General features: G+C 45.3%; 1 long non-coding RNA gene and 1 other non-coding gene across 2 annotated transcripts; both read left to right on the top strand.

The window, feature by feature from the left end:
- The first annotated feature begins 8,558 nt into the window (after window positions 1–8,558).
- LOC132344370 (uncharacterized) lies at window positions 8,559–61,962 on the top strand. Its single transcript, XR_009493652.1, has 3 exons — window positions 8,559–8,640; window positions 10,301–10,393; window positions 61,450–61,962. It is a non-coding gene; the product is annotated as an uncharacterized lncRNA (long non-coding RNA).
- TRNAC-GCA (transfer RNA cysteine (anticodon GCA)) lies at window positions 49,857–49,928 on the top strand. The gene has a single exon. It is a non-coding gene; the product is annotated as a tRNA-Cys (tRNA).
- Window positions 61,963–125,748: the final 63,786 nt, after the last annotated feature.

The raw sequence follows: 125,748 nt of genomic DNA, 5'->3' as shown, positions 1-125,748 counted from the left end.
GTGACCCCTGGGAGCTCTTGGGCCTCATGAATGTAGCTTTAACTGATTTCCCAGGCCAGTGAGCGTGTGCATACCAGCGATTTGCAGAATCAATGAAAAATAACGAGTTAAGGCAACCAAGCGGAGTGGAAAGCGTCCTACAGAGCACCCGCCTTTTCCTGCCTCCCACTTGCATTTTTAACAAACAGAATTCAGGGGTGGATAAAGTCCAGGACACCCAGTTATTTTTGCATTTTGGACGCACAGCGAATGATGTTTTAATATTACGTCTATCCCAAAGAGGGCTTCCCTGGTGCTCAGATGGTAGAGAACCCACCTGTAATGCAGGAGACCTGGGTTGGATCCCTGGGTTGGGAAGATCCCAGGGCCTGGCAATCCACTCCAGTACTCCTGCCTGGAAAATCGCAGCCGAAAACTCACTCTTTATCTGCATTCTGCCTCTCACTTATCACACCTTTTAGACCTACAGGCCCCAAAGTGGTAGCCGCTGGGCACAAGTGACTAGCAAGCTACTCAACTGTGGCTCATCTCAGTGGTTACGTGAGTTTGACTTCTAAGGCTTCATATGAAGAACCCCAGGTTTCTGACTTGAACGTGAAGGGAAAAAAAAAAAGTTTCCCATTAATAACTTTGTGCTGTGCTGTGCTTAGTGGCTCAGTCGTGTCTCTTTTCAACTCCATGGAATGTAGCCTGCCAGGCTCCTCCATCCATGGGATTCTCCAGGCAAGAATACCGGAATGGTTTGCCATTTCCTTCTCCAGGGAATCTCCCCGACCCAGGGATTGAACCCAGGTCTCCCACATTGCAGGCAGATTCTTTACCATCTGAGCCACCAAAGTAACTTTAGTATTAGGTCATATGTTGAAATCATACTATTTCGTCATCTACTGAGCTAAAATGAATTGTTAGAATTGTTTCTTTTTAATTTTTAATAGGGCTACTAAATCATTTAGAATTACATATGTGGTTTGCGTTATATTTGTTAGATCACAAGGCTTTAAAGCAGGGATGGGCAGACATTTTTCTGTTAAGGGCTAGAGAGTGACTCTTGTGGGCTCATGATGGACAGGATCTCTGCTGAAAATTCTCAGCTTGGCCCTTGTAGCCTCTGAGAATAATATAATACAAATGGGTGTAGCCGAGTGCCAATAAAACTTTATTTGTAACAATAGGCAGGGCTACTTTGGCCCAAGGGTGTGGTCTGCTGACTTCTGCTTGAGACACCTAGGGGTTTTATTTGTATTTTTAGGTGGAATGTCTCCATGACTCTTCCCTGGAGAAGGAAATGGCAACCCACTCCAGTATTCTTGCCTGGAGCATCCCGTGGACAGAGGAGCCTGGCGGGCTGTGGTTCATGGGGGTCATGAAGAATCGGACACGACTGAGCAACCAAACCACCATCTCCATGACTCAGTCCTATGACTTGGACAGAGGGAGAAAATATTTGTAAGTGGACAATTTACCTTTCCCAAAGGTGGTTGGAGTACTAAATATGAAATGGCTGACAGTTTATTGATTTTTTTTTTTTAAGTGAAGGAGAGGATAAACCACTTTATGGTTTATGGTGATATGGTGACTCTTGTGGCAGGGGGCGGGGTTGGGGGAGGTCTTGTGTCAATTCCTCCTGGATTCCCCCCCAGGGAAGTTCAGGTGGCCTGTCCTTTATTCTGCAGAGGCAACGAGGGCTTGTTGTTGCTGTTGCTGTCTACTCACAAGTTGCGTCCAACTCTCCGAGAACCCATGGACTGTATAGTCCGCCAGGCTCCTCCGTCCATGGGACTCTCCAGGCAAGAATTCTGCAGTGCGTTGTCATTCCCTTCTCCAGGGGATCTTCCCCACCCAGGGATCGAACCTGGGTCTCCTGCATTGGCAGGCAGATTCTTTACGAGCTGAGCCACCACGGAAGTCCCAAGGAGGACCTGGGATAAGAATTTTGTCCCAGATGCCGCAAGAGCGTCAGGGCATACGCTTTACCCACAGTCCACGTGAGACACTGCAAATCTATCTGACAGATGGTAAAGGCACGAAACACCAGAAATGGGGGCCGTCATGCTGATAAAACCAAAGGAATTTTTTTTTTTTTACAAAGAGCTGCACAAGTAGTAAATCCCATTTTCTCACCCAAATAAAATGTTTTATCTAGTGAGAGCCTGGCATGAGGTAACTTTCTAAGAACTGACTTCCACATGATTGGGAAATACCCTGAAATGTACAAGCTTTCGGGATCACATAAAAAAAAAAAAAAAAAAAAACACCACTGACAGGCGCAGATATACTATGGGGAGGTGAAGCGGGGTGAGAGCGGTCCGTTGCGATTGGTCCATAAACGAGGTTCTTTGCATATTTCTTTTACTGCCAAGGTGGAGGGGTGGGCGGTGCTGTGGAGGGGTGGGCGGTGCTTAGAAGTAGCTCTGGAATTAAATATTCATCCGCGAAAGGGTAAGCCCAAGACATTTATAAATCAGTTTGATTTATCACCTGTGTCATGCTCTCCTTTTCAGCGCTGAGGGAACCTGGAATTAATTTCTGTTCCTTTTGGTTTTGTAGTATGTGAATGGGGCCAAGGTGTCAGTTCTTAACTTGAATTTCCATTTCCATGGTTATCTTCTCATTGGGCACTGCCGGGGAAATGTGATTTCGCTGCAATGGCAACGCTGGCTTAAGTAGCCCGGGGGTCGGGGCGGGGGTGGGGGGACTGCTGTGGGACTAAGTTAGGGGTGGCGATGGGCTGCACTTCTCAGCTTGTAAGAGTTGACAGCCTTGGGGGAATCCCAGCGTAGGGCTTGCACACGAGTGTCTATTTAGGGGCAGCTCTTGGTTATTTATGTACAGTTGGGAAGGTCCCCTGGAGGAGGAAATGGCAACCCACTCCAGTATTTTTGCCTAGAGAATCCCATGGACAGAGGAGCCTGGCGGGCTACCTACCGTCCGTGGCGTCGCAGAAAGTCGAACACGACCGAGCGACTAATACTTGGTTTTCATCACTTTGTCGAAAATCTCCTTGTTCTCCTGGAAGAGGGAAGTAAGTAAAATTCAGTGGATGCTACTGTGTCTTGGGAACTTAATTTAGGACGTTTACATATTTTATTTCACTATTGAAATTACACGCTGACTAGTAATAAAGTGCAAAATCTACAGGCACATAAAGCGCAAAATACTTGGCAATATAAATGAATATAACTTTAAAAATATTCCATTTTACTCTCTCACTGACCCATGTATCATTGAAACTGCTTTCTGGACTTCCCCCGTGGCCCAGAAGTTAGGATTCCACCTGCCAAGGCAGGGGACATAAGTTTTGATCCCTGGTGCCTGACGATCCCACATGCCTCAGAGCAACTAAGCCTGCGAGCCACGACTCCTGAAACCCATGAGCTCTAGAGCCCGTGTGTTGCAGCTACCAAGCCTGAAAGCCTAGAGCCCAGGCTCTGAAACAAGTGAAGCCTCCCCAGTGAGAAGCCCTTGTGTTGCAACAAAGAGCACAGCCAAAAAGAAACAAGCAAAATTAAAAAAAAAAAAACAAAACCCTGCTTTCCAAGTAATATAGATTGAGGCACAAATCATCCATCTGATGATTTCCAAATGATCCATCTAGTAAGTTCTAAAGTCTTCCTGGATAGCTCGGTTGGTAAAGAATCCACCTGCAATGCAGGAGACCCTGGTTTGATTCCTGGGTCGGGAAGATCCCCTTGGAGAAGGGATAGGCTACCCACTCCAGTATTCTTGGGCTTCTAAGTTCTGAATCATCGGTTGCCTTTTAGAAATTGTCGATGGGATCTTTTTTTGAGACAGCTGCTACTAACAAAACAATGCCAGGATTTGATAGATGGAATTGTGGTAAGCTACCCCAGAAATGCGTGTGTGCTGAGTCACTTCAGTTGTGTCTGACTGTTTGCAACCCAAAGGACCATAGCCCACCAGGCTCCTTTGTCCATGGGTCTCTCCAGGCAAGAATACTAGAGTGGGTTGCCGTTTCCTTCTCCAGGGGAATCTTCTTGACTCAGGCCTCGAACCCAAGTCTCCTGCTACTCCTGCATTGGCAGGCAGGTTCTTCAGTGGCTCAGTTGGTAAAGAATCTGCCTGCCAATGCGAGAGACCCGGGACCAACCCCTGACTGAGCAACTCAGCGCACACAGCTCTAGTATTCTTGCCGGAGAGCCCCATGGACAGAGGAGTCTGGCAGGCTACAGTCCGTGGGGTCCCAAAGACTCAGACAGGACTGAGACTAACACTTTCTTTACTGCTGAGCCCCCTGGGAAGTCCCCCTGCAGGAACACTACATACTGAATGCAGGTATTTGGAGGTGGGGGCCTTTGACTGCTAATTACACCCTGAGGGTGGAGCCCTCATCAATGGGATTAGTGCCCCTGTAAGAGAGACTGTGCAGGGAAACCCATTCCAGTATTCCTGCCTGGAGAAACCCACGGAGAGAGGAGCCTGGTGGGCTACGGTCCATAGGTTTGCAAAGAGTCAGACAGGACTGAAGCAAGTTAGCAAGAGAGACCCTACAGAGATCCCTCTCCTCTCTTGTCAACGTGAGAGCACAGGGAGATGCTGCCTTCTATGAATCAGGGAAAAGGCCCTCACCAGACAGCAAATCTGGAGGCACCTTGATCTTGGATGTCTCAGCCTCCAGAACACTGAGAAATACTTGTCTGTTGCTTACAAGCTGCCCCGTGTATGGTACTTTGCTAGAGGAGCCCAGAGGGACTTAGCCCGAGGGGACTTCCCCTTAAGGGACCCTAATGGGTTCCAGGGACACCGTGTGTGTTTCAGCTGCCCTGGCTGTGTTGCCTGCACGTCAATACCAGGGGGCTCACCTGGACAGGTTGCATCAGCCTTGCCCACATGCCACCACCGAGGCAGCCTGTCCCCAGACCTGCCCCTTGCCCCTCCAATGCAGGGAGTCTCCATGGCAGTGGGAGGCCACCAAACCTGCTAGGCCACTGACCCCTCTGTCCACTCAGTAGCTGCCAGGGGCTTCCGGCATCAGCACAGAATGTACTTCTGGAGCCTTTAAAAAGTCTGAGATCCACTTAAGAATCCTGCCCTGCATTTGGCTACAACTTCACTCAGTTCAGTTCACTCAGTCGTGTCCGACTCTTTGCGACCCCATGGACTGCAGCACGCCAGGCCTCCCTGTCCATCACCAACTCTTGGAGTCTACCTAAACCCATGTGCATTGAGTCGGTGATGCCATTCAACCCTCTCATCCTCTGTCGCCCCCTTCTCCCACCTTCAAGCTTTCCCAGCATCAGGGTCTTTTCTAATGAGTCAGTTCTTTGCATCAGGTGGACAAAGGATTGGAGTTTCAGTTTCAGCACCAGTCCTTCCGATGAATATTCAGGACTGATCTCCTTTAGGATGGACTGGTTGGATCTCTTTGCAGCCCAGGGACTCTCAAGAGTTTTCTCCAACACCACAGTTCCAAAGCACTGTTACAAAACATGACTTTGTAATCTCTTTTAATCTAGAACAGTCTGTCTGCCTTTGGTTTGACGTTGTTGAAGACTGCTGGCTTGTAGTTTACTGTAAGTGTCCCAGGGTCTGTGTCTGTTTGCTCATTTCTGCGTGCTCCACGCTGGCTGGACATTTTTTGGCAAGAATGCTGCAGAGGTGTTACTGTGTCCCTTTCACAGTTATAACAGGAGGATCCGATGCTCAAGATGACCTTGCATTGCTCTGGCTGACCTAGCTTAGTTGGTTAGGGCTATGCCCACTCAATACCCTTGACAAGTGGGCACTTCCTTTCCTGTGTAAGTGATGAGTTAATGGAGGGCATATGGGCCAGCTTTGGAGAGTCTGAATATTTGGTCACACCTACCCCCTAACTACTCCTGTTGGAAGTACTGCCTTGATGGTGACAGAATGGTGAATTACCTTTTTAATCTTCTCTTTTCTAAATTATTTTTTCATTCGCCCCTACCAGTTTTATTAAGATATGAGTGACACATTAACATTGTGTGTGAAGTCTTCTACAAATTCTGAGCTGAAAGTCTTCTAAGAGCTTGACTTCTGTACCCCAACTTTTGAGCATCATTACAGACTCATGGGTTTTTTTGTAATTGTTGTTGTTATTATTTTTTTCCGTTGTATGTATTATAATCAACTAGCATTATTGTTATTATTTTTTGCCTACCTTGAGGCTGGCAGGATCTTAGTTCCCTGACAAGGAATTGAACCCCCAGCCCTGAGCACTGAAAGTGTGGACTCCTAACCACTGGACTGCCAGGGGCTTTTTATTATTTTTCGGATGCTCAAACTGTCCCCGAATTGGCCAGTGGGAGTCCTCTTGGTGTGCGTGGGTGTGCATGTGCTAAGTCACTTCAGTGGTATCTGACTCTTTGTGACCCGATGGACTGTATAGCCCACCAGGCTCCTCTGTCCATGGGATTCTCCAGGGAAGAATACTGGAGTGGGTTGCTGGGTGCTCCTCCAGGAAATCTTTCCCAAACAAGGGATCAAACCCACGTCTCCTGGGTCTATTGCATTGTAGGTGGATTCTTCACTAAAAAGCCACCAGGGAAGGCCCCTTTTGGCACCCATCACTATTAAAAGGCAGATTTCCGCCCGCCCCAAAACCTGCTGCACGTGACGTGCTTGAAAGAACTACAATACAGACGTGAGGTTTTTGATATTACTCTGCTTTGCCTCATCTCATGCTTCAGCCAGAATACACAGCATTTAACTTGTTGAAGATGAATATCTTGGGGAATAATGGCACTGCATGGCATTACTGTGATGCAATTATACAAATATTACTCCAAAGCTCACCTGACCACAGAGAAATTCTGGGTTAATAAAACATTGTGGTTTACCTATTTAAGTCAAGGCTCAAGTTTGCTGAACATTTTATGACAGCAGAAATTCACTGAAAGTGAAGTGAAAGTCACTCATTCATGTCCAACTCTTTGCAACTCCGAGGACTATACAGTCCATGGAATTCTCCAGGCCAGAATACTGGTGTGGGTAGCCTTTCCCTTCTCCAGGGGAATCTTCCCAACCCCAGGGATCGAACCCAGTTCTCCCGCATTGCGGGTGGATTCTTTACCAGCTGAGCCACCAGGGAAGCCCAAGAATACTTGAGTGGGTAGCCTATCCCTTCTCCAGTGGATCTTCCCAACCCAGGGATCGAACCAGGGTCTCCTGGATTGCAGGCAGTTTCTGTAACAGCTGAGCCCCCAGGGAAGCTCAGAAACTCACTGAGCAACCCCCAGATGTTTACCTCAACATCTAAGACAAAGCCCCTGTTGCTACTGCTTTGGGAAGAAAGGTGTTTAAAAACTTTACTTATTTATGTATTTTTGGCCGTGCTGGGTCTTCACTGCCTCGAGAGCTTTTTGCTACTTGTGGCGTAAAGGCTTTTCATTGCGGTGGCTTCTCTGGCTGTGGGACACAGGCTCTAGGGCTCATGGGCTTCAGTACTTGCAGCACCTGGGGGCGGCAGCTGTGGCTCCCGGGCTCCAGAGCACAGGCTTCACAGTTGTGATGCACGGGCTTAGTTGCTCCTTGGCACGAGCATTCTTCCAGGACCAGGAATTGAACCTGTGTCTCCTGTACTGGCAGGTGGACTCTTTACCATGGAGCCACCAGGGAAGCCCAGAAAGGCTTTATTTGTTTGTTTGTTTTTTGAGAAGTCATAGCAACACACAAATTTCATTTCAATTTGATACAGATACTTCCTGTGGCATTTCTTCTGTGTGTGTGCATTACTCCACTGTAGGTGGTGTGTGTATAGGTCTGTACGTGTGTGCACTCCTTCAGTGAAGATAGTATGCATACTTGTGTGTATCCAGTTCAGTTCAGTTGCTCAGTCACATTCGACTCTTTGTGACCCCATGAATTGCAGCACGCCAGGTCCCCCTGTTCATCACCAACTCCCAGAGTCCACCCAAACCCATGTCCATTGAGTCGGTGATGCCATCCAACCATCTCATCCTCTGTCGTCCCCTTCCCCTCCCGCCTTCAATCTTTCCCAGCATCAGGGTCTTTTCCAAGCAGTCAGTTCTTCTCATCAGGTGGCCGAAGGATTGAAGCTTCTCACACTCGTCTTTGAGCTGGCGTAGAGTGAATCTGGGAAAAATTACTTGCAGCTGGTTCTCGCTGCCTTCTCTTCTATTTCTGAGCCTGGGGGTGGGAGTGGGTCACCGAGGGACACAAGAGCTGGGTAATGTATTACAGAAATGTGGCCTTCTTCGTGCTTGATGATGATGATAGCAGTGTCATTTAGTGCAGAGTGCGAGCTGTGCTAGAAATATTAAAGCTTCTGAGGCAGCCAAGACGTTCCCCTCACTTGCGTGTTAATCAGGCTCAGAAGAGCCGGAGGACCTCTCACTAAGTTGGTGAAATATCACGAAGAATAATTACAGTGTGTAAAAATAGCCGGAGAACAGAACAGCAGGTCAAAAGAGTTAACATGTGTTGTGCAATCCAGGAAGCCTGTGCAAACTTCCTTTTCTTTCCAAAGATCCTCCGTGGCGTCTTTCCCTGGGTTTCCGCCGTATCTGTGAGGGGAGCTTGCGAGATGGTGCAGTCAGTGACGACCTCAGGGACTCACAAAGCAGCATCTGTCTCGCTCTGGCAACGTGTCACTGCAAGTTGGCCCGAGGCCCCTGCTGCTGAAGCCACGTGGGGACCAAGGTGGGTGGAGATGAGGAGGGTGGAGGAAAATGACAACCTTGCCATCAAGTCTCCCCCTGACATGTTACGTTTCTCATCTTCGTGGGGGAGACATGTCACGTGGCCAGACCCAAGTTCAGCTGGGTGGGGTGTTTAATCCTTCCCCACGGCAAAGAGATGGGGAGACAATGGAAACAGTGACAGACTTTATTTTCCTGGGCTCCAAAATCACTGCAGATGGTGACTGCAGCCATGAAATGAAAAGACACTTGCTCCTTGGAAGAAAAACTATGACCAACCGAGACGGCATATTCAAAAGCAGAGACATGATTGCCGACAAAGGTCCGTCTAGTCAAAGCTGTGTTTTTTTGAGTAGTCATGTATGGATGTGAGAGTTGGACTATAAAGAAAGGTGAGCGCCAAAGAATTGGTGGTTTTAAACTGTGGTGTAGGAGGAGACTCTGGAGAGTCTCTTGGACTGCAAGGACATCCAACCAGTCCATCCTAAAGGAGATCAGTCCTGAATATTCATTGGAAGGACTGATGCTGAAGCTGAAACTCCAATCCTTTGCCCACCTGCTGCAAAGAGATGAGTCATTAGAAAAGACCCTGATGCTGGGAAAGATTGAAGGTGGGAGGAGATGGGGACAACAGAGGATGAGATGGTTGCATGCCATTACTGACTCAATGGACTTGAGTTTGAGCAAGCTCCGGGACACGGTGATGGACAGGGAAGCCTGGTGTGCTGCAGTCCATGGGGTCACAAAGACTCCAGACACGACTGAGTGACTGAGCAAGGTCCTGGAGTAGTGGTGAGCACGACTGCACATACCACACTAGTCATCAGGATCTAATACACTCAGCTGCTCAAAATACATGATTTCGTCATGCTAATGGCAGGCCTGTTCAGCCCAGGCTAGTAATCAATACCCCGTATTTAAGGCCTGCTAAGAGATCAAACATAAAATGCTCTAAATCACGACATCGCCCTTCCCTTTGCTCAGTTTCTCCCTTTGAGCGATCAAACAGCTTGGAATCCTTTGACTATATCTTAAAGTTTGGGCTTCCCTGGTGGCTCAGATGGTAAAGAATCTGCCTGCAATGCAGGAGACCCGAGTTCAATCCCTAGGTTGGGGAAGATCCCCTGGAAAAGGAAATGGCACCCCACTCTAGGATTCTCACCTGGGAAATCCCATGGACAGAAGAGCCTGGTGGGCTATAGTCCGTGGTGTCGCAAAGAGTCGGGCATGACTGAGTGACTAAGCATGACTTGCACGCATCTTAGTGTCTGAGTTGTAAATATATAACACTTAATTTCTTGTAAGTTTTAATTTTTTTTTAAATGAAGGGGAATACTCTGCAAATATAGAAGTAATAGATTTTCGTTGCTAAAAGTTTAGGACCTAAGCACTAAAAGGAATAAACTGTGTTACCCTTCCACCTTCCTGAGGTTGAGAATTGCAGTGTCAGGGGAGACACACACACACACACACACACACACACACACACACACGCGCACACACACACACACACACATGCCACTGAATTAAAACAAACGAAACAGCCCATTTTAAAGGAATTTGTACTCCTCCGATTATGACAAAGATGGGACGCTTTTGCACTGGATATTGCAAATTGTATGTGTTTATTTTCCTATATTTCCCTGTTCTTCTCTGTGTAGGGCTGTGTAGAAGTGAACACAGGATGTTCACATCTGTGAAGGCAACAGAAACGTCATTCCAAATTGCAATGGAGACAGAGAGCATCCGGTCGGGTAAGTAAGTCAGGACAGAGGTGCGCAGCTGGTCTCTGCAGCAGCTGGAATCGAGGATTTGAAGCCACCGGTTGTCACAGACATGGCTCATCCATCACCTCTGCTTCCCTTCTTAGATAGCCGTCTGCTCTCGCACCCGAGCCGCTGGCCCTGCTCAGCAGTGGACACGGAGGCCAGCGTGTCCCACGCTTAGGTTGTTAGCTATGCTTCCAGGGAGGATTCCATCCAACCCAGGGGGCCTGACTTGGTGCTTAAGGGCATTTTCGGGAGCAACCAGTGGTGGGTGCCTTGAGCTGCGTGCGTGCTCAGTCATGTCTGACTGTTTGCGACCCCGTGGACTCTAGCCCGCCTGGCTCCACTGTCCGTGGGATTCTCCAGGCAAGAGCACTGGAGTGGGTTGCTATTCCTTCCTCCAGGGGATCTTCCCAACCCAGGGATCAAACTCGGGTCTTCTGCATGGCAGGCAGATTCTTTACTGTCTTAGCCAGCAGGGGTCAGGGCCTTGTGTTTACTCTTAATAGATGCTGCCAAGTGCCCTTCAGAATAGACCCCACCCCACCCCTCCTAATTGATCAGGGCTCAAGGACACTTCCTTCACGTATCTTCATTAAGTGGATATAACTGACTGTTTCACTAATTTTTTTTTCCCCCAAACTGAAACCAGTATTTCATTATATTTTTAATTTCTCTATTCACTAGTTAGGTTGAATATCTCCTCTCTTTCCCAGCTCTGTTTCCTGCTCTGTATAGTGGCAATTTGTCTCTGCTCCTTTTTCAGTCTGTTCTGTTGAACTGTCAGCTGGCTTTCCCGCAGATTTGGGACAGCTGACTTTCCTGTAGATTTGGGATAGTTCTTTAGATACGGAGTACATTAATCCCTTTGGGTTTTTTTTTTTTTTTTTTGGTATGTTTTCCCTTATTGTTCTTGTAATTTTAAAGATATTTTAAATTGTGGAAGGATTGATGGTTTTTCCAGTTGTCATGTATGGCTGTGAGAGCTGGACCATAAAGAAGGCTGAGCACCAAAGAATTGATGCTTTCAAATGGTGGTGCTGGAGAAGACTCTTGAGAGTCCCTTGGGCTGCAAGGAGGTCCAACCAGTCCATCCTAAAGGAAATCAACCCTGAATATTCATTGGAAGGACTGCTGCTGAAGCTGAAACTCCAATCCTTTGGCCACCTGATGTAAAGAGCTGACCCTGATGCTGGGAAAGATTGAGGGCAGGAGGAGAAGGGGACGACAGGGGAGGAGATGGTTGAATGGCATTACTGACTCAATGGACATGAGTTGGAGCAAACTGTGGGAGACAGTGAAGGACAGGGAAGCCTGGTGTGCTACAGTTCATGGGGTCACAAAGAGACATGACTGAGCAACTGAACCACAGCAACAAAATATGCTAACATCTATAGATCTCTCCTGTGTGGTTTCTTCTGTTGCTTTTACTCAGAGCAGCTCTTCGCATAGACTTGTATGCCTGCATTGTCAGCAACTAGCATTTTCATCTATCAAGCTAAGTTCTAACTCTGGAGGTCTCTGGTGTCAAGATCAGGGTTTGGCAAGCTTCCTCCGAAAAGGGCCCGATTGTAAATATTTTAAGTTTTGAGGGCCATAGGGCTCTGTGGCAACGATTTAAATCTGCTGTGTTGTAGATTTAACCAGGATGCAACCATAGACAACACCTAAATGAACGGGCATGTCTGGTTTCCAATTAAACATTATCATTATTTTACAGAAAGAGGCACCAGAGTGTAGTTGGGCAACCCTTGGACTAGACGGAGGCAATAGGAAAATCTCCTATTCAGATGGACTACTGAGGCACACTGGTGTCGTTTACTTGGCGAGAAACAGTGAACGCAGAGGGGAGCTGTCATTAAAAAAGTTAAACAGACCATACTCGATTAACGGCTTGCTTCAGAACAGTGTTTTACAAAGTGGACTTGACAAATAACATGGTTACGTGACTGTGTGTGGGCTTCTCAGCTGGTGGTAATTGTAAAGAACCTGCCTGCTACTGCAGGAGATGTAAAGAGACGTGGGTTCGATCCCTGGGTCTGGAAGATCCCCTGGAGAAGGAAATGGCAACTCACTCCAGTATTCTTGCCTGGAGAATCCCATGGACAGAGGAGCCTGGCAAGCTACAGTCCACAGACTGGGTTGCAAAGAGTCGGACACGACCGAAGCAACTTAGCAGGCACACAAGTGACTGTGTGAGCCCTTTTTCCTTCTAGGCATTTGGGTCTGAGATTGTTCCATTTGTCAAAACACAAATCAATGACTGCAGTCCAAGGGGCCTGGTACATTTCTCAGGCTGGCTGGCTGAGAGTCTTTTTTTTTTTTGCCAAGAAAAAGAAACACGGATATGGTATATTCTGCTGACCTGGGAAAACTGGTAACTTCAGGTGAAGGGGGGATTAGGGGTCGTTTTAGGAAATGAACATCTCTGTGACAATTAATGGAAAGGCATTCACGGAATTCATGAAATGTCCCTGCAAATGCACCCTCTCTGAAAAACTCGGATTGGCTCACTGGGAGTGGTTACAAGTAGACTAGACAGCAGGCTGCACTTCTCCTGCCAGCATCATGTCAGACTCAGGTCCCTTGTAAAGGCTTCTTGGTTGGTCAAGGGAGCCCTGAAGAGTCAATGGTGGTGAGCTTTGGGAATCTCCAGGTGAAGTGTCACCTGGAATATTGCGAACACATTCAGCCACAGCTCCTGGTCCCTGTTGTCTATAGGAGGGGTGTATGTGTTCAGTCGTTCAGTCGTGTCCGGCTCTTTGCAACCCCATGGGCTGTAGCCCTCTAGGCTCCTCTGTTCATGGGATTCTCCAGGCAAGAATCCTGGAGTGGGTTGCCATTTCTGCCTGCAGCGGATCTTCCTGACCCAGGGATTGAACCCGAGTCTCCTACATTGGGAGGCAGACTCTTTACCTTCTGAGCCACCAGGGAAGCCCCACAGGAGGGTACCATGCAGTCTGCGGGATGAATGAATATATTCCCGGTCCCATGTCTGTCCTTTGTCTGAATCAAACTGTCCGGGGAGTGGTTGCTGGGAACCTGCAGACACAAGAACCCCTTGTGACCCTTCTGAGGTGTCCTTGCCATCTGAGAGGCCCTCAGACAGGGTCTCATGTCCCACACTGAGTCTAATCAACTGTAGGAGCTAGTCCTCAGACTTATCCATTTTGTGTCCAGGGCAAAGATTGTTGGGGATATTTATGCCTCATTCTACAAAATGACTCAGTGGAAAAAGTGACCATGTGTTTTCAACTTAACTCCATCTTCCTTGCTCGGTTGCTACAACCGTATCGAAATTCTGTGTCTAAAATGTTCTGGGTTACTAAGACCAGGACTGTGACTAAAATTAACTCTGACGGTCCATTTTCTCTTTATGTTACTTCTCATCTCTCTCGGTCATATTAACCTCGTTACTTTCAGAAAGAAAAACACACAACAAAAGAAACACAAAACAAGCAACAATAAACAATTTTTTTAATTGGCTTTTTTTTAAGAACGAAAATTCTGCGCCACTATCCTTGATAACACCAGGCTTAGGAGAGGGGGAAAATGAATTAGGCGTGACAATTTTTTTTTCTCTTACATGACTCTTTTGACCATATTTTCTTAGTAGTATTGGTTCAAAGGGAAATCATAGTGCTTGCATGTTGAACAGCACCTCGCGTAAATTAAATTGGCCTGGAGTTGTTAAAAGTATTTAGAGACTCTGTTATAACACAACACGCTTTCTTAAATATTTGTCTTTTCATCTGTCTTCCTAATTGGGCTCTCAGCTGCTGGAAGGCCGCTCACATCTTATTTGCCCCCCGCCTGGGATGCAATCTGTACCTTCACATAGTATCCTCTGAAGGCCTGATGCTGGTGGGGAGGAATGAACATCTTCATGGAAAATTCCAGCTCATCTGCACATCAGCTACCTTTGATTGAAAAGCACGTCTCTCCCACTCAGAGAGGAGCGCTGTTGTCTATTCTACATCTTAAAAAAAAAAAATCCAGAGGCTGAAGTTTGACTGTAGGACTTTCAGACAACCCTCATTTCCACAGTGCAGTAACACCCCCATGTCACTCTGCCTACCTCACACTTGGGTGTTTGAATGCCAGCTGATGAGAGTTCATTTTAAACTCTCCTGCTTTAAAAACATTTTTTTTTTCTTTTTTCTTGAAAGAGTTCCCTTTCTGGATCCCAACAGTTTGATTTCTCTTTCAATTCCGGTGGGCTGACAGCCTCAGAGATGTTTTGCTTGCGCCATTACTTAGGGAAGGGGATGAAACGATCAGATCTTATTCACCAGTTTCTGTCTGATAAAGATGGCTTTGCCATAAAAGAAGCAAACGATAAAAAGCTAGAAGTACAAGACACTGGGTCTTAAAGTCATCCCGCTAAATAAAATGAGAAGAGCTCAGTTCTGGACTGCTGACTCGGGGCACAGCCAGCTGCACGACTTTGTCGAGGACAGAGGTAAGGAGCAGACGTCCTGGTGAATTTTTCAAGTGAGTGTGTAAGATAATCTTCAAAAGTCAAGTTTAAAATTCCCTGCTTAACTTTTTGTAACCCTTCTGGTTGTACAAATACCATTAGCAAGTCCTTCTTCCAACAATACAAATACCTCTCTTCTCCTGATAAAATCTCGTTTTAAGTAAGTTGAAGGGACTACAGGCTTTTTTTCCCCCCTGCCCAGAGTACTTTTTTTTTTTTTTTCCTGCTTTACCTTTTCCTTGTTTGCTTATCAAGGGGCAGGTTGCATGCGGTAAAATTCTTTCTTTCTTAAGTGTGCAGTCCAGAAATCTTCAAAGTATATACAGGCTGTGGGTCCAAACTGGCCTGCAGATTGTTTTGTAAATAAAGCTTTATTGGAACACGGCCACTCCTACTCATTACGTATTGTCAATGGCTGCTTTCGTGCAGCGATGGCAGACCTGAGTAGTTGCTACAGTCTCGGTCTGCAAAGGCAAATACATTTTCTCTCCTGAACTTTACATAAAATCTACAATCTTGGCTGAAAAAAAAAGTGACTCACTCAGTCTTGTCCAGTTCTTTGCAATCTCATGGACAATCTTGGCTACAGTTCTACAAATTTTGACCAATTAACAGTCATGTAACCACCACGATTAAGAGTTTAACATTTTTCATTGCTCTTAAAAATTAAGGAAATTAAACTATTTCAAGATAATGCTGTGAGAGTGCTGCACTCAATATGCTAGTAAATTTGGAAAACTCAGCAGTGGCCACAGGACTGGAAAAGGTAAGTTTTCATTCCAGTCCCAAAGAAAGGCAATGCCAAAGAATGCTCAAACTACCGCACAATCGCACTCATCTCACATGCTAGTAAAGCAATGCTCAAAATTCTCCAAGCCAGGCTTCAACAGTCCGTGAACTATGAACTTCCAGATGTTCAAGCTGAATTTAGAAAAGGCAGAGGAACCAGAGATCAAATTGCCAACATCCGTTGGATCATAGAAAAGCAAGAGAGTTCCAGAAAAACATCTCCTTCTGCTTTATTGACTATGCCACAGCCTTTGACTGTGTGGATCACAACAAACTGTGGAACATTCTTAAAGAGATGGGAATACCAGACCACCTGACCTGCCTCCTAAGAAATCTGTATGTATGCTTATCAAGAAGCAACAGTTAGAACTGGACATGGAACAACAGACTGGTTCCAAATTGGGAAAGGAGTATGTCAAGGCTGTATATTGTCACCCTGCTTATTTAATTTCTATGCAGAGTACATCATGAGAAACGCTGGGCTGGAAGAAGCACAAGCAGGAATCATGGTTGCCGGGAGAAATATCAATAACCTCAGATATGCAGATGACACCACCCTTATGGCAGAAAGGGAAGAAGAAAGTGAAAGAGGAGAGTGAAAAAACTGGCTTAAAACTCAACGTTTAAAAAACTAAGATCATGGCACCTGGTCCCATCACTTCGGCAAATAGATGGAGGAACAATGGAAACAGTGAGAGATTTTATTTTCCTGGGCTCCAAAATCATTGCATATGGTGATTGCAGCCATGAAATTAAAAGATGCTTGCTCCTTGGAAGGAAAGCATGACCAATCTAGACAGCATATTAAAAAGCAGAGACATTACTTTGCCAACAAAAGTCCATCTAGTCAAGGCTATGGTGTTTCCAGTAGTCATGTATGGATGTGAGAGTTGGACTATAAAGAAAGCTGAGTGCTGAAGAATTGATGCTTTTGAACTGTGGTGTTGGAGAAGACTCTTGAGAGTCCCTTGGACTGCAAGGAGATCCAACCAGTTCATCCTAAAGGAAATCAGTCCTGAATATTCATTGGAAGGACAGATGCTGAAGCTAAAAGTCCAATACTCTGGCATCCCGATGGGAAGAACTGACTCATTTGAAAAGACCCTGATGCTGGGAAAGATTGAAGGTGGGAGGAGAAGGGGATGACAGAGGATGAGATGGTTGGATGGCATCACTGATGTGATGGACGTGAGTTTGAGCAAGCTCCACGAGTTGATGATGGACAGGGAAGCCTGGGGTGCTGCAGTCTGTGGGGTCACAAAGAGTTGGACACGACTGAACTGACAATTTTCAGTAAGAAGTGATTTTAGAGAAGTAAAATTTTATTGTATATTTAAAACTGCCCTTTAGAGCTTAGACATTTTAAATCCATATGCACACACTATATCCTGGATATTTGTGGTTTGTCTTTCCAGCAGGGATTCCCCATTTCTCTCCCTGACAAAACCCTGATTTCCTGTTGAGGAATTTAGCGCTCCAGTGTTTTCTCGGCTGACGTGTGGGTGGGCTGGATCCTGGCCGAAGCTTCTTCTGCGCTTGCTGGTCTCAGTGATCCAGGGATGGTTGTATGACAGAGTCAATGTGATGCAAGGGCTCTGGGCAATGCTTCGCCATTGTGTGATGAAAGCAGCCATGGACAACGTGTGAATGAATAGGACTGGCCATGTTCCAATAAAGCTTTATTTACACAACAAGCAGTGGGCCAGGCTGGACCCTCAAGCTGCATACAGTTGGAAGATTTCTAAACTACACATTAACAAGGGGTGCTGCCTGAAAAGAGACTTCGATCTTGGACTTGAATGAGGAAGTATCTTGAATGCCTGGCACCCACGGGAGCCCAAGACGGAGGTCTGGTGTGGAAGTGAGACTCAGGCTGGTTGGGCAGAGCTGAGAACTGCACAGAAAAACCAGCTCCTGGTCCTGTTGAGTTCGTGAGCCCAGATTCCAGCCTTGCCTCTCTCTAGACTTAACTGCTGGGTTTCCGAAGTGATGCTAGTGGGAAAGAACCCCTAAGAGACACAGGTTCGATCCCTGGCTCAGGAAGATCCCCTGGTGAAGGGCATGGCAACCCACTTTAGTATTCTTGCCTGGAGAATCCCAAGGAGAGAGGAGCTTGGTGGGTTACAGTCCCGAGGGTCTCGACGAGTCAGACACGACTGATGTGGCTTAGCACACACAGCACAGACTTATTCCTGGACTGCTCCAGTAAGCTCCCTTGATTGTGGAAGTTTGTTGGAGAAGGCATCTCTGTTCCTTGTAACTAAATAAGTCTAACTGATGCCTACTGTGTGACACTCATGGAATGATAAAAACACTCGATATACACACTTATGCTATAGGTGAGAGTTTTATAACAGAACTTAGCTTTCTGAAAACAGAACTTGCCTCATAATTTCTAATCTGTTAACGGAACTCTCATTCATTCTTTCCTACTATTCTTGCCTACTATTTATTGGAGAAGTGCAGCAAGGGAGGAGACTGCATGGTGGCCAAAATGGGCACTCTTTATTTAGAGGAAGTGCATGGTCCAATGGGTTTATAGCTCCAAACTGCAAAGGCACACTAGTTCATAAGCCCTGAGTGGGAAGGTCCATCTAGTCAAAGCTGTGGTTTTTCCAGTAGTCACGTATGGATGTGAGAGTTGGACTATAAAGAAAGCTGAGTGCTGAAGAATTGATGCTTTTGAATGGTGGTGTTGGAGAAGACTCTTGAGAGTACCTTGGACTGCAAGGGACTCCAACTAGTCCATCCTAAAGGAAATGAGTCCTGAATATTCATTGGAAGGACTGATGCTGAAGCTGAAATTCCAATCCTTTGGCCACCTGATGCGAAGAGCTGACTCATTGGAAAAGACCCTGATGCTGGGAAAGCTTGAGGGCAGGAGGAGAAGGGGACAACAGAGGATGAGATGGTTGGGTGGCATCACTGACTCAATGGACATGAGTTTGAGCAAGCTCCAGGAGCTGGTGATGGACAGGGAAGCCTGGCGTGCTGCAGTCCATGGGGTCGCAAAGAGTCGGACACGACTGAATGGAACTGAACTGAGTTCTATGGAGAAGAATGAAAGTGGGGAAGGCAAGATTTCACAGAGGTGGCAGAAGAGAAAAGGAAAGATGTCATAGAGGTGACAGAGAAGGTCTTGTTGAGAAGGCAACCCTGGAGTGGAGGTCTGACCTGTAGAGCCCCAGGGCCTTTTCACTGTAAATGTGGCAAGACACACTGATGACCATGTCTCCAGCTTTGCCGGGCAGAGGCTACTGCACTCAGGCTTTCTCTAGTTTTGGCTAGTGGGGGCTACTTTTCACTGGGGCATGCAGGCTTCTCATCGTGGTGGCTTCTTTGACTGCAGGCCACAGGCTCTGGAGCACACAGGCTTCAGTATTTGTAGCTCAAGGAGCCAGTTGCTTCACAGCATGTGGGATCATCCCTGACCAGGGCTTGAACCTGTGTCCCCTGCGTCGGCAGGCGGGTTCCCAACCACTAGACCACCAGGCAAGTCCACTACCTGACTACTTTTTTACAGCTTAATAATGTTGCATTGAAAGGATATGACACCTTTTGTTCAGCTGATGGACATTTGGACATTTTAGCCACCAGGAACAGTCATTCGTGAGTTTTTGTATGGACTTGCTCATTCAGTTTTCTTGGGTAAATACAAGAAGTGGAACTGCTGAGCTGAAAAGAGGTCTGCAACTGAGTGAGACTGGGCCTTTGTTTAAAAGGAAGTACCTGGTCCAAATACATTTTCTCTTTATAGCAAGAACAGTGAAAAGGGAAGTGAAGTCACTCAGTCATGTCCAACTGTGACCCATGGACTGTAGCCCACCAGGCTCCTCCATCCATGGGATTTTCCAGGCAAGAATACTGGAGTGGGTTGCCATTTCCTTCTCCAGGAAATCTTCCTGACCCAGGGATTAAGTCTGGGCCTCCCGCATTGTAGGCAGACACTTTACCATCTGAGCCACCAGGAAAGTCATGGCTTCACATTATGTTGAGGGCTGCAGCTTGCATCATTTTGTAAAGGACAGAGACATAAATGATAAATAACAGTATATAAAATATTACAATCTACCACCTCAAAAAAATATTGTTTATGGAGTTTGGAGAACCAAGTATTGATGGCAGTTTTGTTTTGAAAAGAATGCTATGACTAATGTGGTTTTTCTTCCTCATGTTTATATTAAAAGAAAAGCAAAAAAACTATTTTAATTAAGAAAAAAAGGTCCAGACAGAGAGAGATGGAAGAAGGGAGTGTCTGTGTGACTAAGTTTTTGCTTTTAGTTCTTTCCTTAGAACAGAAATGATGAATATGTCTCTTTCTGGGAAATTCTTTCATCCAAGAGTAAAGAATTTTGTAGCTGCTACCCAGTGAAGCATCACAGGTCATCCTGACACAGAGACCTCCGCAGGGAGTGGGAGCTGGGCTGGTTCTTGTCTGTCGCGGACTTGGGTTTCCTTACAGAGTCCTCATGGCTTTGAGGAGGTCTGAGAAGAGTTGTTTTGGGGAATACACACGCTCGACATCCTGCTCTGTTTTCCCTCTGGACGTGTGTAAAAATGTCAGACTGCACCCCATCCAACGGCACCCAGCTTCCCCACAGAGCTGTCCGCAGCACGCGGAGATTAATCATTGGCAACTGTTTATTTAGACGCAGAGGTCAAGTGCTAAGGAAATCCTCAATCCCCTGACGTTTTTTCTCGATTCTGCAAGCCACAGATTCTTTGCCCCTCTTTTCTGCAGAACTGATGAAACCAAACCAACAGAAGAACATGGTGAGAGACCAACCCTGGTCTGTGGCAGTTATTTGGCAAGAGGGAAAAGAAGTGAAGAACAGGCCTTGAAGGAAAGAGGTCTTCACGGATGCCACTGAAGTGGCAGACTCTGTCAGTGAAAATCCTCCCTACTCTGTTCTTAGGTCACAGTGCTGTTTGCCGTCACTAAGCTGTGTCTGACTCTTGACAACCCCGTGGACTGCAGCACACCAGGCTTCTCTGGCCTCCACCGTCTCCTGGAGTTTGCTCAAACTACGTCCATTGAGTCAGCGATGCCATCTAACCATCTCATCCTCTGTTGCCCCCTTCTTCCTCTTGCCTTCCATCTTTGCCAGCATCAAGGTCTTTTCCAAAGAGCTGGCTCTTTGGATTAAGTGGCCAGAGTATTGGAGCTTTAGCATTAGCATGAGTCCTTCCAGTGAATATTGAGGACTCATTTCCTTTAGGATGAACTGGCTGGATCTCCATGCTGTCCAAGAGACTCTCAAGAGTCTTCTCCAGCACCACAGTTCAAAAAGCATCCATTTTTTGGCCCTCACAGTGAGGTCTCATAAATGACTGCTCTAATTTAGGAATCATCCACGAATTCATGTTTTTCTCATCCTCTGTCCTTGTAATTTATGAAAGAATAAACACGTGGATTAGTCAACTGTCATCTGGAAATGGGCAAGCAGGCGTTACCACGGATCTCCTAAATTGTGGATCTAGCGCTTTTCAAGTGTTTTCATGCATATCACATGTGGTGGGGGGAAGGAGTCTTTTTCTTTTCCCTCGATTATTTCTCATGCCTTTGCCCAGGACAGTTATGGGACTGCAGCAGAATGAAATCACCTCTCTTGTGTGGGGCTGTGGGGCTGTGGGACTGACTGGCACGAAGAGAATGTTACAGTACGGCCGCTGGGTAGCAACAGCTGCCTGGATGGAAAATTCCGGAGTCTTTTCTGTTGCAATGTTTTCCGTTTTTATACGTGCAAGGAAATGTGTGCTTAACTGAACTCAGCTGTTTGAAAAATTCACAGAAAATATGACATAATACCTGGTCTCTGCCATTTAAGCAATTTTAAGTAAGAGCAGGAGAGATGTGCTCAGTTCAAAGAGTTTATGAAATACATTCATTATTTTGTGACGCTTGTCCTCTCGTGAAAGTCGCTTAGTCATGTATGACTCTTTGCAACGCCATGGACTATACAGTCCATGGAATTCTCCAGGCCAGAATACTGGAGTGGGTAGCCTTTCCCTTCTCCAGGGCATCTTCCCAACCCAGGGATCAAACCCATGTCTCACGCATTGCAGGCAGATTCTTTACCAGCTGAGCCACCAGGGAAGCCCAAGAATATTGGAGTGGGTAGCCTATCCCCTTCTCCAGCGGATCTTCCCAACCCAAGAATCGAAACGGGGTCTCCTGCATTGCAGGCGGATTCTTTACCAGCTGAGGTATCAGGGAAGCCCCATCTTGCGACTAGTACTGTGCCAAAACTGAGTGAGATTTAAGCAGTAGAATGTTTACATTCTGATTGATACAATGAGACATGTGTATCTGAAAAAAATATATTGTTTTTTTTTTTTTTTAATGATGAGAAAATGCGAGATCACAGTAGGGTACATACTTTCATGGTTTATGAAAGTAACAAGTTTTGAGCCACACTTTGAGGATGGATAAGAGATTAAAAAAAAAACACTGGAGAATACATACAGAAAAGTATATATATGTATGTATCTTCAGGGTATATAACTTGCTGACTTTTTACAACTGATCTGATCGGCACAGATCTGATCAGCACACAGATCAAGAAAAGAATGTTTCTGGCACCCTGGGACTCCCCCCACCCCTGTCCCTTTCTGTGACTACCCATCTCCACTTCCTTGAACAGCACGAATGAACTGTGCTCACCTCTGTACTTACACTGAATGATGTGAAAGGCACCTGTTAGGAAAGTGATATTGTTTTGTGTCTGGAGGACTCACGATGTGAGACACAAATGCTGTTTGTTTGTTTTCATCACTGCGTAGTATTCTGTGGTATAATATAACCCCATTTTCCCACTTCACTGTCAATGGGATTTCTGCTATTTCCAGTTCTAGGGAACTTTGAAACAGTGTTGCTTAACTTATTAAAGCGCCTGTCTTTTTGGTGAAAATATGTACATGTTCTTGTTGGGTATGTATTTACCCAGAAGTAGGAAAGTAAATGTATGGATGTGAGAGTTGGACTGTGAAGAAAACTGAGCACTGAAGAATTGATGCTTTTGAACTGTGGTGTTGGACAAGACTCTTGAGAGTCCCTTGGACTGCAAGGAGATCCAACCAGTCCATTCTGAAGGAGATCAGCCCTGGGTGTTCTTTGGAAGGAATGATGCTAAAGCTGAAACGCCAATACTTTGGCCACCTCATGCGAAGAGTTGAGTCATTGGAAAAGACTCTGATGCTGGGAGGGATTGGGGGCAGGAGGAGAAGGGGACGACAGAGGATGAGATGGCTGGATGGCATCACTGACTCGATGGACATGAGTCTGGGTGAACTCCGGGAGTTGGTGATAGACAGGGAGGCCTGGTGTGCTGCAATTCATGGGGTTGCAAAGAGTCAGACATGACTGAGCGACTGAACTGAACTGAGGAAAGTAAAAGAAAGTGAAGTCGCTCAGTCATGTCTGACTTTTTGCGACCCTATGGAATGTAGCCTACCAGGCTCCTCTGTCCAGCACCCAGGAGTAGGAGTGGCCCATTTTAGTAGATATGAAAGTGAAAGAGTTAAGTCACTCAGTCATGTCTGACTCTTGGGACCTCATGATGGAGTGTAGGCCACCAGGCTCCTCTGTCCATGAGGATTCTCCAGGCAAGAATACTGGAGTGGGCTGCCATGCCCTCCTCCAGGGGATCTTCCCGACCCAGGGATTGAACCTGGACCTCCTGTATTGCAGGCAAATTCTTTACCGACTGAGCTAATCGGTAATCTTAATTTAATGTTATATTAAATTTAATATAACATTAAATAGAATACTATTAAAATTAATTGAATTAAAATTAATAATATTAAATACTTAAAGAATATTTAATGGTAAATCAGTGAATAAAACAAAAACTGAACTGAAACTTCAATTTTGTCACCCTGGCCACTTAATGCTGGGGAGCAGCTGCTACGTTAGCACAGAATGTCTGCTTCCCCGCTGAGAGTCCTAGTGGACAGTGGACAAGAGGATAAAGTGCTGAAGGGAGGGGTGAGGACTGGATTAAACACACGTGTGCTGTCTGTCGCATCCTGTCTTGGCGGTTACTATAAAAATGTTTGGTCTTTGATCAAAGCTGCAGCCCGGCTGTAGGAACATTATTTGTTCCTGGTTTTTAAGCATTTCAGTCATGTCTCAACGATGTTTCCTACATTTTGTTTCTTTCACACATTATTATTTTTGCTTTTTTTTTTCTTTTTCCTGGCTGTGAAATAGAATCTGGGTGGTTAGGCCATTTCCCACAAAGTCAAAAAGCCATCGATCATGACTTAGTATTACATGTTGATTTATGGTTCGTGTGTGAACAAATAACTTGCCCAGAAAAACGCTGTCTGTAACCGAGGCCTCTTGGCCCCCTCTGCAGGGTAGGGTGAGGTCAGCGGCTGGCCTGGCCACTCCTGTCTGAGGGCTTGCTGCCCAAAACCTCCGGTCGGTCTGAGAACGGGAAGTGAAAGAACTCATGGAGGAACAAACAAGAAAGATCCTTTTTTTTTTTTTTTCTCTTTTTTTCATTCATCCTTTAAAGAAAGATCTTTTTGATTAGGAAAATATTCTTAGATTTTTGCACGCCCTGGAGGTTTTTACATGTTGTTGAAAAGCAATAATATATTCTGCTCTTCAAGGCATTTTCTTTATCAGAATAAAACAAGCTTCTTCCAGTGAGCTCGAATCAATACCACCATAACTCCAACAGAATCCTCTCTTCCTTCTCAGAACTTACTCCCTTTTGGTTCAGCATAAAATGAAAACAAAATCCCAATGACATGCTAGTTGTATTGTGTGTGTTTGGTCGTTGATTCATCCAAGAATTTTTGAAGTGAAGTGAAAGTTGACTTTGCTCAGTTGTGTCTGACTCTTTGCGACCCCCATGGGCTATACAGTCCATGGAATTCTCCAGGCCAGAATACTAGAGTGGATAACCTTCCCCTTCTCCAGGGGATCTTCCCAACCCAGGGATCAAACCCACGTCTCCGACATTGCAGGTGGATTCTTTACTGGCTGAGCCACCAGGGAAGCCTGAGAATGCTGGAGCGGGTAGCCAATCCCTTCTCCATGGGAACTTCCTGACCCAGGGATCGAACCGGGGTCTCCTGCATTGCAGGCACATTATTTCCTGAGTACTTATTACTGACCAAACACTGAATTTGGTGGCTTTATCTACATTTGGGAATGCAGTGGGCACTCAGACACGTCTATCCCCTATTCTCATGGCCCGTATAATACAGAAGGGGAAACCAGTATTTTAAGAATGTAAAAACTAAAGTGTGGCAGAAAAATGGGTCGTAGTTGGCAAAGACCAAACTGCCAGGGAAACAGAGGTCAGATGGGTGAAAACATTCTGATGTTGCATAAAAAGTGGTAGAAAAAGTAGTGCTGTGAAATAAAAGGGGCACAGGCTTTGGGGGTCAAGGGCACAGGATTTGGGGGTCAGGGGCACAGGATTTGGGGGTCAAGGCATCCGAATTTCCTTCCTGGTGTATCAGTTACCTGATACTACTGTGGAACAAATAGCTCTCTAGGAGCTTAAAACAACAAATGTTCACCAACTCATCATTTCCAGGGGCAGGAATTTGGGGGCAACTAACCCTGGAGAAGGGAAAGGCTACCCACTCCAGGATTGTGGCCTGGAGGATCCCATGGACTATACAGTCCATGGGGTCACAAAGAGTTGGACACACGACTAAGCGCCTTTCACTTTCACTTCAGCTGTGGTTGGGACACAGGCTCGTTTATGAGACTGCAGTTGGGATGTCAGCACCAGCTGGAGGTATCCGGCGCCTTATTGAGGCTGGAGGATCAGCTCTGAGAACGGCTGCTTTGCATGGGTATTGGTAGGAGGCCTCTGTGCTCCGGCATCACTGAAAGCCTGAACCTCACCAAGTGGTCCTGCCTGGTGGACCACTCCAGCATCTTTATAACATGGAAGTCTACTTCCCCGGAGGGAGGTGTCCAAGACTGAAGCCTCACAGGACTGAGGCTTAAAAAGTCACAAAGCTTGGCTTCACCCTTAATCCACTGGTTAAGTCACACACTCAAGGGAAGGAGAACTGGACTCCAGTTCTGAAGGGAGCGGTATCACAGAATTTGTGGACATGTTTTAAATCCATGGGACCTACCCTGGCTCTATTTTTCTCTAGCTGTGAGACTGAGAGTTTTCTCGGGTGAGACATACGTTGAATGATACCCACCTCACAAGGCTGCTGGGAGGATTCAGTGAAATACCTTACGTGAAGAAACTTTGGCAAATTCCCATGAGTTATGCAAAGGTTGGTCATTTAGGAAAGAGCAGAGAGACATGGGGCTTATCCAGTGGCTCAAGTGGCAAAGAACCTGCCTGCCTTGCAGGAGACACAGGAGACGCAGGTTCAATCCCTGGGTCGGGAAGATGCCCTGGAGGAGGGCATGGCAACCCACCCAGTATTGTTGCCTGGAGAATCCCATGGCAGAGGAGCCTGGTGGTCTACAGTCCATCAGGTCGAAGAATCGGACATGACTGAAGCAACTGAGGATGCACACACAGAGACACACAGAGCCTCAAGCTTACAAATTCCCCTTTATTTAGTCGAGGTCATTTGCTGAACAATGAAGAGAATCCTTGATGACGCAGCAATGATCTGGGCTGTGGAATGTTTTCTTTGCTTTTTCAACCTCATTCTCTTATCAGAAGTCCAGTTTGATTCAGGTTGGAGCCCTTCAACCTTCCTTTGCTTGAACCCATTTTTAACTCTTTGCATCTCTGTACTGAGTAGATTCCCGGATGCAACTTTTCTACCCATAATTTCCTTTCTTGGCTGTTTTCAGCATAGAGAAGCTTCCGTCTTCTCCCTTCCCCGTCCCCATGATGCTTAGTTTGTTTTTCCCATCCACCTGCTATTTTTCTTCACTCCCAACATTTGCTTCCATTCATAGGTGCTGCTGATCTCTGCACACCAGGGGTTTACAAACTGAAAGTGTTACGGCAACACAGACATGCAGAGAAGGGATGGTAAAGAAACAGCTGTCGACAATAAAAGAGGAAGTTCTGCTAAAGAGGAGCAACAATTAATGCGTCAGCATTACGCAGAGTTAGTGCGTCCCTGAACCGTCATGAGGGTTATCTATGAGTACCTCATGTCCCCTGGTGTCTTCCTGATCGCTTTCAGTACTGACAACGAGTAGTGATGCTCTGAATCCCGGTTGGAATATGCAGCGTGAACACACTAGTTGTTATCCTTTACTATCCCCTTTCTGTGTGTCTGTCTGGCTCTGGTTTTTCTGGTCTGTAAGCTGCTAATGTGCAGAGGTCAGCAACATCATCTGATCGGGCTTCGGTGTGGGTTTTCCCTCCTGTGAGTGTTGGACTTCGCATCTGTTGACATCCCGAGTTCTGCCCATGTTCCCTGTGTTTTTAGCAAGAATACTTACATGCCTGTTTTTGGATAGCTGTCAGTTCAGTTCAGTTCAGTCGCTCAGTCGTGTCTGACTCTTTGCGACCCCATGAATCGCAGCACGCCAGGCCTCCCTGTCCATCACCAACTCCCAGAGTTCACTCAGACTCACATCCACCGAGTCAGTGATGCTATCCAGCCATCTCATCCTCTGTTGTCCCCTTCTCCTCCTGCCCCCAATCCCTCCCAGCATCAGGGTCTTTTCCAATGAGTCAACTCTTTGCATGAGGTGGCCAAAGTACTGGAGTTTCAGCTTTAGCATCATTCTTACCAAATAAATCCCAGAGCTGATCTCCTTTAGAGGGGACTGGTTGGATCTCCTTGCAGTCCAAGGGACTCTCAAGAGTCTTCTCCAACACCACAGTTCAAAAGCATCAATTCTTCGGCGCTCAGCTTTCTTCACAGTCCAACTCTCACATCCATACATGACCACTGGAAAAACCATAGCCTTGACTAGACGGACCTTTGTTGGCAAAGTAATGTCTCTGCTTTTCAATATGCTATCTAGGTTGGTCACAACTTTTCTTCCAAGGAGTAAGTGTCTGTTAATTTCATGGCCGCAGTCACCATCTGCAGTGATTTTGGAGCCCAGAAAAATAAAATATGACACTGTTTACACTGTTTCTCCATCTATTTCCCATGAAGTGATGGGAAGAAGATGCCATAATCTTCGTTTTCTGAATGTTGAACTTTAAGCCAACTTTTTCACTCTCCTCTTTCACTTTCATCAAGAGGCTTTTTAGTTCCTCTTCACTTTCTGCCATAAAGGTGGTGTCATCTGCATAGCTGAGATTATTGATATTTCTCCCGGCAATCTTGATTCCAGCTTGTGTTTCTTCCAGCCCAGCATTGCTCATGATGTAGTCTGCATATAAGCTTAATATGTCTCTCCAAATACTGCCCATTTTTGACCTTTCTTCCACGAACCTCACTTCCCCCTTTTTTCCCCGAAGGGCAGTGTGAAAAAGGAGGAGAGAAGCACCTGAGGAATGACACACAGCTGCAACAGAAACCTCTCAATGCAACGTCCTTGCCTCATTCAGTCTTTATGGAGATCATACCCTGGTCTTTGCTAGTGGCTCAGCGATCAAGAATCTGCCTGCCAATGTAGGAGACGTGGGTTCGATCCCTGGGTTGGGAAGATCCCCTGGAGAAGCAAACAGCAACCCACTCCAGTATTCTTGCCTGGGAAATTTCCTGGACAGGGAGGCCTGGCGTGCTGCAGTCCGTGGGGTCACAAAGAGTTGGACAGGGCTGAGCGACTAAACCACAACAACAACCCTATTCTTAAGAATCGACTCTTCTCCGCCAAGTGCTATCTGTTTGAAGGAAATGAGGCATAGGTTTTATTTTTTTTCCCAGAACTCGTTGTTAGCATTTCTGAAATTATTGGACGTCCCCATGCCGGCCAGATTCCTTTAGGCTTCTGTAATGACAGCTGTGAAAATTCGGCTATGGGCGTACACAGTGCTATCAAGAATTAAATAAGACAGGCTCTCTGTTGACAGACTGTTCACCCACTCCAGTGGACTTAAGTATCTTGATGCTTCTTCTGTGCCATCTGCTAGAAATGAGAAAATCTGGACATCTAATATTATTAGCTTTGCCATCAACTAACAGGGATTTGAACAGGGGGAGTCCAGGGTCAGCATCACCAATGCAAAGCATGACTGCTTTGCCGGATGACAAAGGGAAAAAAACATTAAAGGTAATTAATTACTGTGGATAGTTTAGTCCATTTGTTTAACCTTCAGATTCACTGTTTGGAAAATGAGGTAACTGCATCGATTCTCTTTAGAGACTCTGCAATGACTTTTTTTGGTTAAGATTTTAAATTAAATTTTCGGATACTGGATGGCTATCTCAGGAAAAAAAAAAAACAACTAACCGAGAGATGTCAGTCAACAACTGCAGTGCTACACTGTAGCTAAGTTTTATCCAGGGATATTTGCTCAGAAAGTAACGTTTTTCAGGAATGTACATAAACCAAAGATGATATTTTTTTAAATTAACATTATCACCATTTTTCTTCTTCTTCTCCTAAGGTGCTTTACTGTGGAAAGCAGCTACAGAATTCGCCTGTGTTGCGCTTAGGTGTTTTGACCCCACTCAGGTACCTTCAGGGATGCAACGTTTTAATAACTGGACAGTTCCTCTACAATCACTTCCCCCTTGTGGTGGTGTGGTGGTGTTTAGTTGCTAAGTCATGTCCGACTCTGTGACCCCCCGGACTGCAGCCCGCCAGGCTCCTCTGTCCATGCGGTTTCCCAGGCAAGAATACTGGAGTGGCTTGCCATTCCCTTCTTTAATCCCTGGAAGTGGTATCTTTCCCACCCAGGAACTGAAGCCCCGTCTCCTGCATTGGCAAGAGGATTCTTTATCACTGAGCCACCAGGGAAGCCCTAATCCCTTACGTTCATTCTAAGTCTTTACCCTGTTTGGTGAGTCTTTATAAATCTTCCCAGGAACAGATCGCTGAGTCCCTAGCACGAAGGAATTGAACCAACTGTTTATCCTTTAACATCTATGTAGATTTCCCACAGACAGATTGCCAATAGAAGGTAATCTCACTTTCCAGTGTCCAAATAGCTAGGTTTTCCCCAGTTGCATATTTGCTGTCAATTACCATAGACTAACGTGTTTTAGAAACTGATTCTCATTTTGAATTGCCCACAGTGCGTGTCTCATCTTAAAACTGATGGAGAATATGTAGGATGTTATACAGAACGTGGGAATATATAAGACTAGAACAATTAGCTCTGTATTGATGCTGCCTGAAATCTGACATCGACCCATACAGCCTAACCCTTTTCTCCAAGCATTTCCTAGTTGGTGTATAACACAGGGAGCTTGACTAGGTACTCTGTGACAACCTAGAGAGGCAGGATGAGGAGGGGAGGTTCAAGAGGGAGGGGACATGTGTACACTTGTAGCTGATTCATGCTGTTGTATGGCAGAAGCCAAAACGATATCGTAAAGCAGTTATCCTTCAGTTAAAAAGAAGTTTTTTTAAAAAATGTAAATCAGAAAAAAAAAGCTCTGCTTTTAGAATCTCTTCTGTACCGAATTAGACAAGTACTTGAGTTTTCAATTGCAGTCTTATAAACTGGGAAAAACCCCTTTGAATGTATTTTATATATATATATATATATATATTTATACATTAAGCATTTGTAGCAGTGGCATTGACACCTTTGCTCAGTTCAGTTCAGTTCAGTCGCTCAGTCGTGTCCGACTCTCTGTGACCCCATGGACCGCGGCACGCCAGGCCTCCCTGTCCATCACCAACTCCCAGACTTTACTCAAACTCATGTCCATTGAGTCGGTGATGCCATCCAACCATCTCATCCTCTTTCGTCCCCTTCTCTTCTGCCCTCAATCTTTCCCAGCATCAGGGTCTTTTCTAATGAGTCAGCTGTTCGAATGAGGTGGCCAAAGGATTGGAGTTTCAGCTTCAGCATCAGTCCTTCCGATGAACACCCAGGACATATCTCCTTTAGGATGGACTGGTTGGATCTCCTTGCAGTCCAAGGGACTCTCAAGAGTCTTCTCCAACACCACAGTTCAAAAACATCAAGTCTTCTGCACTCAGCTTTCTTTATGGTCCAACTCGCTCACATCCAAACATGACCACTGGAAAAACCATAGCCTTGACTAGACAGACCTTTGTTGGCAAAGTAATGTCTCTGCTTTTCAATATGCTGTCTAGGTTGGTCATAACTTTCCTTCCAAGGAGCAAGCGTCTCTTAATTTCATGGCTGCAGTCCCCATCTGCAGTGATTTTGGAACCCCCTTTGTTAGGTTTTGTTACACTTTGGAATCAGTATAAGAGCATAAGGTATAAACCACCTGCACAGGACAGTCCCCAGTTTCCTGGGAATTATATGACGTCATGACCCACGGAGAGATGATACAATGGCTTGTCTTCAAGCCCCTGAGAACAGGTGCCCGTGGTGGCTGTATCTAGTGATTCAAGTGACCAATAGTAGACTATGGTTGTATGAGGCTGTGGTGTTATATTACACTTCACAGGTTCAAATCCTTGTCCTCTGTTGGACTGACTCCTCTTATGAGCTGGGCAGGATTTTTCAGTCTCCCCGAGCCTCAAGGTTCTTTCTGTGAAATGGGAATAACGCACACTCGTTACCACTGCTGTTGCTACTTAATTGCTTCAGTTGTGTCCAACTGTGCCCACCAGGGTCCTCTGTCCATGGGATTCTCCAGGCAAGAGTCCTGGGGTGGATTGCCATGTCCTCCTCCAGGGGATCTTCCCAACCTAGGGATCAAATCCGGGTTTCCTGCATTGCGTGCAAGATTCTTTACCTCTGAGCCACCAGGGAAACCCAGCTCACCCTGGTTGCCAGGGATTAAATGACTAGCAGCACTGTCATGCTTAGATCAGCTCTCTGCTCAGAGAAAGCACTTGCTAAACATCAAACAAAAAAAAAGAAAAAAAAGCCAATTTGTGCCACTTTTTTATCCCCTGATATAAAGGATAAAAATAAAAACTCAAACCACAAGACAGCAAGACAGTCACTGAACTGACTTATCCTCCCTTAATAATAGGCTATTTCCTTGTAAAATTAGGGAGTGGATTTTGGGATGCAAAGGAGGTATCTGTGGGTAGAAAAAAATGTCTGGATGAATAAAGTACTGTTAAAGTATTCTGCATGTGGGGTCATTACCCAGAGTACAGAAGGCATTTTTCTGTCACTGGGAATCCCCCTGCTACAGTGGGAGAATCGTCTTAATTTTTGTTTTAAGTTTTGTTGCGTGTAATAGGCTGTGTTCTCTTTAGAGGTCTGCTAATATTGGATGGGCTCATATAATTTCAAGAACTGAGTTACTCCATCTATCTATGAGCTTTCATATATTTGGTTCCATGAATCTAATTTGATACGTTTGGCTACAAGAGAGATTGGTAACCTGATAAGAATTTCCTGGCAAGATTGGAAATATGTCTCAAAATACAGCAAGTCTGGTTCAGAGGACTCACAATTTGTTTCTTAAAAATCCATCAGGCTTGGCATATCCAGTAGTTTTATTTGTAATGTAGCTTTAAAAATATTCAGGCCTTTACATACACAGAGTAAAGAAAAAACATGACTTTAATCCTTCTTCAGTGCAAATATTTGAGAGAGCATTTTAAATTTTACCTCAATATTTTCCCTCAACTCAATTAAGCTCTCTTTCATGGAAAAATTTAAATCACACTCTACATGGATTCAACTTGATTAATATTTTTTTGTCAATTAAATTACATATCAAATAATTTCAAAATTCACAGGATTGGTGGCAACCGTATCCAACCAGTTATGGGAAATTTCAGAGAGGAATACAGACCAACTCTGCTGCTTTTATCAGAATACAATTAGAAAAAGGAACTTTGTAAGAAAAGGTACAGTGTTTCTAAGAAGAAAAAAGCTAACTAATGTGCAAAGTATCTATGTTTCATTTTTGATACTATAAAGACCATCAGTAAAAAAAGTATTTTTTTATCTGGTTCACTGAATACTCTGCTGGAAGGGCTGACACTTTATAAACAGAAAAAAAAACTATCTGTTGGAGTTGAATCCTTTTCTGGGTAATCTGTGTTTGATATGTGTATATGTGTGTGTTCCTACTCCTAGGGCTGTGTAACAGAGCACCCCCAGAATGCAGTGGCTTAAAACAATAGTAATAATTTCTTATCTTCCAGGTGGCTCAGCTGGTAAAGAATCTGCCTGCAATACAGGAGGTTTGATCCCTGAGTTGAGAAGATCCCCTGGAGAAGGGGATGGCAACCTACTCCAGTATTCTTGCCTGGAGAATCCCATGGACATAGGAGCCTGGCGGGCTACAGTCCTTGGGGTCACAGAGAGTTGGACACCACTGAGCAGTTAACACTGTTTTCCTGTCTCTCATAATGTCTTACCTCCCCAGGTTTCTATGCATCAGGAATTTGAGAGTTTCGTATTAATAGCTGGGTAATTCTGGCTCTGTTTCTTTCAGGAGGCTGTGGTCAGTTTTTGACCAGGGCTGTAATGATCTGAAGGCTGGGGGTGTGGTTCCCAGAGAGCAACGTCACTTGATTGGCAACTTAGCCCCTCTGTTGCCTTGCTAGATGCTGCTTGAGAGTCCTCACCGAGGGTGGAAGTGGACTCCACAAGGGCATAAATTCAGCTGGTCAACATCCCTGGGGGCTGTCTTGGGTCTGGCTCCATGTAACACGTGTTTCCGTCACTTGCATTTATCGATGTTTGAGAGTGTGCTTGGTAAAAATACCAATTTTCCCACAAACGAATGGGTGTGATCTACTTGGAGGAAAATAATTTTAAGGTTTAAAAAGAACAAACACAGCAAGTTTTGAGAACCACGAAAGTGATGTGCTTTTGCACCAAAGAGTGGTTTTAAAGGCACTTCCTTCTTAAAGGGCTTCCCTTGTGGCTCAGCTGGTAAAGACTGAGCCTACAATGCGGGAGACCTGGGTTCGATCCCTGGGTTGGGAAGATCCCCTGGTGAAGGGAAAGGCTACTCACTCCAGTATTCTGGCCTGGAAAATTCCATGGACTGTATAGTCGTTGGGGTTGCAAAGAGTTGGACATGACTGAGTGACTTTCACTTTCCTTCTTAAAGGAATAACAGATTTAAAAGCTGTTCTGTATGCAATCACTCGTAAGCTTGGAATTAGGCTTTTCCCCTTTGCTTGGTTAGAAGTTATATATACTTGACAACTTTAACACCTATTCGAGGAACTGGTCATTAGATACAGAAAACCCCCGTATGTGTGCTATGATTCGATAATGGCCTCACTGATATGGAAGAGAACCTGGGAAATTGGGGATCTGCAAGCTAAAAAAGTCTGACGTATGACTGATTCCATAAAACCTCTCCACCCCTGGAGGCTGTGGAAGGAGCATGCTGGCGTCTATAAATATGGTAGAAAAACCGCATGTGCTTCAGAGTATCTGGGATGCTTCTGATACAATCTCAGGAGAAGGAGCTTTGGGGGCTTTGGGGGTAGCTCCACGACATGAGGGTTTCTCTGGTAGCTCAGATGGTGAAGAATCTGCTTGCAATGCAGGAGACCCAGGTTCGAACCCTGGGTCAGGAAGATCCCTTGGAGGAGGGCAAGGCAACCGACTCCAGTATTCTTGCCTGGAGAATCCCATGGACAGAGGAGCCTGGTGGGTTACAGTCCATGGGGTCGCAAAGAGTTGGACAGGACTGAAGCGACTTAGAATGCATACACACACCATGATCTGAAGCAAGGCATAATGCCTCGTTAAAGGCAGCCTTGGAACAGAAACCCTATGTCCCCTGTGTAGAAGAACTCTAGCGGAGGCTGGAGAATGAGCTAACTGCAGAAAGAGATGGATACAGAGAACGCCATACCCAGCTTCTCTAGTCCCTAGTCTCTCTGACTGGGGTTTTGTATGACGGATTTCAACAATGGTGCGACCCTCCAGCTCATCCACTGAACCCAGCTGTACCTTTGTAGGTTTCCTGTTTCCTCGCTTGATGTTTCTTCTGTAGTGAAACTGGCTTTCCTGACCAACCAAATTTGAATGGAATGATGGGTTTGCTCTCTACCTTGAAGTATTTGTCAGGAAAAGCAATTTTACCAGGAAAACAAGAAACGCCCACCCCTGACCCCCCGATTTTACCTCTTTAAAAAGAAACCACAAAGAGATAGAAAGCTCTGACAAGCATGGGACAGTTCTTTGAAAAGATTGAATAGTAATTTGTCTTCAAGGTACGAAAAATGACATGTGCAAGTGAGATAATACATATTTTTAATTAGATTTTTTTGGGGGGATTGTGACTTCTTGTCCAGGCTCCATTTGCTAGAAGCTTATTTTTATCTGGGTTCTACCTTTTTCTAAAACGGTTGCAGAGAATTCTTTTCTCAAGACATCAAATTCTTGGCTCCAGTTATAACTAGACAGGCTGCAGTATTTTGTTCCTTTTTTTTTTAAAGTATCTTTTTCCTGCTTGTTTCTCATCTTTTATTTCTCAAAATACATGTGCTTTTTATAGATATGGGAGCCATTTTCAGATCAGGCTCTCTGAAAATAGTCTGAATCAGAATATATTAGGGGAAAAACCATCATTTACCCACAGAGGCACATCATGTTTCATTTTATTAAAAGCAGTACCCAGAGGGTGCAGACAGGAAAAAAATGAGGTGATTTTCTTTTTCCCCCTCCGCTATTCTTTAAGCCAGAGTTTTGTTTATAGGAAATGTTTTTTTTAACATTCTATGGCTACATTAATTAAAAATAAATGCAAGCAGAACGAGTTTCCTTTCTGCTTTGCTTTGTTGTTTTGAGTTCTCCTCAAATATCCTCTGAGGGGTTAAAGTCCATGGGTCATATTTTTTTTTACAACGGTATCCTTTTCCAGTGTGGAATTAACCTTGGATCGGTTTCTCTTCTCCACTCCCATTGACTCTCTTCCGGCTCCTGCCCTTCATCCTTCAACTTAACGATTACAGCAGTGGCTCAGACTCGCGTCCAATTTAGGTCTCCACACTGCATGAGACGATTATTTTTCATAGAACAATACTGTGATCACATCCTATCTGCTCAAAAGCATGTAACACTTTCTGTGACTGTTAGGTGAAGTCCAGACACCTCCAGGTCAGCACTGATGATCCATCAAAAACTGTGACAAGTGCAAATACTCTAAAACCCACCAACCGCTCTCTTGGGCTCCGGTCTCAGAGGAAAGAAATTTACGTTCACGCAAAGATCCATGTATGAATGTTCACAGCTGCTTTATCGGTAATTGCCCCAAACTGGAAACAGCTCCCTGCGTCCTTCAACAGATGGATGGTTAAACCAACTGTGGAATGACTATACTGTGGAATATTACTAGGCAACGAAAAGGGACAGGCTGTGGATTCACACAACAGCTTGGATGTCTCTCCAGGGAAATATGCTGACCGAAGGCCTGTCAGGAGTGAACTGAAGGTTCTGACGGCAGGATTATTCCTTGGCATTTCTGGTTTGCTACTCACAAGAGCAAGAGAGCAGTCATTGGCACAGAAAGGTCCCAGCCAAGAGTCGTGGGTGTCAGCAGCTGGAAGACAGCCTGGCAGACGTGAAAATGTCTGTGCCAAGGGGATACAAGTAAGACTGAAGGTGAGAATGAGGAGCTCCATTAAAAATGGAATAAAAGAACAAGGAGATGGATAACAGGAGAGAAAGGAAGGAAAATCAGAGGACCACTCCGGTAGGTCCAATATCTAAATAATAGGAGCTCCAGACCAAACAAACAAACAAACCCATAAATAATTTTTTTTAAAGTGCAAGAAAGTAATTTCCGCTTCTGAGCTGGCACACGGTGGCAGCTCAGTTCTGAACTATCTCCTCCTCACAGAAAATGCACGAAGCTGTAAGAAAAACAATGGCGCACTGCCAAAGTCACGTTTTTAGTGAAGCCGGGAGTCAGAGCATCGGCAGACTTCAAACCACAAGCACGGCTCTCAAAGTCATAACCAGCGGGAAGCCCCCGCAGTCTTACATTATCCCAGTACAAACAGGGTTATAAAGTATCGGGGAAGATCCATCTGGGAGTCATCTATGTAGAGCTGGTGTCTGAAGGCACTGGAATAACCACTTTACCAAAGAGAGGAAGTTAAGTAAAGTGTAAGTTGCTCAGTCTGGTCCGACTCTTTGCGACCCCGTGGATCATAGAGTTCGTGGAATTCTCCAGGCGAGAATACTGGAGTGGGGAGCCTTTGCCTTCTCCAGGGGATCTTCCTGACACAGGGATCAAACCCAGGTCTCCCACATGGCAGGCGGATTCTCAACCAGCTGAGCCACAACCAAAGAGAGGAGAAGGGGCTTATTAGTCAATGGCATTTAAAGGTGCTCACAGATTCACGTAGGAAGTTCTGATATGGGATGGGACCTGTGGATCTGCATTTCCAACAAGCCCCTGCGTGATGCCGACACTCTGAGTAACCAGATCCATGGAGCGGACTTTGAGTAACAAGGTTTAAGAGCAGCACTTTCAAGCCTTGTTTGCACGTTCCAAGCACCCAGGGAGCTGTAAAAAGTCCCGCTGCTCAGACTTCAGCTCAGAGCAGTCCATGGCATCTCGGAGGACCATCCTTGGTCAGCTGCAGCTGTAAAGGCAGAAACTGGTGCTCGACACCACCAGCTATTAGAGAAATGCAAATCAAAACCGCAGTGAGGTATCACCTCACCCTTGCCAAACAGCTATCATCCGAAAGTCTACAAATAATAAATGCTGGAGAGGATGTGGAGACCTGGGAACCCATGTACACCGCTGGTGGGAACGTCAATCGGTCTGGTCACTGTGGAGAACAGTCTGCAGGTTCCTCAAAACACTATAGAGTTACCGTATGATTCAGCAATCCTACTTCTGACCATACACCCAGAAAAGATGAAAACTCCAAGTCGAAAAGACACATCCGCCCCAGGGTTCACAGCAGCGTTATTTACAGTAGCCAGCATGTGGGAGCAATGCAAGTGCTTATCAGCAGATGATTGCCTTATGCAGATATGATTTATACATATAGTTGGAATATTAGCTATTAAAAGAATGGGATACTGCCGTTTACAGCAATATGGATGAACTGAGAGAATCTTATGCTTAATGAAATGTCAGACTGAGAAAGACAAATAGTCCTGTACGCTCTTGCTTACATGTGGCATCTGAAAAATAACACAAATGAATGCATATGCAAAATAGGAACAGACTCACGGATGTAGAAAACGAACTTGCAGTATCCAGTGGGGAGGAGGGAGGAGAGAGGAACAAATAAGGTGTGTGGGATTAACAGACCCAAGCTAGTATACATACAATGAAAATGAGTGTCAGTGTCTGACTCTTGGCAACCCTACGGACCATACCCACCAGCCTCCTCCGTCCATGGGATTCTCCAGGCAAGAACAGTGGAGTGGGGTGCCATTTCCTCCTCCAGGGATCTTCCTAACCCAGGGATGGAACCTGGGTCTCTTGCATTGCACGCAGATTCTGTAATGTGTGAGCCACCAGGGAGACCCCCAGATTTTATATACATACATACATAAATAAATATAAATATACACACACACACACACACATATATATATATATACACACATAAAGGTTGGGACTCAAAAGTGTCCAGGGAGGGGTTTCCTCATTCCCAAGACAGAGGTGTTTGTTAGGTCCGTTATGCCAAACCCCTGAAACGCTGCAGAGCTCTGCATGATAAAGACTTATCCTGAGAAAATGCAAAGGTCCCAGCAGAGGGAAGGGACGCTTCTGGACTTGAGGAGACAGCTTGAAACACCGGCTTGGAAAAACTCTCCATTTTATTTCCTAGACACAATAGTCTATAGCCAGTTATCTGTGTACCTATCCATTCATCTGCTATTTGTCAATGTACACTCATAAAACTTTTTTTTTTTCCTGGTGAAGACTTACTTGAGGCAATGGCGAAATGTATACTGTCAACGGCCTTGTTTTTTTAAGTTTGACATTGTAGCACATATTTAAATTTATGTATTCACATCAACCCATGGAAAGCTCCATGAGCACCTCCAACTAGGCAGCTTGTTTCTCTGCCTTCATGCCAATATTGTTTTATTCATTCATTAATCTACACGACACACTCCTGAGTACACTCTCACGGAGGGTGCCAGCCGCGTGGCCAATAAATCATCCCAACTTTCCACTTTTTTATTCAGACGATTCTCTAATCCTCTGTTAACATTTTAAAAAATGCCCAGTGATATACAATGAAAAGAATTATTTTTTAAAAGCTGCCTAGGTAACTTGGCTATATGTTACATGAGGTTTTACAGACTTGTAGTGTAAAGATATAAATTTATATTACACAGAAGGAATATAAGAGAAGTAATGCTGATTAGGAGGTATCATACTAAACAGTGATAATGCACATTGAGAAAAAAAATGGAAGATAGAATTTTAACTCTTTGGACTTACATTGGAAAAGACCCTGATGCTGGGAAAGACTGAAGACAGCAGGAGAAGAAGACAACAGAGGATGAGATGGCTGGATGGCATCACCGACTCGATGGACATGAGTTTGAGCAAACTCTGGGAGACAGTGATGGACAGAGAAGCCTGGTGTGCTGCATTTCATGGGGTCACAAAGAGTCAGACACAACTGAATGACTAAGCAACACACAACCCAAATTATAAGTATGAGGTTCTATAATGGGAGATTCTGAGTGTCTGAATGTCTGAATAAATGTCGACAGGCCATTCATTTCCAGAATGGAACGCACACCACCATCACAGTTATTCAAGTTTAAGTCTTTACAGCTCACACTTTTGTGATCACTAACATAAAGAAGAAGAATCTGTAATGAGCTGTGTGTACGGGGTGTTCCTGATCACTGTCTGAAATCATCTTACTGACTTCCATCTCAGCCCTGCAGTACCTAAATTCTGTGAGGGCAAGACCTGAATGGCTCTTGTTCAGCAGTCAGAATCAGACCTGGCACTCAGCAGGGTCTGTTAGTTCTCCAGGGCTGCTGCACAAATATCGCAGATGGGGGGGCTTAGACAATGGAAATGTATGGTATTGCAGCTGAAAGTCTGAGATCGGGTGTTGGCAAGGGACAGGCTCTCTCTGAACACACCAGGGAAGGATCTGTGCGTTCCAGGCCTCTCTCCTAGCAGCTGGTACGTTCCCTGGCTTGTGACAGCCGGATTCCAGTCTCTATAAGGCGTTCTCCTGCATGTCTGTCTCTGGGGCCAAATTCCTCTTTTCGTAAGGATGTCGGTCCTGGGATTTCCCTGGTGGTCCAGTGGTTAAGAATCTGGCTGCCGGTGCAGGGGACACAGGTTCCACCCCCGGTCTGGGAATCTCCCAGAAGCCGAGGGGCAACTGGGCTCTCAGGCTGCAACTAGTGACACATGTGAGCCCTAGAGGCCATGGTCCACAACGAGAGAAGGGCCACAGTGAGACGTCCGAGCCCCGCAACTAGAGTGTAGCCCCGTTTCCTGCAGCTACACAAAGCCCAAGTGCATCTACCCGTCCAGCTGAAAATAAACAAATATGGATGCCGGTTATGCTGAATGAGTCCCTTCTGCTGCTCCCATGACAGTATGGCCTCATTTCAACTCAGCATGCTAGGCTCTCAGCCGTGTCCAACATTCTGCGACCCCCCACGTGACCTTATTTGGAAACAGGTCATTTTCAGAAGTACCATTCTGACTTAACTACTCCTGAAACAGACCTGTGTCCAAATGAGGTCACATTCTGAGCTCCTAGGGAGTTTAGGATTTCAAACCCATGAACTTTGTGTGTGTGAGGGGGGAACACCATTTGACCCAAAACACAGGCACGCAGTTCGTATAGACACAGTGGATGAATGAAAAATGAAACAAGGAAAAGAGCCTGTCTGGGCACTATTCCGCTTCCAGTGACCAGGTCATCACACGTGTCTGATTATATCTACTCCGTGAGCTAGAATTCTGCAAAGTATCTAGGTACAGAGTTTTATCTTGAGTCTTTATGAACACAGGTGTTTTGAGTGACGTCAGTTGTGACAGTATATGAATTGCACATCATTTCATAATAGCTGAAGTACAAATGTACAAAGACTTTTGGGGAGGAAGCCTATCCAGCTAAACCTACAGAGTGGCTTCTGATTGTGACCCGTTGGCCCAGAGGTAAACCTTTAAGTTTGGACCTTGGTCCAAAGGTCTGAAAACCCACACCTCAGCTCAAGGTCTTAAAACCCACTATTCTAATGTATTCAGTTCATTTCAGTTCAGTCACTCAGTAGTGTCCGACTGTTTGCGACCCCATGGACCGCAGCACGCCAGGCTTTCCCTGTCCATCACCAACTCCCAGAGTTCACTCAAACTCATGTCCATTGAGTCGGTGATGCCCTCCCACCATCTCATCCTCTGTCGTCCCCTTCTCCTCCTGCCTTCAAGCTTTCCTAGCATCAGGGTCTTTTAGGTGGCCAAAGGATTGGAGTTTCAGCTTCAGCATCAGTCCTTCCAATGAATATTCAGGACTGACTTCCTTTAGGATAGACTGGTTGGATCTCCATAAGCCCAAGGGACTCTCAAGAGTCTTTTCCAACACCACAGTTCAAAAACATCAACTATTTTGCACTCAGCTTTGTTTATAGTCCAACTCTCACATCCACACATGACTACTGGAAAAACTATAGCTTTGACTAGAAGGACCTTTGTTGGCAAAGTAACGTCTCAGCTTTTTGATATGCTATCTAGGTTGGTCACAGCTTTTCTTCCAAGGAGCAAAGTCTTAATTTCATGGCTGCAGTCACCATCTGCAGTGATTTTGGAGTGGTTTTACTCTAACGTATAAGTTCAAGAAATGGCCCCATGCAATTGCCAGACTTTTCTTTCCTTTGGCATGTGGCATCACCCTGGGTATCTATTATCTTCTGAGTTGCTTCGTCTCTTCTTATTCATCCTATAGTCCTTAAGCTACCCTGACCAGTCACTTGCTTGTATCACAGAACATACAACTCACTGCAGGACTTCCTTGGCGGTCCAGGGGTTAACCCAACTGCCAATGCCAATTGCCAATGCCAATGCCAGGGGACGGTGGGGTGGATGCCTCAGTTGTAAACTAGACTTCCCCCATGCCACGGGGCAGCTAACCCCATGCACCACAACCACTGAAGCTGATGAGCCCAAGAGCCTGTGTTCCACAGCAAGAGAAGCCGCTGCAATGAGAAGCCAGCTCACTGCAACTAGAGAAGGCCCACCTGCAGCAACCAAGACCCCGTGCAGTCAAAAATAAATAAATCAATAAAGCACTTAAAAACAACAACAACAAGAAAAACTGCAGAATTCTTAGGACGATTTACATGGAATATTTCAAAGGTTACGACCTGAACAGAGAGGAACTTTGTATCGTGTTTGAAGAAAAGTCTGTATCAGGTTTAGAGAAAAGTCGCCCCTTGCCTGCCTCCTGTGCCGCTTATGCTCCTGATTGCTGCTGCATGCATCTGTGCAATGCTGTACCCTGTGGCCTGTGCAGAAAAATAACCAGCATGAGAAGAAGCCAGGCCTGATTTTTTTCTTTTTTCCCCAACTGTATTCCCAGTTCCTGAATAGCACGTGGCATATATTTGTTTTCTCACTGAGGTTCTCTTGCTGCTGGGAAGCTAAGTGGTAATGGCTTGGCCTTCCGCAGAATGACTGAAGCTGAGTAACGTGGGGCCCTTGTGGGAGGCATTTTATGTACTTCCCTACTTCAGGCTGCTGGCTGCAACCTGCTGAGATGTTCCTCCATCACCTAAAATATTTTTTCCTATATGGTGTTTTCTGTGTTTATAAACACTTTCCAGGCAACCACGTATCTACTGACAGTCAGCTTCACTGTCTCCGGAACATTTCCAATCAGGGTGCCTCCCACCATTGAAATAAAAGTGAAAGTCTGAAAGTGAAGTCGCTCAGTCGTGTCCGACTCTTTGCGACCCCATGGAGGGTAGCCTATCAGGCTCCGCGATCCATGGGATTTTCCAGGCAAGAATACTGGAGTGGGCTGCCATTTCCTTCTCCAGGGGATCTTCCCAACCCAGGGATCGAACCCGGGTCTCCTGTGTTGCAGACAGATGCTTTACCATCTGAGCCACTAGGGAAGCCCTCCCACCACTGAGCTGATGCTAAAAAATTGGTGGCCGGTGACCAGGCCAAGAAGAAGAAGCAACAGAATTCAAACCAAGCTTACAGCCGCTCAACTTAGTGTTCTTCCCAGGAAAACATACAAACGACTATTTTACTTAAGAGATGAAAAATGGAAAGAGAAATGCACAGCTTTTATAATTCATACAGCTAAAACTGTAAGCAACATGTTCCAGCCACCTCATTCTATGGGTGGGGAGACTGAGTCCCCAATACTTCCCCAAAGACTCACAATCCAGTCATGGACAAAGAGCATCTAGAACACAACCTCTAAGAGAAATGTAATGCTAGCCCCAGATGACAAGCCATATTTCTAATTTTAAACTTCAGAGCAATGCCATGAAAAAAGTAATAAGAAACAGATGAAATTAATTTTTAATAAAACATGCAACCAATCCTATACATCCAAAATATTATCACTTCAGCACGTAATTAATAAATATTATTAATGAATATTTTATATTCTTTTTTTTTTTTTTACAGCAAGTCTTTGAAACACTTTTACAGGGCATCACAATTCGGGCTAGTCACATTTCAAGGGTTCAGCAGCTGCGTGTGGCCACGGGCTGCCCTCCTGGATAGCATAGATTCAGGACAGCCCTTAAGCCCTGTGTCATTTCCTTCCCAGCACCCGCACCCTGCCTCTCAGGCTTAGAACTTATAAAATATTAACTGTAAAGAGTTGGTGCTTATTTTGAATTATTGCAAATGGAAGACAGTTAGGGGTAGCAAGTACTGGGGAGGTATATTTCGTTCATGGGAAATGTTTTAACTTTTAACCCGTCTAAGATATGGAAACCTGGAGAAGGCAATGGCAACCCACTCCCATATTCTTGCCTGGAAAACCCCATGGACAGAGGAGCCTGGTGGGCTGTAGTCCACCCATGGGGCCTCAAAGAGTTGGACACGACTGAGCATGCACACAAGATGTGCAAGTGAGTAATAAAAACCGCATTATCAACTTCACGGTGGGAGATAATCTTTAAAATATTTGGGAGACGGTATTTACAATATTTGGGATCTGAAGAGAAAGGTGACTATTACACTCTTGACCTAAGGCTTCCAGGGTTTGATTTTCATGCTTTGAGTTATTTTCAATTGTGGTAACACAGCATTAAGATTCACCCCTGTTTCCCAGGCTTCTCTACTCTTTCCTATCACAAGGAGCAGTGCATAGGTTCCATGTACAATAACTCACATTCTTCCATGTACAATAATTCAACATAAGCACCAGCTCTTTACAATGTCACAGTAGAGGAGCTGAACCCACACCCCCCAAACTCCTGCCTCACTTAAATCCTTTTGGACGACACTGGTCAGTCTTTCCTAAGCTATGCTCTGCAGAACAACAATTCTGTGAGCTATGGTTGATAGATTCTACAAAGAAAAAGAGTGTCTCTGTCTGTATAACTTTGGGCCGTACTGGGCTAATCGTGCTAATTATGCTGGGGGTTGATCGCCTGTGACAAAGCTGAAGTGACTCCATGTTGACACCAACACCCCAGGCTGTCTCCCTCGCCTCTGTCTTCAGCTCGTACCCTCAGTGTTCATGCTCACTGCCTCCTTTTGCAAGATAGTTCCCCAAATGTGTGTGTTGGAGGATTAAATTAAAAAGAGGAGGGAGGAAGGAAGGAAAAATGCTTCCAGCAGAAAGCCAGAAATCTCCTAGATTTCAGCAGAAAGCTAGAAATACTCCTGAAATACTGCTGAAATCTCCAGGAGTATGCCCCTTAGGTCTCATCACCTCCAACGATACACCAAGGCTAGCTGCAGCTTCCAGGGAAGCTGGGGAGGTGAATAATTTTTACAAAGCACTTTAGGGTGCGAAACTAAGTCAGCCTTGTCTACCTGAGAATGAAGGCGAAAACAGAACCTGGGAAGGTCAGAATCCGTCACACGGAGCCAAAGCTTTCTCACAGCCATTTACGGAAGATTTTGCTTTGTGCGGTGGCAAATGAGGGCAACATCAATGTCTTCTTGTCCAGCATAAAATTCTCATTTTGCACAGAGGAACTCAAAGAACTATTATTGTTCTGGAAAAAATCCACTTTGGGCAGAGTTGTAGTAATGCGTGATTTCTGGGGCAGCCCTGTGTATTGAAAAGGAGCCACACAGAGAAGATTTGAGGAAGACCTGGGGTTCGGCGAATCCTGACCTCACTCCTGAGGAAGAAAGGCTTGGAACCCCACTTGAGGCACCCCACCTTTGAAAGCATGCATGTAAGAGAGGAGCCCCCCAATAAGTAGCCTTCAAGAGCAAGGAGGCTTGCATCTGTGAGACCCACAAGCATTGGCTCTTAACAGGCTTGCCTCTCAGATTGGAGCCCCAAGGCTTGGTGAGAAACTCGTGTGTGTGTGTGTGTGTGTTTGTGTAGGGACCTTATTTGCTTGTCATGGAACGTGCTTGGCATGAAACAGGCGATGTGTATGTGTGTGTGTGTGTGTGTGTGTGTGTGTAGGGAGCTTATTTGCTCATCATGGAACATGTCCTGAGATGCAGGCATCTGGTTTTGACAAACATCCCTGGAAACTGCTGTGGTTTTCTCAGCTCACTGCTGCTGCTGCTGCTGAGTCACTTCAGTCATGTCCGACTCTGTGCGACCCCATAGACGGCAGCCCACCAGGCTTCCCCGTCCCTGGGATTCTCCAGGCAAGAACACTGGAGTGGGTTGCCATTTCCTTCTCCAATGCATGAAAGTGAAAAGTGAAAGTGAAGTCGCTCAGTCTGGCAAATGCCATCACCTCCTTCTTTTTTGTTTTTTTCTTTTATTAAAAAAAAAAATCTCTAGATCCAGAACTTTCCACAATAGGTAGGAAAGTCAGATCCACCCAGGAATGGGCTCTGGATTTGTAGTGGTATCCCTTCACTTATAGCAGTATTTCAGGGAAAGGTGGCGGGCACCTCTGAGGTTACAGAACTCTGCTGTAGCCTCTGACCTGGGTCTTTGATTCATGATTAGCCGTCATTCACTTGACAGCCTGGAGACCTACCCTGATCTGCAGCCAACTCCTATCTCAGGGGGTGGGGTGGCTTCTCTCTCCCCAGCTTCTGCCTGGACTCTTGCCCCAAGCTGAGTGCACCGTTTGGAAGGACAACACTGCCATCTGTTTGACTCTGGGCGATTCTCTAGCTGCCTCGGCCATTCACAGGAGTGGATCGCCTGCGATCTTTGGGATTTTCATTATCTCAGAAGGACCCTGTATTTGCCATACACCTTTGGATGCTGAAATTTGCACTGGGGACCTTTCTGGTACAAGTCTCCAGGCCTAGATTTGGTCCTGACCCTTCTTTGCCCACCAAAGGTCCAGTGGGGTCTGTGGGGTTTGAAAATTCATTGTTTTCTGGGAAATAGTATGGTTTGGCCCGCATCCCAGATGACACCCAGTGAGTTGCCCTCCCGATAGTCGTGTCTTTGTACAGTTGACTCCTCATCAATGAGGGCTCATCAGGATGATAACTGCTGATAGAACATTAGGGACCTCTTCGACCGTGACTTCAGCAGACGGATCACAAAAAGCGTTGCCACTTATTGCCTTGCTCTGTCTGGGGTCACCTGGCTTCTGGGGGAAGCCAGTTCTCATGTCACGAAGACAGTTAAGCAGCCCCATGGAAATGTATTTGTGATAATTAATAAGAACGGAGGCTTCCTGACAACTAGCGAGCACCAACTTGACAGCTCTGTGCACACCTCTTCTTGAAACTGCATCCTCCTTCAATCCCAGTCAAACCTTCAGATGGCTGGAGCCCTGGCTCAGGTCTTGACTGCAACCTCACAGGAGACCCTGAACCAGAAGCATACAGATAGGCTGCTCTCAAATGCCTGATCCTTTGAAATTAGGAGGTAATGGTCATGATGTTTTAGAGGGCCAAGTTTCAGTGCAACGTGTCCCACAGAAGCAAGAACTGTATATAATAGTCCAGCGCCCACCAGAACTTCCTTTGCAAAGTCCCCTGCCTGTTTGCTAGTCGATTATAATGTTTGGGCTACAAAAGTGCCCACATAGTATTTTCCATCCAGGACATGAATGAAAAGTGAAAGTGAAAGTTAAGGTCGCTCGGTCACGTCCGACTCTTTGCAACCCCATGGACTATACAGTCCGTGGAATTCTCCAGGCCGGAATACTGGAGTGGGTAGCCTTTTCCTTCTCCAGGGGATCCTCCCAACTCAGGGATGGAACCCAGGTCTCCTGCATTGCAGGTGGATTCTTTACCAGCTGAGCCACCAGGGAAGCCCAAGAATACTGGAGTGGGTAGCCTATCCCTTCTCCAGGGGATCTTCCTGACCCAGGAATTGAACCAGGGTCTCCTGCATTGCAGGTGGATTCTTTACCAACTGAGCTCTGAGGGAAGCCCTGGACATGAATAAGTATTTTTAAAGTACTTAATATGTTAAAAGTACTAAGGTACTTTTACTAGTAAGGTACTTAGTAAAGGTACTTTAGTAAAGGTGCTGAGTACCACTCAGTAATTCAGTACTTCTCAGTATTTATTAATTTGGAAACATCAGACATGATGTGAGAATGCAAAGACCAAAGGTGACATGGTATGTAAAATGTAATTGAGATCAGAAATGCAATTGAATTAAAATGAGCGTGTCGGCTCCAGGAGCCAGACGTTTCCCCGCTGAGTTTATCTGAGACCCTGGATGGATACGATAGGCTGCTGGAATTGGTATAAGGTCTCCTTCATCCTGCTCTTTACCTTTTGAGGGTGAGATTTCTTTCCTTCCCACTTGCAAAGGTACAATATGAGAGCCCTTCCCGGGAGCCAGGATGGAAGCACGTATGTTGTAGGTGAGAAATTGTGTGTTTCATTGTAGGTGAGGAATTGTATGTTTTGTCTGTAGAGTGAAGGATTCACAGGTAGGACACGCGTGAGAGGCAGATTGAGCAGGTTAGCATCCAACCTGGCCCCCTGGATCCTGGACAGGCCGTTAATTGTTCTGCATCTGTGTGCTCGTTTGTGATTGGGGAGATAGCAGAAGCTTCTTGTGAGGGTTTGATAAGATACTTTACTGGGCCTGCCTCCACTCTATTCTGTTTTTGTTGTGGTTATGACATACAGTTCAGTTCAGTTCTGTTCAGTTGCTCAGTCGTGTCCAACTCATCGCAACCCCATGAACCGCAGCACGCCAGGCCTCCCTGTCCATCTCCAACTGCAGGAGTCCACCCAAACCCATTGAGTCGGTGATGCCACCCAACCATCTCATCCTCTGTCGTCCCCTTCTCCTCCTGCCCTCAATCTCTCCCAGCGTCAGGGTCTTTTCCAATGAGTCAGCTCTGCGCATCAGGTGGCCAAAGTATTGGAGTTTCAGCTTCAACATCAGTCCCTCCAATGAATACCCAGGACTAATCTCCTTTAGGATGGACTTAGGCAGAGGAACCAGAGATCAAATTGCCAAAATCTGCTGGATCATGGAAAAAGCAAGAGAGTTCCAGAAAAAACATCTATTTCTGCTTTATTGACTTTTGTGTGGATCACAATAAACTGTGGAAAATTCTGAAAGAGATGGGAATATCAGATCACCTGACCTGCCTCTTGAGAAATCTGTATGCAGGTCAGGAAGCAACAGTTAGAACTGGACATGGAACAACAGACTGGCTCCAAATAGGAAAAGGATTACGTCAAGGCTGTATACTGTCACCCTGCTTATTTAACTTATATGCAGAGTACATCATGTTAAACTTCTGAAAGTAATTGCATTATTAAAGACAAACACCATTATAAGGGACAGCTCAAACAGCATGCGTTACAGTGCAGAACAGAACCTGAGCCTGATGCAACGCAGCTGATATTTAACCAAATCAAATCACAATGTGGTGACGGGCACATTCACTTAGTGTGATTAAAATAAATATATGGTCATGTATACACCAGGATTACCCTGAGTTTTTACCTGTACAGTTAGCACAAAGCATATTTTCAGCCTGATTATCAATTGCTACAAACATAATAAATTGTTCCTGTGGCAGACAAAGCTAACATGAAATATAATCTTCCCTGTCAGCCCTGGAATGAAAAACTGAGAAACTGTGTCATTTGGAAGGATTTTGCACAACACGTGAACAGTTTTTGAAAATGCAGTGCCTTCATACTGTGGCTTTGTTTTTCTTTCTAGTGACGACAGCATAACAATTTAATGTTAACTCCTCATGAACATCTCTGACGTTCAGCTTATTTACTTTGGAAGATGCAGGACAGAAACAGCGTTGAAATTAATCGGAAACTCTTGATAGAATGGGGGATGCCAGACATCCGAAGTCGCTGATGGTAACGCTCACGGTTGTCCCTTTGGGTGAAATTTACTCCAAAAAATAGAAACTCTGTCCATAGGAGACTTTGGAGCCTGAAAATCGGGTTTCGTTTGCAAGTCGATTCATCCTGGTTACTTAGGATTATCTGATAAAGATTAGGAACAGAGGCCCATCTGAAGCTCCTGCCTACCTGTATCCCGCTTCCTTCCCCCAGGGACTCTGCCTTCCTGCTCATCTGCTTCTGTTTGTACTCTGCAGATCCAAGCCACATTTTAATAAGGATGGTAAACATGTTTTGCCAAGCACCCAGCCAGCCGGAAGACCGCCGGCAGGTTTGCGGTGTCATTTTACTGAAAATACTGCAGGCGTTTTTTTTTTTTTTTTTAGGAATATATTTACATAAGAGGGAAGGCTTAAAGTGAGAGAGAAAGGCAGCTTTCTTCCAAAGGCTTTGATCCTGGCAGGCATCCGGGAAAACCTTTAATGATGAATTGTTCTTCTTTGCTCACGCCCAGGGGGAGCTGAGTCAGGTCTGCAAAGAGGAATGCGGCGTATGCCACGCGCAGTCGGCCTCCTGTTCCTTTCCCCTCTCATCCATGGCTGAGCCCTATGTGGGCACCTGCCTACCTACCAGGAGGACATAGTTCCTCGTACAGGGAGCAGGTCCCTCTCTCCTACTCTCTGAGCTGATCCAATTTTATTCGACTGTTTTTCTGTGCTGTGCTTGCTTCATGATTTTCTCAGTTTGGCTCAAGGGACCTTATTATTATTATTTTTTTCCAGGAGCAAACCTGGGAATACAAGAAGTTTGGGTTTAGTGTGCTAAATTGAAGGCTTCCCTGGTGGCTCAAATTTAAGGACTTCCCTGGTGGCTTAGACGGTAAAGCGTCTGCCTGCAATGCAGGAGACCCAGGTTCGATCCTTGGGTGGGGAAGATTCCCCTGGAGAAGGAAATGGCAACCCACTCCAGTATTCTTGCCTGGAGAATCCAATGGACGGAAGAGCCTGGTGGGTTACAGTCCGCGGGGTCACAAAGAGTCAGATGCGACTTCACTTGCACTTTCTTTCATGCTAAATTTACGACCAGCATGGTAGTGGAAGGTCAATACAGGAGATGTAGTGGCTACTGCGTCCTTCTGACTCAAGCTCCAGGTGTGAAAAGTTTCCTTGTGCCTCCTAGGAGCATCCCCAGGTGGCACTAGTGTTCAATACAGGAGACACAAGAGACTCGGGGTCGATGCTCTCGAGAAGGGCATGACATCCCACTCCAATATTCTTGCTTGGAGCATCCCATGGACAGAGGTGCCTGGCGGGCTGCAGCCTACGGGGTCGAAAAGAGTTGGACGTGGCTGAAGCGACTTAGTACGAGCTTGAGACCAGACCTTGGCTACTTGGGTGAGAGAACACACATCACCACCTTGAAGTGGTGATGGAAGCGCACTGCCAGCCCGGGGTTCAAAGTCTCTGTCTTGAGAATGTTGTTGCCTCAGTTCACAGTGGAAAAGAATGACCTCTGTCTTGAGAGAGGCCCTTCACACCAACGTGCGCTCGTGCAATTTGTTAGCTCTTGAAAAGAGAATCGATGAGTGTGTATGGGGATGTCTGTGTCTCTGTATGGCTGTGCATGGTTCAAAGATAAACTGAGGCATGTTAACAATTTCAAGAGTCTTAGTTGAGCAAACATTGATTTGAATCAGGCCGTGCCTAACCAGAAGTGGTTGGGAGTGCTCCACCAACAGGCGTGAGGTAGACTTTGATAGAGAAAAGCAGAAGCAAAGTTAGGAAATTGTTGGTTGGTTGTCCCTTAAAGCCCAGTTGGCTATTTGGGGTTGGTTGTGCTTAGGTTTCAGTTTGGTGACCTTGAGGCCTTCACAGGCTTAGATTTTGGTTTTTGACTAGGCCTCCACTGAATTAGCAGAAATAGATGTTTTTCTGGAACTCTCTTGCTTTTTCGATGATCCACAGGATGTTGGCAATTTGATCTCTGGTTTCTATGCCTTTTCTAAAACCAGCTTGAACATCAGGAAGTTCACGGTTCACGTATTGCTGAAGCCTGGCTTGGAGAATTTTGAGCGTTACTGTACTAGTATGTGAGATGAGTGCAGTTGTGTGGTAGTTTGAGCATTCTTTGGCATTGCCTTTGTTTGGGATTGGAATGAAAACTGACCTTTTCCAGTCCTGTGGCCACTGCTGAGTTTTCCAAATTTGCTGGCATATTGAGTGTAGCACTTTCACAGCATCATCTTTCAGGATTTGAAATAGCTCCACTGGAATTCCATCACCTCCACTAGCTTTGTTCGTACTGATGCTTTCTAAGGCCCACTGGACTTCACATTCCAGGATATCTGGCTCTAGGTGAGTGATCACACCATCGTGATTATCTGGGTCATGAAGATCTTTTTTGTACAGTTCTTCTGTGTATTCTTGCCACCTCTTCTTAATATCTTCTGCTTCTGTTAGTTCCATACCATTTCTGTCCTTTATCGAGCCCATCTTTGCATGAAATGTTCCCTTGGTATCTCTAATTTTCTTGAAGAGCTCTCTAGTCTTTCCCATTCTGTTATTTTCTTCTATTTCTTTGCATTGATCGCTGAAGAAGGCTTTCTGATCTCTTCTTGCTATTCTTTGGAACTCTGCATTCAGATGCTTATATTTTTCCTTTTCTCCTTTGCGTTTCGCTTCTCTTCTTTTCACAGCTATTTGTAAGGCCTTCCCAGACAGAAGTGATGGGACCAGATGCCATGATCTTCATTTTCTGAATGTTGAGCTTTAAGCCAACTTTTTCACTCTCCACTTTCACTTTCATCAAGAGGCTTTTTAGTTCCTCTTCACTTTCTGCCATAAGGGTGGTGTCATCTGCAAAGCTGAGGTTATTGATATTTCTCCCGGCAATCTTGATTCCAGCTTGTGTTTCTTCCAGCCCAGCGTTTCTCATGATGTACTCTGCATATAAGTTAAATAAGCAGGGTGACAATATACAGCCTTGATGTAATCCTTTTCCTATTTAGAGCCAGTCTGTTGTTCCGTGTCCAATTCTAACTATTGCTTCCTGACCTACATACAGATTTCTCAAGAGGCAGATCAGGTGGTCTGGTATTCCCATCTCTTTCAGAATTTTGCAGTTTATTGTGATCCACACAGATGGGAACAGTGTCAGACTTTATTTTTTGGGCTCCAAAATCACTGCAGATGGTAACTGCAGCCATGAAATTAAAAGACACTTACTCCTTGGAAGGAAAGTTATGACCAACCTAGATAGCATATTGAAAAGCAGAGACATTACTTTGCCAACAAAGGTCCGTCTAGTCAAGGCTATGGTTTTTCCTGTGGTCATGTATGGATGTGAGAGTCAGACTGTGAAGAAGGCTGAGTGCTGAAGATGCTTTTGAACTGTGGTGTTGGAGAAGACTCTTGAGAGTCCCTTGGACTGCAAGGAGATCCAACCAGTCCATTCTGAAGGAGATCAGCCCTGGGATTTCTTTGGAAGGAATGATGCTAAAGCTGAAACTCCACTACTTTGGCCACATCATGCGAAGAGCTGACTCATTGGAAAAGACTGATGCTGGGAGGGATTGGGGGCAGGAGGAGAAGGGGACGACAGAGGATGAGATGGCTGGATGGCGTCACTGACTCGATGGACGTGAGTCTGGGTGAACTCCGGGAGTTTGTGATGGACAGGGAGGCCTGGCGTGCTGCGATTCATGGGGTGGCAAAGAGTCGGACACGACTGAGCTACTGAACTGAACTGAACTGACCTGAAGTCTTGTTTAGAGCCTCGTTGTTTCGTTAATTTAACAGTGTGCCCGTGGGTGCATCTGTCTGTGGGCACATGTGTGTGTGCATGCATGGGTGTATCCAGATTTGCGTGCCTTCACGTGTGTGCACGTGCAGGCACACAGATGTGTATATGTGTATCCACTGGTGCATCTGTGTCTGTGCATTTACACATGTTTATATTTGTCTATATTATGCATGTTTCTATTTGTTTATATATTGGGCTTCCCTCATAACTCAGTCAGTAAAGAATCTGCCTGCAGTGCGGGAGACCCAGGTTCGATCCCTGGGTTGGGAAGATCTCCTGGAGAAGGAAATGGCAACCCACTCCAGCGTTCTTACCTGGAGAATCCCATGGACAGGGGAGCCTGGTGGGCTACAGTCCATGGGGTCACAAGAGTCGGACATGACTTAGCAACTGAAGAGAGAGAGAAGAGAGAGAGAGAGATTTGATCATTGTGCACAACCTGTCATAACCTCTCCTTTAAAGAAAGCTGAACGCCAAAGAATTGATGCCTTGAAACTGTGGTGCTAGAGAAGACTCTTGAGAGTCTCTTCGACTGCAAGGAGGTCCAACCAGTCCATCCTAAAGGAGATCAGTCCTGGGTGTTCATTGGAAGGACTGATGTTGAAGCTGAAACTCCAATCCTTTGGCCACCTGATGGGAAGAGCGGACTCATTTGAGAAGACCCCGGTGCTGGGAAAGATTGAGGGCGGGAGGAGAAGGGGATGACAGAGGATGAGATGGTTGGATGGCATCATCAACTCGATGGACATGGGTCTGGGTAGACTCCGGGAGTTGGTGATGAACAGGGAGGCCTGGTGTGCTGCGGTTCATGGGGTTGCAGAGAGTCGGACACGACTGAGCAACTGAACTGAACTGAGCCTTTGTCTTCCCGCTACGGCTGCGTGCTTGATGTTTGTAATCAGAAATAATTTCGAGGCCCCCCGAATGCTAGATGGCAGCTTCATGGAGTTAATGGGTCAGGAGGGACAGGCTGATTATGGAAGAGAGAGGTGATTGAAACATGACTCCCAGCAAATCAGGGGCAGCAAGGGGAAGGAAGGTGTCCTGGGAGCAGGTTGCCTCCCCTGCTCGCTGGAGGTGGGAGGGTGCCCGTTGCCTGGAGACGGGGGTGAAGGGCTCAGGTAACCAAAGCTGCTGTGGGGCTCCTGTGAAGGGCCCCAGCTGGCAGGGGTGAGGTGTCTGCAGAGCTTGAGTGGCTCCATGCCATGCACTGGGCTTCAGCTTGCTGTGCAGACTGTAGGAGCTGCGTAGTTATGGGTACAGAGGACAAACCAGCTCTGCAGTGACCACCACGGGCTGTCTGCTCAACCACAGAAAGAATAACTGATCTTGGACATGCTCCTTTTCCACTGTGTCCCTCTCTATTTGTTTTCTTTTTCTATGCACTCTCCTTTCTCTTCACCCCTTTCCACCCCTCCCCTCTCTCCCTTCTTAAAAAAAAAATTAAATACTTAAAAAATCATTTTTATAGGCAACTCTCATGTTCAGATGAAAAATCTGGCACAGTATTTATCTTGAGACATCACTGTGTTTTTCCTGGAGATGTAACATTTACTCCTCAAACTTTCCTTATCTTTATTCCCATATTTTGCTTAATTTCCTACTAAGCCTTCTTTTCTTCTGAGATTAGTGTAATCTTTACTCAAAAACTAGGTAAGGATAATACAAGAAAAGATACATAATTTATGTATCATTTCACTTATAATTTGCAACCCCATGGACTGTAGCCTATCAGGCTCCTCCGTCCATGGGATTTTCCAGGCAAGAGTGCTGGAGTGGGTTGCCATTTCCTTCTCCAGAGGATCTTCCCGACCCAGGAATTGAACCTGGGTCTCCTGCATTGCAGGCAGACACTTTACCATCTGAGCCACCAGGGAAGCCCATAATATATAATACACTGTAATAATTGTATATAATACAAAAATATACTTTTTGTATACTTTTCATGTAGTTAATTTATGTAGCTAATACTTTATTTTCAAAATAAAGTATAGATATAAAAGTATGGATATAAAAAGTATATCTATACTTTGTATCTATACTTTTTGTGTAGATAAATAATATAAATAAATATAAACAAATAAATCTAACAAATATGAATTGTAATAATATTATTAATATATTATCAATAAATACAATAATAAATATAAATAATATAGATAATATAAATAAATTCTGCCTGATAATCCTATACATAAATATATATATAAAATGTTGAATTCATGTAGCTAATACTTTATTTTCAAAATAAAATATAAATATATGGATACAAAAAGTATAAGTATACTTTGTATCTCTCTATATATATTTATGTACAGGATTATCAGGCAGAATTTATTCCAGGAGTGCAATGATATTTAACATGGGAACACTTTATCAGTGATGCATCCTACATCATTACACTAAAGGGCAAAATCAAAGATTTTAAGTACATACAGAAAAAGAAAAATTGATACAGTTAAACACCTCATCATAATACCTTTTTGGGACTTCCAGTGGCTGAGACTCCGAGCTCCCAATGCAGGGGCCCAGGTTTGATCCCTGGCCAGGTAAGTAGAACCCACATACTACAGCTGAGAGTTCACAGGCTGCAGCGGAGACCTGGTGTTGCAAAATAAATAAATAAAATATATTTTTATTTTGTAAAAAAAAAAATTTGTAAAATATTTTTAAAAATAAAGGAAACCTTTTATTAAACTAGGGACTGGAAGAAATTTCCTCAACCAAATAAAGATTATGGCCACAAACCCTTCAACTTTCAACACGCTCCCTTTTAGGAGATCTAGGTACCTATTCTCTCTATCGTTTGTAAGTCGTCTTCTTAAATGTAAAAGCTTGAAATACCCGCTACTGCCGGTCAGTATCATCCGGGCCGAGGAGGCTCTAAACTGCATATCTGGCTGGCACAGTTCAGTTGAGTTCAGTCGCTCAGTCGTGTCCGACTCTGCGACCCCATGAACCGCAGCATACCAGAACTCCCTGCCCATCACCAACTCCTGGAGTCTACTCAAACCCATGTCAATCGAGTCAGTGATGCCATCCAACCAGCTCATCCCCTTCTCCCGCCCTCTATCTTTCCCAGCATCAGGGTATTTCCAATGAGTCAGCTCTTCGTATCAGGTAACCAAAGTATTAGAGTTTCACCTTCAACGTCAGTCCTTCCAATGAACACCCAGGGCTGATCTCCTTTAGGATGGACTGGCTGGATCTCCTTGCAGTCCAAGGGACTCTCAAGAGTCTTCTCCAACACCACAGCTCAAAAGTATCCACAGAAATACAAGCAGCTGACCAGGGTGCTTTAAAGAACGGTTGATTTATTAGCGCTGGCTGTGCTCTGTGAGTCATGTGACAGACAGTCAAGGTGAGGCTGAAAGCCACCTCGCTTCCTCGGGGCTTTGCAGGCGGTCTCGGTGCTGTGTTTGCCTTGCCACCCGTCACCCTTAGTCCTCAGTGAAAGCCTTGCTCAGTTTCTCTCCAGTCACTGGGAGATGGTGTGAGCTCTCCTGAAGACGGCACAGTACCAGGAGGCTGTGATTCTCAACCGGAGAAGCCGGCCTCCCATCTGAGTCCAACGTGTGCCGGAGCCAGACAGATGTGAAAGGAAAATTTGCAGCAACATAGCTCTAGTGAGACAGCACTGAAGGATGAGCTTGCAATTGGGATCTCAGCTCTTCCCCATGGCTTATTACATGCAACTCTAGGTGGTTTTGCAAGAGTGGGTGAGGGGGAGCTGGTTGGAAGGATGCCGTCTTGGGGGACTTCCCTGGTGGTCCAGTGGCTAAGACTCCACCCTCCAAATGCCTGGGGGCTGGGTTCCATCCTCAGTCAGGAAACTGAATCCAACATGCCAAGAGTTCACACGCTGAGACTAAAGATCCTCCATGCTGCAACGAAAATCATGGCATGGTTGGAACAGAGGTTGCAAAGAATTTTCAGACACAAGAGTATTTCAGAAACGAGCGATGTATTAAGAGGAAGCAGCATAGCAAGTTCAGCTGGCCGACCTCCTGATGGATCAGGGAGAGGCAACCCCTTTGGTGGGGTAGAAGCCAGTTTTTGTAGCCTAGGACAAAGCAAATTGCTGCTGGAGGGTGACATTGGGTGATTGGTTAGGCTGCTATAGGGTGAGTAATAGGGTGAATGAAAGTGTCAGTCGTGTCTGACTCTGCAACCCCACCAGACTGTAGCCCGCCTGGCTCCTCTGTCCATGGGATTCTCCAGGCAAGAATACTGGAGTGGGTTGCCATGCCCTTCTCCAGGGGATCTTCCCAACCTGGGGATCAAACTCAGGTGTCCTGCTTTGCAGGCAGATTCTTTTAGCCACTGAGCTACCTGGGAGGGTGGGTATTTCTACTTACAATGAGGTCAGGGAGCCGCCTGGTTTAGATCAAGGAGTGGGTGAGGGGGCTCATAGCAAAAGTTGCTATGGGGCTCAGTCAGTTCCAAGATGACCTGGGTGCAGGGCTCTCTGCCTCCGTGGCCTTGGTACAAAACTCTAAATCTGTGACCTTGATGGCGGGCTCCATGGATTGAAGGTCCTGCTCGCTGCAACTGAGACCTGGTGCAGCCAGATCAATCAAAATTAAAAAAAAAAAAAAGAAAGAAATATGGGGGACCTGTTTGGGACACTCTGGAAGTAGGTGGAGCCCCCCTTGGTGTTCCAACCGGTCCTCCTCCGGGGATTTGCTGATTATCGTTGGCGCTGAAGTTTGGGACTCTTGGCTCCACCGAGCTCTGCAGTCTTTGCAGATCCTGAGGTCGCATTCTTTCCTCCCACAATATGATCCCTACCTAGCTGGGCCCAAGGGGGTTGAGCAGCAGGGAGAAGGCAGATACTCACAGCAGCGGGGAGGGCACGTGACAGACAACTCTGGTTGCTACCCACGTGGTCATCAGTGCTCCAGCTCTTTGCCATCAGGGTAAAGGCTGACAGCTGGGTTTGTAATTATTCCCGAGCAGCACATTTTCTCCTCAAAGGGTCACAGCTTGGGAGATTCCACGGGGAAGAAGCTGGTTTTTCAATTTGACTACAAACTCCAGATTCTTCCTACCCACTCCTTACCTGGCAGGCTCCTCACCCCTAGGAGGCCAATGTAATGAAAATTGGATGCTGAAGCAGGAGGCAGGGCTCTGGGGTTGTCTCACTGGCTTTCATTTCAGCGATGGCCTCAGGCAGGTTACTGCAGGGCCCTGTGAGTTCACTTCAGAACGACCCAGTGCTTTCCTGGCACAACGTGACTTCTTGTATCAGGCTGTTCCACAGTCTGGTGGATTTCGTGATTAGAAAGTAATTTCATTCCCTAAAGTATGCTAAAGACCAGGCTATGTGGGCAGAACCTCCTTTCAGTGGCCGCCGCCTCCCAGCTGAGACTTAAGAAAACAAAAGAAACAATTTGGCGTGATAATATTAGCAAATACGTCTTCCATAAGCTCTGTCTTCACGCCTTTTGAATTGCGTTATCTCCTCTCCGTATTGTTGACTCACTTGCATAAAGGATTTTGCTGTACAAAGTGGGGGAAAATTATTTCACACTTGCTTTGATCGGAAATCTGTGGAGGTAGTTAAACCATTCAGTGTATTCAAATGTGGTTAGCTCTGCTAAGGGAAGGGAGAGACGATCAAATTATTAGCATAAATCAGGAGGCCTAAGTGCTGTCCTGAATATTTTCAGATGGATTTAGAAAGCCGTTTAAATGTAAGAAGGTCAAAGATGCTGGGAACCTAAAGCATGGGAGTTGTTCATTATTTTAGCAATATTCTCATGTGTCATCTGACATCTAGATTATGTAAAGCCAAAATTAAGTCACCATGACAACCATCTGTGCCATTAATTCATTATTATGAGTTAATTCGGATCAGGATCTTGGCTACATGATGAAATGTTTAGTCTTTGTTCTGCCTGAAGACCGTTCGGTGGTAATTTTCCAGGTTTTGGATTTGGGCAGCAGCTAATGTTGCCTTTATCCCCCCCTCCCATTAAAAGGCATAATCACTTGATTACAGAATTTGTAACGTCACATAATAGGTTTTGGCTTACAATTTTGGGGGGCGGGGGAGGGTTGGTGGCAGTGGTATGTCCCTGACCTAATAAAATAACTTGTTTTTCAAAACACCTTGAAACTTTGAGGATTTTATTCACTGAACTTGTTTTTCAAAACACCTTGAAACTTTTGAGGATTTTATTTACTGATTATATCAAATTGTTGCCCAGGGATGTATATGGTGTCAGGGAAATTTGTGCAAGTGAAAGAGTAGTTGGTAAACCACAGGTAAATTATGCTGAAAGAGCAAAAAAAAAAAAAAAATTGATTAAAAAATATGTGGCTTCATCGGGTGGCAGTCGCTTACAAATGACAGCAATAGTTGGCCAAGGTGTAGTCATGAAATTAGTTTGATGTGGGAAGCTAATTATATCCTGTATCTTGGGACATACTAGCTGGCCTGCAGGGAGCTATGGTGGGCCCCCAGGAGTAAGCCTGGAGGAGCCTTCTGGGCAGGTTGTATGTGGAAGCCAGTAAAAAATAAATACATAAATAAGCATGATAAAAAAACAACTCATGATTTAAAAAAACTCATGATAAATTATAAAGCTTTAATGCAGATGTAAAAAGTTCTTGATAGTTTCCATCCGTTGCATCATTACTCTGTCAAATTATGTTGAGCGTGTGTGTGCATGCTAAGTCTGACTTCAGCTGTGTCCAACTCTTTTCGACCCCATGGACCGTAGCCCTCCAGGCTCCTCTGTCCCTGGGATTCTCCAGGCAAGAACACTGGAGTGGGTTGCCATGCCCTCCTCCAGGAGATCTTCCCCACCCAGGGATCGAACACTGCCTCTCTTGGGTCTCCTGCACTGGCAGGCGGGTTCTTTACCACTTTACCACTTTACCGCCAACCTGGGGAATCCAGTGTTAAGTATACAGAAGAGTAGGTGAAGGACGAGGCTGAGTTTAGGAATTCAAGTATGGAGTTGGTGAAAACCCTGAAGCACGTGTTTTGTTTTCAGGCAGAGAAAAAGGATCCATAAACCAGAAAGTGTTGATGAAATCAGTCAATCTACATATGGTGGGGGATAGGTAGGAAATAGATTCATGACTTTTTATCCCAGTGTGGAGAGATCACCAGAAAAGATGGACTAGTGGGAATTATTTTTCGGCTTTGAGCTCAGACAGACTTGTTAAATGCTGGCTCTGACTTTGTTATGGCAGCCCGGGGAAGCTGGTGTGTAAAAGAGTGAAATGCTAAATCACCGGCCAAGGAAGTGGTTTTGAATCCCAGCTGCGGCAGCTGGAAAGCAGCGGTGTTTATACATGAGATGGAGAAAAGCGTCATGGAGGCAATCAAGCGCTTGGAAGAAATGGTGGAAACCTTCCAGATCATACAGAGGCCAGAGGAGTCCTTCTTCTGCTTTGTACTTTTGCGGTTGAGCGAAAACTTCCGAGTTCACGCAGAGAAAAACAAGGGGGCCTCCCCGCTGCAGTCCACGGGGTTGCTAAGAGTCAGACACGACCCAACTACTGAATAACAACAACAACCCCTGTTCCGAAATCACTGTAGCTGTTGCATTTACTGAGATCCCTGTGTCGTATGAACTGATGAACATGAACTGCAGAAGCAAAGGAAGTGGATGATTGCTAATCTGTAACTTGGTTTAGCCAGAAACACGGAAACGCCTGAACGCTGAACGTACTGCACCCAGAGAAGCGAAATGTGGCGTATTTGACAACAGAAATGAACCAGTCTGGCTTAGACCAAGGGTTGGTTAACTTGTACCAGGAAGGGCCAGATAGCTAACATTTTGAGCTCTTTGAGGCGCACAGTCGGTTGTAAGGATTCCACTTGGCTGGTGTAGTGTGGAAAGCAGCCAGAGAAACATCTAAGCAGATGAACACGACTGCGTTCCTGTAAAGCTTGGTGCATGGACACTCAGATTTGAATTACATTTGACTTTCTCGGGTCATGATGATGGCTCAGTGCTAAAGAACCCTGCTGCCAATGCAGGAGATATAAAAGACACAGGTTCGATCCCGGGATCGGAAAGATCCCCTGGAATAGGGCATGGCAACCCACTCCAGTATTCTTGCCGGGAGAATCCTATGGACAGAGCAGCTTGGCTGACTATAGTCCATAGGGTCACAAAGAGGCAGACGTGACTGAGCGCCTTCCACCCAACCTATCCTGCTCTGAGCCACCACCATCTTTCTTCTGCAGCCCTCTGAACATTACTTTTACAGATAGCAACTGTAGTTAGAAGTGATTTTTTTTGTGTGGGAATTAAGGGATATAAAGAGGTCTGCAGATGAGTAAGAATTATGAGAGAGCAGAGGAGCTGAAGCAGAACCAAGTGAAGTGAAGGTCGCTCAGTCGTGTCCAACTCTCTGCAACCCCGTGGACTATACAGTCCATGGGATTCTCCGGGCCAGAATTCTGGAGTGGGTAGCCTTTCCCTTCTCCAGGGCAATCTTCCCAACCCAGGGATCGAACCCAGTTCTCTCGTGTTGCAGGTGGATTCTCTACCACTGAACCACTGGGAAAGCCCAGAGTCAAGCAATTTATCCTGGGGTCATTGGCAAGAGTACTGGAGTGGGTTGCCACACCCTCCTCCAGGGGAATTTCCCCAACCGAGGGATCGAACCCAGGTCTCCCGTGTTGCAGGCGGATTCTTTACCAAGCTGAGTCACCAGGGAAGCCGGAAGAAGGACCAGCTGGTCTGTTTATCAGTGACAGAAGACAGGAGGAGGAGAGAACCGTTTCTGAGTGAGGCAATCAAATCTGTCTTGGTCGGTAAGAATTTGGTGAGAAAATTCTCCCTGGGCTTCCAGGCTGTGTGGCATCGCTTGACGGAGTCTTGCCTCTTGCAGGGGTCTGGTGGGTGAGGACGATGGAGAGGTAGGCAGCATAGAAGGTTCTTAGTTGACTTGGATGGAGGGAGGGAGAGAAGCCAGCTTTGTGCAGATGCCTTTTGAAGGCCTGGAGAGGCATTTTGTTGAAAAGCAAAATAGCGTGACTTCACAGTGAGGGCCAGTCAACCTACCCCGGAGCGATAACGCGAATGCCTGGGGAGGGTTTCAAAGTTCAGGTTCTGATCCTGTAGTTCTGAGTGGGGCTGAGATCCTCCACTTGTTTTATTTTGTCTTCTTTCTTTTATTTTTAGGCTTCCCTGGTGGCTTCGATGGTAAAGAATCTAGCCTGCAATACGGGAGACTGGGTTTGATCCCTGGGTTGGGGAGATCCCCTGGACGAGGGCCTGGCAACCCACTCCAGTATTCTGGTCTTTTTTTTCCCTCTTCTTTCTTTTTTAAAAATTGAAGTGTTGTTGACTTACAATAGAGTGCTACTTTCAGATATAGTACACCCTGATTCAGTTATTTTCGCAGTCTATAATCCATTATAGGTTATTAAAAGATATTCGAAATAATTCCTTGTGCTATACTGCACTTTTTTTTAAATTAAAAAGAGTAAAAAAAAATTGAAGGATAGTGGATTTACAAATGCTGTAGAAGGGACACAGGGGCTTCTTCGGTGGTGCTAGTGGGAAAGAACCCACCTGACATCGCAGGAGATGTAAGAGACACGGTTTCGATCCCTAGGTTGGGAAGATCCCCTGGAGTTGGGTCTGGCTACCGGCTTCAGTATTCTTGCCTGGAGAATCCCATGGACAGAGGAGCCTGTCCCCCTGGACAGAGATACAGTCCTAGGGAGTCGCAGAGCTTCAAAGACGACTGAAGTCGCAAAGCTTCAAAGATGACTTGGCACGCACACATAGAAGGGAATGAATCTTTTTCTTTCTATGTATCAAGTGTGGGATTTTAATTCCTGGAGCAGGGATTGAACCTGGGCCCTTGGGAGTGAAAACACAAAGCCCTAACTCCTGGACCCGCAGTGAATTCCCCTCTGTGTCTGTAATGTAAATCCTTGTTGTTTATCTACTTTAAGTGTTTGTGTGTGTGTGTAGTTTGTAACTGTTAATTCTGTGCCCGAACCTGCATTTCTAAGAAGCTCCTGCTGCTGCTGCTGCTAAGTCGCTTCAGTCGTGTCCGACTCTGTGCGACCCCATAGACGGCAGCCCACCAGGCTCCCCCGTCCCTGGGATTCTCCAGGCAAGAACACTGGAGTGGGTAGCCATTTCCTTCTCCAATGCATGAAAGGGAAAAGTGAAAGTGAAGTTGCTCAGTCGTGTTTGACTCTTCGAGACCCCATGGACTGCAGCCCACCAGGCTCCTCTGTCCATGGGATTTTCCAGGCAAGAGTACTGGAGTGGGTTGCCATTGCCTTCTCCTAGGCTACGCTGATTCTGCTGGTCTCTACAGAAAGCCAGGGACTGAGCTTTAAATCATTAAAAAAAAATTTGAGGTGCAATTTGCATAAAATAAAGCTAACGATTTGAGGGTGAGCAATTCATTGGCCTTGAGTAATTCACAGCATTGTGCAACCTTGGAATTGTGCAGGGTTTAGTACATTCACACATTGTACATGTGTGCTAAGTCGCTCAGGCATGTCCTACTCTGTACGACCCCATAGACTGTAGCCCCGCCAGGCTCCTCTGACCATGGGATGCTCCAGGCAAGAATACTGGAGTGGGTTGCCATTCCCTTCTCCAGCGGATCTTCCCCACCCAGGGATCGAACCTGCGTCTCTTAGGTCTCCTTCATTGGCAGCAGATTTCTTTAACACTAGCGCCACCTGGGAAATCCGGGTACAAACCACTGCCTCTACGTAGATCCAAAGCATTTTCATCACCCCCAGATTAAACCCTGTATCCACTAGAGAGTCACTGCCTTTTCCCCTCCCTAAGCTTCTGGTTATCCCCAGTCTGCTTTCTGTCCCCGAGGATTTGCCCCTTCTGCATATTTCATCTAAACGGAACCATAAAATATTTGTCTTTTTAGGTCTGGTTCCTTTCACTTAGCACAATGTTTTCAGGGTCCATCTACATTGTGGCCTGTGGCAGTATTTTTTTTTTTTCTTTTTATGGCTGGATAATATTCTATTGTATGTATAATGCACCATTTGTATATCCATTCAGCTTTAAATGGGCATTTGAGTCATTTGCACCTTTTGACAATTGTGGTTAGTGCTGCTCTAAATGTGTGTAAAAACGGTGCATTTTTCTTTGCTTAGAAGGTCATTGTTTCTGCAAGTTACAAGTTGGTTTGGGAGTAACTGATTAGAGGAGACTCATCCAAGGTTTGACACTCTACTATTCCAATTCAAAAATAAGTCTTAAGAACAGATCTCCAGGTGTTCTAAATTGTTACATGTGGTGAACAATCTCCTTTGGAAAACAAGGAACTTTCCAGTTGTTTATTTAGGAATCCTGGTGTTTCAGGCACAAAAGGGATGGTGAACACAGCTGTGTGTAATGTCACAGGAGATCAAGAAAGATTTCTTCTCAGAATTCTTTCAAAGATTCACCAGGCTTCGGAGACACCTACGTTTGTGCCCCACAGTGGAGCTGACTGCCTGGCCATGAAAAGTACAGTTTGAAGAGTCTCTCTCTCCCCTCTGGCTTCCCAGGTGGCTCCATGGTAAAGAACCCCTCTGCCAGTGCAGGAGATATGAGACACAGATTCCATCCCCGGATCGGGAAGATCCCCTGGAGGAGGGCGTGGCAACCCACTCCAGTATTCTTGCCTGGAGAATCCCATGGACAGAGGAGCCTGGCAGGCTGCAGTCCAGGGGGTCGCATAGAGTTAGAATCACGTGGAAGTTCAGCCACAATGAAATGCACCTGTCATCTTGGGACCCAGAAAGGCGTCGATGCTTTTCTGGAAGTTCGGTGCATGTGTCTGTCCTGCAGTCACGCTGTCTTTTTCAAGAAACAGGGCTAATCTGCTCTGAGATATCATCAGGCCTCATCAGCTAAAGTCTGAAAGGGAGACTGTGCTGGGTGGTGCTCACTCCAGACTGAAGCCTCTGATTAAGATTTATCCCTGATTTTCTGCAGAGCCTCGGTTCCCATCTGGCCTGGAATTGGCCCCATATGGCAGGGCTTGTCGGCAGGGCTGGTGGGAGTGTGTGCGCCCCTCTGCTGTGGTTGTGGGCAGCGTGGGGAGGGTGTACAGATACTGGAAGCCAGTCCAGGATGTTGTGATGAGGCGGGTCCTAAACGGCTCATCAGCAAATGGCACAGAGAGGAATCTTCAAGGGACTTCCCTGGTGGCCCAGTGATTAAGGCTCTGCGCTTCCAATGCTGGGGACAAGGAGTGGATTCAGTCTCTGGTCGGGGAACAGATCCCACGTGCCTTGTGGTCCAGCCAGAAAGGAAAATTTAAAAAAAAAAAAAAGAAAGAAAAAGGGGGTGGGTGGGATCTTGGAGATGGAATGTGGAGTGCAGTAGAGTCAGAACCAGGGAGCTTGAGACCAGGGGGTGACGGAGCCTGAGCTTGGACATGGAGCTCTTGCACCAGGACCGATTGATTCTTGTGCTTTCTCCTTGCAGCTTCATGGCCGGAAGGCCCTCGGATAGCAAGGCTGGAGTGTGGGAAATGCTGTCTCCTCACAGGATGGATGCCGTCAGGTGAGTAGAGACGGTCGACTGTGCACATGGAGATATTTGGACGCCGTACTTAGCATTTCATGGAAGCATTCCATGTCTCCCGTGTAGAGAGACCTGGGAAGTCATTTCAAGCTGGATGGAGCAAGGCGTTAGAAACAGCTCCCAATATTAACAAAAGAAAAAGAGAAAACAGGTAATAAAACTGCAGGGATGAGAGGTTCAACTCTAGAAAGTCCAACTGCGATTTCTAACAGGACCCCTGCTTCCAAATGTATCGTTTAACGGGGAAGTGAGGCCAGTGCTCAAACTCTAATAATCCAAACCATAAAACTGATCCAAAATAAACCAGCCGAGGGACTTCCCTGGTGGTCCAGTGGGTAAGACTCCGAGCTTCCACTGTAGGGGATGTGGGTTTGATCCTTGCTCGAAGAACTAAGATCCTGCATACTGTATGAAAACCAAGCGAACAAAGCAAAAACAAACACATTATATATAAAATAAATAAGCCCAGCAAAAAACTATATGTGTTTGTAATACACTTTGTTCAGTTCAGTCGCTCAGTTGTGTCTGACTCTTTGTGACCTTATGAACCACAGCACGCCAGGCCTCCCTGTCCATCACCAACTCCCAGAGTTCACCCAAACTCATGTCCATTGAGATTCCATCCAATCATCTCATCCTCTGTCGTCCCCTTCTCCTCCTGCCCTCAATCTTTCCCAGCATCAGGGTCTTTTCCAATGAGTCAGCTCTTCACATCAGGTGGCCAAAGGATTGGAGTTTCAGCTTCACCATCAGTCCTTCCAGTGAACACCCAGGACTGATGTCCCTTAGGATGGACTGGTTGGATCTCCTTTGTACATAATACATTTATATCTGTACTAATGTAATATGTAATTTCACAGTTGGTTGTAAAAGATATTACGACTGATTTTGCAACACACTATATTACAGTCGAATGCTTATTGCTCCCCCTGCCATTCTTCCAAATATTTTAATGAAAATATTATCCTTGCAGCTCATTTTTCTTGACTATATTTCAAGAAAAAGTATAAATTCACTCAGCCTGGTTTATAAATTACTAATTACACATCATAAATGAAAATAGTATTTCCAAGTCAGTTTGTCCTTAGAAAGCTTTGCTTTACTGGCAGGTTTCAGCCGGCACATTTCATGGTGTTTATCATGTTTTTTAAGTATGTCTGGACTAGCTCCGTCTGCCAGGCAGCAGAGAAATAGCCCTGCTGTCTCTGATTTAAACTTTAATTTGCCTGCAGTTGTTTAAGCATATGAGGGGAAAATATTCTTTACCCATGTTGAAAATCCAGGGCTCCTGCTTTTTACTTTGATCTGACGTTGGAAACACTTCCGAGTGAGGCGAGATACAAAGAGTGAGAAAAGATACGCAGACGCATGGCAAAGACGACGCGTGAGACAGTCTCTGTCTCTAAGGAGCCTGTAATCAAGCGGAGGCAGGTAAGGGAGAAATACACGAAAAAGATACCTAAGAATGACAAGCAGAGAATTAGGGTAGTCAGTTCTTAAGCACTGGAAAATAGTTTGGGGTATGGCTTACGAAAGGTGCTTAGAAAAGGAGGTGCAATTTGAGTAATTTACTTATTTAGTTTTGAGTTGAAATATAATTGATTTGCATCACTGCAGATGGTGACTGCAGCCATGAAATTAAAAGACGCTTACTCCTTGGAAGGAAAGTTATGACCAACCTAGACAGCATACTAAAAAGCAGAGACGTTACTTTGCCAACAAAGGTCCGTCTAGTCAAGGCTATGGTTTTTCCAGTGGTCATGTATGGATGTGAGAGTTGGACTATAAAGAAAGCTAAGCGCTGAAGAATTGATGCTTTTGAACTGTGGTGCTGGAGAAGACTCTTGAGAGTCCCTTGGACTGCAAGGAGATCCAACCAGTCCATCCTAAAGGAGATCAGTCCTGAATATTCATTGGAAAGACTGATGTTGAAGCTGAAACTCCAATCCTTTGGCCACCTGATGTGAAGAGCTGACTCATTGGAAAAGACCCTGATGCTGGGAAAGATTGAAGGCGGAAGGAGAAGGGGATGACAGAGGATGAGATGGTTGGATGGCATCACCGACTCCATGATTAAGAGTTTGAGTAAACTCTGGGAGTTGGTGATGGACAGGGAGGCTTGGCATGCTGCAGTCCTTGGGGTCACAAAGAGTCGGGCAGGACTGAGGGATTGAACTGAACTGATAGTTGATTGTGGTAATTTCTGCTGTACAGCAAAGAGACTCACCTCTCTCTCTCTCCACACACACACACACACACACACACACACACACACACTCACATCATTTTCCTTTCAACATTTTATACTCTTTGACAATCTTTTAAAAGTACATTTATTTATTCTTGGCTTTGCTGGGTCTTTGTTACTGGGTGGGCTTCTCTCTAGTTGCAGTGAGCGGGGGGCTGCTGTCTGTCTGTGACGCACACTGCTTCTCACTGTGGTGGCTTCTCTTGTGGAGCAAACACGCTTGAGGAGTTGCAGCTCGTGGGTGCAGCAGTTTTGTGGCTGCCGGGCCCTAGAGCACATGCTCAAGAGTTGTGGTTCACGGCCTCGGTTGCTTTGTGGCAGGTGGGATCTTCCTGGACTGGGGATCGAACTCGTGTCTCCTGCATTGGCAGACAGATTATTCACCACTGAGCCTCCAGGGAAGCGCACACATTTTTTTTTAATACTCGTTTACATTATGGTTTAACCCAGGACATTAAATATGGTTCCCTGTGCTATACAGTGGGACCTTATTATTTATTTGTTCCATATATGATGGTTGAGGGAGTGAGTGAAAGTCATGGAATTCTCCAGGTTAGAATACTGGAGTGGGTAGCCTTTCTCTTCCCCAGGGGATCTTCCCAACCCAGGGATCGAACCCAGGTCTCTCGCATTGCAGGCAGATCTGTTACCAGCTGAGCCACCAGGGAAGCCCAAGAATACTGGAGTGGGTAGCCTTTCCTTTCCCCAGGCGATCTTCCCAAGTCAGGGAGTGAACCCAGGTCTCCCGCATTGCAGGCGGATTCTTTACCAACTGAGCTATCAGGGAAGCCCTATGTAGGATGGTTGGTATTTGCTAATTCCAAGCTTGCACTCCGTGTCTCCCTCATCCAGGGGCTGCAGTTGGTAACACTGTGGATTTGAAAGATGAGGCAGAGTAAGTAGGTAGGACATTATAGACAGGCGAGACAGGAAGGCTGTGGAATCAGTATCTCCCACATCGAGCCTTTCAAAGATTGGATATTTAAAAATTCCAGGAACTTGCTAAAAGTTCTTAGCACTAAATCGTTACCACTAAAAAATGCTAGGTGTATCCTGTCTTTTCTGCTGTTCTTCTTCCATTTCCATTTCCCCCCGCCCCACCTCTAAACTACAATGAGTTAATTTTGAAGAAAGTCAGGCTTTATAAAATGCCAGAATACATTTGGGCCATCTTTTCCCTTTTAAACACAGTTTTAAAGTATACCAAGTTTTCATCACTAATTACTTCTCTAAAAAAGAGAGAGCTGTTAAATGGAAAATAGGGAAAGAAAGTGAAGGGAAAAAGACCTAAGGAACCAGAATGTGTGCTAATATTGTGTATTTTTGGCTTTTTGACCCCCGTGGACTGCATCTTGTGAAAGTGAAAATTGCTCAGTTGTGTCTGACTCTTTGCGACCTCATGGACTACACAGTCCATAGAATATTCCAGGCCGGAATACTGGAGTGGGTAGCCTTTCCCTTCTCCAGCAGATCTTCCCAACCCAGGAATTGAACCAGGGTCTCCTGCATTGCAGGTGGATTCTTTACCAACTGAGCTACCTACTGACTACATTTGTTGATTTTTAAAATTTATTTATTTTTTTAATGGTAGGATAATTGCTTTACAGTGTTGTGTTGGTTTCTGCCAAACATCTACGTGAATCAGCCTTAGGGATACCTATGTCCCCTCCTTCTCAAACCTTCCTCCTGCCTCCCTCCCCATCCCATCCTTCCAGGTTGTCTCAGAGCCCCAGTTTGAGTTCCCTGAGTGAAGTCAAGTGAAGTCGCTCACTCTTTTCAACCCCATGGACTGTAGCCCCACCAGGCTCTCCTGTCCATGGGATTTCTCTAGGCCAGAATACTGGAGTGGGTGGCCATTCCCTTCTTCAGAGGATCTTCCTGACCCAGGGATCGAACCCAGGTCTCCCGCATCGCAGGCAGACGCTTTACCGTCTGTATGAGTTCCCTGAGTCACACAGCAAATTCCCGTGGGCTCTCTACTTGACAGATGGTGACGTAAGTTTCCATGTTAGTCTCTCCATACATCCCACTCTCTCCGATCTAGCCAGGACTTCCTGCAGGGCAGGGTTATGGGTCTCCTCTTTGATAGCACAGCTGCATGGTCGTTTTGCTTTAGTCTTCAGTGGCTCCCAGTTCAGATGTCTCAGGACGGCGCCCTGGGATGTGGTGGGGATGCCTCCAAGGCCCCCTGCCCCTGAAGCAACCCCCCACCACCAGCTCCTGATGGGACCTGGGGCTGGGGTGGTGCTGGTGAGCTTTGCTCTCTTCCGCCCCGGCTTAGCAGACAGCCCTTGGGCTCGCCTCCAGCCTGAACACACGCAGGGCATCCATCTCTGCCTCGTTTCCTCAGTTACAGGTAATTAGCTCTGGCCTTCACACTAGCGCTGGAAATTGCATCCCCACATCTGCCTTGTTATGAAACCGCGTGGCTGCCTCTAGACAAAACATCTTCTAAATGGGATTTGCTCTCAAGTTATCTGGGTGTGTGGGGAGGAGGCAGCAAACCCAACTAGTGGGGGTGGGAGATCTATCTATCCTGCAGAAATGGCAACCAGTAAAGCCACGAATTCAGCACATCTTGATACAATAAGCAGGGTTAGGGAGTAAGTGTTTCTCTTTTGAACTCTCCTTTCAGAGGTGGGGTGAGCCGTGTAAATTTTCATAGCAGCGATTTGTATATTTTATGATTTCCCGTCCTGACCCTTCTCGCTTTCCAGCTCTCCAAGAGACAGGCTATTTGCCTTATGTTACTGGCTTATTTGGACTTGTGCAATTCAAATACGATTCTTTAAAAAAAAAAATATCAGTTTCTCACACATTCAGGGTCTCATTCTGGCAAGGGCCTTTGGTGTATAGAACTCTACTAAGATTCCAAACACTAAGATCTGGAAAGGACTAGCTGTCTGCAGGCCATAAAGATTTTGTCTCTAATATTTCCAGATCTGAAATCCAGACTTTATACGAGGTTGATGAGTACATCGGTGCCAAGGTCTGATGTAGGTTCTGATCCCGGCAGAGGTGGAGTGTAAGGTGGGGGGGGGGGAGGGATTCTAGCCTGATCCCGTCTGTCCTGATCTTCACTTTCCCTTCCAAGAGGGGCTTCCCCGTCCCTTCCCCAGTCCACACCTGTCTCCCAACCACCTCTCCACTTGGCAGATTAAAAAAAAAATGTATGGGTACATTGATAAATGATGGATTCGACCTTTATAGACATACATATACTTATATGTGCTTTTTTAAAAGAACGTTTTATTTTATATTGGAGTATAGCTGATGAACAAGCTTCCTTGGCGGCGATAGTGGTAAAGAACCTGCCTGCCGACGCAGTTCGATCTTTGTGTAGGAAAGATCCCGTGGAGGAGGGCATGGCAGCTCATACTCTCAGTATTCTTGCCTGGAGACTCCCCACGGACACAGGAGCCTGTTGGGCTATGGTCCATAGGGTCACAAAGAGTCAGACACGGCTGTAGCGACTTAGCATGCACAAATGTATGGCTGATTAATGGTGTTGTGATGGTTTCGGGTGGACGGTGAAGGGACTCAGCCATATGTATACATGCATTCCTTCTTCCCCAAACCACCTCCCATCCAGGCTGCCACATGACACTGAGCAGAGTTCCCTGTTCTGGACAGCAGCTCCTTGTTGGATCTCCATGTTAAATACAGCAGTGTGTCCATGTCCATCCCAAACTCCCTAACTATCCCTTCCCCCATCCTTCCCCCTGGTGACCATAAGGTTATTACAGAGTATTGAGCAGAGGTCCCTGTGCTGTTCAGCAGATCCTTGTTGGTTATTCCTTTGAAATACAACAGTCTGTGCGTGTCCATCCCAAACTCCCTATGTCTCTCCCCCTCCTTCTTCCTGTACACTTTAGTTTTCAGAACAGTTTTAGGTTCACGGCAGCATTAAACAGAAGATACAGAGATTTCCCATATGGTCCTTGCTTTCCCCATAGCCTGCCCCTTTGTCAACATCTCCCATCAGAGAGGTACATTTGTTCCAGTTGATGAGCCTACACTGACACGTCATTATCGCCTAAAGTCCATACTACCTTAGGGTTCACTCTTGGCGTGATATTTTCTTTATGTTTGCACAAATGTATAATGGCAGGCATCCATCATGATTCTATCATACAGGCTGTTTTCACTGCCCTAAAACCCCTCTGTGCTCTGCCAGTTCCTTCCTCTCCACATGCAGCCGCTATTGCGCTTTCCCCTTTTGCAGAATGGCATATAGTTGGAATGATACCGTATGCCGTGTTCTTAGATTGGCTTCTTTCACGTAGCAATACGCATTTAAGGTTCCTCCACATCTTTGCATGATTTGATAACTCATTTGTTTTGGACTCTGGGTAATATTCCATTGCCTATATGTACCATGGCTTATGTGTCCATCCACCTATTCAAGAGGGCTTCCCAGGTGACTCAGTGGTAAAGAATCCACCTGCCAAGGCAGGTGCCCCAGGAAATGGGGGTTTGATCCTGGAGTTGGGAAGATCCACTGGAGGAGGGCATGACAACCCACTCCAGTATTGTTGCCTGGAGAATCCCATGGACAGAGGAGCCTGGCGGGGCTACAGTGCATGGGGTCACCAAGAGTCAGATGCGACTGAAGGAGCATGCACATGTGTACCTGTTAAAGGACATCTAGGTTGCTTCAAAATTTTGGCAGTTAAAGAATAAAGCTAGTCCAAGGGGTAAAGGGGGGAGGATGCGAAGAACCTGGAGACTGGAACTGACACATAGACACTGCTGATACTGTGAATAAAATAGGTAAGTGATGAGAAACCATTGTGTAGCTTAGGGAACTCCACTCAGTGCTCCGTGGTTACCTGAATGGGAAGGAAATCCAAAAAAAAAAAAGATGGGATATATGTACCAGTTCAGTTCAGTTCACTCGCTCAGTCGTGTCCGACTCTTTGCGACCCCATGAACCGCAGCACGCCAGGCCTCCCTGTCCATCACCAACTCCCGGAGAGTCGGTGATGCCATCTAACCATCTCATCTTCTGTTGTCCCCTTCTCCTCCCGCCCTCAATCTTTCCCAGCATCAGGGTCTTTTCCAATGAGTCAGCTTTTTGCATCAGGTGGCCAAAGGATTGGAGTTTCAGCTTCAGCATCAGTCCTTCCAATGAATATTCAGGATCGATTTCCTTTAGGATGGATATTTGTGTACATATAGCTTATTCACTTTGCCGTTCAGCACAAACTAACATAGCACTGTAAAACACCTATACGCCAATAAAAATTGTTTTTTACAAAGCTCCAAAACTTATGCTTAGTAATGGGATAGACTTTTCTATTCTTGAGGAAGACTTAAAGAAATCTGTCTTTCTCGATATTCTCAGTCACTGCTGTTTGCCAAGATCACCTGTCCTTTTTGGATGAGTCATTCAGAAATGATGATTTAATAGTCGCCACATCTGAAGTGACCATGATTCCTACTTTTATTGAGAAGGGAAATAAAGTGCATAAACTTATGAGAGTTTAATAAAAAGAATATAGCTTTTTATATATACTATAAGCATCTACATGCAAGGTTTTGTATAGACAGGACTTTTCCACTCATTTGACCAACACCAGAGAGCACAATTGCTGGATCTTTCCCTTTATATATTTTTGTATCTTACAGAAGACTGAGGATTCAGCTGTGGACCTATTTCAGGGTAAAGAAAGGACAGTCTAATGAGAAAACTTGTGAACTGACTAGCGGTGTTGGAGGTGCCAGGGATAACAGACGTTTCTGGTCCCTTTGACACCATTCCTGGGTACTGGTAAGACACTGTACGAGTGGATAAAACTTGCCCGTGGACAACAGGTGGCTTCAGAGGACGAGCTACTTCATGAGTTAAATGTGGTTGCATCACACGCTTGCTGAAAAGGAGTATGTTTCTAGTCTCCACTCTGAAATCTTGGCCTGCCATTCTTGGGCTTCGTCCACTGCATTTTAGTACCACCGTGCCCCAGGCTGTGTGTTTATGGAATGGAAATTGCACACTCGTAGGTCTTATTCTCTGAGTACAACTGAGCGACTAAGCACAGGGTGCTTGGCCGTGCCTTGGACATAAAGTTAATTTTTCTTGCTTGTGGTTGGGTCAGAGGGGAGACTTCGTCTCGGTGGTGAGGCGTGATCCTCTATGGACAACCACTGAGCCCCCTTTCTGCTCATCTGAGTAGTATTGTCAGACTATTTTTTTTACTCTATTACTCTAAACTTTTTAAATGAAAACAGATGTATTTTTTTTTTTAGTACTTGTGATCTTTTTTTTTTTTTACAGCATGTTTACTTGAGCATAACCAGAACCATGCAGTAGGGTGATCACCCACAGTTTGCATAAAGATAACCTAACCACAGACCAGTTAGCACGTGAGGAAGAAGAAACAGCAGCAGGCCGCCTGCCGCCTGGGGCCGTGTGGATATTGAGGTACCCGGAAGGTCCCACACACGTGGCTGTGGGAGTCTCAGCCCCAGTGTGTCCCCAGGGTCTTCTCTTTGGGACCCTTTTCTCCTCCTAGCTGCTTTTCTCCTTCTCCATGCAGGGTCTAGCCTGTATGTTTCCTGTTGGCCAGGGTTCTTCTCAGAGAGGGACGTGGTGGAGGTGGGACTCAGATTGAAGATCTTCTCATTTTCCCCACGTCTTCTCACTTTGCCAACAAAGCTCTATAAAGTCAAAGCTATGGTTTTTCCACTCGTCACATACGGATGTGAGAGTTGGACCACAAAGAAGGCTGAAGAATGGATGCTTTCGAACTATGGTGCTGGAGAAGACTCTTGAGAATCCCTTGGACTGCGAGGAGATCCAACCAGTCCATCCTAAAGAAAATCAGTCCTGAACACTTGTTGGAAGGACTGATGTTGAAGCTGAAACTCCAATCCTTTGGCCACCTGATGCGAAGAGCTGACTCATTGGAAAAGACCCTGATGCTGGAAAAGATTGAGGGCAGGAGGAGAAGGGGATGACAGAGGGTGAGATGGTTGGATGGCATCACCAACTCGAAGGACATGAGTTTGAGCAAGCTCTGGGAATTGGTGATGGACAGGGAGACCTGGCATGCTGCAGTCCATGGGGTCGCAAAGAGTCGGACACAACTTAGCCACTGAACAACAGCAATGTTTTTTCCGGAACTCTTGCAGAGTCCAAACTAGCTCTGTTCACTGCACAACAAGCCAATAAAATGTAGGACGAGGTGTTGAAGCAAAGAATAACGACTTTATCTGGAAAGTGAGAACTCTGAGGAGGTGGCAGACGAACGTGCTAGAACACCATCTTGCCGAGTCAGGATTCAGGCTTCTTTTATACTAAAAGGGGAGGGGTTTTGGCTGCTTGCCACTTCTTGGTGTCAAAATCTTTGATTCTTGCAGCTGTCCACAAAAGTTAGGTCACGATAGTTCCGTAAACCTTCAATAAGACAAATGTTGGACTTTCCTGGTGGTACAGTGGTGAAGAATCTGCCTGCCAATGAAGGGAACATGGGATGATCACTGGTCTGGGAAGTTTGCACGCACTGAGGATCAATTAAGCCTGAAAGTGAAAGTGTTAGCCGCTCAGTTGTGTCAGACTCTATGTGACCCTATGGACTGTAGCCTGCCAAGCTCCTCTATCCATGGGATTCTCCAGGCAAGAATATTGGAGCAGGGTGTCATTTCCTACTCCAGGGGATCTTTCCAACCCAGGGATTGAGCTCCCTTCTCTTGCATCTCCTGCATTGGCAGACAGGTTCTTTAGCAGCTGAGCCACCAGGGAAGCCAAGCTAAGACCTGTGCAAGGTTAAAAAAAAAACAACCAAAAACCTTGCCAGAGGAACTGCTGAACCTGGGCTCTAGAGCGTGAGGGTCACAACTGCTGAGCTCATGTACTGTGACTAGCGAAGTCCGTGGGCCCTGGAACCCATACTCCACAACAAGAGGAGCCACCTCAACAGGAAGCATGTGGCACCTAGGGTCGCCTCCGCTTGTTGCAACTAGAGGAAAGCTGGCTCACAGCAATGCAGACCCAACACAACCACAAATAAATAAGAAAAAAAAAAAAAAAGATGGTCTACTTTGTCATTGGGCTTCCCTAGTGGCTCGCTAGTAAAGAAGCCACCTGCAGGAGACCCAGGTTCAATCCCTGGGTTGGGAAGATGTCCTGGAGGAGGCCATGGCAACCCACTCCAGTCTTCTTGCCTGGAGAATCCGTCCTATGGACAAAGGAGCCTGGTGGGCTACAGTCCATAGGATCACAAAGAGTCGGATACGACTGAACAGCTAAACAAGGACCGCTTTGTCATGATGGCAATTTCCTGCCGTGGTTTTAGCAGGTTTGGGTGTCTAACATCCCCTTTGCCACCACGGGGAAAGGCTGAGGTCAGGAGCCAGTCAACATTTTTCTGTAAAGGGCCGCAAGGAATATATCTGCCGCTTCTTGGTTCTACTGTGCGAGTGCAAAAGCCGGCACAGACCAGTTAATGGCTTTGGCTGTATTTCAATAAAACTTTATTGACAAGGATGGCCCTGGGTTTGTCCTGCACGTCATTGTCTCGCTTCCCCTGGTTTGAAGTGAAAGTGAAAGTCGCTCTGTCGTGTCTGACTCTTTGTGACCCCACAGACTATACAATTCTTGGAATTTTTTACGCCTGAATACTAGAGTGGGTAGCCTTTCCGTTCTCCAAGGGATCTTCCCGACACAGGGATTGAACCCAAGTCTCCCGCATTGCAGGCGGATTCTTTACCAGCTGAGCCACCAGGGAAGCCCAAGAATACTGGAGTGGACAGTCTATCCCTTCTCCAGGAGATCTTCCCAACCCAGGGATCGAACCCAGGTCTCCCACGTTGCAGGCAGATTCTTTACCAGCTGAGCCACAAGGGAAGCCCTCCTCCAGTTCAGTCTGCATAGACATCTCCTAGGGAGCTTGTTAAAATGAAACTTACATTTCAGTAGACCAGAGGTGGGGGAGAGGTTCTGTGCTCCTAACAAGCTCCCAGGAGATGCTGGGGCTGCTGCCTCTTAAAACACGCGTCGAGGACCGAGGCATTCGATAACACCCGCTTTTTGTAAATAAAATTGGCAGTTGCAAGAAACCAGGAGAGGTCGGTGATGGTTCCAGCGAGCCATGCAGTTTCACAGAATTTCAATGACAGGGCCTGAAAGGCTGTATCTAAACTCAGAAGCAGACTGTGGGAATGGTGCTTTACTTAGAAGCGTCTTCTAACCAAACCAGACCCACAGATATGGGGTATGTCCTCTGAGCTTTCCTGGAACCCATTTACTTCTGAAACCGTCCCAGAAGAATTGCAGTCATTAAAAGGGAGCCTGGTTTTCTGTGGATCTCTCCTTGACCTCCCAACACCTGGGGACAAAGCAGATGTACTTATCAAATTGTGTTCAAGACAGGATCTTACCGGGAAACAGATGTCGGGTCAGAATTTTCCCACGTGTGGGAGGGCTGACAATCCTGCAGGTTGTTCAGAGTCGACCTCTTCATAACGGTGACTTTTCCAAATACTGGAGCTTGAAGACGAAGGACTAATGGCTTTCAGATTTGGGAAAGGTTAAAAAAAAAAAAATGCTTGCCAGAGCAAGAAACAGACATCTGAAACTATCTTTGAGAGGATAAGCTCTCTCCGGGTTCTTCCTCTAAGCCCCGCGCTGTATGACTTGCGTTCTGACCCCTCCGCTCTTGATGGCTCGGTGTGGTTCATCTCACTGGAATCACTACCAGCCTTCCCCAGCCCGCTTCTCTCTACCTAATTCTTTCCATACGGAAACGGAAACCACCCCCCTCCCCACTGCCCCAACCTCTCTTTCTCTGGTGGATTGTTGGAATCAATTCCATGTGTATAATTTATCTGGCTTTTTTTTTTTTTTTTAACGACACGTGGTTGAGGGGGTCTGGGATTATTTTAAGTTTCAGGTTTTAAACATCACAGGCAACTTTGACCCTCTTGGAGGATTTGCTACTATGGGGCACTCTCTGGGGACATTCAGGTAGGGATCAGGTTTCTGCCTGTCATTTCAGAGACCCCTCTCAAGGAAAAAAAAAAAAAAGACTTTATGTTGGTGACTGTTTGTGCAAGGCAGATGTTTTGGCTGACCTTTCTTCTGCTGTGTTTTTATGACGTGAAAAGCACATGGTGTGAAAGATTCTGACTGTGGCTCCTTCTAGCTCTGGGTCCCCTTGGAGGAACTGTGGCCCCAGGGTTAGAACCAAAGAAGTGTCTCAACTGGGTCTCCCTCTCATTCTGATGTCTCTGTGTAGACGTTTTCACATTTTGTAGAACACGTGTAAAGGGCTCAACCCGACACATGTCAGGTTGGTGTTGGTGATTGCAATGCCATGACCTCAGCAACGCCTGGAAATGGACACGTTGCCTTCACCTTGTACTTCTGAGAGTGAAGAGGCACACAGTGGGTCAGCAGAATTCTCACCAAAGAGAGAGGAGTGCTGTGAGATGCCCCTTCCCCACTCCCTGAAAGAGCAGAGCTGGCTGTTTTGCTGTGACTTTCTGTGCGGAGTTCATTCCATACACTGGAGTCAAGGTCATTTTCTTCCGGGTGCCGCAGAAGGTCAGAGGATCTCTCGTGCTTTGGGTTTTGCCTCAGTATTGTGACTGTGGACACTGGCCCAAGTCAGGCTAGGGCCTTGTTGTTGTTCAGGCTCTCCTTTGTGTCCGACTCTTTGCGACCCTGTGGACTGCTGCATGCCAGGCTTCCCTGTCCTTCACTGTCTCCCAGAGCTTGCTCAAACTCATGTCCATCGAGTCGGGGGTGATGCCATCTAACCATGTCATCCTCTGTTGCCCCCTTCTCCTCCTGCCTTCAATCTTTCCCAGCATCAGGGTTTTTCCAGTGAGTTGACTCTTCGCATTAGGTGGCCAAAGGATTGAAGTTTCAGCTTCAGCATCAGTCTTTTCAATGAATATTCAGGACTGGTCTCCTTTAGAATTGACTGGATGGATCTTCTTGCAGTCCAAGGGACTCTCAAGAGTCTTCTCCAACACCATAGTTCAAAAGCATCAAGTCTTCGGCGCTCAGCCTTTTTTATGGTCAAACTCTCACATCTGTACATGACTACAGGTTGGGGGAGTATTCATATAATAGCTTGTGTATGAAAATTTTATGCTCTTGAAATAATCCCTATTAGTTGTTAAATCTTGGCTCCACCACCAACATCTGAGTCTTGGTTTCAGATTTTAAAATATCTGCCTCGAGTGGTTCTTTTGAGAAAGAACATACAGATAGAAACATCTGGCATCTAGGTTCACTTAAACGGTAACCATTGGTTATAAGCCATTTGGAACTCATCATAGAAGCGACTCAGAAGATTTCTCCTGGTGAAGAGGAGAAAAGTTAGCGTGAGGGTATCTGCTTCCTTTCAACTTTTGCTGTTTATGGCGATGCCATTTCTTGAATGGATTGTTTCTGTGGTGGCCTGTGTGGACTAGAACCACACAGGCTAACTCATTGTCCTGGGTACGTGCAGGAAATGCATGCAGATGAGCAAATACATTTAATAATGACTTTTGACTCCTTCTGAGAAACCGGGGCGCTGTCCTAGGCGACTGTACACCTAGCTGTACGAGACGCAGGTGAAGGACCAGCTACTAGGAGATCCCAGGAGGAGCAGACTCCTTGGGTCTGGTGGGCAGGTGTTACTGTGTGCCTACATATATCCCACAATCGGAAGAGTGGATGACACAGAGAATCACACTGTCTGCTGGCATTCGGACTTCTCCCAGACGGCCCCAGAGGATGGGGCCGGCCGCATTCTGTCAATTCCGAAATGTACATTTTGGTAGGATTTCATATTCTGAAATGAGGATGCTTCCTACATTTGGCCACATGGCATAACTGTTGGTATCCTTTTCTTTTTGCTTAAAGGTTTGTGTTGTGCTTTAAACCCTGTAATGTTTGGTGAAATGCGGCAGATTTGGGCTCCTGAAGTTAGAACGCTGGATCGCTCAGTCGTGTCCGACTCTTTGCAACCCCCCTGCACCGTAGGCCACCAGGCTCCCCCGTCCATGGGACTCTCCCGGCAAGAATACTGGAGTGGGTTGCCATTTCCTCCTCCAGAGTTGGAATTAGAATGGAGAAAACTGAAACGTCCCTGGCGGTCCAGTGGGTTAAGACGTTGCCTTCCAGTGCAGGAGTGGCCGGTTCCGGTCTTGATCAGGGAGCTAAGATCACACTTGCCTTGCAGCTGAAAACAACAACAACAACACACAAAAAAAACAAACCAAAGTATAAAACAGAAGAAGTATTGTAACAAATTCAATAAAGAATTTTAAAATGGTCCACAACGGAAAAAAATCCTAAAAAGATAATATAAAGGGTGCAATAAACTGCGTTACTTCTGTCTTCCGGAATTAGAAGGCCAGAGAGAGAAAAAGAGATGAAACATTTGTGCTTTAGCCAACTGTCATGTCTGCTCATAGGAGACAGGAAAGCTCAGGTTCCTTTCTCTAGAGCTGTGCTTGTGAAGAAGAGTTCCCGGGCAGTATCAGCATGTCAACATTCAGAAAACTAAGATCATGGTATCCGGTCCCATCACTTGATGACAAATAGATGGGGAAGCGGTGGAAATAGCGGCAGACTTAATTTTGGGGGGCTTCAAAATCACAGCAGATGGTGGCTGCAGCCACGAAATTAAAAGATGCTTACTCCTTGGAAGGAAAGTTATGACCAACCTAGATAGCATATTAAAAATGAGAGACATGACTTTGCCAACAAAGGGCCATCTAGTCAAGGCTATGGTTTCTCCAGTAGTCTTGTGCGGATGTGAGAATTGTACTATAAAGAAAGCTGAGCGCTGAAGAATTGATACTTTTGAACTGTGGTGTTGGAGAAGACTCTTGAGAGTCCCTTGGGCTGCAAGGAGCTCCAAACAGTCCATCCTAAAAGAAATCAGTCCTGAATGTTCACTGGAAGGACTAATGTTGAGGCTGAAACGCCAATCCTTTGGCCACCTGATGTGAAGAACTGACTCATTGGAAAAGACCCTGATGCTGGGTAAGATTGAGGGCGGGAGGAGAAGGGGACGACAGAAATTGAGATGGTTGGATGGCATCACCGACTCGTCGGACTTGAGTTTGAGTAAACTCCGGGAGCTGGTGATGGACAGGGAGGCCTGGTGTGCTGCAGTTCATGGGGTTGCACAGAATGGGACACGACTGAGCAGCTGAACTGAACTGAATGGATCAGCATCTCCTGGGACCAAAGGGGTCAGAAACTCTGGGGGCAGCCCCCACAGGCTGCAGCTGATGCACGCTCATGTGAACAGTTTCCCGTGGCTGTTTTCCTGGAAGGGTGTCATCTTCCCTGTCTTCCAGGAGCATCTGGTGTGGGATCCCTGACATCTCTCTCTGACTTCCCCTTCTGCCAGATCGAAGCTGGTCTCTCCTTTGTATTTATCTGACCTTCCTATATCACAGGGCGGCACTCTGTCCTTCTGAATGCCACCTCTTTCGTGACTTGTGCTTCGGGCTCCTCCTTCCGTAAATGGTGTTCTTCTGCTGGTCTGATCTGGGTCACCTTCTTCTCTCACTCTGCCAGCTTTCTCTGGCCGGTCCTCTTGATGCCAGAGGTGTCAATCCAGTTCTCTGTCAACAGCTTCTGAATTTCTATCTACAGTCTTGGTCTGTAGTGCCCGCACCCCCCAACATATACCCATGAAAATTTACACATCCCTCACATGCGACACTAACACAGGACTCCCTGGGACTTCCCTGGTGGCCCAGTGGTTAAGAATCCGCCTGCCAACACAAGGGACACAGGTCTGACCCCTGGTCCTGGAAAATCCCACATGCCATGGAGCAACTGAGCCCTTGGTCGGCAATAACAGAAGCCAAGGATATACAGAACAAGCAGAGAGTGGGCCCCACTCACCGTAACTACAGAAAGCCCTTGTGCAGGAAGCGGGACCCAGCATAGACAAGAAGAAAGAAATGAATTGAACGATAAAATAAAAATGGTACTCCTCGTCTTCTTCCTCAAACCATTTTTTTTTCCTTCTGATTTCTTTTTCTTAGTAAGTGGTTCCAGCGTCAAACCAACTGCTTCAAGTGACATCTGGGGTGTTTTCTTGCTCTGTCTCAACCTCACGGCCATTACCCACCATCACATCGTTCTTACCTCTTAACAATCTTTCCAAGGCTTTCTCTCCTGTTCACGCCCACGGTCTGTGGCCCTAACTGGGTCTATTATCATCCTTTAAAAAATTTTTTTAATTAATTAATTTTTTTGCATTTTAATTAGAGGCTAATTATTTTACAATATTGTGGTGGGTTTTGCCATACATTGACATGAATCAGCCACGGGTGTACATGTGTTCCCCATCCTGAATCCCCCTCCCACGTCCCTGCCCATCCCATCCCTCCGTTTTTGAAATATCACATGCGTCTCCCTCCTTTTTTTCCCCCCAGCCTCTCTGGCTTACTCTGATCCCCTTTAATCTGTCCATGTTGGTCAGATTAGAGTAACATTTCTCTTGTGCAAAACTGGCGATGAAATTCCTTTTATTTATTTATTTTTTAAAAGCAGTGTTTACTGTCTCCTCATTTTCTCAGTGATATTTCCATGTCCAGGTCCCTTTCCGAGCTCTCTTCTTACCGGATTATCCCCCAAGCTGGCTACTGTCACTTACAGAGTCTCCTTTCGGAAACTCACAGCCCCCTCTGGCATTTTAAAAATGTTTTGGAAAGTCCTGCAGTCAAAGAAACTCATTTAGATTTGACCTGGCATTTCTCATGGTCTTGGGTGACCCCGCACCTCCCACACTTCGGCCTTTTAACACCCCATGGCGTTTCTGTTCTCGGTGCATCCCGGGAAAGGGCTGGACTTTCCGAGCAAGGCGAGTCACGAGCTGCCCCCGGCTTCCTCTTCAGCCTCATTTTCCACTACTCCCCCAAACACGTTTTTACTGACAGTGATTTTAAAGTTTCATTTCCTAAAAATGTCACGTTTACCTCACGCCCTTGGACTTTTAGCCTTTTTTTTTTTTTTACTTCTGAACGAAGTGCCGTCTAACCTTCTTGTCATTCAGGTGTCAGCTCAGCTGCCATCTCCTTCAGGAAGTCCTCCCTGATTTCTCTAGATATAGTTCAATTCAGTTCAGTCGCTCAGTCGACCCCATGGACTGCAGCACGCCAGGCCTTCCTGTCCATCACCAACTCCCAGAGCCTGATGCTCATGTCTATTGAGTTGGTGATGTCATCTAATCACCTCATCCTCTGTCGTCCCCATCTCCTCCTGCCTTCAGTCTTTCCCAGCATCAGGGTCTTTTCCAGAGTCAGCTTTTTTGCATCAGGTGGCCAAGGTATTGGAGTTTCAGCTTCAGCATTAGTCCTTCCAGTGAATATTCAGGACTGATTTCCTTCAGAATGGACTGGGTGCATCTCCTTGCAGTCCAAGGGATTCTCGAGAGTCTTCTCCAACACTTCAGTTGAAAAGCATCAATTCTTCAGTGCTCAGATTTCTTTATGGTCCAACTTTCAAATGCATACATGACCACTGGAAAAACCATAGCTTTGACTAGACGGACCTTTGTTGGCAAAGTAATGTCTCTGCTTTTTAATACGCTGTCTAGGTTTGCCATAGCTTTTCTTCCAAGGAGCAAGCGTCTTTTAATTTCATGGCTGCAGTCACCATCTGCAGTGATTTTGGAGCCCAAGAAAATAAAGTCTGTCACTGTTTCCATTGTTCCCCCATCTCTTTGCCGTGAAGTGATGGGACCGGATGCAGGTGCCTGCGTCTGCAGGCTTTGTATCTTGTTTACACATTCATCACCACCTTCTCCTTACAGACTGTAACCTTCTTGAGCACAGTGACTTCGCTCCAGCAGAGCATCTCCTTAGCACAGATGCTCGGTAAAGACTGGTCGGTGTGGGGGAATTCCCTGGCGGTCCAGTTGTTAGCTGTCTGCACTTCCACTGCAGGGGATCTGGTTTCCATCCCTGGTTGGGGAACTAAGGTCCAATGTGCTGCTTGATGTGGACAATAAATAATTAAAAATTTAAAAGAGACTAGTTGATGTGAAGTGAGAATTTGAGTGAGTGAGTAATGGTGGTTTCTGTCTTTAATCAGGGGCTTCCCAGGTGGCGCTAGTGGTAAATAATCCGCCTGCCAGTGCAGGAGACGTGGGTTAAATCTCTGGGTTGGGAAGATCCCCTGGAGGAAGGTATGGCAACTCACTCCAGCGTTCTGGCCTGGAGAATCCCATGGACAGAGGAGCCTGGTGGGCTATAGAGCATAGGGTCGCAAAGCGTCGGACACAACTGAATCGACTTAGCACACATGCATGGGTCTATAATCATGTAAGGAGCTACTCCTTATAAAGCAGTAAGAAAGTGCTTTGCTCACTGCAAAGGAGGGCTATTTCAAATGCTCTGTGTTAACTCATGTAACCCTACTGCTGCTCTAGTGAGCAGGCGCTGGCCGTATTATCCCCGTTGTTCAGATGGGCTGAGCGTGAGGCGTTGTTGGGTACGGCTGGCTTGTTCTTTGCAGCCGGAGGTGAAGGGAAGCTCTCATCTCTTTGGGCTTGTCATGGGAGAAGGAACAGATATCCTTAGATGGCACTTCTCTAGAGAAGCAGGATAAATACCTGGAATGAATTTTTTTTTTTTTTGAAAAGGAAGACTTTCTTGGTCTCCCCTAAGAAATTGAGTACTTTTGTTTTGCTAAGAAACTGGCTGCTAGATATTGCTTGCAGCTTGCTGGCAAATTTGATAGAATCATTGTTCTCCTTGGTTATAGCATCCTGAACTGTTAGTGCTGAGGGTATTCTTTTTTTTTTTTAAACTAGTTTTATTTATTTATTTGGTTGCAGTGGGTCTTAGTTACAGCATGACAGATCCTTAGCTGCAGAGAGTGGGATCCAGTTTCCCGACCAGGTATTGAACCCAGGGTCCCCTGCGTTAGGATCCCAGAGTCCCAGCCACTGAACCGACAAGGAAGTCCCTGAGGGTCTTCTTTTAAATGAAATGGGTCATTTCAAGCAGTGGTTCTCAACTGGTGACAGTCATGTCCCCAAGGAGACTTCAGGTAATGTCTGGAGACATTTTTTCCCCATCATTTTATTTTATTTATTTATTTATTTTTAAAAAATTTTATTTTATTTTTTAACTTTACAATATTGTATTGGTTTTGCCATATATTGAAATGAATCCTCCACAGGTATACATGTGCTCCCCATCCTGAACCCTCCTCCCTCCTCCCTCCCCATACCATCCCTCTGGGTCATCCCAGTGCACCAGCCCCAAGCATCCAGTATCGTGCATCGAACCTGGACTGGCGACTCGTTTCATACATGATATTATACATGTTTCAATGCCATTCTCCCAAATCTCCCCACCCTCTCCCTCTCCCACAGAGTCCATAAGACTGATCTATACATCAGTGTCTCTTTTGCTGTCTCGTACACAGGGTTATTGTTACCAACTTTCTAAATTCCATATATATGCGTTAGTATACTGTATTTATGTTTTTCCTTCTGGCTTACTTCACTCTGTATAATCGGCTCCAGTTTCATCCACCTCATTAGAACTGATTCAAATGTATTCTTTTTAATGGCTGAGTAATACTCCATTGTGTATATGTACCACAGCTTTCTTATCCATTCGTCTGCTGATGGACATCTAGGTTGCTTCCATGTCCTGGCTATTATAAACAGTGCTGCGATGAACATTGGGGTACACGTGTCTCTTTCCCTTCTGGTTTCCTCAGTGTGTATGCCCAGCAGTGGGATTGCTGGATCATAAGGCAGTTCTATTTCCAGTTTTTTAAGGAACCTCCACACTGTTCTCCATAGTGGCCGTACGAGTTTGCATTCCCACCAACAGTGTAAGAGAGTTCCCTTTTCTCCACACCCTCTCCAGCATTTATTGCTTGTAGACTTTTGGATCGCAGCCATTCTGACTGGCGTGAAATGGTAGCTCATAGTGGTTTTCCCACCATTTTAAGAAATAAATTTATTTCATTGGAGGATAATTGCTTCACAATATGTTTTAAAATCATTTTTTAAAAATAAATTCATTTCATTGGTGAATAATTGCTTCACAATATGTTTTTATCATTTTTAAAAATAAATTTATTTCATTGGAGGATATTTGCTCCACAATACTTTCTTTAAAATCATTTTTAAAAATAAACTCATTTCATTGATGAATAATTGCTTCACAATATTTTTTTAATCATTTTTTAAAACAAATTTATTTCATTGGAGAATAATTGCTAAAATCATTTTTTAAAATAAGCTTATTTCATTGGCAAATAATTGCTTCACAATTTTTTTTTAATCATTTTTTAAAACAAATTTATTTCATTGGAGAATAATTGCTAAAATCATTTTTTAAAATAAGCTTATTTCATTGGCAAATAATTGCTTCACAATTTTTTTGTCATTTAAAAAAATTTATTTCATTGGAGGATAATTGCTTCACAATATTTTTTTAATCATTTTTTTAAAAAAAATTTATTTCACTGGGGAATAATTGCTTCATGATTTTTTAAATCATTTTTTAAAACAAACTTATTTCATTGGAGAATAAATGCTTCACTTTTTTTTTGGTCATTTTTTAAAATGAATTTATTTCATTGGAGGATAATTGCTTCACAATGTTTTTGTTTTAAATCATTATTTACAAATTATTTCATTGGGGAATAACTGCTTCACAATATTTTTTTAATCATTTTTTAAAATAAACTTATTTCATTGGGGAATAACTGCTTCACATTTTTTTGGTTATTTTTAAAAATAAATTTATTTCATTGGAGGATAATTGCTTCACAATGTTTTTTTTTCATTTTTTAAAACAAATGTATTTCATTGGCGATATTAATTGCTTCACAATATTTTTTTAATCATTTTTTAAAACAAATTTATTTCATTGGAGGATAATTGCTTCAAAATGTTTTTTAATCATTTTTTACAAATTATTTCATTGGGGAATAATTGCTTCACAATATTTTTTAATAATTTTTTTAAAATAAACTTACTTCATTGGCAAATAATGCTTCACAATTTTTTGGTCATTTTTTAAAATAAATTTATTTCATTGGAGGATAATTGCTTCACAAAATTTTTTTAATCATTTTTTTTTTTTAATTTATGTCACTGGGGAATAATTGCTTCACTTTTTTTTTTTTTTTGGTCATTTTTAAAAATAACCTTATTTCATTGGGATAACTGCTTCATAATTTTTTGGTCATTTTTTAAAATAAATTTATTTCATTGGAGGTTAATTGCTTCACAATATTTTTTTAATCATTTTTTTAAAAAATTTATTTCACTGGGGAATAATTGCTTAACTTTTTTTTTGGTCATTTTTAAAAATAACCTTATTTCATTGGGATAATTGCTTCATTTTTTTTTGGTCATTTTTTAAAATAAATTTATTTCATTGGAGGATAATTGCTTCACAATGTTTTTTTTTTTCATTTTTTGAAACAAATTTATTTCATTGGGGAATAATTGCTTCACAATATTTTTAAATCATTTTTTAAAACAAATTTATTTCATTGGAAGATAACTGCTTCACATTTTTTATCATTTTTTAAAAAAATAAATTTATTTCATTGGAGGATAACTGCTTCACAATATTTTTTAAATCATTTTTTAAAATAAACTTATTTCATTGGGGAATAACTGCTTCACATTTTTTGGGTTATTTTTAAAAATAAATTTATTTCATTGGAGGATAATTGGGATAATTGGATGGTGCGGCTCCAGCACCTACAGTGCACAGGGTACACCCTGCCCCCGATCTCCTCCCGCTTCCCACCCGTCAGCAAAGGAAAGAGTGGTTTGAGCCTCAAATGTCCACAGCGATGAGTTGAGAAAAACCTCTTTCACGGTTTGATGTTGGAGCTTACAGGGAAAGAGAAATATCAAACAGAAACCCTGAAGCTCTGCACATAGCAGTGGGAAGTGACAACTGAAGGAGTGTGGTCAAAAGTGGGAAAAGCAGGCTCAGCTCCACCCCTCACCCCCATTTTCTTCCAAACCATATGACTTATGTATTAATTCTGGCATGGAAACTGGCTTTCGTTAGATTTTGTGCTTTTGGTTCTCTTTCCGTCTAGACTTTGGGCCGATTGCTCATCTGACCTCAGTTGTACCACCTGTCGAGTCATGGTTCCAATCAGTACCATGTCTGTTGTAAACAAATGCGAAGGGGAAAAAAGGTAGAAAAAGGAATGTCCAAATGCTTTGCACACGTGTGTGCGTGCATGCTAAGTCGGTTCAGTCATGTCCGACTGTTTGTGACCCTATGGATGGTAGCCCGCCAGGCTCCTGTGTCCATGGGGTTCTCCAGGCAAGGATACTGGAGTGGGCTGCCGCTTCCTCCTCCAGGGGATCTTCCCGACCCAGAGATCGAAAACTCATCTCTTACGTCTCCTGCATTGGCAGGCGGGTTCTGGGAAGCCCCTTTCAAGAGCTTTAGCTTTTGTTACAGATGACTACACGTATATGAGGATAACTCCAACAGAGTCAACCCTGGGTGCATCTGCACATGATCTAGAAACTTCTTTATGCCTAGTGTTTTATGCACCCTGACCTAAGATATTAAGAGTTTAGGTCTTAAGAAAGAGCTTTGGTCCGTCTGGTGAAAACACCTATTCGTCGTGACCGGTCAGCAGAGCAGCAGAAGGAAGGTCAGGGTCTCAGTCTGGTGTGAGCCTGCAGGTGATGGAGCCATCATTTATGAATACGCACTTGTCATGTAAGATAGTATGGTTTCCTACGTTTGATCAGAGACTGTATTTTAGGCAATAGGCTGTATGTGGCCCTAGTTTTTTGGGTTTTGAATTTGAGATTTTTTAAAAAAAATTACTTGTCTCAACTTCAACTTTTAATATTTGAAATAAAATTTTGACCCAGCCTTCTTGGATGAATGGAAAAAAAAAAAAAAACCAGACTGTGGAGGAGTCCCTAGGTTTTAATGAGCACAGCACCATGGAAAGTCATCAAATGGGGGCTTCCCTGGTAGTCCAGTGGGTAAGAATCTGCATTGCAGCGTCAGAGACACTGATTCAATCCCTGGTCCAGGAAGATCCCATATGCCAAGGAGCAATGAAGCCCGTGCACCACAATGGGAGAGCCATGCTCTACAAGAGAGCCACCGCAATGAGGACCCTGTGCACCGCAACCAGAGCTAGCCCTTACTTGCTGAAACTAGAGGAAACCCACATGTAGCAAAGGAGACCCACCAGAGTCAACAAATGAACGCATCTTAAAAAAAGAAAAAAAGAAAGTCATCAAACTAAAGGAAAGTGACTACCCTAGCACTCCATTTGGTGTTGGGAAAGGAAAGCAAAGTAACTCCCAACCTTGAAAGGTGGGATTAGGGAAGGAGGGCAGTTAAGTTACCTGCAAGAGACCTTTAGACTATTTATACTTGTTTCTGGAAATCCTCAAGCAACGCGGGCTGAAGAATTTTCTCTAAATGTCGTTCTTGAGGAAGAGTCCTAGAAATGTCATTCTTGGAGAAATGTCCCAGAATGACACTAGCAAGAAAGAGGATAGTTTTCAGTAAACAGGGAAAGGGAAGTCAGACGCATGCACAGTGTATTTCAGGTCTGATGGCTTCAAGATGGATAAGGCTTGGCCAAGAAATTAAATCTGTGACAAGTCCTTCAGGTATATGAGGAAGAGGGGGCCAGTCAGATTAGACATCTCCACAGGTGGGCGAACATCAAAGGAGGTGTTTGCAGCAGTCTGTTGCATGCAGGAAGAAAATGCTAGAACGTTTTGAAAGAATAAAGCAATAAAGGACAATACTGGGCAGTCTCTAGCATTGCTGACATGCACATAGATCCGTCCAGGTGCTCACACCCAAGCTGCGTGATAGATGTGCATGTTGGAAGCGGGATGAGGGGCCTCCCTGGTGGTTTGGTGGTTAAGAATCCACCTTGCAAGGCAAGGGATGCGCGTTTGATTCCTGGCTGGAGAAGGAAGATCTCATATGCTGCGGGGCTAATAATCTGGCACACCACAACTCCTTGAGCCCGTGCTCCGGAGCCCGTGTTCTGGAGCTGAGAGAGTCCGTGTGCCGCAACAGAAGATCCACAGATGCAACAAAGACCCCAAGTGCCACAGTGAAGACTCCTGCATCCATGGGATGCTCCAGGCAAGAACACTGCAGTGGGTTGCCACGCCTTCCTCTAGGGGACCTTCCCGACCCAGGGATGGCTTTAAGATGGCTTCACCACATCTCCTGCAGTGTAGGTGGGTTCTTTCCTGTGGTGTGAGCCACCGGAGAAATCCCTAAGACCCGAAGCACCCAAATAAAGAAATATATATATTTTTTAAAAAGAAGCAAAACGAGAGAGAATTCAACGACACAGCACCCAGAGTACTGGTATCTCACCTTACCCGAGTGTGGGCAGGCAATCTAGGGATCACATCGCTGAGTACATGTAGCACTAACCCCGGGAACACATTTGACTTAAAAAAGATGTTTGAAAACAGACAGCCTGTTGATGTCAAGAGTAATTCTCCAAGCGCAGCAAACCACGAGAAAATGGCGCATTTGTATTTGATATTGTGATGTCAAAACATCATGCCTGTCGGATCTGGCCAAAAGTTAACACTCTTCCCCTTTCCCCTGGAAAAAATAAATAAAAATTATCAAGAAGACGGTATGGTTTTATGTCCAAGTTTGATAACGATAGATGTTTCCCCATGTACATATTTGTGTTGTGAGATATTCCCGACTGACGTTAATAATAAATATATTTATTATAAATATATTTATTATCAGTAAATAGGTAAATCGTTTGTAAATAGGTAAATAAACACATTGTAAGTCTAAGCTCCAGCCTGACCATTCAGGAGCCTTTTGGTCTATGACACAGTCCTTGCGTTTCTTTCTATTGACTGATCGTTTTTCCTTCTGATCTTTGTCAATGTGCCGTTTACATCCGAACACATCCATTTTATCGATTTAGTCTGAGATTTGACAAACGCTCACAACCCTGTAATCAGTACAGAATTGTTCTTTCACCCTCGAAATGTTCTCTCTTGTCCCTCTGTGGTCAACGCCTCCCCCATCCCAGCTTCTGGCAGCCACCTATCTTATCTCTGTCCACAGTGTGGCCTCTTCCAAAATCTCATGTGAAATAAATCATGCAGAATGAGGCTTCGGGATCTGGCTTCTTTCCCTTGGCTTTACATCTCAGAGGGTTGTCCCACTGGTCGAGAGCATCAGTACTGTTTTTTTTTCATTGCTGAGTTTGTCGCTTGTGTGGGTATACGTACTGGAGTTTGTTTATCCACCCATCAGGAGGGGGACATTGGGTTGTTTCCAGGCTTGAGTGACTGTGCATAAAGTCAGTGCATACATGTGCACCCATGTCTTGGTGTAGACACAGGATTACATTTCCCTTGTAACCCAGGATTGTGACTGCAGCCTTGCGTGTGTTCTACTGTTTAAAAAGTCTGCCAAAGTGCTTTTCAAAGTTGCTGTGCTGTTTTATTTTCCTACCAGAAATGCATGAGAGGCCCAGTTGTTCTACATCCTTGAGAGTACTGGGTATGATCAGTTAAAAAATTATTCATTTAATAGTTCAGTTCAGTTCAGTCGCTCAGTCCTGTCCGACTCTTTGTGACCCCATGAACCGCAGCACGCCAGGCCTCCCTGTCCATCACCAACTCGTGGTATTTCATTATTATTTTAATTTGTAGTTTCCTGCTGCCTAAAGATCCTGATGCTGGGCAAGACTGAGCGCAAGAGAAGGGGACGACAGAGGATGAGATGGTTGGATGGCATCACTGACTCGGTGGACATGAGTTTGAGCAAGCTCCAGGAGATAGTGAAGGACAGTTGGCGTGAGTGACTTGGTCAGTTCATGGTGTCGCAAAGCGTCAGACATGACTTAGTGATTGAACAACAACAGCAATGACTAAAGATGCTGAACATTTTTCTCTTGTGATTATATGCCATTCTTATCTGTTCTTGGGTGAAGTGCACTTGTACTTGATGAGTGACTATATTTATACATGTAGAATGACATTTGTGTTGATAGGAATTTTTTAGTGTTAAGTGAAATAATCATGTGAATTATTTTTCTTTTTTTTTTTTTAAAGCCCCATGCCTGGTAGATTAGCTGTTCCTCAGCTAGAACTGTGGTTATTTGTTTGTTTTAAAATAAATGAATGATGGGACTTCCTTGGTGGGCCAGTGGCTAAGGCTCCAAACTCCCAATACAGGGGACACAGGTTTGATCGCTGGTCAGGGAAAAAGATCCCGCATTCCACAACTACAGTTTCTGCATGCCGCCTCTAAAAACTACCCATTCTACAATGAAGGTAGGAGAGCCTGCTTGCTGCAACCAAAGAAAGAGATAAATATTAACAAAATAAAAAAAATGGGTGGTTATTGGACAAAGAGGGACTTAGGGGTTATGAGAACGTGACAAATTAAAGGATGATTTTGTCTCGGTTTTTCATGAAGGTGGATCTGGAGCCCCAGGTCCAAAGATATGTGGGAAATGGGAAGGGGGGCAGTGATGAAACCTTAAATATGGAAATGGCTGGCTGGAGAACGTTCCAAAGAGGTAAGCAAATTTGCCACACAGAGAAATCAGCCCGTAGCTTGTGAGGGACAAGGAGTCACTGAGGATGTGCAGGTTAGAATCTGCACGTTGTTAGATCTGAATTTCAGAAATGCAAATTGGACAGGAAACGGGGGGGTCACTCCCTGCGTCAGGAAGATTCCCCTGGAGGAGGGCATGGCAACCCACTCCAGTATTCTTGCCTGGAAAAGCCCATGGACAGGAGAGCCTAGGGGGGGCTATGGTCCATGGGGTCGCAAAGAGTTGGACATGACTGAAGCAACTCAGCACGCACTTCCATTTAACCTGTTTTCCCCGAATGCTTTGAGAAGTGTCCATATAAGCAGCCTCGTGTCAAGTCAAGACAGCTGTCATCTCAAAACAGAGAATGGAGGAGTCCACTCTGTAGACTGCTACAAAAATGATCATCACGCCAGGCACAGTCACCTCTATGGGGCTGACGAAACCCCATGGACCCACGTATCTTGTGCGTGAACACAGCGCAAGACCTGAGAATCCCACCATTTGTCCTTGACACCTGATCTTGATCATCTTTGCTTGCTCGCCTATCATTCTGTTAGATGGGTGTTACTTGGTTAGTCGTGGCTGACTCTTTGCGACCTCATGGACTATAGCCCACCTGGCTCCTCTGTCCATGGGATTCCATAGGGAATAACATATGATCTCAATTGTTTTGTAGGCTCTTTATTTCTATTTCCTTTTTTTTTTTTTGGCAACTCTAACTCTCATAATTCCCCATGGGGGCATAAATATAGTCTGATTACAAGCCAATACTGCTAAAAAAAAAATATGTGCACTAAAAACGGGAAGTTTCAACACATTTAACACATATTGTGGAATTACTCTTGATTCAACACATATTGATGGGCACCTATTGCGAGGAATTCCCAGGCACTGCACTTACATTTGGGATAATAAATGTATCAGTGTATGGAAACGTACACAGATGCCCAAGGGTCACAGGTCTGCATGCCAGTGGAGGGAGGGAGACAGTGCAAGATCATGACAGATGACAGAATGATATGCTGTGTCTAAGACTCTAAGTGTTCTGCAGAAGAGCTCTTTAAAACACTTCTATGTAGGTTGGGAGGAGTTGCTGTTCAGTCGCCAAGTCGTGTCCAACTCTTTGCGAGCTCATGGGCTGCAGCACGCCAGCCTCCTCTGTCCTCCGCTATTTCCCAGAGTTTGCCCAAACTCATGCCCACTGATGCAATGATTCCATCCAACCATTTCATCCTCTGTCGTCCCCTTCTCCTCCTGCCCTCAATCTCTCCCAGCATCAGGGTCTTTTCTGATGAGTCGGCTCTTTGCATCAGGTGGCCAAAGCATTGGAGCTTCAGCATCAGTCCTTCCAATGAATACTCAGGACTAATTTCCATTAGGTTTGACTAATGGAATCATGGATGGTTCCTTGCAGTCAAGGAATAATAATGGATCTCCTTGCAGTCCAAGGGACTCTCAAGAGTCTTCTCCAACACCACAGTTTGGAAGCATTGATTCTTTGGTGCTCAGCCTACTTTATGGTCCAACTCTCATGTTCATACATGACTACTGGAAATACCATAGGTTTGACTAGATGGATCTTTGTGAGCAAAGTGATGGAGTTGTTACCCTTGATAAACCTCTGGCGTGCTCTTCTGTGGCCAGGCCCATTGATACCACAGCTGGGTTTTGGTCCTTACGGGATGGAGCAGAGAGCTGTGAAGCTGTAGTGTTGAGAAAGCATCAGAGGCATGAAGCCAGGGATAGGTACGAAGATAGAGAGCTTGGGAACCATCTGCTACAGGGTGTCAGAGACGGACAGCACCATTGTCCACAGAAGGAGCCTCCTGCCTTCTGCTGGGAAAGCTACTTATGTTCTCCTGATTTCAGGTTAATTTCACACCACAGTTTCTGGGGGGTCGGGGCAGGGCATGAGGAAGACAAAACAGATCTCTCAGACGTAAATACTATCCGTAATGAAGTCTGATTGCTGTGGCTGTAAGCACCGATCGATACCTTCCGTGACAGAAGAACTGAAACGGCCCCAGACAAACCTCAGGCAGACGTCGGTCTTTTTGTGGTGGTGTTTTTAATTCCAGCTACAGATAAGAGTTTCTTGACATGTTGCTTTTGGATCTTTCACTGCTCAGTTTGAATATGCAGAATATTATTCTGCTTATCCTCTCTTTTTTGGTGAAAAAACATGCTGGCTGTTTTCTCGGGACAGCAGTACCTCTGTCCTGCTGCCATGTAACCTGTGCTCTGAATATTATTGAACAGAGAGGGCTCGCTTTGCAGACATTCATCACGACCTGGGTGGAAAAAGGACTCCTCCCCAACTGCATCACTGGCCAGGAGATACAGTTTTCACCCAACACATAAAACACACCAACAAATTTTTTTTTTTTTCATTTACAAGCAGGATAGAATCTTGTAATGCCATAAGCCATCATCAGACACTTGTGCTTTCACAGTTTGAAATGCAACGCCATTATCTCTTGAAGCTAATGATTTTATTAGGATGAAGGTTTTCTGCCTGTAATGGATTTCTTTGCTCCTCTGTAGAGTTTGAGTGGAGTGTAATTGAGCCTTTAGGTAATTCAGTTCAGTTCAGTTGCTCAGTCGTCCCCGACTGTCTGCGACCCCATGGACTGCAGTACCGCCAGGCTTCCCTGTCCATCACCAACTCCCGGAGTTTACCCAAACTCATGTCCATCGAGTTGGTGATGTCTTCCAACCATATCATCCTCTGTCGTCCCCTTCTCCTCCCACCTTCAGTCTTTCCCAGCATCAGGGTCTTTTCTAATGAGTCAGTTCTTTGCACCACGTGGCCAAAGTACTGGAGCTTCAGCTTCAGCATTAGTCCTTCCAATGAACACCCAGGACTGATGTCCTTTAGGATGGGCTGGTTGGATCTCCTTGCAGTCCAAGGGACTCTCAAGAGCCTTCTCCAACACCACAGTTCAAAAGCGTCAATTTAGCCATGGCTGATAGGCTAGGTGCTTTGAGGATCAGATGCAGTTCTGCCCCCTCTCATTAATATTGTGTGCACTGGCCCACAGGCAGGCGTTTGCCAGCCTTTGGGGAAGGTGATGAGAAACGGTATAAAATGTCAGTTAGAAGCCAGAACTTCAGGATCAGATACACCTGGGTTTGTGTCTGCATTTTCCCCCCATAATTTCTTCTGTGATCTTGGGCAGGGAATTAAGCCTTTCTTCCTCTGTTTCTTTGTGTCTGGTCTTGGTTGTAGCATATGGACTTCTTGCTCTAGCTGCTGGCAGGTTGGGCTCAGTAGTTGGGACTCGTGAGCTTAGTTGTCCCACGGCATGTGGGATCTTCGTCCCCGGACCAGGGATTGAACCTGCGTCCCCTGCGTTGAAAGGCAGATACTTAACCAGCAGACCGCCAGGAAAGTCCTGACCTTTCTGCACTTCACTTTTGGGTTCACTCATCTTTTAAGACTGGAGAAGGCAATGGCCACCCACTCCAGTATTCTTGCCTGCAAAATCCCATGGACAGAGGAGCCTGGTGGACTGCAGTCCATGGGGTCGCAAAGAGTCGGACACGACTGAGCAACTTCACTTTCACTTTTCCCTTTCATGCACTGGAGAAGGAAATGGCAACCCACTCCAGTGTTCTTGCCTGGAGAATCCCAGGGATGGCGGAGCCTGGTAGGCTGCCATCTATGGGGTTGCACAGAGTCGGACACGACTGAAGTGACTTCGTAGTAGCAGCATCTTTTAAGACAGGAAGAACCTGATTCCACCAGGTTCTGTAAGGATTAATCATAGTATATGTAAAGCGTTCATCCTGGTTCCTGGCATATTATAAATGATCTCGTTGGTAGAAAATAATTATGTTCAATTACTTAGAGCTTTATATTTTAAATGGGCTTCCCCGGTGGCTCAGTGGTAAAGAATCTGGCTGAATGCAAGAACCACAGGAGATGCATGTTCGATCCTTGGGTTAGGAAGATCCCCTGGCGGAGGGCAGGGCAAGTCACTCCAGTACTCTTGCCTGGAGAATCCCATGGACAGAGGAGCCTGGTGGGCTACAGACCATAGGCTCACAAAGAGTCAGACATGACCGAAGTAACTTAGCACACGCATGCATGAACGCAAACAGTAATTAAAGTCCACAGCTGAGTCTGTGTCATGGGCATAAGATCTTTGCTTTCAGAAGCATCACAGGACAGAGCTTTGCGAAGTTTTGTCCTGTCGACTGGAATAATATATCTTGGTGTTATTCTCAGATGGAAATATTTTCTCCCAGATCCTATGTTCATCCTAATTTTTCCAGAAAAGACGTAGAAACTTCAGCCTTTGCCTCAGACCGTAGTTCTTTCGTTGGAATGTGTCTATTCCACTCGTGTTTAAGAAAAGCAGTTCATTTCAAAGACGTAGGTGACAAAACAGAGTGTAAAGCCTTCTGTCCAATACACCATGGACGTCTCAAAATCAAACACAGGAAAAAGACCTCAGGAGCAGCAGAGCAAAGAGTTAACTGTTTTCATTTATTTAACTATTTTAACTAATTTTTTATTTAATAATCAAATTAAATTAAATAATAAATATTTCAACAAATATTCATTTAACTATTAATATTCATAAAATTTATTTATTTGTATAAAATATACAAATATATATTATTTATATATAAATTCTTATATATAATATTTATATAAATTACATATATCATATATTAATATAATACATTATACATATTATATATCATATCATATTATATATTATATTATAATATATAAATTTATATTATATAAAATTTATATAAAATTTATTTATAATAAATTTATAAACTTTATTAATATTTATTTAACTATAAATATTTATATTTATAAATTTTACTTATAGAAAATATACAAATATATTATATATAATATTCATATAAATTATATATATTATATAATATATTATATATAATGTATTATACATATTGTTATATATTATACAATTTATATTATATAAAATTTATATACATTTATTTATAATACATTTATAAAATTTTACTATTAACTATTAATTAATATTAACTGTTATTACCTATTAATAGTTTACTCATATTAACTATTATTAATAGCACCACACTACAGGTACTGATCCCTAATCATGGCCAGAAATTGCTTTCTCTCTCATACAGTATGTCTTTGAAACTTCCATTAGAACTGTCATTGTATCTGGTGGCAAACCATATGAAAGGGTTTCTTTATCATGATGTAGTAATCTGTGAAACGTCTCGTTTAATACTCTAAGGGCTCATGAAGAATTTTGCTTTAAAGGGACTTAAAAGGCTAAACAATTGACCACGTGTCAGATGAGGCCCCGGGTGGGCACCATTTTCCCTGAGAAGCCCTGTGCTCTGGGGCCTGGGTGGGAATGACAGCCTTACGAGTGCTAAAGTGCCTGAGTCATGTCCAACTCTTTGTGACCCCATGGACCGTATCCTGCCAGGCTCCTCTGTCCGTGGGATTTTCTAGGCAAGAATACTGGAGTGGGTTGCCATACCCTTCCCCAGGGGATCTTCCTGACCTAGGGATCAAACCCGCATCTCCTGTGTCTCCTGCATTGCAGGCAGATTCTTTACCAGCTGAGCCACCAGGGAAGCCCAAGAAGACTGGAGTGGGTAGCCTATCCCTTCTCCAGGGGATCTTTCCAATCCAGGAATCAAACCCAGGTCTCCCACATTGCAGGCGACTTCTTAACCAGCTGAGCCACAAGCTGAGCCTTGGGGGAAATTCCCAATGATGGCCATCTCTCCCCATCTCTACATTGCCCAGGGAGCTCACCTCTCCACCATAAGCTTCCTTGTCAGTTATCGCCTCTCTTTTAGGACAGTCCCAACCCAGGAGCTTTTCAGATGATAAATGTGACCTCCTGGAAGGTTTGCAGTGGCGGGCGTGGGGGTATCCTGGTGGTGGCATCTCTCAGCGCTCTTGCAGTTATCATGGGAGCATCCTCTCAGCAGCTCCTTGCTGGCCAGCGGATTGTGTTAAGGTCACGTTCCCCATTTGGCTAAGATCAAGTGTATTATGACGGGAGCTTTCCAGGTGGCACAGGGGTAAAAAACCCACCTGATAGTGCACGAGACACAAGAGACGCGGGTTCGATTCCCTGGGTCGGAAAGATCACCTGGAGGAGATGGCAACCCACTCCAGTATTCTTGCCCGGAGAATCCCATGGACAGAGGTGCCTGGAGGGTTATAGTCCATTGGGTTGCAAAGAGCGGGATACGGCTTAGCGACTAAACCGCAATCAGCAATGGGCAGTTAGTCTTCATGTTACAAAGACTGTGCACCCACACACACACACATCTCAAAAGAACACTGGAAGAACATATGTCTAATTTTTTTCCTATCAGTTCAGTTCAGTTCAGTCACTCAGTCGTGTCCGACTCTTTGCGACCCCATGAATCGTTGCACGCCAGGCCTCCCTGTCCATCACCATCTCCCAGGTTCACTCAAACTCACGTCCACTGAGTCGGTGATGCCATCCAGCCATCTCATCCTCTGTCGTCCCCTTCTCCTCCTGCCCCCAATCCCTCCCAGCATCACAGTCTTTTCCAATGAGTCAACTCTTCGCATGAGGTGGCCGAAATACTGGAGTTTCAGCTTCAGCATCATTCCTTCCAAAGAACACCCAGGGCTGATCTCCTTCAGAATGGACTGGTTGGATGTCCTTGCAGTCCAAGGGACTCTCAAGAGTCTTCTCAAACACCACAGTTCAAAAGCATCAATTCTTCGGCGCTCAGCTTTCTTCACAGTCCAACTCTCACATCCATACATGATCACAGGAAAAACCACAGCCTTGACTAGACGGACCTTTGTAGGCAAAGTAATGTCTCTGCTTTTCAATATGCTATCTAGGTTGACCATAACTTTCCTTCCAAGGAGTAAGCGTCTTTTAATTTCATGGCTGCAGTCACCATCTGCAGTGATTTTGGAGCCCCCCAAAATAAAGTCTGACACTGTTTCCACTGTTTCCCCATCTATTTCCCAGGGTATAACTTTAGTTAAAGCAGTCATCAGGAAGAAACTGTTTATGGCGTCAGATGCAGATGACTTATTTTTAGAACAAACACCTTGCATTTTCAATAGGAAAAAAATAAATGAGTCTGTGCATTGGAGGTGTGAGATAAAATTAACATGAGGCAGACAGGAACAATGCAGATTGTGTGGGTAGGAATTTATTTCCCTTTTGGCTTCCAAGAATCAGTGCTATCAGAGTAAAAATTGGCCCTCTTCAAGAGATAACGAGGTTTCGTGCCAGCTTTGTTTTGTTATTATTCTTCATGCTATTATTTTTGGCTTGCACACAAGCTGCCTTTCTGCAGCAAGGATTGGAAAATGGTTTCTCCACGTTTGACATAAATGTAAAGTCTGTCCATTCCTGAGCCTGCATGTTTTGCAAAAATATCATGCACCAGCATCTTCGTTCTAGTTTGGAACGGATTCAGGAAAAATGTCCTTGGCTCCAGAATGGCTTTAAACCCGGTCTGGACGCTCTGGAAGGCTGGACTGGGTTTCAGCACATTTCCCTGCGCTCCTTGCAGTAAGGTTGGAGACCCGGGGGCGACACTGAGACCTGAGCCTAGAAATAGACACAGCTCTGTTTCTCCATGCTACCTGGCCCCTGGCACATTTTGCACAGAGATGCACCGTCTGAAAGGAACATAAGACAGTCACACGTGAAAGGCCACAAAAACAGCGAGAAAGAAACGTCTATCTCACCGAGAACGCCTCGCTCACCTCGCCAAGGTTTACAGCCTGTGGGCGCCTGATTCAGGCTGCCCTGGGTTTCAGGAACCGGTGAACGCCAGAGATAAAAACAGGAGGCTGGCTTCCCGTGGGGTTTTGCAAGTTCCTCTGCAATCCTGAAGGCCTTTAGCCGAGTCTTCCAGTGGCGATAGGCGTGTGGACCCCAAGGGTCTGTGGCATCAGCTGGCCTATTTGACCCGGAGCCCCGGGGGTGCCGACTCCCTCTCTTAAACTGTCGTCTCCTTGTGTTTTGATGTGCGAGTAGCGGACTGTTCTCTGGGTTCCTCCAGCCTGCCTCGTTCTGTCCCGTGCTGGGGCATTTGCACGTGCAGAATTGTTGATTTGCAGCCCTTTCCCCCAGCAGGGGGCGCTAGCGGCAAAGAACGCGCCTGGCTACGCCGGAGACAAGAGACGTGGGTCCGATCCCTGAGTGCGGAAGATCCCCTGGAGGAGGGCACTGCATCCTACTCCGGTATTCTTGCCTGGACAATCCCCATGGACAGAGGAGCCTGGGGAGATATGGTCCATGGCGTCGCAAAGGGTCAGAAACGACTGACGTGATTGAGCACGTGCGTGCACGCACACACACACAGATAGGCACATAACTCTTCATTTCCCCAAGAGGCCTTTTTTGACCATTCATGCTCAGGTACCACCCCAAACCCCCGAAATCTTTCGCGGCTTACTATGCCAGAGTATATAAATGATGATATGATGAGTAAATAAATTCGTACATGAATGTGTTCCTAACATAGGAGATTTGATTTGGGTGATGTATCGTACATTCAGTTCAGTTCAGTCACTCAGTCGAGTCCGACTCTTTGCGACCCCATGAATCGCAGCACACCAGGCCTCCCTGTCCATCACCAACTCCTGGAGTTCACTCAGACTCACGTCCATTGAGTCAGTGATGCCATCCAGCCATCTCATCCTCTGTCATCCCCTTCTCCTCCTGCCCTCAATCCCTCCCAGCATCACAGTCTTTTCCAATGAGTCAACTCTTCGCATGAAGTGGCCAAAGTACTGGAGTTTCAGCTTTAGCACCATTCATTCCAGAGAAATCCCAGGGCTGCTCTCCTTCAGAATGGACTGGTTGGATCTCCTTGCAGTCCAAGGGACTCTCAAGAGTCTTCTCCCACACCACAGTTCAAGAGCATCAATTCTTCGGCGCTCAGCCTTCTTCACAGTCCAACTCTCACATCCATACATGACCACAGGAAAAACCACAGCCTTGACTAGACGGACCTTTGTTTGCAAAGTAATGTCTCTGCTTTTGAATATGCTATCTAGGTTGGTCATAACTTTCCTTCCAAGGAGTAAGCATCTTTTAATTTCATGGCTGCAATCACCATCTGCAGTGATTTTGGAGCCCTCCAAAATAAAGTCTGACACTGTTCCACTGTTTCCCCATCTACTTCCCATGAAGTGATGGGACCGGATGCCATGATCTTCGTTTTCTGAATGTTGAGCTTTAAGCCAACTTTTTCACTCTCCACTTTCACTTTCATTAAGAGGCTTTTTAGTTCCTCTTCACTTTCTGACATAAGGGTGGTGTCATCTGCATATCTGAGGTTATTGATATTTCTCCTGGCAATCTTGATTCCAGCTTGTGCTTCTTCCAGTCCAGCATTTCTCATTACCCGAGTTCAATCCCAGAGTCAGGAAGATCCCCCTGGAGAAGGGCACGGCAACCCACTCCAGTCTTCTTGGCTGGAGAATCCCGTGGACAGAGGAGCCTGGCAGGCTACAGTACAGGGGCACAAGAGTCAGGCAAGACTTAGTGACTAAACCTCCATCATCATCATATGTTAGTTGCGTATCAGTCTACTCAAGAATTTTATCTGACTCTTCTCACAATGATATACACGCATAAATCCTCAAGGCGATCTATCTGCCTTTCATGGATTCATCCGTCCATGCAGTCATCTACCTGTCCACCAATCTACTAGACTACTAGTCTAGTCTCTTACCTGTGTCTATCTGTGTATCTATCTGTCTGGGTATCCTCGTGAAGTAGGTTCTGAATAGCAAGCTCTAACCTGGGTAGGGTGACCCTGGTTTCCATGGATAGTATTAGCTAAGAGGTTAGAGTTGAGATGACCCCAGTTGCCCTGCAGTACGTGGGATCTTCCCAGACCAGGGACTGAACCCATGTCTGCTGTGTTTGCAGGATTCTTAACCAGCGGAGCACCACGGACGTCCCCCAGGCTCTTTCGTTTGTTCAGCATTACGTTTAATTCACGTTGGTATGACCTGATACAGGCACAGGAAGGATCTGAAAACTTCATCGTCTCCTGTTATCCTGCAGCAAGATTGATGTAGAAGAGCTTGCAGGTTGTCATAGCTTTGTGTTCCTGGCGTTGCAAGAGATTACACCTTGTGAAAAAGACATACTCTGTAAGAGATTTTTTCTAAAAAAACTGGATCAAATTCCAGTCTCAGGGTTTTTACATGGAAACCAACTTGAAAGAGAATTCCGCCAAACAACTGGAAAACAAGTCACAGCCAATTGGTTTAAAATAATACTTGTGCACTTGATCTGTTTCTATACATAACTTGGAGTGGAGTCTATGAAATTCTACTGAAATGTGTGTTCCATGAAGCAGCGATGTTGATCACTCTATCACCATATAATTGCCTAGAACAAGGGCTTTCCCGGTGGTTCAGACAGTAAAGAATCCTCCTGAAATGCGGGAGACCTGGTTCGATCCCTGGGTCGGGAAGATCCCCTTGGGAAGGGAAAGGCTACCCACCCCAGTATTCTCGCCTGGAGAATCTCCGTGGACAGAGGAGCCTGGCAGGTGGCCGTCCATGGGGTCGCAAATTGCTGGATATGACTGAGCGACTAAGCCCACCTAGAACATACTTGATGATGCAGTCATAGGTGGTTTTATATTTTTTATTCTCAGCCCTGCTGAACAGAAACAGGCCAAAGCCCAAGACTCTGCTTTGTAATTTTTTAATTAATTTAATTGGAGAACAATGACTTTACAATAGTGTGAGTTTTTTTTCCCTATACATCAACATGAATCAGCCACAGGTATACATATTTTTAAAAGTCTAGACAGGATTTTATTTAGAAAATTAAAATTAAAAAAATATTTTTATTTTGTATAGAAATGTAGCCAATTAGCAATGTTGTGATAGTTTCAAGTGAACAGCAAAGAGACTCAGCCATATATACACATGAATCCATTCTCCTCCAAACTCCCCTCCCATATATATATAAATACATAATATATGTTATATATAATAAGGGCTTCCCTGGTGGCTCAGCTGGTTAAGAAACCTCCTGCAATGCGGGAGACCTGGGTTCGATCTCTGGGTTGGGAAGATCCCTTGGAGAAGGGAAAGGCTACCCACTCCAGTATACTGGCCTGGAGAATTCCATGGACTGTATAGTAATTTTTAAAAATTAATTATTTACTACATATGTAATAAATATATTTATTTATGTTATATAACATAAACATTTACTGTATTCCTCTTTCTCTGTCTGAAGTACTTCACTCAGCATGACAATCTCTAGGTCCAAGACCCTGAGAAAGACAAAAAGCCAAGATTCTTATTTGTCTTTTAAACTCTTGTTTTTGGTAGCCGGAATCACCTGCTGAAGGAAATTCCGTAGCTCAGTGGTGATCATCTCCTACAGGCAATTTAAACTAATTAGGGGAGAAATGTCCTAATTTACAAAGGAAAAGACAGTTGTCTTGAGCGTAATTAATTTCTGCCGTGAAAAATGCATATATTAGGATGTTACCTTCAAGAATTAATTAGTTTGCCTTTGACTATGTCTTTTCCAGAGTGCTGCTTACTTCAGAATGTAATTAAAATACTTAACACATAACAAATCAAAAATCATCGCCGTTGCTCTTTCAAAGCCAGCATGCAAGAAAGGAAATGCTGGTTTGTAAACGAACTGCATGTCTCATCTTAATTTCTCTGGACAAAGACATTGGGCCTATATTCTGAGATAATATCTGCTTTCATGCTAAATTCTCTAGTGAGTGTGAGATTGAACAGCCTTGTGCCTTTGCTGCGGGTAGATAAAGAAACAGTAAGCGACTTTTCCTGCTCCTGTGGCTGATCTGTGTGTGCTGAGCATTTTTTGATGCATTTTGAGCATTTTTTGTACAAATGCTCATGTACTGAGCATTGGGTGATGTTTCTGTCTCTTTTGATGGCCCCACAATCATCTCCAAGAGCTTGTGTTTCCAAGACACTCAGTAGAATGTCCGGGACAGCCACCCTGTTAAATTGACAAAGTGGAGGTCGTAGATTCTGGTAAACTCTCTGATCCCATATGCTCTTCTAGAAACTTGCTGTCCCTTTTTTTTTTTTTTTTAATTAATTATTTTGATTGCCCTGGATCTTCTTTGCTGGCTTTCTTTAGTTGAAGAGTGTGGGGCTACCCTTCGTTGCGGAGGCTTCTTGTGTTGCAGAGCACAGGTTCTAAGATGCGTGGGCTTTGATAGTTGTAGGTACACGGGCTCAGTTGGTTACGGCTCTAGGACGCAGGCTTGGTAGTTGTGGGGCCCAGGGTTAGTTGCTCCGAAGCGTGTGGATCTTCCCAGACCGGGGATCAGGCCCATGTCCCCTTCATCGGCAGGCGGATTCTTACCCACTGTGCTACCCGGGAAGTCCAACTCATTGTTCTTTATCAGAAAAAAAGTGAAAGTCGCTCAGTTGTGTCCGACTCTTTGCGACCCTATGGAATTCTCCAGGCCAGAATACTGGCGTGGGTAGCCATTTCCCTTCTCCAAAGGGATCTTCCCAACCCAGGGATCGAACCCAGGTCTCCCGCGTTGCGGGCGGATGCTTTACCAGCTGAGCCACCAGGAAAGTCCTCTTTTATCAAGAGGTAGAATCGATTTCCTTTCTCCTTAAACCTGAGTGGGGCTCTGTGACCATCAGAAAAGATGGAATGTGGTAGAAGTATGTTTCCTAGGCTAGGCCATAAAATTCAGCATGTTTCCACCTCATTTCCCGAATATTCACACTCTCGGAATCACATCATGGTGTGAGGAATCCCAGGGCACTTGAAGAGGCCTTGTGTAGGCTGTGCAACCAATAGCTCCTGCTTCGATGTGAGCCGACAGTCAGCGTCAGCTTCCAAACATATGAGTGTATAACGCTGGGGCTTCCCTGGTGGCTCAGATGGTAAAGCATCTGCCTGCAATGCGAGAGACCCAGGTTCGATCCCTGGGTTGGGAAGATCCCCTGGAGAGGGGAATGGCAACCATTCCAGTACTCTTGCCTGGAGAATCCCATGGGTGGAGGAACCTGGTGGGCTACAGTCCACGGGGTTGCAGAGAGTGGACACAACTCAGTAACTTCACTTCCTTTTCTTTCTTCTAATATCATCTCTTCAGATGATTCCAGCCGCAGCCTTTGAGCTGCCGCCGTGAAGACCACCAGGGGCAGAAGTGAGCTGCCTCCGCCAATCCCCTACCCCCAGCAGACTGTGAGCAAAATCTGAGATAATTTGCTATGCTACAATAGTAACTAGAACGCAAGATAAGACTTAATGAACAGTGTACTTTTTGAGGAAAATTCATTTGTAGCATCCATGTCTGTGGGGGGGGGGGGAAACTTCTTTTGAAATAAGGATAAATTAGTGTACAGCAGAATAAGTTTCAATGGCTTCCCCCCGCCCCCCACATCACATGAGTGCATACGTACATGTGAGTTGCTCAGTCGTGTCCGAGTCTTTGCGACTCAGTGGATGTAGCCCACCAGGCCTTTCTGTCCATGAGATTCTCCAGGCAAGAGTTCTGGAGTGAGTTTCCATTCCCTTCTCCAGGGCACCTTCCTGACCTAGGGACTGAACTCCTGTCTCCTGCATTGCAGGCAAATGTTCTACCATCTGAGCCACCAGGAAGGCCCCTCATCTGAGTTAACGCCAACCTTACGATCTGCCTCTGGCTATAATGTTGTGCCCTTTAACCTTCTTAGATTATTGATGGCTCTGCTCTAGACCCAATGAACACAGGGAAACCTTGACTTTTGCCTTCTTTCTCACAAGCGTTTTTCTTCAAAGGCATCAAGCATATTTGTGATTTCCCCCCGTGCCTTGCTTTCGAGGTATGCTGGGGCCAGGTCTTCAGAAGCTGCCAGCCTGCTCACTCACCCTTCTTCTGGGGACGATAAAACACCATCTGTGTGACTCGAATCCTCACGAATCCAAAGAACGAGGAGAGGAGCGTTGAATGGAAATGTTTTCAGTTCTAGCTCCCCTCCTTCCATCACTGGAGAACGGCACTATGGCAACTCTGTGGCTTCAAAAATAGAACACACGTCAACCCTTTACACCCCCACAGGCTTTAGAGACCCGTAAAACAGGGAAAATAACAACCTTCCTCCCACCTACCTCACAGCAGAATTATGAGCTCGTGCTTGTAAAGCACTTTGCCGTGTGAGGGGCAAGGCTGTGTAGAGCATCCTGCTGACAGCATCAGATAATTTGGAAATGCAGCCAGAGTTTCCCACCCAAATTGCTGCTTCAACCTTCGTGTCAGTTCGGAAAAGTTCCCCTGATGGAAAAGCACTCCTCTCCCTCAAGCAGGAGGAATGGCCTTCAGAACAGTGTGGAAGCAGTGGGCAGTGCAGGGCTCCTTCCTGACAGCTTCCATCCTCAGTGCTGGTGGAATCTCATTTGTACCATAATCAGTGGCTCTCCTCACTGACGGGAACATATGTTAACTCTGGGGATGGCCCTGTGCCTTTCACTTCAGTTCAGTTCAGTCGCTCAGTCGTGTCTGACTCTGTGACCCCGTGGACCGCAGTATGCCGGACCTCCCTGTCCATCGCCAACTCCCGGAGTTCACCCAAACTCAGGTCCATCGAGTCGGTGATGCCATCCAACCATCTTTTCCAATGAGAGTGGAACCCCTGTCTTTTGAATTGGCAGGCAGCTTCTTTACTACTGAGCCACCAGGGAAGCCCATTAGGCCTTTCCTAAAGTGCCACCCGATGTGAAGAACTGACTCACTGGAAAAGACCGTGATGCTGGGAAAGCTTGAAGGCGGGAGGAGAAGGGGACCAGAGAGGATGACAGGGTTGGATGGCATCACCAACTCAACGGACATGAGTTTGAGTAAGCTCCGGGAGTTGGTGATGGACAGGGAGGCCTGGCGTGCTGCAGTCCAAGGGGTCGCAAAGAGTCAGACACGACTGAGCGACTGAACTGAACTAAATGTGCCACATAAAAGGAAGGATATAGAATAAGGCTTGTGTATCTGGCTTCTTTCACTTTGCATAATGCTTTTGAGGTTCCTCCACAGTGTTGCGTGTGTCAGCGATCCTTCCCTTTTAATCCCCGAAGACCTTTCAGTTTTATGAGTGGGTTACCCTTTGTCTATCTGCCTGTTGAATGATGTTCGGCCTGTTTCCAGTGGTTTGCGATTGTGAATAAAGTGACTGGAATGATTCCCGTTCGGGTCTTTGTGGGAACGTATGTTTTCACTTCCCTTGAGGAGATGCTGAGGAGGGGAGTGGTTGGGTCCTACGGCAAGCGAGTGGTTACCTTTGTGGGAACCATTGTGCAGTTCCACCGGTAACGTATGAGGGCCCCACCAGCTCTGTATTTTTATCAGTACTTGGTATCCCAGGTCTCTTTAACTTTAGCCGTACCAGTAGGTGTGCGGCAATTTTTAATTTGGCTTTCCCTGATGACTAATGATTTTGAGCATCTTTTTCATATGCATACTGACTCTCTATGTCTTCTCTTCTGAGCTGTCCATTCCAGACTTTTGCCAATTAAAAAATCGAGTTATGTCATCATTATTGACTGTGGTCGGTGTGCCTGTGCACTCAGTCACGTCCGGGACTCTTTGCAACCCCACGGACTGTAGCCCTCCAGGCTCCTTGGTCCATGGGATTTCGCAGGCAAGAGTACTGGAGTGGGTAGCCATTTCCTTCTTCAGGGGATTTTCCTGACCAAGTGATTGGACTTGGGTCTCCTGCCTTGGTAGGCCGATTCTTTACCGCTAAGCCACCAAGAAAGCCCATTGATTATGAGTTACCTGTATATTCTGGATATGAGTCCTCTGTCAGATGTGTTTTGCAAAAATTTTCCAGATTGTGGATTTCCTTTGGGATTCCTTTACTGTCTTTTGAAGGGGAAATGTTTTGAATCCTGATGATATTGATTTTTATAAAATTAGATAAAAATGATTGTGTACCTCAGTCCTTGGTGATGGACTGGGAAGCCTGGCATGCTGCAGTCTATGGGGTCACAAAGAGTCGGATACAACTGAGCGACTGAACGGAACTGAACTTCCAGAACTCTAAGAGAAGGAACTGGTGTTGCTTTAGGTCACTCCGTTGGCGGTACTTTGTTACAGAAGCAAGAGAATATTCATACAGTATTATCTGGACTCTGTGTTGTTTCCGAGTATTTGACAATTGTTACTTTTCCCCATGGCCTCTGTCTGCAGCTGCTGAAACAGGGCAAAGAAACAGTAAACTCTTAATGTCCAAGGATCAGCCATCATGGGCACTAACAAAGTCGAAAAGGTGAACGAAGAAATTGTAGGTCAAGTTATAACCACAGTTCCCAAATCCTCCACCAATGGGCTGCATAAGGTGTTTACAAGGAATGTTGCTGCAGCATCTTGACCTTTAATGGAAAATTCCATCTCCTTCTGTGTCCACTAGAAAAAAAAAAAAAAAATCTCAACCTAGAACTTGAGTGTTGTGTTTTATTTGGCAGATAGTCTTAGGACTTCAAGCCTGGGAGACAGCATCTCAGATAACGCTAAGAAAAGTGTTCCAAAGAGGCATGTCAGACAGCCAGGATATAAAGTTTTTTTTTAAACAAAAGACCAGGTAGTCTAAACATAAAAAGATGACAGTTAATAAAAGAAACCAGATATCTTGAGTTAAGGAATTTAGCGCTTTTCCTGTGTATTGGAAGAAAGTAGGAGTCTGGGCTCACTGAAGTCATTCCTTGGATACGCACTCCAGCTACCTGGAGCCAGTATCCTCTGTTTTCTCACATCCGGAGCTTTCTCTGGGTGCACCGTCAGGGTGGTTTTAATGGCTGACTGCTAGATGGACTTGGCAGTTCCCTTGGTCTGCATCTCGAGTTCTTTCAGGGCTCACCGGCTGGAGGCTGTGACGTGATGGCTTGATGTCTGTAGCATCCTTCACTTACATGACAAAGTGCTACTGTGCTTCTCATCTCACTGGAAATGAACAGCGTGTCATAATAGGAAATCTGTAGGTTTCTTGTCGTTTTGCCAGTGGTGTTGCCATGTTCATTGAGGTAGTGAAACTCAATGAGGTATAAAAAATATATTTTAAATTTATTTAATTTTTATTTTACATTGGAGTGTAGTCGGTTGACAGTGCTGTGTTAGTTTTAGGGGTAACAGCAAAGTGAGTCACTTATAAATATACATACACCCATTCTTTTCCAGATTCTTTTCTCATATAATTTACTGCAGAATACGGAGTAGAGTTCCCTGTTCTGTACGGTAGTAGGTCCTTGGTGATTATCTGTTCTACAGATAGTAGTCTATATATGCTAATCTCAACCTCCCACATTATCCCTCTCCCCTACCCTTCCCCTTTGGTAACCGTAAATTTGCTTTCAAAGTCTGTGAATCTGTTTTATAAATAAGTTTATTTGTATCTTTTTTTTTTTTTTTGCATTTTACATTTAACTGAGAACATGATATTTGTATTTCCCTGTGTGGGTTACTTCACATAATATGATAATCTTCAGGTTGCCGCAAATGGCATTATTTCATTCTTTTTCATGGCTCAGTAATATTCCATTGTATATATGTACCACATCTTTTTATCCATTCCTCTATCAATGGACATTTAGGTTGCTGCGTGTCTTGGCTATTCTAAATAGTGCTACAATGAACACTGGGGTGCATACACCTTTTGAATTACGGTTTTATCCAGGTGTATATGCCCAGGAGTGGGATTGCAGAATCATACGGTACTTTTAGTTTTTGTCTTTTTATGAAACTTCCATACTCTTTTCCACAGTGGTTATACCAGTTTACATTCCCACCAGCAATGCAAGAGGCTCTCTTTTCTCCACACCCTCTCTAGCATTTCTTGTTTGTACTTTTTGATGATGGCCAGTCTGACTGGTGTGAGGTAATACCTTATTGTAGTTTTGATTTGCCTTTCTCTAATAATTAGTCATATTGAGCATGTTTTCGTGTGTATTTTGACCATCTGTATGTCTTCTTTGGAGAAATGTCTGTTTAGATTTTCTGCCCCTTTTCTGATTGAGTTGTTTGTTTTTGTGAGTTAGCTGCGCACGAGCTGTTTGAGTATCTCGGAGATTAATCCCTTGGTGCTTGCTCTGTTTGCAAATATTTTCTCCCATTCTGTGGGTTATCTTTTCATTTTGTTTACTGCTTCCTTTGCTGTGCAAAAGCTTTTAAGTTTAACCAGTTCTTATTTATTTTTGTTTTCATTTTCATTACTCTCGGAGGCTGTTCTAAAAAGATATTGCTGTAATTTATGTCAAAGAGTGTTCAGCCTATGTTTTCTTCTAAGAGTTTCATAGTGCCCAGCCTTAACTTTAGGTATTTAATCCATTTTGAATTTACTTGTGCGTATGGTGTTAGAGAATGCTCTCATTTCATTCTTTTACATATAGCTGTCCAGTTTTCCCAGTGGCAGTCATTGAAGGGACTGTCTTCTCTCCATTGTATATTATTGCCTCCTTTATTGTAGATAAATTCACCATAGTTATGTGGGTTTATTTTGGGGCATTCTATCCTGTTCCACTGATCCATGTTTCTATTTTTGGCCAGTACCGTACTCCAGTACTTTGGCCACCTCATGCGAAGAGTTGACTCATTGGAAAAGACTCTGATGCTGGGAGGGACTGGGGGCAAGAGGAGAAGGGGACGACAGAGGATGAGATGGCTGGATGGCATCACTGACTCAATGGACATGAGTCTCAGTGAACTCGGGGAGTTGGTGATGGACAGGGAGGCCTGGCGTGCTGCGATTCATGGGGTCACAAAGGCTTGGACATGACTGAGTGACTGATCTAATCTGATCTGATACTGTTTTGATCACTATAGCTTTGTAGTACAGTCTGAAATCAGGTAGCCTGATTCTTCCAGCTTCATTTTCCTTTCTGGGAATCCTGAAATATTTGTGAGTATTTTCTATTTGGGAAGAAAACAATTCAGTCACGCAACTGAAACTTGGTACATGGAATCTGGTACCAATTCCAGCGTGTGTTGGGGGGTGACCCACACAGATAGCAAGCAATTCTGGGATACCAGCTGGGTATCCAATTTGACTCAATTCGGACACTGTATGTGGAGATAGCATCAGATTGCACAGGTTATCCGTCCTACTTGACTGCAGTCCGTCCCCTGCCCTTTCAGATACTGAACTGCAAGTCCAGGTACTTCTGATCAACTGGCTGTACATTGAAGGTTCCCACGACCTCCTTGGTGGGTCCAATTCATTTGCTAGAGTGGCTCACAGAACTCAGAGAAACACGTCACTTACCAGGCTACCAGTTTGGTGTAAAAGGATGTGATTCAGGAAGGAGTCGAAGGAAAGAGATGGGCCAGGGTGTGGGCAAAGGAGGCAGAGTGTCCATGTCCTCCCCAGCCAGTGCCGCCATCCCCAGTCATGACGTGCACACCAAACCGGACATGCTCTGAACCCCATCTTCTTGGTTTTAATGGGACTTCATTACACAAGTGCGATTGATTAGATCATTACCATGGTGGTGGTTTAGTTACTACCTCATGTTCGACTCTTGCAGCCCTATGAACCACAGCCCACCAGGCTCCTCTGTCCATGGGATTTCTAAGGCAAGAATACTGGAGTGGGTTGCCATTTTCCTTCTCCGGGTGGGTGGGGGGTGGTGTCTTCCCAACCCAGAGGATTGAACCCACATCTCCTGTGTTTCCTGCATTGGCAGGCAGGGTCTTGACTACTGAGCCACCAGAGAAGTCAAATCATTGACCATAGGTGATTTTCTTTTTCATCTTTAAAAAAATTGAGATATAGTTGCTGACAAATTTGTGGTAGTTTCTGCTGTATAACAGAATGAATCTGCTATATGTTTACACATATCTCCTCCCTCTTGGGTCTACCTCTCAGCCCCTCCCTTGTCCCACCTCTCTGCGTCATCACAGAGCACTGAGCTGAGCCCCTTGTGCAAAACAGCAGCTTCCTACTCAGTTCACTTCAGTTCAATCGCTCAGTCGTGTCCGACTCTTTGCAACCCCATGGACCACAGCACCCCAGGCCTCCGTGTCCATCACCAACTCCAGGAGTCTATTCAAATTCATGTCCGTTGAGTCAGTGATGCCACCCAACCATCTCATCCTCTGTGGTCCCCTTCTCCTCCTGCCCTCAATCTTTCCCAGCATCAGGGTCTTTTCCAATGAGTCAGCTCTTTACATCAGGTGGCCAAAGGATTGGAGTTTCAGCTTCAACATCAGTCTTTCCTATGAACACTCAGGACTGATTTCCTTTAGGATGGACTGGTTGGATCTCCTTGACGTCCAAGGGACTCTCAAGAGTCTTCTCCAACACCACAGTTGAAAAGCATCAATTCTTTGGCGCTCAGCGTTTTTTATAGTTCAACTCTCACATCCATACATGACCACTGGAAAAACCATAGCCTTGACTAGACAGACCTTTGTTGGCAGAGTAATGTCTCTGCTTTTTTCAATGTGCTGAGCTTCGTACTAGCTCTCTGTTATACACATGCTCGTGTAAATACATATACACATATGAGAGTGTATATACGTCTACACACATGGTAATGTACATGTATGAGTAAGTAAGTGAAGTTGCTCAGTCGTGTCTGACTCTTTGTGACCCCGTGGACTGTAGCCTACCAGGCTCCTCTGTCCATGGGATTCTCCAGGCAAGAATGCTGGAGTGGGTTGCCATTTCCTATACACATGATAGTCTATACATGTATCTACATAGAGTAGTGTATATATGCATATACGTCAACCCCAATCTCCCTTCACTTCTACCCTCCCCACCACCCCGAGTCCAGAAGACCATCCTCTACAACTACATCTATACCTATTCCTGCCCTGCAAGTAGGTTCAGCAATGGAATATTACTCAGCCATAAGAAGGCGTGAAGTTGGGTCATTTGTAGAGACATGAATGGATCTAGTCATAAGGGATTTGATTCAGGTCATACCTGAATGGTCTCCACTTTCTTCAATTTCAGTCTGAATTTGGCAATAAGGAATTCATGATCTGAGCCACAGTGAGCCCCCAGTCTTGTTTTTGCTGATTGTATAGAGCTTCTCCATCTTTGGCTGCAAAGAATATAATCAGTCTGATTTCAGTGTTGACCATCTGGTGATCTTCATGTGTACCATCTTCTCTTGTGTTGTTGGAAGAGGGTGTTTGCTATGACCAGTGTGTTCTCTTGGCAGAACTCTATTAGCCTTTGCCCTGCTTCATTCTGTACATCAAGGCCAAATTTGCCTGTTACTCCAGGTGTTTCTTGACTTCCTACTTTTGCATTCCAGTCCCCTCCCAGTGGTCATGTATGGATGTGAGAGTTGGACTGTAAAGAAAGCTGAGTGCCAGAGAATTGATGCTTTTGAACTGTGTTGTTGGAGAAGACTCTTGAGAGTCCCTTGGACTGCAAGGAGATCCAACCCAGTCCATCCTAAAGGAGATCAGTCCTGAGTATTCATTGGAAGGACTAATGCTGAAGCTGAAACTCCAATCCTTTGGCCACCTGATGCAAAGAGCTGACTCAATGGAAAAGACCTTGATGCTGGGAAAGATTGAGGGCAGGAGGAGAGGGAGACAACAGAGGATGAGATGGTTGGATGGCATCACCGACTCAATAGACATGGGTTTGGGTGAACTCTGGGAGTTGGTGATGGACAGGGAGACCTGGCCTGCTGCGTGCGGTTTGTGGGGTCACAAAGAGTCAGACACAACTGAGCTACTGAACTGAACTAACTGAATGGACCTAGAGTGTGTCATATGTAGTGAAGTCAGTCAGAAAGAGACAAGCAAATATTGTAGTACAGCATATATGTCAAATCTAGAAAAATGACTCTCCTTGCTCCTGTGTTCCCTTACTTTTCTCAGCAGGAAAATGCTTTGGGCACTGTGTTCCCATCAGATGAATATCAGTCACGTTTCAGCAAGCGATAAATCCTTTCCAATGAATGTAATCATCCCTTGAGGCTTTTTTTTTTTTTCCCCACACCATTTCACTTTTTTTTTTTGGATTCTGTACTTCACTATAGATAGAAGAATGAAATCTTCCACAATTTTTTTTCCTGATACCAAAGGTGCAGGTAAGCAAAGTCCTGTGCCCACAGCATCAGCGTCTGTTACTGAGCAGGGCTATTTCTAATGGGGAGAATCAAGCTGAGCAAAACTTTCATTTTGCAGAGAAGGATAGAATTCCCGAGGGCTTTCCCTCCACTAGTCCGTTGGTGATGTGTGTACCTGAACTCTCAGAGAAATTCAGTTAAATTCCCTGGATTCGGGGGGTTATAATACACCTCAAAGTGAGCCACATAAAACTGCCTGGAAATAAATAACATCAAGGATCATCATGAAACATTTACTGAGTCCCTGTGGGCTGCGCACAAAATCCTGCTGAGTTTATAATGTCTCATCTTCTCCAGGGCAGAATACCCACTTATTTCACCTCCTGGAAGACAGTATTATAGGTACCTTCATAACAGTCAGCACGGAATTCTTGGCATAGGAGGATCAGTGCCTCGGGCCTGTGAAAATGGTTTATTTTCTTTTGAAATCAAGAGAAAAGGCACGATGTTAATCCAGCATGGATTAGATGCATCTTTACACAAAGGGTCGTAAAAACATGAAAATCTTTACATTTAAATTAAGGTAAACATGTGACTTCCCTGGTGGCTCAGACAGTAAAAGTGTCCGCCTGCAATGCAGGAGACCTGGGTTCGATCCCTGGGTTGGAAAGATTCCCTGGAGAAGGAAATGGCAACCCACTGCAGTATTCTTGCCTGGAAAACCCAATGGATGGAGGAGCCTGATGGGTTACAGTCCAAGGGGTGGCAAAGAGTCAGACACGACTGAGCGACTTCACTTTCTTTCTTTCTTTCTAAACATACAAACTTTTATAGAATTGCACATAAATTCCCTCAAATAATTTATGCACTAAATCCCCGACCTAAGAGCCTTCAAGTTGCAGACTTTTAAAGGTGCAAACGTGGGTTCCGTCCAGATGAGGCATGAGTGGCATTGTAGCTTGCCTTCCGACCCCTGTTGCTGACGCTTCAGCTTTACCATCTCCCACCTCCTGTGCCTCCTGTAGGCAGCAGTGCAGTTGTCTTGCCCTTTTCGGTCAATGCCAGCGCCTGGATGCCAGCTGTATAGTACTCCTGTAGTTTTCAAGGTCCTCTCCTGTAAGATTTAAGAAGCTTTCTTTATTTCTTGTGTTTGCTTTTCATGCACTGCCTTTGTGTGAGAGGTATCATAAACGTGTCACAGTGCCATACGGTGCAGCCGTCTGTGTCAGTCTAGTAGCTAGGCTGACTTTGTCGGGGTGCATGCCAAATCACTTGGGTCCCGTCCAACTCTTTGTAATCCTATGGACCTTAGCCCGACACGCTGCACTGTCCACAGGACTTAGGAACAACTTGGACTTGCAAATGCACTCTCAGAAGGGAACTCGTTTGTATGTGTGGGACTTATTGTATATTAGAATATAAATAAGCATGAATTTTAGATATAAATTTATATACATCATGAGAAACACTGGGCTGGAAGAAGCACAAGCTGGAATCAAGATTGCTGGGAGAAATATCAATAACCTCAGATATGGAGATGACACCACCCTTATGGCAGAAAGTGAAGAGGAACTAAAAAGCCTCTTGATGAAAGTGAAAGAGGAGAGTGAAGAAGTTGGCTTAAAGCTCAACATTCAGGAAACGAAGATCGTGGCATCTGGTCCCATCACTTCATGGGAAATAGATGGGGAAACAGTGGAAACAGTGTCAGACTTTATTTTTTTTTTGGTTCCAAAATCACTGCAGATGGTGACTGCAGCCATGAAATTAAAAGACACTTACTCCTTGGAAGGAAAGTTATGACCAACCTAGATAGCATATTGAAAAGCAGAGACATTACTTTGCAAACAAAGGTCCATCTAGTCAAGGCTATGGTTTTTCCTGTGGTCATGTATGGATGTGAGAGTTGGACTGTGAAGAAGGCTGAGTGCTGAAGAATTGATGCTTTTGAACTGTGGTGTTGAAGAAGACTCTGAGAGTCACTTGGACTGCAAGGAGATCCAACCAGTCCATTCTAAAGGAGATCAGCCCTGGGATTTCTTTGGAAGGAATGATGCTAAAGCTGAAACTCCAGTACTTTGGCCCCCTCATGCGAAGAGTTGACTCATTGGAAAAGACTCTGATGCTGGGAGGGATTGGGGGCGAGAGGAGAAGGGGACGACAGAGGATGAGATGGCTGGATGGCATCACTGACTCGATGGACTTGAGTCTGGGTGAACTCTGGGAGTTGGTGATGGACAGGGAGGCCTGGCATGCTGCAGTTCATGGGGTCACAAAGAGTCAGACACGACTGAGCGACTGAACTGAACTGAATAATTATATGCTGTATCACTTATGAAAGTGAAGTGAAAGGGAAGTCGCTCAGTCGTGTCTGACTCTTTGTGACCCCCTGGAATGCAGCCTACCCGGCTCCTCTGTCCATGGGATTTTCCAGGCCAGAGTATTGGAGTGGTTTGCCATGTCCTCCTCCGGGGGATCTGCCCAACCCAGGGATCAAACCTGCATTGTAGACAGATGCTTTACTGTCTGAGCCACCAGGGAAGTCTCACTTATATTAAAGCATAAATATTCCATATTAATAAATATATATGATATATACTGTATCTTTATTTACATACACATAATATATGTGAGATATGATATATATAATGTAACACATATTATATATAATAATATATCATGCATTGTAATATATTAATTATGATTAATTATATTATTATATAGAATATAAATATAATATAATTGTTACATAATGTATGATATATTAATAAATTATATCATATCTTATATTAATGTATTAATTCATATAATAATATAGTATAATTATAATATATAGTCATACTATATTATTATATACATATTATACATACATATACATATTATACATATACATATTATACATATTATTATACACATCTATATTATACATATAATATATTTATAATAATATACATATACATGTAATATATGTATATGTATGTGTAATATATGCATATACATATAATAATATATTATAATAATATACATATTATACAAAATACATACATATTATACACACTATTATACATACTATATATAAAATATATGCTATATTATATACTAATATGTAATTATATATATAATTATAAGTATTAATAATATATAATATTTGTATTTACATGTAATGTTATATTTATTATACAATTAATTTTATGAGTAACCACCTAAAATAAAAGTTATATGAAGAATGATCTAAAATTATTAATTATTAATCATGCCCGTCTCTTTCCGACCCCATCGACTGAAGCCTGCCAGGCTCCTCTGTCCATGGGATTCTCCAGGCAAGTATACTGGAGTGTGTCACCATGCCCTCCTCTAGGGGATCTTCCCCACCCAGGGATCAAACCCGGGTCTATTATATCTCACTGCACTGGCAGGGCAGGTTCTTTACCATGGATGCCACCCGGGGAGCCCAGAAGAATACAGTTGACCTGAAAAGCACTGTCAAACAGATTCAACATAATCAGGACCAAATGCACCTTCTAGTGGGCGGTAATTTCCTCCAGAGGCGACTTCCTGGCAGGAAGCTGGGAGACCCTGCGTGTTCCAAGTCGGATTTCAGCATCATGGCTCCCTGCCTCCCAACACAGAAGCCATGGGCTAGGTTCACGGCCTGGCTCTTGGCACTGCTGTTTAAGACCGGGTTCCACGCTGCTCCCCTGGCGTTTCTCTCACTGAGAAATACCCACCAAGTTAGATCAGCCTGCCAGGATTGCCCGTCACAAGCCCGAGAAGACGGGGCATTCAGCAAGCTTTTCCTCCCACCGCAAGATGGGCTGTGAAGATGGCAAAAGGACAGGGTCCTGTCTTACTCTTCCAGGGAGCGCCTTTCCCCTTCTCACTTTCGAGACCCCTTTGCTCCCCTTCATTCTCTTCCTACACAGCCGTCAGCAAAGCTAAAAGGGCCTGCTGCGTAACTCAAAGAGACGATGCACTCATGGCAGAGGCTAGTACGGATGCTCCAAAGAGTAATAAGCCCACCAGGACAGCCTTTTCTCTCAAGCCCCACGGATAGTGTCCACGTGGTACGGAACCCTAGGAGTTGGGGATAGGGGTGATCTCAGCTCCAGAAACCTAAAACCTCTACTTCCCTCCCTTTCTGGTGCGAGAATCCCCCTGGGGGGATTTGTTACAGGTGGCTCAGTGGTAAAGGATCTGTCTGTCAGAAGCAAGAGCCTCAGGAGAAGCAGGTTGTATCCCCAAATTGGGAAGATCGCCTCGGAGGAGGAAATGGCAACCCCACTCCAGTATTCTTGCCTGGAAGATCCCAAGGGCAGAGGATCCTGGCAGGCTACAGTTGATGGGGTTGCAAAGAGTTGGACATGACTGAGTACACACACACACACACACACACACACACACATACCACCTGGATTCAGCAGGTCTGGGATAACACCCAGAAACCCACCAGCGTAACCAGCTCCCCGGGTGATCTTGTGACTGCTGGTCCTGCTTCCCTGGGCCACTGAGACACACTGTCCTAAACAAGTCTGGATCTTCGGCCAGCTTCTCCAGGCAACCTGGGCTTGCCTTCTTTATTTAATTTAAACTTGCTATTTTCTATTGCAGTATAGTCAATTAACAATGTTGTGATAATTTCAGGTGGACAGTGAAGGGACTTAGCCACACATAGACATGTATCCATTCTCTTCCAAACTCCCCTCCCATCCAGGCTGCCACATGGCATCGAGCAGAGCTCCCTGTGCTGTCCAGCAGGTCCTTGTGGGTTCTCCATGTTAAATTCAGCCGTGTGTCCATGTCCATCCCAAACTCCCTAACTATCCCTTCTCCCATCCTTCTCCCCTGGGGACCATAAGATTATTACAGAGTATTGAGCAGAGTTCCCTGAGCTGTCCAGCAGGTCCTTGTTGGTTCTCCATGTTAAATATAGCAGTGTGTCCATGTCCATGGGATTGCCCTCTTCACGTGGATAGAAGGCAGTCCACTTCCAATTGTAAAAATGAAGAAAACTGATTTGTTAGGCAAAGAGAAGCAATAGCATGATGTTACAAACCTCTGCCTTCCAGGTCGATTTTGTGGCCAGACAAAACCACCTCGGGTGGTGCCATTCCAGGTAAGTTAGAGAAGGAGCAGGAATTGAAGCGGAGGAAGTATTCGAAATGTGTTATTTCCTGAATGCGGCATCGTTTCTCCCAGGACCATGCAAACTGCACCCCCCCCCCGCCTTTTTTTTAAACAAAACACGGAAACTTGGCAGCCACCTCTCTGAGGTCTGCCCAGCACGTCCCACGCGGTCTTCGTCCAAATAATGAGAGAGACAGACGGCACTCTAGGAGCCGTGTCCCATAATGAAGCAGTTGTTCATGGCTCTCACGGGTTGCTTCGGGGACGTGTCTTCCAGTCTCGGAGACGTGATGAGAGGCAGAGGTAATTTCTTCCTTTTTTTGTTCTCTGAAGGCCTAGTGTAGGGTCAGCGGGAAGGTCTGCGTGCCAGAGCTGGGACTAGTTTTTCATTTCACTGCTGCTGCTGCTGCTAAGTTGCTTCAGTCGTGTCCAACTCTGTGCGACCCCATAGACGGCAGCTCACGAGCCTCCCCCATCCCTGGGATTCTCCAGGCAAGAACACTGGAGTGGGTTGCCATTTCCTTCTCCAATGTATGAAAGTGAAAAGTGAAAGTGAAGTCACTCAGTCGTGTCTGACCCTCAGTGACCCCATGGACTGCAGCCTTCCAGGCTCCTCCATCCATGGGATTCTCCAGGCAAGAGTACTGGAGTGGGGTGCCATTGCATTTCACTGCTGCTGCTTAAAAAAAAAAAACAAAAAAAACTTCCCAGGCTTGGTAATGAAACCCCATAGTGTTTCAGAACTGAGTTGCAAGATCGTGCTGATAGGTGAGCGTCTGAAGGGATTCACAAAACGTATAAGGTGGCAGGGAGTGTGAAGGAAATGGAAAGGAAAAATAGAAGGATGCCATTGGGAAAGGTAGGTGGTACCTGTTGAGGAAAGTGCTCACTTAAGTGATGGAGATCATGGATGCTGGAGCACCGAGGCAGTGGTCCTACTTTAAGCTGGGTGGGCAGACAGAGTCCCCCTCAACCACCTTTGGCAGTCAGGAGGGGCAGCAAATGAACCAGCTAAGCAAGCAGAGCCAGAGTACAGACTAGAGCATCCTGACCCAATTGTCTTAACCCGCATGCACCTCGCTTCTCCTCTCCGTGGTGGAGTGATATCCTGAATGTTTCAGGAAATCTTTACACCAATCCTGTCAGCGGTATTTTTTGGGGGGGGAGGGGTGGGTGCTTCCCAGGAGGCTCCAGTGGTAAAGAATCCATCTGTCAGTGCAGGAGATGCGGGTTCGATCCCTGGGTCAGGAAGAGCCCCTGGGGTAGGAAATAGAAGTGAAGTGAAGTGAAAGTCACTCAGTCGTGTCCAACTGTTTGCTACCCCCATGGACTTGTCCATGGAATTCTCCAGGCTACAGTACTGGAGTGAGTAGCCTTTCCCTTCTCCAGGGAATCTTTCCAACCCACGGATCAGACCCAGGTCTCCCGCATTGCGGGCAGATTCTTTACTGTCTGAGCCACAAGGGAAGCCCAAGAACACTGGAGTGGGTAGCCTATCCCTTCTCCAGGGGATCTTCCCCACCCAGGAATCGAACCGGAGTCTCGCATATTGCAGGCCGATTCTTTAACAACTGAGCTATCAGGGAAGAGACAGAAACCTGTTCCAGGATTCTTGTCTGGGAAATCCCATGGACAGAGGAGCCTGGAGGGTGACAGTCCACGGGGTCACAAAGTCAGCCAGGACTGAACAGAAAAACAACTGACAACATGTATATGTTTGGAAACAACAGCTCTAGTTTATGGCACCTCCTTATCAAGAAGTGCATTTCAGATTCTCGTGGGTCTACCGCAGACACGCCTCCCTCCAGTGACCCGGCTCCCCCAGGTGTGGTCTGAGGGCAGCCTCGTTGTCAGGGCAGACCCTTTGGCCCTGCCCAAGTCTGCAGAGTCAGAGCCTGCATGATAGGAGTGCGCTGGGGAGGTTGGTGTGCCAGTTAAAATGCATCACAGTTGCAATGAGCTCTCAGCGTGGTACAACATCTACGTGTGAACTCGGTCTTTACGTTTAGGAAATGCTTGCTGGTCACGTGTCCGGAACGCAGTGGGTTATTGTGTCTCATCAAGAATAGTCCCCCACCTTCCATCTTTTATATTTTGTTGTTTGCTTTCCATGACATTGACCTTTTGGAAGGTCAGCCCAGTTTTCTTGTATTGGTGGCTCTTAAACAGGTGGAAGGCCTGAGTGAGGGATCAGATATGTCCCCAGCTTCCCCCTCCCTCTTCTTTCCCACCCCAGGGGACCCTTGTCAGTGTCTGGAGACAGTTTTGGTTGTCACACCTGAGGGTGCTGTTCACCTCTGTTTGGAATAGCTCAGTTGCTAAAGAATCTGCCTGCAATTCGGGAGACGCTGGTTTGATTCCTGGGTTGGGAAAATCCCCTGGAGAAGGGATAGGCTACCCACTCCAGTGTTCTTGAGTTTCCCTGGTGGCTCAGCTGGTAAAGAAGCCACCTGCAATGTGGGAGACCTGGGTTCGATCCCTGGGTTGGGAAAAAGCCCCTGGAGAAGGGAAAGGCTACCTACTCCAGTATTCTGGCTGGGAGAATCTGGCCTGTATAGTCCATGGGGTCGCAGAGAGTCAGACATGACTGAGAGACTTTTACTTTATCAGTTTGGCAAAGTCCAAGGATTGTCAAGTCCTACAAGGCACAGACCCGCCCCCTCCCTGCTCCAACAGCAATAATAGGATCGTTTGGCTTTTACAGATATTTGCAGTAAATGCCCCCGTACAATCTTTTTTATTCTGTTTCTCTGTGCTGTCTCCAGTCAAAAAGTAGATGTTGGCTCCACCACTGTCACGCTGATCAGATTCATTCAATTGCTGGCTAACCTAAGCCGAATGCTCTGTCTGCATTTCCCCTCCTAACTTAGTACACCGCCTCCTGTACAATGTCATGAACCTCCATCCACAGTTCTTCAGACGTTCTGTCTACCAGATCTAATCCCTTGAATCTATTCATCACTTCCTCTGTATAATCATATGACCAATCAGGTTATATCTGAATGGCCTATTGGTTTTCCCTACTTTCTTCAATTTAAGTCTGAATTTTGCAATAAGGAGCAGTAGTCATGTATGGATGTGAGAGTTGGACCATAAAGATGGCTGAGGAATTGATGGTTTTGAACTGTGTTGTTGGAGAAGACTCTTGAGAGTCCCTTGGATGGAAAGGAGAGCCAACCAGCCCATTCTAAAGGAAATCAACTCTGAATATTCACTGGAAGGCGTGATGCTGAAGCTGAAGCTCCAATACTTTGGCCACCTGATGAGAAGAACTGACTCATTGGAACAGACTCTGATGCTGGGAAAGATTGAAGGTGGGAGGAGAAGGGGACGACAGAGGATGAGATGGTTGGATGGCGTCATTGACTCGATGGACATGAGTTTGAGTAAGCTCTGGGAGTTGGTGATGGACAGGGAGGCCTGGCGTGCTGCAGTCCATGGGGTCTCAAACAGTGGGACACAATTTATTGACTGAACAACAAGAAACAACTTAAAACAGAGAGGTGCAGTGCCCTCCCCACTGCATTCTGGTAGGGCCCATGAGGTGCTCAGGAGTGGACCGCTAGTGGGTGGCTGGTGATGCTGACCTCTGTCGCTTGTTTAGGGCAGTGCTGGCTGGCCAGGTGGTCTCTGCTGTCGTTATCCTCTGCTTTCGATTTCCATACTCTGTTCTTTGGAATCAAGCCACTCCATCCAGGGTGACCATTAACTTTATAGGCTGTTTTCGGTTGCATACACAGCCCTGAGTGAGCACCTGTAAATTACAATTCTGGTTCAGTATGCTTGCAGCTCATAGCCACCACTTTAATGATGAAATAGAGTTTATAGAAGAAAAGAGGCACTTAAAAATACTAAAAGAAATCTTAAAAATGTACAAGCAGCTCATGCAGCTCAATATAAAAAAAAGAAAAGAAACCCAATCAGAAAGTGGGCGGAAGACCTAAACAGACATTTTCTCCAAAGAAGACATGCAGATGGCCAACAAACACATGAAAAGAAGCTCAACTTGGCTCATTATTAGAGAAATTTAAATAAAAACTACAGTGAGGTATCACCTGGCACCGGTCGGAAGGGCAGTCATCAAAAATCTAGAAACGATGAATGCTGGAGAGGGTGTAGAGAAAAGGGAACCCTCCTAACAGCGCTGCTAGGAATGTAAATTGAACAACCATTATGGAAAACAATAAGAAAAAGTGAAAATGAAAGTCGCCTAGTCGTGTCCAACTCTTGGCGACCCCCATGGATATACAGTCCAGGGAATTCTCCAGGCCAGAATACTGGAGTGGGTAGCCGTTCCCTTTTCCAGGGAATCTTCCCAACCCAGGGACTGAACCTGGATCTCCTGCATTGCAGGCGGATTCTTTACCAACTGAGCCACCAGGGAAGCCCAAGGAGACTGGAGTGGGTAGCCTATCCCTTCTCCAGGGGATCTTCCCGACCCAGGAATGGAAGTGGAGTCTCCTGCATTGCAGGTGCATTCTTTACCAACTGAGCGCTCAGGGAAGCCCATTTCCTTAAAAAAAAAACTAAAAATACACTACTATATGACCCAGCAATCCCACTGCTGGGCACGTACCCTGAGAAAATGATAGAAGGGCACACGCACCTCACTGCTCATTGCAGCACTGTATGCAGTATTCAGGACACAGAAGCAGCCTAAATGTCCATTGGCAGAAGAAGGAGAAAAGAAGATGTGGTCCATATATACAGTGGACAGCAGTCACATGTATATATGATCCGTATATACAATATAGACCTACGGTACGTGGGCCACATATACGATGTGGACCGCCAGCGTGTGGTCCGCATACACAGTGTACAAGTCACAAAAGGAACTAAACTGGGTCATTTGTAGTGATGCAGATGAACCTGCTGCTGCTGCTGCTGCTAACTCGCTTCAGTCGTGTCTGACTCTGTGCGACCCCGTAGACGGCAGCCCACCAGGCTCTCCGTCCCTGGGATTCTCCAGGCAAGAACACTGGAGTGGGTTGCCATTTCCTTCTCCAATGCACGAAAGTGAAAAGTGAAAGTGAAGTCACTCAGTCGTGTCTGACTCATAGCGACCCCATGGACTGCAGCCCACCAGGCCCCTCCGTCCATGGGATTTTCCAGGCAAGAGTACTGGAGTGGGGTGCCATCGTCTTATACTCTAATTTTAAAAAGTCAACAAAAGAGCATTTTCCTTAGTAGTTCAGATATTGTTGAGAGTTACTTTGAGCTGGAATTAAATCCTTACATGTATTCGGTAAGATGTGACTCGGTAGGGGAAAATGTAGATGAGTTTTTTTGTCTTTGTATAGAATGAAGGCGGCTGTCTGTAATATGCTGTCGAATCCATACTACAAGGCATTGTTCCCATTTTATAGGTAAGAAAACTGAGGCTTGCAGAAGTTAGGTAGTTTGTCTTACACAGATGCTGAGCAATAGAAGTGGGCTTTATAAATAGGCCACTCAGCTCCATGCCTTCGTTCTGTAAACTGTATCTTGCACTCTTCTTGGAAGAAGGAAGGGTAAATAGCATAGGATGCTTTGAAATAACCCTTCATTCCCCTCAAACCCATTTACAATCGAGCTAATAATGGACATTCCAGGAAACCAACTTCCCTGTGACTGCTGCATTCCTGACCTTTCAGCCTTTCCACACGCTGGGTCCCGTGTGTTTGGAATGTACTTTCATTTCTTTGCAAAAACAGATTCTTGCTCACTATACTGTATACCCGTAACTTATATAATACTGTACACCATCTGTACTTCAGTAATTTTTTTTTTAAAGCAACATAGATTCTTTGTCTCCTGAAAACATGGTGCTCAAGACTCCTCCCTCGTCTAATTTTAGATAAGCCCCACCTGACCTTGTCTAAAGGTGGGGCTTCGGGACTAGGTGATCCCAAACCTATTCCAATCCATCCCACAGATGCCAAAGCTTGATCGGGTCTATGGGGCTGGGTGCCCATCTTACACACAAGCACATGCCCACACCTGCAGGTTTTGCATGAATGTGTTCACGCAACACACAGTTACTCTTAGGGGCTTATTTTGTGCAATGCAGTCTGGTAAGCTGTGTGGAAATTTGGAGTGGAATGAGGCCCAGGCTTCACCCTCAAGGAGGGAAACAGGCAAATAAACACGAGATCCCAGATGCTGAAACAGAGGCAAGAGAATGCAAAGGCAGGGCGCCTTGGGGCTGACTTCTTGAAAAAAAATAAAATAAAAGTGGAGTCTGAAGTCATCTAAGAAAGCTGAGAGCACTTTGCCAGCTTGGAGAGGGGCCAGAGGTCCAAGTGTTGCTCGCAGTAAAGAACCCGCCTGACCACACAGGAGACGTAAGAGACACCGGTTCGAGCCCTGGGTCGGGAAGATCCCTTAGAGGAGGAAATGAGAACCCACTCCAGTGTTCTTGCCTGGAGCATCCCAGGGACAGAGGAGCCTGGAGGGCTACAGTCCGTAGGGTTGCAAAGAG

This window comes from Bos taurus, chromosome Y, assembly GCF_002263795.3.
Source record: "Bos taurus isolate L1 Dominette 01449 registration number 42190680 breed Hereford chromosome Y, ARS-UCD2.0, whole genome shotgun sequence".
Classification (NCBI taxonomy): domain Eukaryota; kingdom Metazoa; phylum Chordata; class Mammalia; order Artiodactyla; family Bovidae; genus Bos; species Bos taurus.
This window is presented reverse-complemented; position numbering and strand designations above follow the sequence as displayed.